Genomic DNA, 125,766 nt, shown 5'->3' with positions numbered 1-125,766 from the left:
TGCCGCTGCTGCCACCGCCGCTGCCGGGGTCGGCGGGTCGGCGGGGGCGTTGGCGTCCTGCAGGCTCATTCCGCGCAGTGCGGCCGTCGCTCTGTCTCTCTCGCACTCATGGGGCGTCTCGTATGGAAGACACACTGTCTCTCTCGCAGACAAGAGACGCGTCCCGTGATACATCGACGGCCGCGCACTGCGCGGTATCAGCCTGGATACTAATCCGAGTCGTCTTGATCGCTCTGTCTCTCTCGCACTCATGGGGCGTCCCGTTTAGGTGCGATAGAGGCAGGGCGACGATAATGACTCCTGGAATCGGTGTCCTGCAGGGTGCTGATCCTCCCGCGCCGCCTCGAAGCAGTCCGTGTCGAACCTCCTCAGCATCACGGCCCCGTGCCCCCGTGTTGAGGCGGTCACGCGTGCCGCCGCGCTCGCACCGCGTTGCCGATGGACTCCGAGGAGAACAGTCCCATCGCTCCTCTCTCGCACCACTGCCGACCCCTTCCCCCCACAACAAGTGCGAGAGAGACAGAGCAACGAATCTCCGAAACCAGCCTGCTGCGAGCAGGCATTCTAAATGGGTTATTGTCGAATGGGTGTTGTCTGCTATGGGCGCTCTACGCCCTCCGCGGTGTGCGAAGGGTGGGAACACGCTGATTCCGAACAGAGAGACAGAAACCTTCGGTCTTTCATCAGTCTGTCTCTCTCTCTCGCCCACAGGAAACGCCTTAGGATCCACTGAGAATCCAAACGCTATGAGTATAGCGTCAATTGGTGCAATGCAAAAGCATTGCACATGAAGTGCAATGCCTCCCAATTCCCATGCATTAGCATAGGGCATTTTCGGGAAGCATTGCACCTAACGTGCAATATGGCTGTGGCATTGCACGTAAGGTGCAATATCTCAGCGCATTGCACCATACGTGCTATACTCATAGCGTTTGGAATCTCAGTGGAGAGCAAGAGAAACAGAGCGACGACAGCGCGGTCCGGAATCAACCTACGGCAGAAGACTACACGCGGTCTGCCCGCCCGCACGCAGCGCCGCGTCGCCGCCGTCGCTGCTGAGACTGATTCCGAGAGTCGTTTTCATCGCTCTGTCTCTCTCGCACTCATGGGCATCCCGTAAAGGTGCGAGAGAGACAGAGCGATGAAAACGACTCTCGGAATCAGTCTGATGTTTGCACGGGGAAGTGTGCCAGCGCCGCCAGACTGTGGGCAGGGCCGGGCAGGGCCACGGGACGCCGCGGGACCGCGGCCACCTCGGCGACCACCCTGCGCGTGGGTGTGGTGTGGTTGCTGGATGCTGGATGGGCCCGGGCCATCATCGCCGTAGCAGGGCGCGCGCTTCGCACTTCGCCCAGGGAGGATCCAGAGATGTGTTCAGAGAAGAAGTGGGGCGACCGTCGCGTAAGTTGCCTACCTACAGGGACCAAGTGCGACCTGTTGCCAACCTTGCAGGCTCTCTCTCTCTCTCTCTCTCTCTCTCTCTCTCTCTCTCTCTCTCTCTCTCTCTCTCTCTCTCTCTCTCTCTCTCTCACACACACACACACACATACACACACGTCTGGATCCGCGCCTGACGTCGTCATGGACCCGGGGGGCCACCGCACCGATCGCCGCTTCCCCCTTCGGACGGCAACTTGTCACACCAACGTGAAGTCGGCGTCTAATGAGCGCGAAACCGCAGCGGGAAGAGGTCCTCTCTCTCTCTCTCTCTCTCTCTCTCTCTCTCTCTCTCTCTCTCTCTCTCTCTCTCTCGTTCTCCCTCTCTAGCACTCGTGAAGCGTGCAGTTCAGGCGCCACAGAGAGAGACAGAGCACTGTTTGGAACGAGCCTGCCGGACAGCTCGGCTCCCCGGCGCTGCGGCCGCCACGGCCGCGCCGTGCCAAATAACTTTTTCCCGCGGGACAGCAATCACGGCGAGGTACACACATGCGAAATGCATCGCGCAATGCGGGGAAGCGAGGAAAGTTGTCCGCCATGACGGCGTCGTCGTCGACGGGCGGCGGCGGTGCCCATGAATCGCCGGACAGGCCCCCGAGTCGCCGCTCTGTCTCTCTCGCACACCTACGCCACGTCCCATGGGTGCGAGAGAGACAGAGCGACATCCCTCGGAACCGGGCGGCAGTAGAGAGAAGGTATTTTACGCGTTCTTACAGTGCGCTCCGGAGCTGGCTGGCCACGGAACCCGGCCTTGGCAAAGTGATTTCAAACAGTGCTTTCGTCGGTCGGTCTCTCTCGCACCCACACGGGGCGCTCCACGAGTGCGAGACAGAGAAAGAGAGAGAGAGAGAGAGAGAGAGAGAGAGAGAGAGAGAGAGAGAGAGAGAGAGAGAGAGAGAGAGAGAGAGAGAGAGAGAGGTGAACCTCTCGGAATCGCCCTGATCGCTGGCCAGGCTGGCCCAAGCCGCTCTGATCTGCCGTGGCGGTTGGCTGGTTGGCTACCCCCGATGCCGGCCCGGCCTGGCCGTCCGCAGACTGACTCCCAACGACGCTTCGTCGCTCTCTCTCGCACCCGAGTGGAACGCCTCATGAGTGCGAGAGAGACAGACAGAGGGACGAAAGCTCTGTTCGGACGCAGCCTGCTGGCCGGGGCGACCGACCCGGGTAATTCATCAGCCAGTCGGGTCGGGTCGGATAAGGGATAAAGGGTCCGCCGCGCCGCCGTGGCCGCGCCGCGCCTTGACTCGGCCCGGCCGCTCTTCTCACCTCGTCCTTTGTGTTCCTCTTTATTTTTCATAGCGGCTAACCGCCCCAGCCATGCGGAAGTGCGCGCGGCGCAGCGCAGCCCGCCAGGCCTAATGACGTTCCACTTTCCCCCAACACGACAAGGCGAAGCAAGGCGACGTCGCGACGCGGGATGGGGCCGAATGCTGAATAGACTTCATGGAGCTCATAGAGCGAGACAGTGGCACCGCCGACTGCACACTGATTCCGAGAGTCGTTTTCGTCGCTCTGTCTCTCTCACACTCATGGGGCGTACCGTACAGGCGCGGGGGAGACAGAGCGACGAAAACGACTTTCAGAATCAGTTTGCTGCGGCACTGCGCGCAGATGATAGAGACAGACTCGGGGGCAGCTTTAAGGCCGACGTCACGAAGTGCGACGACAGTAGTAGACTGATTCCGAGAGTCGTTTTCGTCGCCCTGTCTCTCTCGCACTCATGGGGCGTCCAGCGTAGGTGCAAGAGAGACAGGGCGACGAAAACGACTCTCGGAATTAGTGGGGTGGATCCGCTCGCTCCAAGGCAGCAAAGCAGCGGGCGGCAGCCGTTCGGACCAGGGGCACGCCTTCCCCTTCATTTCACACACACCAACACACACGCGCGCGCGCGCGCACACACACACACACACACACACACACACACACGCACGCACAATTCTACACTCGCTCACTCACACACTCACACACGCACCACCTACTCGTTATAACCGCGGCCCCGCCCCTGCGCGGTGCGTCGCGCTGCCTCCGACTGCTCTTGGTGGCCCCAGGACGTGCGCTGCATTTTCGTGTCCACGCCGCCGCAGGCAGTTGTTTTCGTCCCGCGCTGTGTTTCGCCGGAGACTGTTTCCGAGTCGTTTCCCTTGCTCTGTCTCTGTCACACCCACACGGGATGCCCCATGAGTGCGAGAGAGACAGAGCGACGAAAACGGCTCTCGGAGTCAGTCCGCTGCTTTGACTGCTTTGACGCATGGCGCTCCAAGCGCAGCGGCCAAGCCCAAGCTCCACCGCGGCATGCTTGGCTTTCGCCCTGCAAGTGCAACAGGTTCTGTTGGTGTAGGGTCGGCCGGCGGGCGGGGCGGCAGGCTGGTCCCTATTACCCTGCAGATAGAGTCCTTTTCGTCGCTCTGTCTCTCTCGCACTCATGGGGCATGCCGTATAGGTGCGCGAGAGACAGAGCTATGAAAGAGACTCTCGGAATCAGTCTTCTGCCGGGAGAAACACAATCCGCCTCCGTTGCGCCTAGCGCGCCCAGCAGTCCCTTGACTGGTGGGTGACAAACAGCGACGCTCGGCGACGCCGCACAGGACCAGAACACCGGTGGAGGCGTCTAAAGTTCTGGACCCGTTTTCTGTAGAGTCGCTAAATGTGAACCGAACCGAACGTGACCCCATCAATGTGTTGCTCTTCGAACGCGGAATCCATTGGTGGGGTCACACGTTCGGTTCAAGTCCCGTTTAGCGACTCTGAAGCTCAAAATGCGTCTAGAATTTTAGTCGCCTCCACCGGTCCTCCGGCCCACAGTGCGCCGATGCCGCCTCCTCGACGGCGACCTGGAGGTGGACGAGGTGCCGTCCCCGCCATTTCTCACGGGGGACGGCGGCGCCGGCTGCGCATCCTTTACGGTGCCCTTGCAGCAGCAGGCGGATTCCGAACAGCGCTTTCGTCGCTCTGTCTCTCTCGCACCCCCGCAAGACGCCGCATGAGTGCGAGAGAGACAGAGCGACGTTCGGGATCGGACCACGGGCCACCTCCATGAATAAAGAATGTCCCCCGGTCATGATGTATGGTGCGGCGGGATGCGACGCGGGCTCCCGTTAATCGGAAACGGGAGCGGCGCGGGAGGGGAGGGGGATAGGGGAGGGGAGGGGAGGGGAGGGGCCGCCCGCGTGTGGGGTGCTCGGCAGTGCGCCAGGGGACTTCCCTTCTGACAACAACTTGGCCGGTGCGAGGGCAATTTTTCCCTTCTTCGCTGCGTCTTCCTTCCACTACTGGTGCGGTGGTGTGGTGGCAGTGGTGGGGGCGGGGCATTGACGTCTATGTCATGAGGCGCGCTCTCAAGGTCGTCCGTGGGACGGTCAAGGCCGCCTGTGAATGATCGGGGCAGCAGGGGGTCTGCCTTTACACTTATCCTCTGCCTTTCCAGCGAGCTGATCGTTGCACTTTTTAGAACAATGTCACCAGACAGAAAAAATTGCATATATGTCGACAGTGACCAACGGGAGGGATCTTGGGGTCAAGGCGGAATTTACTCAGCTGAACACTTTTGCGGGCAGTGAAGTGCGATTTCGTGTCGAGATCGACGGAAGACTGATAGTCCTCGCATCAACTTTGTTTTCCGTCGTGCAACTTGACGCGAGATGGAGCGCCTGTGGAGTCGAGGGTAGGCAGTGCCGCCACACTGCGAGGCGCTGCGGGGCGGTGTACCCTCTATTACCATTGCCATTAAGGGCTAGACCGCACAAATGATCGTATGCCATTTCGGGCTCGACGACGGCCCACAATGAGCCAGAAGACAGGTTGTGTCGCGTTTTGAGCTCTCTAGAGTCGCTAAACGGGACTCAAAACTAACTGACCTCACCAATGGATTCCTCGTTCAGAGAGCAATCCATTGGTGAGGTCACACATTCGGCTCGAGAGGCGAGACCCAGCTACTCTGGAGCTCAAAACCAAGGGGTTAACCACTCTGGTGATCGTGTGTACACTTCGTCTAGTAATCATTGGTAATCACACACCAAAACTGGCTAGTTTCGTCGTTTTTATCGGATTTGGGGGGTTTTCTTTACGAAATTAGGCCAAAATGCTTTTAGCTGGTCAAATCACTGGTAATCAGTAATCCTGTGTACACTCCTGAGCTGAGTGGTCAACCCCTCGCTCAAAACGCGTCTTGGCTTCTCCCCACCAGCGGTGTTCTGGCACACTGTGTGACCTCAACCAAGGCCTCAGCCAAGGTAGACCATCCGAAGGTCAAAACTCGTCCAAGGCCTCGACCCAGACCTCGACCTGGAACTGTTACGGGGGGAACTTCAAATCTCGCGCCGCCTCTGTCACCAAGCCGACAGAGATCTCGTCGGCCTGCTCGGCGAGACACCGTTGTGTTGGCATGCCAAACGACTGCGGCTTGAGTGCACCCCACAGTGAGGACGACGACGAACGTCTGACGGACGGACTGTCGGACGGACGGACAGGCAGGGAGACAGACGGTGGTTGTCTTATTGGTGTTACTGGTCGTGCAAGTCGAACGCTCCGCGCGGCCCCGCGGGCAGAGACGATCCGAGGTGCCCTGGACCCTAGGCAGGGAGGGTGGGAGGGGGGAATAGCATGTACGTATCGGTGTACGTAGTGTGTGGGTGAAAGCCCCACGGAGCGGTACAAAGCACTCACTCAGATTCAGCCGCGATACGCCCATCCCCCGCAGTCGCTCTGTCTCTCTCGCACCTCTGCGCAACGCCGAGCGAGTGCGAGGGAGACAGAGCGAGCGCACTGTTCGCACGCTGGCATTCCTCGCGAGCATCCGCGTCCAGTCGTGTGTATGTTAATGCCTTTATAGTGATTGGCGCGGGGTGTACTGCAGTGTGCCGGCGTGTCGTGCAGCACAATGCGTTCCTGGAGAAGGACTCATCATTCCGACGCAGCACAGTGGGCCAGAAGACCGGTGCAGGCGGCCAAACCTCTAAACGCGTTTTTAGCTCCAGAGTCGCTAAATGTGACTCGAACAGAGCGTGACCCCACCAATGGATTGCTCTCCGATCAAGGAATCCATTGGTGGGGTCACACGTTCGGCTCGAGTTCTGTTTAGCGACTCTGGAGCTCAAAACGTGCTGAGAGGTTTCGCCGCTTGCACCGGTCTTCTGGCCCACTGGTCTCCCAACAAAAGAAGTGTATCTTGAACCTGAGGGAAAGATAGATCCTTTTATTTGCCATGGGAGGCGTCGATCGTTGGCCCCTCTGCTCGCCTTGTTTACACACAGGTCTGGGGCGTCGGCCGGTGGCTCTTCTGCTTCTGCAGGCTCTCCAGGCCCGGCAGCGCGTGCGTGGCGCGCTCCGCTCAGCGAGGCGCCGCCATGGCGCCGCCCTCGCCGCCTCAAACAATGGCCAATTTCACGCTCGCCGAACTTGGGCCCGGGCCGGACCGCGGCCTGGAGTCCGACTACGAGTCGGCTTCGTCGCTCTGCCTCTCTCACACCTATAGGGGACGCCGCATGAGTGCGAGAGAGACAGAACGACGAAAACGACTCTCCGAATCAGTCTGCTGTGCACTGCGCGTCTTGTCCTTGCCCTTGTCCGCCCAAACCGCAGCAGCGCGCAGCAGCCACCACCGAGGCATCGGACGGGCCGGGCCCAGACAGATCGAGATAGATCGAGACAACGAGGTGGCGCCTCGGGTGGCCCGCCCGATAGGGAACTTGCACTTTACTTTCCACACCGCAGCCACCCCTGTCGCTCGCTCTCTCCCTCTCTGTCTGTCGCCTGTCTGTCTGTTTGGTCGTTTGTCTGTCTGATTGTCTGTCTCCCTCTCTGTCTGTCGCAAGTCAGTCAGTCAGTCAGTCAGTCAGCCAGTCAGTCAGTCAGTCAGTCAGTCAGTCAGTCAGTCAGTCAGTCAGTCAGTCAGTCACGCCCCCGAATATGAAAGAGAGAGAGAGAGAGAGAGAGAGAGAGAGAGAGAGAGAGAGAGAGAGAGAGAGAGAGAGAGAGAGAGAGATGATAGAGACACCCCCGCTCGACCTCTGGGGACACTGCACTATGAGTGGCCGCCTCCTCGTTGGCCGCAGACCAGAGCAAACTCCCAAACGGGCAGCTGGTGCGGTCAGGCTGGAAACTTCAGTGTGCACCCCTAACGAGATGATCATTGGGGTTGTCTCGATTAGGATCACTGAACCTGTGCCGTTTCCCTGCAGACTGATTCCGAGAGCCGTTTTCGTCGCTCTATGTCTCTCTCGCACCTGCACGGGACGCCCCGTGAGTGCGAGAGAGACAGAGCGACGGAAGCGACTCTCGAAATCAGTCTCCCTGGACTGCGATCAGCCAGTGTTTTCTCCTGCAGCGCCGTCGCACCGCGCACTTCAAGACCCCTCCCTTCCCCGTCGTGCTCCTCGTATTCCTCCGCGAGTGAGCCGTTTTATGTGAACGCAAATTACTACACCTGCGGTTGGCATGTCGCGGCGGTGCGGGCTTTGGGGGCGGGGGAGGGGGAAGCACCCCAAAGGTGAAAGGCGCCCCGCCCGGGTCCGCACACACACACACTCACGGCGCCACCTGATCCACTCGCCAATAATGTGTGCGCCTGATTGCCGAGGAAATGATGCGGCCGAAAGCGAAACTACTCCTGGCGGCACTCGAAGGTGCTCGAGGTGTTCGAGGTGCTCGTCGAGGGCCGCAGCCGCGAAGCAGCGGCCGGGGCAGCCACGGCCATTCGCACCCAAAGTGTGAATCGGTCCAATCCTAGAAAGCCTGACGCTGCGGTTTCGGTTTCGGCCCGTCGGATGATGGCGGCGCGGCGGTCGGCGCGTCGTTTCCAAGACGCCATGCGCCTGCTCAGACTACCGATTCCACGAATCGTTTTCGTCGCTCTGCCTCTCTCGCACCTATACGGGGCGCCCCATTGGTGCGAGAGAGACAGAGCGACGCAAACGACTCTCGGAATGAGGCAGCCGCTCCTCCGCGGTGTCGCGGTGGCATCGGCGACGTGGTCGGCCCCGCGAGTCCCCCGTGGCGGCAGGGCCAAGGCAGGGGCGCAGGAACGCCGGCATCCTCATCGCAGTTAGTTTACAAAGCGGTGCGCCCCCGCCGCGTTATGCCGAGTGAAAGCTTTTAATTGCTCGGGAATTGCATTGCGGGGACGGCGAGGACCGCCCGGCCGGCGACGGACTGGCCTGCCTGGTACTCCTGGTCTACCTGGTCTTCATGGTCGTCCCGAACGTCCTGCTTGATCTGGTCGCCGGTCGCCTTGGTTGCCCTGGTCGTTATGGTCTTCCTGGTCGTCCTGGTCATCCTGATCGTCCAGATCATCCTGATCGTCCAGATCATCCTGATCGTCCAGATCATCCTGATCGTCCAGATCATCCTGATCGACCAGATCATCCTGATCGTCCAGATCATCCTGATCGTCGTGGTCAACCTGCTGAACTTTGTTTCACCGATGCGTGCTTGGGAAGGCGCCAAGTTGTGAGCAACCACGCCACAGTCATGACGCGGCCAACGCCATGGCGCGCCACCCCTCAAGCAGCGCCGCGGCGCTTTCGGCAGTGAGAGTGCTTTGACGGCGTGTGGCCCTGCCTGGGGCCTGGCCCTGCTTCGCCGCCTGGCTGCTTGACCTTGTTGGCCCGGTTTGCGGCCGGACGGACTCGGGGCAGCCACCGCAAGGCGCGGCAAGGCGCGGCAAGGCGTGCCCCCAAACGCCATTGTCGGCGTGCTGCGCGGTGCTGCGCACACTGGGCCAGAAGACCAGTGGAGGCAGCCAAAACTCTTGACGCGTTTTGAGCCGAAGAATCGCTAAACAGGACTCGAACCGATCGTGTGACCCCTCACCTACGGATTGCTCGTTCGGAGAGCAAACCATTGGTGGGGTCACACGTTCGGTTAGAGCCCAGTTTAGCGACTCTGGAGCTAGAAACGCGTCTGGAGTTTTGACCGCCTCCACCGGTCTTCTGGCCCACTGTGCTGCGGTGGCGCCGGCCGGTCGCGTTGCTCTGCACAGTGCACGCACCGGATACCGCATCGGCTGCTGGGCCCTGCCGTTCTCCCCGGCCCGCGTCCTCCAGATCGTGACGAATGAATCAGACGAAACTAGACTTTTTATCAATTTTAATGGGGAGGGGAATTTGGGGAAAGAGGGGGAGGGAGGGGGCACGGACTCACAGACACACGACGCACGGGCACACAGACCCATAAAAATACAAGCGCACGTAGACAAACACACAGAGGTCAGAAGGTGTCCGTGATGATGGCGAGGATGTTGGAGGCCTGCGTCACGTTCCTGAGGCAGGGCGGCGTGAAGGTGGCGTAGCGCAGCGTGTCGCGGATGCTGAAGAAGGTGGCGGCCAGCGTGGCGGCGACGCCGAGCACCACGACGACGGCCGTGAGCAGGTACTCGCACCGCGACAGCGGCCCGGCCTCCAGGCACGCGTCCAGCGACAGGCAGTCCAGGGCCAGCAGGCGGCGCGGCCAGGGCGCGCGGCGCGGACGGCGCTGCAGCACGGCGCTGCGCCGCGTGTGCGACGGCAGCAGGCGGTCGGGGTGCTGCTGCTGCGGGGAAGGGTACCGGTCCGTGGCCAGCAGCGTCATCACGGCCTCCATCTCCTTCTCGGGGCCGCCCAGGACCAGGCCGGGGCCCAGCAGCGCCTGCAACGGGTAGAGTTTCAGTGTCACCGTGACGTGGGGTGACTTCGGCATCCGGGGGTTTCTTGGGTGACTTGGGCATCCCGGTGGTTCTGGGGTGACCTCGGCATCCTGGGATGACTTCGGCATCCTGGGATGAAGCATCCTGGGATGACTTCGGCATCCTGGGATGACTTCGGCATCCTGGGATGACTTCGGCATCCTGGGATGACTTCGGCATCCTGGGATGACTTCGGCATCCTGGGGTAACTTCGACGGGCACTAGGCACTAAAACGCAACTTTACTCGCATAATGATAATTTTCACCTAATATCGCAATCTTCGTGTTCTACAGCAATCCGAAGTATGAGATGAACCAAGTTACGATACTAAAAGGCAGTACCGATCGAAGTTACCCCATTTGCCGAAGTCAATACACCCATTCAGTCATTGGCGAGTGAAGAACGAAAGTAACCAGACGTCAGGATCCAGCAGCGCGCTACCCGGCGGCCGTTTCTGGAAGCTGCACTGTGGGAAAAAATCACAGTAAATCCTGTAGTGATTAAGTACAGCTGTCACTGTAGTTCAGAGTACAGGATTTACTGTACTTTTTTAACAGGATCTTCTGTACTTTGTACGGGATTCACTGTACCATAGGAGAGGAGTACGGAATATCCTGTACCAGGTACAGTAGATACTGTAGCCAGGCACGGTTATTCCTGTGTTCTGAACTACAGTAAATCCCGGCAAAAAAATTAACGGAATTCACTGTGGTTTTTTCGCACAGTGTGTCAAAAGCTCAACCCAACTAGTTCCTGCTTTTTGATTGATTTTGTTCTCGGCGACGGCTGAATGGCTCTGTGGTCTAATCGGTGGTACAAACGCAGAACTCACTCAGCGTGATGCTCGTCGCACTGTGACTTGGGCGGCCAAAACTCTAGAGACGCGTTTTTAGCCAGCTCCAGAGTCGCTAAATGGGACTCAAACCGATCGCATGGCCCCATCAATGGATTGCTTCCCGAACGAAGTCGCGTCCTGCTCAGCGACTCTGCACTCTAAAAACCTTACGAAGTATTTTGAGCATACGTATAACAAACTAAAATACTTTGTTATACGAAGTAGTTCGTAAATTACGAAGTATTTTCTTTGTAAGCTTACGTATGCTCAAAATACTTTTTGACAACTACTTTTCTTTGTAAGGCCCAAAATAGTTTGTAAGGTTTTCTCAGTGTGGAGCTCAAAACGCGTCTCTTTGCCCGCCTGCGCTCCTACCTTGTCGTTCTCGGGCACCCAGGGCAGGGTCGGCGCGGGCGGCGCCGCGGCCGATTCCTTGAGCAGCCTCGCCCTCCACGACATGCGCCTGAGGCGCGCGTAGAACAGCGGCGGCAGGATGAACATGAGGGGGCCGGTGAGGGAGCCGCCGATGAGCCCCATCACCAGGTCGAAGCGCGGCACCGCCTCGCCCAGCAGCACCATCACGGCCACCATGGAGGAGCGCAGCGCGCACCGCCGCCAGCTCATGTCTGAGAGAGTTCGTCAAACAACAACTTGCGGCTGAACAAGGCTCTGTCACTCTCGCACTCCTGCGGATCACCCCGTGAGTGCGAGAGAGACAGAGCGAAGAAAGCGCTTTTCGGATTTAGTCTGCGTCAGGCTGGTTCCGAACACTGCATCCTCGCTCTGTCCCTCTCGCACCCCTGCGCACCGCCCCATGAGTGCGAGAGGGACAGCGCCAGTCTGCTGCTTGTGCTGACGAACAACGCACCCCTGGGGATGTTGAGCTTGTCCTCGATGTCCTGGAACAAGGCCGAGCCCCCCACCACCATGGACAGGCATATCTGCACCGTGACGAGGACCACGTTGGCGTAGAGCGGCGCGCTGGCCGGCAGCCCCTGCAGCAGGTTGGAGCGCACCGTGGCGCCGTACCTCCAGATGGCCAAGCCCGTCGTCACCATGAACAGCAGCCCCGTCACTGGAGAAAATCGTTCACAATCGACCACTGAAATCGTTTACCATCGACGGCCATCGTCATTTTCCCTCATTTTCCCCCATCCGTCGTGAGGGCGCGCAGCCCAAGGGGCCCAAGGGCCGCCGAAACCTTTTCTCCCCGCGTTCGCGTTCCGAAAGGCGGGAAAACTGATGGCGGGGCGTGGCGGGTCGGGGCGCGCCGGCTGGGGCTAGTTTGTCACGGTCCACTCGTCATCAACAGGTGGCACGTGACCGTCATACCTCATGGGAATCCGTGTGTGTGTGTGTGTGTGTGTGCGCGCGCGTGTGGGTGTCTGGGTGTGTCTGTGTGAGAGTGTACCGTTAAACGATATCACGCCGATATCTTATCGTCGGATCGCATCGCCGTACGCGCCGACTCCAGCGAGATGGCGTTTGGCCGCGTCGCGTTTAGGAGGCTGTTCAGAGGCCAACCGACCGGGTGCCGCGCCCCGCACAGTGGGCCAGAAGACCGGTGGAGGCGGTAAAAATCCTGGACGCGTTTTGAGCTGCAGTCACTAAATGGGACTCGAACCGAACGTGTGACCCCACCAATGGATTGCTCTCCGAACGAGGAATCCATTGGTGGGGTCACACGTTTGGTTCGAGGTCGTGTTTAGCCACTCTGGAGCTCAAAACGTGTCTAAAGTTTTGGCCGCCTGCGCCGGTCTTCTGGCCCACTGTGCCCCACCCCGCCAGTGTCCTAGTGGCGGCCCCGGGGCGGCCTCTTCGGCGGCCGTTCGCCTCGTCGGCGGGGTCCTCGCGGTCGCGTGCGTACAGTGTACAATGCATGGAAAGCGACTCGGTGGCGCGGTCGGCGCGCGACCCCGCGTCAAACTTGACCTCCTCGGCCACTGCCACGGCCACGACGGCCATAACGAGGATGCGCGGGCGTGGCCGGCGGGCGTGGCCGGCGCGCGCGGCACCTCGCAGAGTCGTCACTCCGAGCGCCGCTCCGTCTCTCTCGCACTCGCGGGGCGCGCCGTCGGGGTGCGAGAGAGACAGAGCGACGAGGGCGCCTTTCGGCATCGGCCTGGCGGCACACTGTGCGGCACACACCCCGGCGTTGCATTCCGTGGCATCTCCGCGTCGGCGGGCCCACCCAACAAGGCAACACGTTTGGAAAGCCCGTTTAACCACGCGCCTGCCTGCCTGGCTGCCGGTGCGGGGCCGCCGCGCCACCTCGCAGAGTCCACTCCGAGCGTCGCTCAGCTCTCTCGCACTCGTCTGGCCGCCGTCGGGTGCGAGAGAGACAGAGCGACGAGGGCGCCTTTCGGCATCGGCCTGGCGGCACACTGTGCGGCACACGCCCCGGCGTTGCATTCCGTGGCATCCTCCGCGTCGGCCGGCCGACCCAACAAAGGCAACACGTTTGGAAAGCCCGTTTAACCACGCGCCTGCCTGCCTGGCTGCCGGTCTGCCGGGGTCCCCAGGGTCCACCTCAAGGGGGGTCACGGCGGAGCGGAGAAGCAGACCGTCTGGCCGGACCGTCAAGACCGCCAGGACCGCCTCGCTAACTCGTCCTGGAGCCTCCAGACGCGGAGGAGAGGGGATGGGAATCCTGTCCAGCCAGCAGACCGATTCCGAGAGTCGTTTTCGTCGCTGCGTCTCTCTCGCACTCATGAGGCGTCCCGCCTAGGTGCGGGAGAGACTGCGCGACGAAAACGACTCTCGGAATCCGTCTGCAGCATCGGGCCGCGCCAGCGTGCTGGCCGACGCTGGCCACGCAAGACGTCGAAAAGTCTGAATTCCCCGCGAGCATGATGGCAGGCAGAGTCGGCCAGAGTCATCCCATCCATTGGTGTGTGTTTTTTCTTCATTTTGCTTCTTGCTTTTTGTGGCGCCCGGGTAGAAAGTGCGGGGGAATTAGTCCCAATTATGTCCATTCCTCGCTGCTGCTGCGACGTCCCCGCCGCGTCTTCGTCTTCAGCAGACTGAGAGTCGTTTACGTCGCTGCGTCTCTCTCGCACTCGTGGGCGCCGCGTGTGGGTGCGAGGGAAACGTAGCGACGAAAACGACTCTCGGAATCAGTCTGCAGGAAGGAAGGGGTCATCTGGTCGGCACGGCCTCTAATTCTTTTGTTCTCCCGAAAGGCCGACAGGGATTCGTCTTCATCCACCCTTCGCTCCGTCGCGTCGCCTCCGAGTTCGTGCCGCTCATGCCGACCTTTGATTTTCGCCTCTGCTCTGCTTTATATTGTCTGTATTTCTTTGAGTGTGCTTTTTGTGCATTTCGGGTGCACTGTGAGAAAAAAGTACGGAAAAAGTACGGAACATGTCTGGTCAATAATTTGCCTGGACCGTCCGTACTTTGCCAACTACGGAACGTTCCGTACCTTTTTTCCGTACCTCCGTACTATATTTTTCTGTACCATTTCCGTACAAAAGTACGGAATTTTTTACGGTGTGGAAGCAACGCCCCTCTCTGCAGGCTGACAGTCTTTTCGTCGCTCTGCCTCTCTCGCACTCACGGGGCGTCTCGTGTGAGAGAGCGAATCAGCCTGCTGCACTCACCCAGGAAGCTGGTGAGGATCGCTTTGCCGAGCTTGTTCTTGTGCTGCATGTCCATCTGCACGGTGAGGATCATGGGATGCACGTCAAACTGAAAATTAAAAGGAAAGGGAGTGAGAAACGCATTCGAATCGCAGTTTGTTTGTGTTTGCACTGAGAATAAAAGAGTCATGATCGACTAAAATTTTGAGCGAGGAATTCTTTATCGCCCAAATTTGGGTGAGGAACGGTGAGGAAGGTTTCCTCACCCAAATTTGGGTCATAATACTATGGAGCCATATAGGCAACTGATACACCCTTCCTCACCCAATTTTGAGCGAGGAAACAATCCTCGCCCCAATTTGGGTGATAAAGTAAACCTCGCCCAAAATTGGGTATTGATCATGACTTTTTCATTCTCAGTGTATTGTTTTTGTTGTTTTTCTGACCTGGAATGCGATGATGCCGTAGGCCACGGCGAGCGCTTCCCACGACGGCCCGGCCCACGGAGATCTGGCGGTGGCGGACAGAATGGCGTCGTCCTGGACGATGCACGTCCACGTCAGCACCGCCACCGAGCACACCGTGCACACCGAGGTCACGGCCAGCCACCTGCGAGCGGTCACAGTCATTCACGTTGGTTCAAAATCGAATCACATCAATCCCTATTTCGTTCCGGGCGTGGCAGGCATGGCTTGCCAGGTTCCCGCAGCTTGGCCAGATCCACACGAAAATAAAGACTAGTATGTTGTTGGGATCAACTTTGTGAGATAGGCTACCGTAGGCTACACTCGATACTTCAATAAAAAATCCGGTAAACTGGAAGCCACGATGCCGAAAACTAGTACAACGGAAACTAGTCCTACAGTTGCCAACCAGGTGGGTTGAAGGTATCGGATTTTCGACTGCAGCTTTCGAATTTAGCCTGTAGAACGTAGCTGACTCTAAACATAGCATTTTTTTGTTTCGTCCAGAGGACCTGAAGCCCGGTGGAGGCGGCCAAAATTCTAGACGCGTTTTGACGCGTTTTTGAGTTCTAGAGTCGAACGTGTGCCCCCATCGATGTCTCCGAACGGGGAATCCATTGGTGGGGTCACACGTTCGTTTCGAGTCCTGTTTAGCGAGCGACTCCGGAGCTCAAAACGCGTCTGTGGCCGCCTCCAACGGTCTTGACGGTGTCTTACTTCATGTCCTTGGGGCTGCCCAGCCACATGACGGGGCACAGCAGCACGCCCAGCACGACGAGCCAGTAGCAGAACGACACGTCGAAGCGCTGCTCCGACATTTTCAGCCCCAGCAGTTGGATGTTCTGCGACGCTGTCGATTCGCGCCAAGTTCCAGTGAGTCACAGTTTTTGGCGGGAAAGAAGGGGGCGGGACGCACACCGGTAAAACTATCGCGTAGTTGTACGCTCCATTCAAGCATGGAACTGCATGCGATTGAAGACTTTACGCTCGAAGTCAAGCGAGGAGATAAATTTAAGCATGTAGATTGGCGGGAAAGGGGCAGGGCAAAAGGAAGAACTACGCACAGTGAGTGGGCCAGAAGACCGGTGGAGGCGGACAAAACTCTAGATGCGTTTTGAGCTCCAGAGTCGCTAAACTGGACTCGAACCGAACGTGTGACCCCACCAATGGTATTCTCGTTCGGAGAGCAATCCATTGGTGAGGTCACACGTTCGGTTCGAGTCCCATTTAACGATTCAGGAGATCATAACGTGTTTAGAGTTTTGGCTGTCTCCACCGGTCTTCTGGCCCACTGTGCTACACTCAAATCCCAGCGTAGCAGCCACTGCGCTTGAAGGAAGGCGTTAAAGTACGCTGCAGCTCCACAGTGTGCTGCCTGAGGCTGCCTCACAGTGACACGCACCGACCAGCAGGTTGGGCACGCCCGCGCCGAACACCGTCACGTCCAGCAGCACCGTCACGACCTTGCTCATGGTGCTGCCCATGGCCAAGTGCGCTGCAGTTTTACCAGTGTGCTGCCTGAGGCTGCCTCACAGTGACACGCACCGACCAGCAGGTTGGGCACGCCCGCGCCGAACACCGTCACGTCCAGCAGCACCGTCACGACCTTGCTCATGGTGCTGCCCATGGCCAAGTGCGCTGCAGTTTTACCAGTGTGCTGCCTGAGGCTGCCCACAGTGACACGCACCGACCAGCAGGTTGGGCACGCCCGCGCCGAACACCGTCACGTCCAGCAGCACCGTCACGACCTTGCTCATGGTGCTGCCCATGGTCATGTACGCCAGCGCGGCGTACGGGTACCTAGGTTCGACCACCACAACATACAAGAACAACATTCAAACACGCACGTCCAGAAGGCCGTGAGCGGAAAATTCTAGACGTGTTTACCCAGCTCCGAGTCCTATGCAAAAGGGCTTGAATCAAACGTGTGACCCCACCAATGGATTTCTCTCCGAACGAGGAATCCATTGGCGGGGTTACAAGCTCGGTCGAGTCCTGTTTAGCGACTCTAGAGCTTAAAACGCGTCTAGAATTTTTTGTCGCCTCCACCGGTCTTCTGGCCCACTGTGTATTACGAGCGCGATTTCAAGTAAACTGCATGTGCAAACGATGGATGCGTGTTACCTGCTTTTCTCGACGATGGAGGGATCGATGTCCTCGGCCAGGACCCAGCAGCGTCCCAGCAGCAGGGCGGTGTACACTTGCAGGCTGAACACCGCGGCGGCCAGCGGCAAACCCAGCCAACCTAGCGGCATCACAGTGGTACTTAGTAAATCGTAAGCGTTTCGATTGAATCGAAAGAAAAATCGGTTCCAGAACCTCCGTGAAGATGGCCCTACCCACTCTAGCACAGTTCGTAAAACCGAGCTATAAAATCGGTGCTCAAACTGATCCCAAAGTACCAATTTTTTATTATTGAAAAATTTAACTTTTTTTGGTAATTTTGTTGAAAAATCGATTTTTTTTTTAAATTTGAAATGGATGAATCGAAAATTGATTTAGCCCTGGTCTTGCGCACGTGTCTGCCTGCCCGTCGGCTTGGCCGTCGGTGTGACGCAGGAGACTTTCCCACACGTCCCGCTGAACCGCAAAGGCGATTGGCTCCCGACTGAATCGGGGCGGAATACCCGAAAAGCCACGCAGCCCCGCCCAAGGCGAGGCGCCCTCAGACTTCCTCGCACACCTCTTTTTCCATCCCCACATCCATTTCCTCATTGGCACTAAATTGGATCCAAAGCTACGCCAATTCACCGAGAGACTCTCTCGACTTCACAGCTCACTCCAACCATCAGCGGCTCTCGCCGTCCTCTTCCGAATTTTTATGTGGGATTATGACCCCGTTCGTCAGGCCATCAGACTGATTCCGAGCACTGCTCTCGCCGCTCTGTCTCTGTCGCACTCATGGGGCGTCCCGTGGGATGCGAGAGAGACAGCGACGAAAGTAGTGCTCGATATCAACCTTACGGGCTACAAATGGCCTGGTCCTGATCTGGTCGCCAAAAGTGGGGATTCAGTGGCCAACCGCGGACGCGCCTTCAGAATCTGGGCCGTCGTCGGCGTGGACAACGTGGAGGAGGCAGAGACCGGGGTGCCGCTCCCAGCAGACTGATTCGGAGAGTCGTTATCACAGTGCTCTCCTATGACAACCTTGGAATATCTTGATATTTAAGTAGGCTAAGGCATGCAAACTGCTAGAACTTGAAATTTTAAATTTTTTCTACGGTGGCAGGCGTTGAACCTCCGACCTCCCGCGCCATGACTCGTGCTGTACCTCTGCCTTCGTTTGGCCTCATTTCGAAGTCACGTGTTCTATTCTTTACCACGAGGACAAATAAATCAAATAGGTTGGCAGAATTGGCACATATTAGATTGTCAACAAAAGGGAACTGGGGACCGGAAACGCCGAAAGCCGCCAGAGCAGTGGGAGGAACACTTGAACGAGCTGGTCAACGTGCCTGGCCTGGTGGTCCCTAGTGGTCCCGAGCGAACAGGAACGGCAGGAGTCGGATGGGTGGCCTGCCTCCACGGCGCCCTGCGTCCCTACGTCACAGCCCTAGTGCTGCCAGCGAAAGTTCCTAATGTCCATCACGGTTGCCAACCTTAGCCGTCCTACTAGGCAAAATCTTTGCCTGCGCCATCGAGAAGTTGCCTAGTAGGCAGGCTGAGGATGATAGCCCTTTCGACAGTGCTCTTAAAAAATTTGAGTTCTTAATCCGAGAGCACTACTAGTGCATCACTGGAAAATGCTCTGAACTATTCCGAGGGCATCTTTCCATGTGGAACTTGGATTGGGAACTGACTTTTACGGGTTCCAAGAACCCCTATTGTTTTCGGTCTGGAGGTTTCTTCGCTCCCTCCCCCCACCCCAACTTAATTTTCAAAATAAAATCCGCCGAACCATTTCAACGATTCAAAAACCAAAAAAAATCAATTTTTTAAAAAATATCTATCTATGAATTATCCGCATAATCGACTAAAACACAAATTTGCATAATTGGAGGTATAATTTGCCTGCTTTGTTGGCAAAGACGGATCCAGGGGGCGTGCCCCCCCCCCTCCCCACCTGATGGTGGTGGAGCCGCCTGAAAGGTAGGCAAGTAGCCCCACTTAGCCCCAGTAGGTAGACAACTTTTGCGACATCCCCCCCCCCCAGCCCGTCTCTGGATCCGCCCTTTGGCAGCGCCACCTTGACTCGGGCCGACTCACCGCAGTCGATGATGGGCCTGGGCAGGGCCACGATGGGGAAGACGCCGAACAAGTCGATGATGCACAGCGTGGCGAAGAGGAGGCTCAGCCCGCCGCTGCCGGTGGCGCTGCCGGCGACGCCCCCCTCCCCCTTGGCCGGCGACCGTGGCAGTCCCGGCGCGCCCCCGAGCCCCCCGAGCAGGGGTTGCCGCTCGCGGTTCTTGGCCGCGCCGTTGGTGGCGCTCCCCGCGCTCCCCGAGCCGCGAGTCCTGTGAGAGTGGCAGAGAGAGAAACGCTTCTTAAAGATTATGGCCTACTCTGCAAACTCAACAGTGTACTCAGTACACTCTAGTTAGAGTGTGCTCGGATGAGTACACTCCAAGGGGGAAACGACTGAGAAATTTTGTGTACATCGGATAGGGATAACCCCGGATAACCCGCGGATTACCTCCGGATTACATCGAAAAATTTCCAGGATTACCATTGGATTGCGCCGGATTACCCCGGATTACCTTCAAAATTCCCCGGATTACCCCGGATTACCTCAGAAATTCCCCGGATTACCCCGGATTACCTCAGACTTTCCCCGGATTGCTTCGAAATTTCTGGTTATCCGGATAGCGGATAGCCAATTTGCTGTACATCGGATAACCGAAGTCGTTTCCCCCTCGGTACACTCTAACTAGCGTGTACTCAGATGAGAACACACCTAAGCACGCCTGGCAATTTATGCAGCTGAAAGTGTGTACTCATCTGAGTACACGCTAGTTAGAGTGTACTCATCCGAGTACACGCTGAGTGTACTCATGAGCACACTCTAACTAGAGTGTACTGAGAACACTGTTGAGTTTGCAGAGTACGGAGTACCAAACCGAGGGGTGCGTCACTTCGTCCTAGTCTCCAGTCAGTGTACACCCCTGACTCCAGTCACCGCCTCGTCTCAGTCTCTAGTTACTTTAAAAAGCCAGCATAAACGCGTAAATTTGTCCCGTTTGCGGCATTTTTGTAACGCATCTCGTAAGATTAACACTCTAATCAAAGTGTAAATTCAGTCCAGTCACCAGCAGGGTTGTTAACGTTACTTTTTAAAGGTAACGCGTTACCGTTACCGTTACTTCGGGTTTGAGTAACGGTAAAGTCGTTACTTTACCGACTTCTGAAAAAGTAACGCGTTACCGTTACAGGTAACGCAGTAACGCCGTTATCGTTACTTCAAATCCTAAAATTCCTTAAAAGCCACAATTTTAAGGGAGTATGGGGCGATTTGTAACAGATTTTGGAATTCTCTATACAAAATTAAGAACATTCTGCATATCGGTGTCAAACTTGTGCCAGTTGAGCAGTCTGGCCCTTCATCTAGACTGTGCAGCTCCGTTGGATCAATCTGGAGTCCGTAATCTTTGAAATCTAAGACGCTTTCCAAACCCTTGCATGCTGTTACGAATCGCCCCAGCATGGGGTGATTTGTAACAGCCATGGGTCTTTATAACAGCCTACACATTAAATGAAACATCGTCGGGAATGTTATCTCCTCCAGCAGTTGTTCTTCGGATGTCCTACAGACGCCTTAAAATCTACATTACAAGCTGCCCTTGACCGCCTCAGCATAAACTGACCGGCTATGTCAACCCTAACCTCACTTTTTTCAATTTTGGAGGAAATAATAGAATAACTCGCTTTAAAATGCATTTTGAACTGTGTAAATGTATTGGAATAAGGCAGCAGATGATTCGAGAAATAATTCAAGCATTTAATTGCAAAAATTACTTAAATTCTTGTTTTTATACGGGTCTGTTACGAATCACCCCAATTGCCGGCTACGCAAGAAATACGTCCCTAACTATCACTGGACAAAGTAAAAGCACCTTATGCCACGTGGTTACATTGTAAAGGGGTCACGCTTCAAGGCCCCAACAGTACTTCGATGGTGATTCATACCTGGGGAGCCTCAGACAGAAACTTCCTAGAACTCAAAATAAAAGATTTACCTGTTTTTGGTGTACCCTAAATTTCAGACGCCCTCCAAAACTATACCTGAGCACCGATCACATCCGCTTTGATTGTAGAAGGACCCTGTACTTGAAGCGAAAGAGGGGCCATACTCAGATTTTCCTCTGCTCCCTCCACTTAAATTAATAAACGCATTGTGTTACGAATCGCCCCTGTTACAAATCGCCCCATACTCCCTTACCGGTTAAAATTGCTGGGGTGAATTTGGATTATTTTAAAATTAAAGAAAAGACAGTAAAATTTTAATGTTTAACACGTTCTAATGTAAACTTCTGCACCTACTTCTCCCAATATTGCCACTTATTTTAAAATCAAAGTTAAGACAGTAAAATTTAAATGATTAATATGTTTTAATGTAAACTTCTGCACCTACTTCTCCCAATATTGCCAATTCATGGCCGATGGGACCTCTATTTCAAGTCATGCATCGCTCAATCTGTTTCTGAGAGCAACAAATAAGCGTCTACACTCAGAAAAGTGCAAGTGTTAGAAGATTTTTTTCTGAGTGTGGACGCTTAATTGTTGCTCTCAAAAACAGATTGAGCGCCTTGGCAAATGAGCTGACCACAGCAGGGAGAGAAAGGGAGAAAAATATAGGTTTGTAGCTCTTTTTTTGCCTCGCGGTAACGGTAACGCCGTTACCGCGTTACTCCTCTGTGGTAACGTTAACGTCGTTACTTTACTCATTTCTCAAAAAGTAACGCGTTACCGTTATCGTTACAGTAAAGGTAACGCTAACGCTGGTAAAGTCTTTACTCTTTAAAGTAACGTTAACAACCCTGGTCACCAGTCAGTGTACACCATTTTCCAAGTGAGGTACCCTTCCAAGCAAACGCACCAAACGGCTCCACTGTCACGTCGTCTCGTTTGGCGGCTTCAAAGTTTGCGGCACAAAAATGACTGACAACGAGTGGGCTATTGGTCGATCTCCGAACTGCCGACTTAACGCCTACAAGCGCCTGCGAGGTAGGCCGCCGTTCCGGCCTGCAACGCACCGGTGTGGAGACGGTGGCCTACCTCGCCCCTTGTGGTGACAGGCGCAAGGTAGGCCACCGTCTCCACACCGGTGCGTTGCCTATCGATCAGTTGCTTACCTCGCAGGCGTTCCAAGTGACGGGCAGCAGGGCTGCTTCCTGCCGAACCCATCCGAACCTTATTGGCAGCAGAGCAGGGCATATTTGTGAGAACATGCTGCCGAATGCGAAAAGTATCCCCTTCAGTGTTGTAGCTACCACAGGGTGGCTACGGGAGGAAAGCCCGCTCTACAAATCGAAGAGGGTATATTGTATGCTCTAACTGGAGCATGACTGCAAGCATGCCTGCAAGCACGCTCTAGCTAGCGCATGCCTGCCAAGCATGCACTTACTAGTGCATACATGCCATGTACACGCATGCATCTAGTGCATAAGGAATAGGGAGTTGCCTGCCTCAGGAAGCGTGTACATGACATGTATGCACTAGTAAGTGCATGCTTGGCAGGCATGCGCTAGAGCGTGCTTGCAGGCAATGCTCCAGTTAGAGCATACAATGTACGCTCTTCGATTTGTAGAGCGAGGGGGCGGGGATACCATGGTCAACAGTCGCCTGATGGGTCAGCAATTGGCAGTTACTTTCCACTGACTGGCTGGACTATCTTCAAAACGAAGGGGAGCCTTTTGCGATCGGTCGGCGCAACAAAACTTTTGCCGATCCTTGCCGGCCATCGCCGAAACCCTACCACTCGAGATACGCGCCGGCCGCACGAACGTGGTGTCACTTTTCAGTGCCGGTGAGTCAAGCCGCGCGGGTGCCGTCGCCCTCCTCCCCCTCGCACCCCGCCTCGGGTACACTGTCTGTCGAAAATCACGGAGGCACTCCGAGGTGAGGTTGATGTTCTCCGGATTTCCTGATTCCGCTGACCGCGACACTAATGCACACAATCGCGAAACCAAGTGCGCAGAACTCCACACTGCAAAGTGGAGGTGTGGAATTCGCAGTCTCTGGTGAAGTTCTCCCCTTCTGAACCTTGCTTCGAGGAAGAGGCTCTGTGATCCTTACACTTGAACTTTGGAGACTGCAAACTGTACACCTGCAATAGGGGAGAATTTATCCGCATCAGGAAGTATGTGTACTAGTAGTTCTCCACACTCAGTTTGACAGTGCAGTCATAAAAGTCCACGCGTCATCGCTTTCCTAATACGAAAAAACCTCGAAGAAAACTTAGTGAAATCTACGAATGTGTCCGGTCGGTGGATCCAGGGGCGGATCCAGGGGCGGATCCAGGGGCTGACCCTGCGATGCGAACAAGGACAACAACAGCGATTGCGCAACGCGTGGAAGAAGGGAGGAAAGGGAACAAGGAAAAGGAGGGAGCGGGCGAAAGGATCAGTTCTGCTGCCGCACACAATGTGTCACGATGTGTCACCGCGCGGGGCTTACGGTGGGGCGTCCTCGTCACGGGCCTGCACACTGAATGTTTCATGTACTTTATTGTCCATAGCTATGGCCGTTTTTGTGCATACAGAACTTATGTACAAATTTGTTCATAAATTAGGAACAAATATTTCCATATTGTGCTTAAGAATGTAAAACATTGTACCTAATTTATGTACAAATTTGTACATAACTTCAGTATGCACAAATACGGTCATAGTTATGGACATAAAGTCCATAAACATTTAGTGTGTCTGTCTCTCTCGCACCTACACGGGACGTCCAAAGAGTGCGCGAGAGACGAAAACGACTCTCGGAGTCTGCAGCGAGGGGTTACCCACTCGGTACTTGGGCGTACACACGATTCCGGATTCCCGCGATTCCTGAACAAATCTTGCATAAAAGGAGAGGTTTTTGAAGATTTTTCTTAGCTTTTGAGTGTTTTGTGTCTATAACACATCCCTCTCCATTGACACTTTTAAGATTTTGGATAAAATTTTGAGCAAATTACGAACGATTCCCGGACTGAGTGTACACACGATTCCCGGAGTGGGTAACCCCTCGGTCTGCGGCAATTCGATTATCGACGCAGCTCACGAAAACAAAATGCAGCACAGTAAAATAGGCTTTCCTCGCCGACGAAAACGGCCCTCGGAATGTCAGTCTAATTGACTTACCTGAGCGACGCATGTTCGGGCGAGGAGTCCGAGGACATCATCGTGGCGGCCTGGTGTGCATGGTGCCGCGCCGAGGACCGCCAGGCTCACCGCCAGGCCGGCAGGCTACAGCCGCCTCACAGCTTCGCGGGTCTGGGGGCGCACCCCTGAGGCTCTCTGGACGCACCCCGTCTGAGGCCCTTCCGGTGGCGTGGTCCTGCCCCGCGCGCAGTCCCGCCGTGATCCCGGCTGTCTTGGCGAGATCGCGGGGACTGCTGTCGTGATCCGGGTGTGATCCGACCGAGACGCGCCCCTTCGGCCACTCGCACTTGGAGCGCCGCGCCGCGCCCGCAGCCCCGGCCTGTGTGCACAACACTGTCACCATGCTGTCACCCACACTGTCACCCACACCGCCCGGCGGCCATGCTGGCCATGCCCTGCAGCGCCCTGCAGGGTCGGTGGAGGAAGAGGGGGTGCGCGGTCCCACGCACGGCAACGCACAGTGGGCCAGAAGATCGGCGCAGCGGCCACAACTCTAGACGCGTTTTGAGCTCCAGAGTCGCTAAACAGGACTTGAACCGAGCGTGTGACCCCACCAATGGATTCCTCGTTCGGAGAGCAATTCATTGGTGAGGTCACACGAACGTTTCGAGTCCTATTTAGCGACTCTGGAGCTCAAAACGCGTCTCGAGTTTTGGACGCTGCGCCGCCGGTCTTCTGGCCCACTGTGCAACGCACGGCTACTCTCAAGGCAGGCCGAGGACGCCGACGGCGCCAAGGACAAAACGATCCCCATAAGAGTTTTAGCTGCGAAATCTAGAGTGATGGGCTCTGTTTCGTTTCTGGTTGCATGCCTCAGCCCCGCACCGTGAAAGGGATTATGGGGAACGTCGGAAGCGGGGGCTAATTCAGCAGACTGATTCCGAGAGCCGTTTTCGTCGCTCGGTCTCTCTCGGACCTCTAGGGGACGCCCCATGAGTGCGAGAGAGACAGAGCGACGAAAACGGCTCTCGGAGTCTGCAGAAATCGATCAGCGACGCTGACACAAAACGTACGGAAACAATGCAGCACGGTACAGCGGACTTTCCTCGCCTTTGGCCCCGACTCCCTTCCCTTGTCCGATGCTCAGCGCGTGCCGCTTAGCATGGGCCCCGGACAACGTCGCGAAACCCTTCAAGATCAGGTTACGCCGACCCGTCTATAGTGTTGGTGGTATCTCATCGCCGTGTCAGTGTGCGTGTGCCTGGGTGTGTGTGTGGGGGGGGGGGTAGGGCAGCCCGACCGAGCTGCTACCGCTGCTCAAGGCGTGCAAGCACGCTCTGGTCTCATGGTGCAAGGGCATCGGCCTGGGCCGAAACTTCTTGGTTGTTCCGTCCGATTTACACCATCACGTTGAGCGAAATCGCCATTGGCGGAGTAGTTTTCGAACGTGTAGGTTCCTATCATCTTCATCTTGGTCGCACCTCGCCCTCGCACATTCTGCCGCTGCCACCACCGCCACCGCTTCGCTGCGGTCCGGCGCTCGGCCGGCCGGCCACTTTCCCGCTGTGGTTCAAACCGACCGCCACGAGCACCGCCACCGCCTTGCTGCTTTGCTGGGCTCTCCCTCTCACACACACGCGCGCGCACACACACGCACACACGACGCACACACGCACACTGGCAGCTTTGTCTACAACAACAAATGTAAGACACTGACATTTATTGACGTGATTAATACTGTTATCTTGTTATCTATTGGGTCATATCGGTCTGCATGGTTGTGAGCATTACCAGTCATCGTGCGTTTGAAGTGTTACGCGTTTTACGTTCCTCCTTCTCAACTCAAGCAGACGGCAAAGATGATTCATAACCTGATAGTTTGACAGCAACACCCACTTCAGTGGGACGACTGCCATTTCTATTTCAACACGACTTTGTCCTAGGTGAGATCGAATTATGAATTTATTTTGTGATTCATAATGATTTTCATACAATTTACAGTAATTTTAAAATCTAGTTTTGTTGTAGACAACCTATTTTAACTTGACACAATTGTGTTGTGGACAAAGACCACTACACACTGCTCAATTAGTTTTTTTCCGGTGTGTATTCTTAAACTTTTATCATTGTGTTTCAGAGCTGAAACGTCAAAATGTTGGCCCCAGATATTGGCTCTACTAATGCTGATGCAGAGTCTTCAGTTGAATCTGGCACAAACTCGAGATCTCGAGAGAAAGCTCCTCTCTTGTCGAAGCGGCGCTTCTTTAGTGGCCTGCAGAATATGTTTGGTGTGTCAGCAGCAACATCGACTGCCAACAATGCTGGTGAAGGCTATGTGGAGTTTGGAGTCATTAACTCAGATCCCGGTCGGACTTTGGGCACATTTGCTGGAGTATTCAGTCCAGTTGCCCTATCAATGTTTAGTGCTTTACTTTTCTTGCGAGTTGGTTAGTAATTATTGCAGTTTCATAAATAGTTTTTTATTTTCTTACCATCCTTTGACTGCAATTTGCTTTTTCCTTTCAGGCTTTATTGTTGGTAATGCTGGTTTGCTCATGACACTGTTGCAATTTGCAATTGCATACAAGATTCTTGTGTTTACTGTTGCTTCAGTTTGTGCAATTTCCACCAATGGAGCAGTGGAAGGTGGGGGTGCTTACTGTATCCTTTATTGACTTTGACAGCCAAGAATTTTGTTTTTGTGATTTTACTTTAACTCCTTTCATCTGTGATTATTTATTTTGTGCTATGTAAAATTTCCTATTATTGTCATCAGTTATGATTAGTCGCACTTTAGGTCCAGAATTTGGTGGATCCATAGGAACCCTTTTTTTCTTTGCTAATGTTGTAAGCAGTGCTCTCTACATCACTGGTTGTACTGAAGGAATCATGCAGAATTTTGGTCCATCAGGTACACATTAGTAGTTAAATTTAAATTATTTTGATTGTTTGTGAACTAAATCAAGCACTAATCACCTGCTTTTGTGTTCATAGGATACTTTGTGGGAGAAGGTGGTGACCTTTTACCAGATGGTAAATGGTGGAGATTTTTGTATTGCACCATTTTGAACATTCTAAATCTTGGTGTGTGTCTTATTGGTGCAGGCATGTTTGCTAAAACAAGTGCTTTAATCTTAGCTGTTGTTTGTGTTTGTATTTTGTCAACTGTGGTTAGCTTCTTTGTTAAAGACGCAATGCAGGTAGGTAGCAGTTATCTTAAAAGCAAATATAATGTGTTCTTTACTGTTTGTGCAGGTTTATCTCAGTAAATAATTTTCTTTGGAACAGGTTGCCTTGCCAGATTCCAACCATTTGGTTCCTGGTAATACCACCGGCACATTCACAGGCCTCAACTTGAATACTTTGAACAACAACACTTGGCCAAATTATGGGAGAGATTACACCACAAGTGACGGAGTGTTGACCCAATTTGCATCAGTTTTTGGTGTACTATTCAGTGGCGTTACTGGCATAATGGCTGGTGCAAATATGTCAGGTATGACATTTGCCTAATAGCAACACCAAAATTTTACTCAGGGAACTAAGTTTAAAGAGAATTTAATGATAAAATCTTGTATTACAGGAGAACTGAAGGAGCCTGCACGAAGTATTCCTACAGGAACATTGTCTGCTGTTGCTTTCACCTTTGTAGTATACCTCTCTCTTGCTGTGTTAACGGCTGCAAGTTGTGACACCATCTTACTTCAGAACAACTACTTGTTCATGATGCCAATAAACGTTTGGCCCCCTTTTGTGGTCATAGGAATTCTAACGGCAACATTTTCTGCAAGCTTAAGCAATTTGATTGGGTCTAGTCGTGTTTTGGAAGCTCTCGCCAAGGATAATGTGTTTGGTAAGTGTTTTCCATTATCATGTCAAAAGACTTACTCCCTTCAAATTTTTGTGTTTTATCATTTTTATTGTTCTGTGCAGGATCTGTGCTGAAGTTTGTGTCCCGGGGTGTGTGGGGTAACAACCCCATAGTAGCTGTTCTTCTGTCTTGGCTCTTGGTCGAGGGAATTCTACTAATTGGCTCTTTAAACTTGATTGCTCAAATCAACTCAGTCTTGTTTTTATTGTCTTACCTTGCTACAAACATGGCATGCTTAGGTCTTGAACTTGCATCAGCACCCAACTTCAGGTTTGTTTCTTGTTCCAAAAACAAAATGACCAATTTTGAAATTAAGTTTGTAAATAACAATATAATAACATCACTTTTTATTTTAGACCTTCATTCAAGTGGTTCACATGGCATACAGCTTTGATTGGTTTGCTTGGAACTTTAGTGATGATGTTTGTTATCAACCCCATCTACGCATCCTCTAGCATCTTAATGTGTCTCTTGTTGTTCATCATGCTACATTTTTTCTCACCGTCTCGGGATGCTCATTGGGGGTCCATATCCCAAGCTCTTATTTTCCATCAGGTATGGAAAGTGTCCCTAGTTGTTAAGTTGTTTATTTCTTTACTTATTCTATCATTCCTGCTTTTTTTTTTCCTTTTTCATTTATTACAGGTTCGCAAATATTTGCTTATGCTTGATTCTCGAAAGGATCATGTCAAATTCTGGAGACCTCAAATGCTGTTGTTAGTCAACAATCCTCGAGCAGCATGCCCTTTGATTCATTTTATTAACGATCTGAAGAAAGGTGGACTTTATGTACTTGGACATGTGAAAGTTGGAGACTTTTCCACGCTAGACTCTGACCCAACTCTTGAGGAAGTCAGTCACTGGCTGTCTATTGTTGATCACTTAAAGGTGTGGATCATGAATGGGGACTGTTTTAGCACTTAAAGTTTATCATTATTGAAAAATATACAGTTAACTTAAACATTGCTTTTGATCCAAATTTTTACTGGTTTAAAGGTAAAGGCATTCATTGAGCTCACTGTTGCTCCATCTGTTCGAGAAGGACTACAGCACCTCATACGAATATCTGGTATGGGAGCCATGAAACCCAACACCATAGTCTTGGGATTTTATGATGAGCAGGAACCTGTAGACTTCTTCGAAAGGTAAAATGTAGCCCTTGCTCTTTGGGAGAATTTAACAAAGTCTGTATTGTGCTAATGTTTTTATTCGTTTTAAATTATAATACAGAACTCAGTCACGTTACAAAACAAGAGACTTTGATAATGTATCAGTCTCCAGCTCAACAAGTGGCAAATTGTTTGAGTTAAGAACTAGAGAACATGCTCCAAGATTCATCGACCAGCAGCAGTATGTGGGAATGATCAATGATGTACTAAAGCTAAAGAAGAACCTTTGTATTTGTCGCCACTTTCATAAACTTGACAAAATCGCTGTGACGAAGTAAGGCTCCTTCTTTGCTAAAGTAGAATACATGTTTAAATTCTGCCCTTAATTCATCTTGGTTTGGGTTCGGTTTACAGGACAGGACAGTTCAAGCATATTGATGTCTGGCCTATAAATCTCTTTAATCCAGATGATGATGATGCATTTGACACCAGCAGTCTTTTCATGTTACAATTAGCATGCATTCTGAATATGGTTTGTCTCTCCATTATGGTTATCTCTTTACATTCCTTTTTTTTTATCAAAAACTATGTGTACATCTACATGTGTTAATTTAAAGGTTCCTGGATGGAAACATTTGACTCTCCGTGTGTTTCTCCTGGAGAGTGGGAATCAACGTCGAAGGAATGAACATCGTCTTAGGCAGCTGTTACAGCAGCTACGCATTTCTGCCAGCATTTATCAGGTAATTTAGGCCTATAATTTGATTATAAAGTATGTAAATTTTGATCCTTTGAAGTGCTGGTTTTACTAGTAATTTAATTGACTAAAACCGCAATGTTTTCTTTGCAGGTTGATGGCTGGGTAGAAAAGTTGCAGCTACTCCAAAGGAATGGTGGAAGTGTTCTTCCTTCTGCTGTTGACAATTTTTCAACAAAGCAAGAATCGCAGGATTATATCAAAAGGTAAATTTACCTTTGAGCTGAAATTTTGTTTTTGGGCAGTTTTTAATGTGTTAAAAATTTTCTCATGTGTGTTTGTAATTTTTTTCAGTGTTAACGGAATGATCAAACAGAACTCTCTACAGTCTGCTGCCTTGTTCCTGTATCTACCATCACCGCCTGCTGTTGCCCCAGGACATGCAGAGTCCAGTGCATTACAGCAGGAGTATTTGCAACTGTTAACAAAACTTACCAATGATCTGCCTCCTACTGTTTTTGTCTATGGTGTCAGTGCAGTAACGTCCACTACTCTTTAATGTGAATAGGGAATTTATATTGGGGCCGACTTACCATCATCTTTGTAACACTACTGTACTATTATTTTACTGAAACAGAAGCAAACTTGCATATTGAAAAAAAAATCATCTACAGATGGAGCTTGACCAGTTGAAATATGAACATGTACACCCAAGTTGGCTGATAGAAATAATTTTTTAATGAACTGGCATTCCAGAAATCAATGTTAACTAGTCTTGTTTTGACTTTGCTCAAGAGGAACACTTCAAGTAAATCAGAAATTAATATTTACTCAGACTAAAACAGTATTTTCATCTTACTCTTTTGTTGAAGTTCTGCAAGAACGAATGTGTGTTTGGGGTGTAATTTTGTTGTAATCAAAATGTAGCTTAGAAACGTTTTCACTTTTATATTTTATATTTATGACTATGAAAGTTGGAAAGGACAACTAGTTGAATGAGGATTTCATGTACTCGCTATAATTCTTAGACATAGAATAGGAGAAAAAGAGGTGACCAATTGAATGCTTTTAGTTAATTAAATGGTAACTTGATCTTTTTTCTTGAAGTTTTTGGACCTTTGTTCAAAGCCCTGAACTAACTAGTGTTGATTTATTTTTAATGAATCTGCTGCAGCTGTGATCTTCCAATCCTGTGGAATGTTTAAATTTAGAAATATGTGATAAGTTTAAGACTTGAAATAAGCTGAGTATGTTTGATGAGGAAATGATTTAACTTAGCATATTGAGATAAACATGATGTAGTGATATTTGCAACAGTTCTATTCCCCAAAAAGGAATGATGATAAATATATTTTTGACTCATGTTTTGTACAGGGTGATTTATTTCTGTTTTAACTCTGAAATACACAATTGCTCCATAAAAACAAAACAACTAAATATCTAAATCATCATCAGGATCTTCATCATCCCAATCATCAACAGCATCTGGCTGGTAAAACACTTTACCACCGCCATCTTCAATTTCTTGGGGCGTATCACTAGTCCTGCAACAGACAAGCAGATAAAAAATTGTTTTATTTTTCCTTATAAAATTATAATTCAGATTGAAGGGTACAGAATACAATTTTTAGTTACCGCATGTATGGTAGCACCAGCTTGCTTCTGTCTTCTTTTTCCTTGTCACTCAAGCCAACTCGGAAACTGGCCACATCTTGAGGTAGTGTTGATGGCTTTTCCTCAGTATGCCTAATTTCAGTCAATGCTGATGCTCTGAGAGGTTCAATGCTGATTTCTCCCTCTGATAGGATGGCATATTTTTCTTCCTACAAGCACAGATTATGAGCAGGTTTACAACACACTCTTTGACAAAAGAAAACAAATGATGTCAAAGCTAATGTGGAAGCAGATGATTTCTTTATGGATTTTAAAAGATCTTTATTAGCTGTTGAGGAGTGGTCATGATAAATTCATAACTATCAACTTCACAGAAATTTGTGAAATTGCTTTCCACATTTGCAAATACCATTATCTGGAAAAGTCAGTATCAGGGACAACGTAGCATCTGTGGATCGTGGTGTGGGTCATGGATTAGAGTCCAGCAAAGTCAGTCTCACTCACACCTCAATCGCATTAATCAAAAGGCAAGTTTCAGGAAGGACATTTTTGACAAGGATATATCCCAAAGTATCATCTGTTAAAAAGAGTCAGATTCCTAAGCAAGTGTACCTTCTTTTCTATATGACCTCCTGGTTTACGGTGAGTGATGCTGGCTACATGACATTTCAATTCAACCACTGTACTTGCTATGTGTTTCAAATGCAAGATTGATGCTGGTCCAAAGGGAACTAGATTTGCATTGACAAGGCAAAGTAGTTGGTGAACTTTGATACCTGGACAGAATGAATTAATTTAGAGTCTGAAACAAATCATCGGCTTAAATCACGGTATGGCAAAATGAAGGTCATCTCACCATTAATAGAACCAAAGTTCACAATCTTCTGTAAATCTTGAATGCAGGAGCCAAAACCAATAGTAAACAAGGGGTTTGACAGAGAATCAATGACAATATTTATTTCTCTAGTATCTTCTGATATTGAATTATCAATTATACTAAATAAGTGTGATTGGTGACGACCTGTTCAGAAAAAGAGAATTCAATTAACTTGCGAAGCATAGGCCTACACAGTGCTACCTCACTTTGTCTTACCTTGATCGATCCAACCATTAAAATCTGAAAGGCAATCGTGAAGGATAAGCTTCGAAGGAAATTGTTTTTGCAACGTTTCCAAATGTTGAGATGTTTTTCTCTGCCAACATAATACATGAGTGGCCCGTTCAGAGCCTTTAACATACGATTTGATTACAGACAAAAACATGGATGAACTGTCAGAGTCCTCATCAACAAGAGAACTAAACGGGCCATACTGTTTTCCAGGGTAAAGCTCAGGGCCATTATCTAAGAAAATGAGACAAGGTTTTAGTTGACACCATGTTACAAATCTAAAAGTTCATGAAAATAGTGTAAACATAACCAAGGTAAAGCGTGTTCTCACCTACGAAGAGAATTAAGGGGCTCTGCAGTCTACCATCGCTTATACTTCTCAACATGATGATGCTCAACAGAGGCGAAACTTGACAGAGAAAAAGAAACAGTTCATAACGTCAATAAAGAGTTTGATGTAATTGTCTGTCGTATTTTCAGATTATTTTAGCTAGAGACTTTGTTTATGTTTGTTTTGTCTAAGCGCTCGACAGTCAGTTGTTTTGGTTTTGTGGAAATATGTAGGTTCAACAAGCTATGAAAAATTATGCGTTCAGGAAAGACCGGGGGGAGCCCCAAAGAAGGGGGAGGGGAGCGCCCGGAAGGATAGGCAAAATCGAGGGCTAGTGCGCTTCCAAGCAGCGCGGGATGCCTACACTGTGATACACAGGCGTTACAGCAGTCTGATGCAGGGGGTCGTTTCCGTCGCTCTGTCTCTCTCGCACTCATGGGGCGTCCCGTATCGATGCGAGAGAGACAGAGCGACTCTGAATCAGTCAGCAGGTAGGCATAGAGATCAGTATCTCCTTTGCTAATTGCTAATCCAAGTGTGGAACGACCAAAACTCCACGCCTTGAAGGTTCACGTTTTTCCCAAGCTTGCAAGTGTGGGAATCCTAGGACCGGCTCTAGAGTCTAGGCAGAAAGTGTAGGACCTCATGTCTTGTCCTAGGTGGGAATCCTATGCCCACTCCTGGAGGTGCGGGACACGTCAATGGCAGAAAGTGTAGGACTTCAGAGTCTATGCCCTAAACTCTGTGGCAGGGGCGGATCCAGAGACGGGTTCACGGGGAGAAAGATACAGCGAAAGTAGTGTTACTTGCAGGGCCAACGTGCGACTTTTTGCCTACCTTTCAGGCAGCTCCACCGCCCTCAGGGAAGGACCCCCCCATTTCCCCTGAATCAACCCCAGCTCTGGGGCTCCAATGCAGAACCATCCCAGTCAAACAATCTCCTTTCTACTGACACGTCTCCTTTTTTCGCAAACGATAACAGATTACGTCAAAACCAGGCTATGATTTTATGCATCGCTTAACCGCATGGGACAAGGCGCGCCCGAGTCCACTAGGCGTTATGGACTTCCTCACGACGCATCGTCGCCGTTGCATTAATTCATTCAACTTCACGCCGCCTCACGACGAAAAATCGAAGCAAAGAAACCTGGCCGTCAATGGCATCGCCTTTCACACGGGTGGAACTGGATCAAAGTTAAAAAGCAGGACTCACAGACTCACATACACGCACAAAATTGGGGCAGAAAGGTGCGAGCGAGGAGAAAAATGATCTGAGCGACACGGCGAGAATGCTTTACGGCAGGCTCTTGGACCGTGGACCGTGCCGCGGAGCGCGCCGCTCTCGTCGCGCTGTCCCTCTCGCCCTCGTGGAGCGGCCCGAGCTCGAGAGAGACGCCAGACCGATCCCGAGAGTTGTTTTCGTCGCTCTGTCTCTCTCGCACTCACGGGGCGTGCCGTGTAGGTGTGAGAGAGACGGGGCGACGAAAACGACTCTGCAGAGAGACGAGAGCGGTGCTGCAGGCAGACCACGCTGCCGTCACGGTGTCTCGTGGGGGAGAAGTGCAGGCAGTCGCGGACACGCAGCGCACAGTGCAGCGCACAGTGCACCGCCACAGCACCATGCTCCGCCTCTTCGCCGCGGCGCCGGCGCCGGCCGTCGGCCGCCGCACCATGACTATGTGAGCCAAGCCAACTGATTCCGAGCGTCGTTTTCGTCGCTCTGTCTCTCTACCTCACCTACACGGGACGCCCCATGAGTTTGATAGAGACAGTACAACGAAAACGACTCCGGAAGGCACCACCGAGGTCATTCCGAGGGGGAAACGACTTCGGTTATCCGATGTACAGCAAATTGGTTATCCGCTATCCGGATAACCAGAAATTTCGAAGTAATCCGGGGAAATTCTGAGGTAATCCGGGGTAATCCGGGGAATTTCTGAGGTAATCCGGGGTAATCCAGTGGTAATCCTGGAAATTTTTCGATGTAATCCGGAGGTAATCCGCGGGTTATCCGGGGTTATCCCTATCCGATGTACACCAAATTTCTGAGTCGTTTCCCCCTCGGGTCATTCCCTGACCACAGGTTCCCCTTGTTCCAGGCTAGTTCCCAACGCAATGAGAAGGGAACAAATCCAAGCGGTGCGAGACATGAACGCCTACTTCCCCAAAGTGGTGGAGCAGCTGAAAGGGATGGGGGACGCGTGCAACCTGATCGGCGAGTCGGACTGGTTGGAGAAGGTGCGTATACACTGTGTAGTGCGCACGGAGGCTCCACAGAGGACCGTGCAATGCATGGGGAAGTTTTCCTCCTTTTCCTCCGTGCGCTTCAAGAAGGGCCTACCCAAGGAGAACAGGTAGTAAAAATTTGGTCACCACGACATGAAATGCTGTCATTTTGCCATCAAAAATGGACTAAACTTTGACTAAAATCGTTTATTTTGCGGTCATATTGACTTCATTTGGACTTTTTTGTGCTCCCTGGGTAGGACTGAAGTACGCCCTTCTTGAACTGACAGGGCAAAAAAAAAAATCAAGCAGATTTTAAGCGTAAAATTGGGCGAAGTCCGACGAAATGTCTTTTCTTAAGAAATCTGTCCCGAAACATCAAAAGTGGTTGCCCTCTCGTTACAAGCAATGCGTTCACGGGTCCTGGAACTCTTCGGTACAACCTTGAGTCTTGCGTGTGCTCCACGAATGAAGACGAAAGAAAATTAACAACGAGTTGTTGCACTGCAGCTACTGTACTACACCGTGCCCGGCGGCAAGATGGTTCGCGCCGTCACCGTCTACGAAGGCATCATGGTTCTGGGCGGCAGGGACACCCCAGGCCTCAAGGAGAAGGCCATGAACATTGCCTGGAGCATGGAGATGGTAACACCGTCACACCGCCAGCCTGTACACCCTACGTACAGCCAACGCGTACTCTGTGAACTCAACCGTGTACTCAGTACACTCTCTTCAGAATGTACTTGAGTACACTCCCACGAACGTGTACTCAGATGAGGACACACCTTCAGCTGGATACTGTATATATTGCCAGGCGTGCCAATGTGTGTACTTATCTGAGTACACTCTCGTAGGAGTGTACATCAAATATAATGTACTTTTGAGTTCACGCCCTAAAGAGTGTACTGAAAGAGAGTACAAGTTAAGTTTGCAGAGTAGCCTCCATCTGCAGCTAAAATGTTTAAAACATGGCGGCTTGTTTTAGGTGCAAGCGTCTATGCTGATCGCGGACGACATATCGGACGAGTCCTTCAAGAGGCGAGGCAGGGACAGCTGGCACGTGATCGCCGGCAAGGACGCCGTGTTCGACGCCATCCTCGTGTCGACCTGCGCGTACGCCCTGCTGGGCATGCACTGCGACGGAGAGGCATTCCACCGCTCGCTCAGGAACTACAACGAAGTGGGTTTGGTTGGAGTGAAGCAGGGCGTAGTCGCCGAGTCAGTTCGTGGGAGCGCGCGGACGCGTCCGGAACCCAGAGGATTCCGTCGGTAGTCATAGGCCCGTGCTCCTTTACACGCTGCTAGGGCGATGCTGCATGCATCAAAGTCGAAGGAAACAAACGAATGACTACGGGTCTGCCACCTGCCACTCCCTGCAAATGCGAGTGCAAATGTATACAGCCGATGAAAAATGTACTTGATATTTGTCATCAAACTGCGGTCTATCCGCGTTGCGCGCAGATCTTGTTCCAGATCTGCATGGGGCAGAATCAAGATAACCACTGCACAGACCCGCTACAGGGCAAGGCTAAGTTCGACGAGTTCAACATGGACAGGTACACCAGGGTCTGTGAACACAAGAGCGGGGGCTACACTTTTTTCCTGCCCATGAGCACGGCCTTGAATGTGGTAAGGGGATGGATGCTGTAATGGCAAAGGCAGGACGGAGAGAGCATTGTTGTGCGCGTTGGATCAACATTTTGAAACGATCTTCTTTCTAGTGTGGCATTTTTGACGAGGCTGCGCACGACGCTGCGCGGGATATTAGCTCGGACCTCGGTTTGCTGTACCAAGTTCAGGTGGGCCATGCTTCGAGCGCAAGACAGAGCAGGGCCGGGCCGGCCGGGCCATGAGAGAGAGAGAGACAGACAGACGGGCTTTCTGCTCTCATGGCTGGGCTGACAGGTTCGGTTGGGATTAAATTGACAACACTGTCGATCGTTTCTCCTCAGGACGACTATTTGGATACTTACGGTATTATCAGGAAGATGGGAAAGGGGAGAACCGATATTAAAAACGGGAAATGCACGTGGATTATTGTCGAAGCGATTAACCGAGCGAACGACGAGCAGCGGCAGAGGCTGAAGGTATGCAATGCTCATCACCACCATACGCCTCTCAATTCTCTGCTTTCTTTCATAATATTGTCCGTTCTTCCTCTTCTGTTTACGTTTCTCTAGGAAAACTACGGCTACGATGATCCGAAGAAGGTGGACAAAGTATTAGAGGTGTTCACTGAACTGAAAATGAAGGAAGTCTTCCTCCAATGGGAAAAGTCAATGATGGACAAGATTGAGGGTAAAATCCGCAAATATTCGGATTTGGTCAATCCAGAAGTTTTCACACAATCCCTAGAATCTATTAAGTACCACATTAACAGATGAAAATAAAAGTATAAACAATACCAAATATTAAATAACACCATTTTATTAATTACGTCCTCATGAACAACTCAGAGCTAGGTGGTAATTCAAGGGTCGGTAGAATCTGACTATACAAACAAACCTGTCCTCAGACAACAGAAATTTGACCATACCATGAAACAAAACTATCCACAAAAGATTGCTACACTTTTAATTTTAGCTGTGGAAAATTTACTGCTTGTTGCAGCCAAAGAGCTGTTCTTAATAATGCATTTTCATGGAAAACAGGTGCCATTAGTTGTAAACCAAGAGGTAGACCTTCTCTTGACAGGCCAACAGGCACAGTTATTGCAGGAATTCCTAAAACAAACACACAAAACCAGTTATTAAATTTCTGGAACGAATCATGTACCATCAGAGCAGTGTTGTACGTACCGGCCATGTTGGCAGGCTGGGTACAGTAATCCTGAGTGACACATTGTGTCTGATTATCATATTGTTTGAATTCTGATATTTTGGGAGCATGGCTTAAAGTTGTCGGTGTTAGAAGAATGTCAAAATTACTATCCCACAAAGAATCAAAATCATTTTTAATCAAACGGCGTACTTTCAAAGCCTTCACAAAATACTTTTCATAATTCCTGTGTTGAAGAAATATTTAATATAGAGCAAGAAGGCTGAGAACAATTATTCTAGAGAATAGGAAAAATAAATAAAAATATATTACCTCTTTAAGAGAAAATAATTTCCAGATAAGATTCGGCTACGCACAACTTCATTGAAACCTCTGCTTCTAGTTTCTGCATACAATTGCTCTGTAGAAATAGTAACATCACCTCTAATACCAAATCTGAGGCCATCATAGCGAGCCATGTTGGAAGCCACTTCACATTGATTTAATACAGAATAGCATGTTATAGAGTAAGGGGTATGAGGCAAGGACACCTGAAAAGAAAAAGGAAGGGTGATGAAATTATGAATAAATATGTATAAAAGGAGCATTCACATCAAGGATAGAAAATCAGTAAAATTTTTCAGAGCAGAATTTACCTCAGTTACATTTGCACCACATTCTTTGAAGATTGATGCAGTTTTTTTCAGGATATCAACTATTTCCGCATCTATTGCAGTATTCTGATATTCTTTGGGAATGCCAATACGCAATCCTAGGAGATTCACACCTTCGTCTAAAGAAACTTTTTCATATTTCCTCTTTAGAGTGGTAGAATCATTGACATCTGGACCGGCTATTGCATCTATTTAACAATTTTAACATCAATAATCAGTTTTAAGGTACAAAATCTGCAACGTTGTAATGAAAAGACACCTACTCAGAACTAAAGTTACATCCTCCACGGAACGGGCAATAATACCAGGCACATCCATGGAATTAACTAGAGGTATAAGTCCATGTCTTGAAACTAATCCATAAGATGGCTTGAATCCGACAACACCACAGTATGCTGCAGGATTACGTGTGGAGCCGCCAGTGTCAGACCCTAGAGCCCTGCAAGGCAAAGGATTTTCTGCATTGATCCTTTTTAAACTTTTCAAATAAAAGTTCCATTTAAGTGAGAAGAAAAAAAATAAAATGCATACGCAAAGCACGACCCTGATGCTACTGCCACAGCACTTCCACCTGAGCTTCCACCTGCTATACGCCAATCCTCTGGATCAACTTTGGGTTTTGATGAACTCATTTTGTGATTAGGTTTGTATGTCACGTCATAAGGGATGTTTGAGCCCCATATGTTTTTTGTTGGGCCATAAATGGAGTCAACTGTACCAGACCTAATAATACAGAGTAAACAGTAGATGAACACAAGAATTTCTTCTGCTAAAATCTAAAAACTATTGGGAATCACTTACCCCATGGCAAATTCATCCAAATTACATTTTCCAACCATTACAGTTCCTGCATCTCGAAGTCTGGAGACAACAGTAGCATCATACGGTGGAAGAAAATTGGACAGCATATTCGAGCCACATGATGTTAAAATCCCTTGAGTGCAAAAGTTGTCCTTGATAGCAATAGGAATGCCATCCAAGTCACCTCTTGTCATCCCTTGAAAAGATAAAACACAATAATGTTGAACAATCAAATCACCAATTTTTATTTGTTTGCACCAAAACTGTAGGTGGTGCCCAGATAGCAGTGTGTGGCAATAGCACTTCAGTAGCACTTCCGAAAATGGCTACAAAACTACCTCGAACCAACGCTGATTTTAACACTAACATTGCGCTTTAAGCTGGCATCTGCAATCTATAAGAGGCAGTTTTCTAGAAGTGCTATTAAAATGGTCCCATTGCACCACTATGCTTTCTGGGCGTGAAATTATGTTTACCGTTCAAGAATCTCTGGTCGCTCTCCTTTGCCTGTTTGAGGGCTACATCGGATGTCACAGTTATAAATGCATTTAGTGACTTCGTTTTCTCTATCTGCTTTAAACTGGCATCACACAGCTCAGAGGCAGAAATCTTTGAGTTTTTTAGCTGCTTGGCAACCTGAAATGTGGGAGTTGCCAAATTAAGCACGCACGAAAAGAGAGGTTACCTTCTAGTTTTGTGGAGAGAAAATGTGTTATTGAGAGGGTCTCAAGACAGCCTGAAACCGCACCGATTGAATGGAAGTTGACAGCATCTTAAAGAGTATTCGAAATCACTGCCGTTGTTCTGCATTGAAAATAAACGCAGAAAGCATCCGGCGAGACGAGGTCTCATGAGCCGCTATATATCGTCTGCTTGTGTACATCTTTCGCTTTGCTCTTCGACGACCACTTACTAAAGTATGAAAAACTTCAAGTAACGTTCATCCGAATCCGGACCCAGCCTAGAGGCGGGGGCCAGATTTAAACTCCGTGATACTGGGCCGAGTGTCAGACTTTGGTAATGCACCAAGGCGCATTGAAATGCACATAAAAGTCGCATAAAAGATAACACATTTTAGGGGGATTTAATGCGATTGTGCGCATCAAATGCGCATTAATTCGCGTAAATGCACATTAAAGAAACCTAAAATGTGTTACCTTTTAAGTGCATTTCAAGGCGCATCCCCGCTGTAAAAATGCATGCTTGCAAGTACACACTTACAAACGCATGCTTGACGCATGGAGTTATAGTGCGTCAAGCACCCGTTTGTAAGTGTGTACTTGCAAGCATGCATTTGTAAATGTGTACTCAGTAGACAGGTTTGTAGTGTGCGCTTTGATGCACATTGGCGCTATGGGGGATATCCTTAGCGGGGATCTCTAGACTAGCCGAATCAGGCGCGAGAGAGAGATGGCGTTATGCGGAGTTCGTGAGTGCGAGCGAGAGGTCACATCCGAGACGTCCCTCTCTCTTGGCGGCGACAGAAGAACGATACACATGGGTTGTTTTGTCGTGTGGGTTTGGCTTGGCTTTAGCAGCCGCACTCCCCGTCAGCACCACTTTTTATCGCCTCTAGCGCCTGTGAGGTAGGCCAGCGTTTCGACCCGCAACACACCACGATGGCCCGGTGAAGACGACAGTGCGCTCTGCACACTTAATGTTTTTGTACAAATTTCGGAAGAGACATCACAGTTTTTTGTGCACACGAAATTTTCGTACAAATTTGTGCGCAATTTTGCTCAAAAATGGGGGAAAGTGTGCATTTTTTTTTTCGTTAAAAAATTGCACAAAAAGTTCTTTTGCACAAAAATCTGTGATGTCTCGTTCTAAATTGTACGTAAACATTTAGTGTGTGGGGAGAGCCTCTCCTGGAGAGAAACTCTTCTGGAAATAAACTCTTCTTGAAAGAAACTTTCCTGGAGAGAAACTTCCCTGAATCCCCTGGAAAGAAACTTCCCTGGATCCCCTGGAGAGAAACTCTTTTTGGTCTCCCCTACTGGTCGATCGTAGGCAACCCTCTTGCCTGACAGCCCTGAGGAAAGTCGACCATAGGCAACCCAGTTGACACCTGAGTGCACGTTCCCCGAGGAAGGACTGAATCCGAGGGGGAAACGACTGAGAAATTTTGAGTACATCGGATAGGGTTTACCCCGGATAACCCGCGGATTGCCTCCGGATTACATCGAAAAATTTTCTGCCCTGTAAAAAAATCCGTACTTTTGTACGGAAATGGTACAGAAGAATAAAGTTCGGAGGTACGGAGAAAAGTAGGGAACGTTCCGTAGTTGGCAAGTACGGACGGTCCAGGCAAATTATTGACCAGACATGTTCCGTACTTTTTTCTCACAGTGTGGATTACCATTGGATGAGGCCGGATTACCCTGGATTACCTCAGAATTTCCCCGGATTACCTGAGAATTTGCCCGGATTGCCTCAGAATTTGCCTGGATTACCTCAGAATTTCCCCGGATTTCTTCGAAATTTCTGGCTATCCGGAAATCAATTTGCTGTACGCCGGATAATCGAAGTCGTTTCCCCCTCGACTGAATCGGTTCCACTGGTGTCCGCAATTTTATCACTGGCCGAGGAAAATTCTACAGTTTAAACTCATTTTAGGAGTGTTTTCACATATGTCCCCTTGTGAAGATTGGACCCTTCTCGCTCGGGATCACCCCATTACCTCTGACTTCGCTGTTAGTTAATCGGGTGAGCCAGTCTGCTAGCACACCTGTCGGGGTGGCGTCGCGGCAACAACACTCTCAAAAACCACTGCCGCCATATGGCGCCACGAAGGCCTATCGCTCGACAGTCCCACTCCGATAGTCCCGCCCGCGACCCCCTCGACGCCCGTGACTAGTGGCGTAGCCTCTCCGGCCACGGCGGCGGCATGGCGGCGGCGAGCACTGAGGGATGGGGGTGGGGCGGCATTAGGGCGGCATCAAGCACCGAGCGGGCGCACAGTGCAATGGCAACCTCGGCATCATGACCATGCATGGTGAGCGCGCGGTGCCCGTCTCCTCTGGAAACCAACTTCGAGATCCAACTTTGGTATATGCGCATCCGACTGACTTTCGGGATTTTACAGGGTCCGGTTGGCGCTGCGGTGTCCGGCTCTCCCTGGCATGTGCACTGCTAAGCCTTCCTGTTGCCTTCGCACGTAAGATGATTCACTTTATAAAACATGACGAGACGAGCCATTGTGCGTCTCGAATCACCTTTTCCTTGGACGTCCCGAAAGGGTGTTTTGTAAAATCTGAAACCACTACCTAAGTGCGCACTCTCAAGATCCCACTCGGTTTTTTCCTTGGCTTTTTCTTCGTCGTACGCACAAAACTATTAGTGCTAAGGACAGCACAGCGAAGAAGGTAGTAATCTAAGGTGAAGGGGTCTCAGTAACTTTTAACCGCTTTTACGAACGAAAAAATTCTCAGTATTATGACTGCAAGGAAATTGGGAGTGCGCGCTAACGTTTCACTTTTGCAATAAACGCGAATTAACTTTACATCTGCCAAGGGGGCAACCACTTTTTAGTGGGGCACCATGACCATACATATTTGAGTGTTTTTTCTCATTTTTTGGTCCAATAATGATTTATTTTCGTCGAAAATTTGCTTTTTGCTTCAGAAAATGTATAGGGATTGAATAATTGCTGCAGAATAGATAGTCACAAATCGTGAATCACCAGGATTAAGAATGGTTCTGAAACTGAGACTCGAAATGGTAGTTTCTCTAGCACTAAATTGAGCTCCAAACCGCAAAAGTTGGCCGCGAAAGCGATCCGTGGCTACTTTGCACCAAAACGGCTCTGGCATTATGAGAAACAGCATTTATTTAACTTGTTTGCAGTGTAGTAACCGCGATAATTTTCTTAAAATTTACAGAATTGAAATTTGCATACGAATTTCGATTCGTCTTAGCAAGACACACATAAAATGTTAACCCATGTCATAGCTTTGGATGTGAAATTTGAAAGCCTTAGAGCGTTCACTGTTTTAAACCGTCCATTTTAAAGCATCTTAGAACGTTTGAAACTTCGGAGGTTTTTAGAGTGTTTCTTTTTTAGTTAAGTTGACTGGCCTGATGGTAAGGACAGCGATATAAAAAATTTCAATGAGAATACAGGTAGAAAGTACACTTCTTGGGCCAAAGATGGTCATGGTGCCCCACGGGGTGGTCATGGTACCCCATGTGGGGCGATTCTAATTCGATTCGAAAAATAATTTAAGATTCGACACGAATTCGATTCGAAACGAAAATCCTTGATGCGCTATAAGCACCCATAAACAACGACGACGATTCTGTCTGCCGCAGCGCTGGCTCCGAGGCCACGTTCCGATGGCGAACCGACAGTGTTACTGAAGGGCGTGGACTGGACCAGCGTCGAGATCTACTGGATGCGCGAGGAGGTGCTCTACTACACCATCCTGATCCAGGTCTGGGACAACGGCCAGTTTCTCGACGTGTTCAACGATTCGATGGTGTCCTTCTGGAACGAGTTCGACGGCTCCGAGGCCCACGCGGAGGTCAGCGATCTTCTGCCGTGCACCACCTACAGGTTCTCGGTGAAGGCCTTCGACGAGTCGGGGGGCTTGGTGCGGGTGGAGGGCCGACCCATCGACGTCTTCACCTTCGACGGCAGTGATGGTGTGTGCCGCGCTTGCAGTGCAGTGGCAGTGGTGTGCGAAGCGGCCTCTCCAAATCGAATCAAGTGTTGAAAACTTTCTCCGAATCGAACCTAATTGAATCAGGGCACAATTGATGCGATTCGATTACAGTCTAATTGGATGTCTAACTGTGGTGCTCAAAAGGCGGCTTTGGCTGCTTCAAACTAATCCGATTCGGAAATTTTCACACTTTAGTTTCGATTGTCAATAGAATCGAACGTGGCTTTGATTCGATTCGGTTTCAAAGCATCTGCACCACTGCACAACCGAGGGGCAACCACTTGAAATTTTTTTGTATACAGGATTCTTCAAAGATAGGGATTTTGCAAGATTTGGCAGGATTTCACATCAAAAATACGCTAGATTTCGCGAGATTTTGATGGGATTTCACTCAATTTCACCAGATTTTGAAGGGATTTCACGAAATTTCTACCGATTTCGCGCAAGATTTCGGTCAATCAAGGATTTCGCAAGTGGTTGCCCCCCGCACACCACTGCAGTCTCTTGTGTTACTTTGCCGTACCGCATGGTGATTGTCCACAGAGAGTGTGTATGTGACGGCCGTGACCGGCACCCCCGTCAACGAGACGGCCATGAAAGTGACCTGGGTGCCGCCGCCGTGGGACAAGCTGCCGGCCCCGTTCGAGCATTGCGTCCGAGGCTACTCCGTAAGGTCCATCGTGTACGACAATGGCGTGGAGACGGCTTACACCTGGGTGGACGGCGCGCACACCTCGGAGGCCATTATCGCGCGCTACCAGCCCTGCATCACGTACTGGCTGGAGGTGGCACTCACCTTCCCCCGCAACGCCATGGAGCTGGACGGCACCGGGCCGCCGCAGGTGGAGAGAGTCAGCGTCACCATGCCAGGGGACCGTGAGTACCGAGCGACACATCCACGGAAGACTGTACTACCTTCTCCAATACTGTTTAAAAGATCATGACAACAACACAATTACCAATCCCGACGACGCTGTTGTTATAAACAAGTTTTCGTGTTTAACGACGAATTCGTTGCCAATTATTTTTCTGACTTATGCTGTTTTAAAACAATCTTTTGCTGTATACAAACGGCCCGGACTCTACTGTCTGTGACTTAATCGGCAATCAAAATTGATGCTAATTATATGGCTGTCTCCTGGTTTGTAAACATCTTGTCCACGAACAACGTAAGTCATCAGTGAACAACTTACCTCATCTGTAGACAACTTTGGTCATTCAAAAAGTTAGCAACATATTTACTGCTAAATTTTAAAAAAAAAACTTTAACTGTGAAGAAACACGAAACGCTTCCGAAGCAGGCAAAAGGATGTCAACAAGACATCAAAATAACGCTTTATTCACCAAAATGTTGACTAAAATTTGTCAAATTGACGCCTATGATGTCACGGTGAATGTTTCGTGTTCTTGGGCACCGCAGAAGACTGGGACCTTTTTTTGTCGTGGTCTTTGGTGATTCTTTTTTCCTTTTTTTCTTCCTACCCACTCGAACGCTAGAGGTCTGCTGAGGCAAAGCAGCGCTGATGATGATGAGGACGAGGTGGAGCTATCGGAACGCCTGCGTGTGGTCTAGCCCGTAATTGGCTGAGCGATAGCGAAGCCTGTTACTTCAGTGGGGTTGAAAAGTTTTGTCTGTCTGTCTGTCTGTCTGTCTGTCTGTGTGTGTGTCCGCACTACTCCTCTTGAACGGCTCGGCCGATCTCGGTGAGATTTTGCACACTTCTTGGGTATGTCCTTGGCTCAGCACACGCGAAATTTCACCATCCTAGCTCAACTGGTTCAGTTTTTATAGCCGAAAAACACCTAAAAAACTGCGAAAAATAGAGCTTTCTGCAGATAGATCACTTCTGTCTTGGAGAAAGGGGGGTCTGGGGGGCGGAGCCCCCAAGCCTCGACAAGTTAAAAAGTGACAAGGGTCAAGATCGTGTTATCTGTCGATAAAACAACTTTATTTAGAATGTAGGGGGGTCTGGGGGGCTCCGCCCCCCAGCATTCAACAAGTTAAAAAATAACCGACAATGGACAAGCCATTGCCTGCCGCAGGCAGGCTAGCGCCGCAGGCCAAGGTAGGTACGCCAGGCGTGGATTGGAGGAACAGGCAGCGAGACATCGCGAAGCCTGTTACGACAAAACGCGGTCTGGCGTAAACCTACCTTGTTTATTTTACTCACAGTAAAAACGGTTCCTGGTTTTCCCAGGAACTCCCTGGAAATCACCTATGCCTTCACCTGGAGTCCTGGGAAAACCAGGTTCCGTTTTTACCGTGGCTGTCTCCCATAAGACGCGTTGTTGAACCATGATTACACACAGTAGGCCGTCCCTGTTGAGCTCTGTATGGACCGCTACTCTGGAGCTCTAACTCCCGTATCTCTGCACAGTACCGAGCGAGCCGATAAATCTGCAAATAAGGACGAGCCTGCTCTCGTCGGGCGAGGCTAGGATCTGCGCATCTTGGGACCGCCCACTGAAGATGCCGTCGTGCGTGAGCTCCTACGAGGTGACATTGGAGCCCTTGGAAACGTCATGCCAGTGCCAAGACACAACGGACAGCCCGAACGACGACCTGTCTTCCTCGGCCGCCCCCTCTGAGACTCCCCCCGCCCTTCCCACGAAGCTTCCCACGAAGATTCCCACCGCCCTTCCCACGAAGATTCCCACCGCCCTTCCCACGAAGCTTCCCACGAAGCTTCCCACCGCCCTTCCCACGAAGCTTCCCACGAAGATTCCCACCGCCCTTCCCACGAAGCTTCCCACCAAGCATCCGACGAAGCTTCCCACCAAGACTCCCACCGCGCTTCCGACGAAGCTTCCCGTCAGGCTGCCGACCAAACTTTCCACCAAGCTTCCCTCCGAGCTCCCCACCATCACCACCACCAGCAGTGGTGACTACAAAATCTGCAGTTCAATGCTGTCGGGATCAATACGTCAACGCCGGGCCATTGCCGGCGTGCCCATGCTGCGAGGGCCGACGACCGCGGCGGGGCACTGGCCCACGACCAGCAGCTCCAGGATGCCCACCCTGGATCCCTCACCGAGTACCCCTCGTACCCTGGATACCTCGCCTGTCCTGGATACCTCGCCTGCCCTGGATACCTCGCCTGCCCTGGATACCTCGCCTGCCCTGGATACCTCGCCTGTCCTGGATACCTCGCCTGCCCTGGATACCTCGCCTGCCCTGGATACCTCGCCTGTCCTGGATACCTCGCCCACCCCAACCACCCCGCATGCTCCACCTTCCGCGCCTACCTCAACTGCACTGCCCACATCACCTGAGGCACCTAGCCCGCCAACCACGCCCACCCCGCCTATCTTGCCTAACTCGCCCACCCCGCTTACTTCGCTTGCATCAGCCACGACAACCACCGACAGCGACGAGACCTGCGTGCCGATGTGTGGCCCTTGTCATGCAAAAGGTGAGGATACAAAGTGGCGTCGACCAAACAAATTCAGTGTGTCATTTTTTTGTCGTTTTTGTCCCCCGATTTATGCGATTTTAAGCCTTTCCGACTGTGGTACGATTTTCTTCGCGCCTGCTCACACGTTTTGGCCGACGCCTACAGAACACAATTTGTCCCGCCTGGTGGCCACCAAATTATGTCACCATCGAATGTGCTTAGAATTGCATCATTTATGACCAGTGGCGCACCCAGAGGTGGCCTATGGGGGGAGAGGGCAAAGGAGCACTTTCTGCCTACCTTTCAGGCGGCTATCTAGCCCCCCCCCCCTCCCTGTATCCGCGCCTGTTCCTAACACAAAGAGTCGCATGGCATTGTGAGGAGAATTGTTATTTCCTGTCGTTTGTTTTCCACAACTTTAGAAGGCTCGAACAAATCACCATTTTGTCAATTGTTTTCTTTCCAGAATCATGGCGGGTCGACCCCTCTCAGCAGACAGCCCTCCCTCCCATCGAGTAATTGTTTTGAGTTTCTATTTTCAAATTTGCCATCCAGGCGAGCTCCTCTGTGTTTTAATCGAGCTGCTCGTCCGCACAGTTACGGCAGTTTCTGTCCGGCGGTCGAGACGGGCGAGGCTGACGCGGACTACGACGACGGGCCGTGGATCGTGCGGCATGCCACTGAAACCTGCACCGACATGCCGGCACCGATCGGGTACTGGATCCCGACCCAGATCGCGATGACCGTGGTGCCGCGCAACAAGAACGACGACGACGGGCCGCCGGCGCGGCAGACGGCCTGGATAGGTGAGCCACTCCTCGTGTCAATTTTGTCAGAATGACGGATACTCTAGTGCCATGCACACTCTTAACTGAAGAGTGTGCATGGCATGCTCCCCCAGGGAGTATGCCACAAAGCACGCTCCATCCTGGAGTGTGCTTGCAAGCACACTCTACGGAGGAGCATGCTTGCAAGCACACTCTTCCCAGGAGCATGCTTGCAAGCACACTCTACGGAGGAGCATGCTTGGCAAGCACACTCTACGGAGGAGCATGCTTGGCAAGCACACTCCAAGATGAAGGCATGCCTCTTCGTTCATGTGAGCCTTGCAATAGCGACGCAGCACGCTTTATCCTGGAGTGTGCTTGGAAGCATGCTCCTCCGTAGAGCGTGCTTGCCAAGCATGCTCCTTCGTAGAGCGTACTTGCCAAGCATGCTCCTTCGTAGAGCGTGCTTGCCAAGCATGCTCCTTCGTAGAGCGTGCTTGCCAAGCATGCTCCTTCGTAGAGCGTGCTTGCCAAGCATGCTCCTTCGTAGAGCGTGCTTGCCAAGCATGCTCCTTCGTAGAGCGTGCTTGCCAAGCATGCTCCTGGGAAGAGTGTGCTTGCAAGCACACTCCAGTATGGAGCATGCTTTGTGACATACTCCCTGGGGGAGCATGCCATGCACACTCTTCAGTATCTAGAGTACCTGTCGAAATCCTGATCAAAATTCGCGCACCTCTGAAAGCTGAAAACTTTTTCTGACATTCTGTGGAACTCAGGCCGCATCAATGTCAGAATGGGTTTTTAGAATCACAGGTGTAAACCAATTTAGAAATTTTCTGATAAACGCTGGATTTTCTGATAACTTGACAAAAACATCAGATTCCGAGTATTGTCTGATAACATCAATTATTTATCAGAAAGAGGTTATAAGAACTGTTTTTTTAACACTTTCTTAGGTTATCAGAATAGAGACATCAGAAAAAGAGACCATAGGTGTCCGAAAAAACATCAGAAGTCAGACATGAGAAATGTTCTGATATGCAAAAGTATCTGAAAATTTCTGAGTTGATTTGCACCAGTGATCTCAGCTTTCATTCGTGCGCTAAGGGCCAGCCTTGCAGAGTTTTGGTAAACTTGCTACCGGATTTGCAGTGAGTGCATTTACTTTCCTCTTCCAGCCCTTCCCAAACCCGATGCTGGCACCGCGGTCACCGTGCGCAAGCGGCAAGCACTGCTGAACTGGCCGACGCTACCGGTGCCGGCCTGGTGTGAATGTAAAGGAGGGGTTGACCTGGAGGTGGGTAGCAGGCAGGCATTCCGTGCAATCTTTATTGGCTGAGCGATAGCGAAGCCCGTTACTCCTGTGGGGTTAAAAAACATTTTCTGTCTGCGTGCGTGTGTGCGTATGTGTGTGCGTGTGTGTGTGCACTACTCCTCCTGAACGACTCGGCCGATCTGGCTGAGATTTTGCAGGCTTATTAGGTATGTTCTTGGCTCAGCACACGCGAAATTTCACGATCCTAGCTCAAGTCGTTCAGTTTTTATAGCCGAAAAACACCTAAAAACGGCGAAAAATCGAGGTTTCTGCAGGCAGATCTCTCCTGCTTTGATGGAAGGGGGGTCTGGGGGGCGGAGCCCCCCAGCCTCGGCAAGTTAAAAAGTTACAAGGGTCAAGATCGTGTAATTTGTAGATGAAGCAACTCTATCTAGAATGAAGGGGGGCTGGGGGGTGGAGTCCCCCAGTATGCAACAAATTAGAAGTAACCGACGGTGGACAAGCATTGCTTGCAGAAGGCAGGCTAGCGCCGCAGGCCAAGGTAGGTACGCCAGGCGTGGATTGGAGGAACAGGCAGCGAGACATCGCGAAGCCTGTTACGACAAGACGCGGCCTGGCGTAAACCTACCTTGTAGTACAGTGCGATCGAGTTGTGGTTTGGTGCCGTCGCCAGGCCACGGCCCCCTAGAAGGCAGTCTCAAGGCGTCATGTCAGTCGGTCCTAGTTGCTCAGTCTTGTATCTGAGCATTCAGTCAGGTCAGAATGCACGATCTACACTGTCGAATGTCATACGGTGAAAAGCTGCGGCTTCATCACCATATTATGCTGAAGATTTTCTCCATAAAACAAACTAAATTCGTCAAAATATCTATAAGGTACAGCGAAGTCTCATTGGTATGTTTTAAAGTCAGCTGCACCACCATAATAAAGAGAGTTTTCCCCGCAATATAGAGAATCTTCACTCTAAAACTTTTAGAGAGAGTGTATTGGAGCATCATCCCGGTCCAAATTATTACGACAACTCCAAACTAGTGGCATCTCCCAATCCAACAGAGATTTACCATACATGAGTGAAATCCTGCCCCGCTTAGGTTTGGTGCGGTACTCCCCCCTCTCCTGCATCCACAAGCGTCACCGATTTCGTCGCCAGAATCAGACTGCCGCAGAGACAGGACGCCATCAAGACGGCGGTGTTGCTCGACGGACTCACGCCCAACACGTACTATGGCTGCACAGCCAAGTACGTTGGCCGGGACGTCGGCGCCCAGTCGAGCTGCTCGGATTTCACCTTTTTCACGACTACCGCGGAACATGGAGGTAAAAGCTGCAGCAGCGGGCAGAGGTGATGAAACAAAGGCATCAAAACTATGCCCTTACCGAGCGGAAACGTTTTATGCCCGTGGAGTGGCGTGAATAGTTGTATACCCTTAGGGCTGGAATTGAGTACTTCTAGGCCAAAGGTCAATACTCTTTTCACAAGGCATTACCTCATTACGCCATTATGGGGCGTGGAAGGCTCTCTACAAAATATACGGTGTACTTAGTACACATCTATAGGAGTGTACTTGCCAAGTACAGCAGTGTGATTGATAGGAGTGTACTTGGACGAGAAAGCTCCTTTCATCGAGGGGCGAATCACTTAGTGTTCTGACACGTGAATACATGAGTACGGGTGAGTACACCTTTTACTACTCATAGATTTCACCTTTTAAAACGTTTTTTGGCTTTATTTAGCGGTTTATACGATACACAACGCCTAATCGTGTACACTCTGTAAATCCAGAGGTAAGTTTGACTGCCACAAATTGGGCAAGCAGTTTTGAATGCCAAAAATTGGCAACCTTGGCCCGGAAATACTCCCCAGCTTGCCAAAACTTGGCAAACTTGTGGAGATTTCCGACCAAAGCTTGCCAAATTTTGGCATCCAAAACGGCTTGCCAAATTTGTGGCAAGCAAACTTACCACTTGCTTTGCAGTGTAAAGCGAGCTAATTCTTCTTTTTCTAAACTTGTGAGTACACCGAGTTCACTGAGTACAGGCCGATCTGTATTGTACACATGAGTACATTAATGATTCACCCCTCGCCATTCATTTAGTTTATGAGATGAGAGTGTGCTTTCTTAAGGATACATGCACTGAGAATGAATTGGTCACCACCATCACCCTTTAAATGGGTGATGCAACTTCGTTACCCAAAATTTGGTGACGAAAAATTCATCACCCAAAATTTGGTAACAGGCGTTTGGTCGCCCAAATTTGGGTAACGTCGTCGGCGACGCCGTGAGGTTCGCGATGACGTCCTTCAGGGGCCACCACGATGACCGGAGGCCTCAACGCCCCATTGGGTCATCGTGGTGGCCCTGGAAGAGCGTCATCGGGGACCTCACGGCGTCGCTGACGACGTTACCCAAATTTGGGCGACGATTTTATGACTGCCCAAAATTTGGTCACCGCGCGGGCTCGTCACCCAAATTTGGGCAACGGTGCGTGCGTCAAGAACTTATATAGCCCCAATCCGACTGACTGACTGACTGACTGACTGACTGACTGACTGACTGACTGACTGACTGACTGACTGACTCACTCACTCACTCACTCACTCACTCACTCACTCACTCACTCACTCACTCATAGAAATGTTTGGGGGTCAGGGAGTGGTCGTAGAGACTTGCGGTTTTTTCCATTCGATTCCAAATTTTATGAGAAGATCGGGAAAAATCCCGAAAGTTGAAAATTCCTCACCGTTTCCGAGCAAACCTACTCAATCTTGAAAAAAAAGGGGACCAAATTCCTCACCGTTTCCGAGCAAACCTACTCAATCTTCAAAAAAGGGGACCGACCGACTAAAAAATTTTATTCGCCCCATCGGTAGGTCTGGTCGAGACATTTCCGAAACTGTGCCGCAATCGGGACCCCGTCACCGGCAACATCCTCAAAACGATTAAATAGGCCTAAATTCAACAAAATCCACTCAATCTTCAAAAAAGGGGACCGACCGACTGAAAATTTTTATTCGCTCCATCGGTAGGTCTGGTCGAGACATTTTCAAAACTGTGCCGCAATCGGGTCCCGGCCACCGGCAACATCCTCAAAACGATTAAATAGGCCTGTTCAACAAAATGCGGTCAATCTTCGAAAAAAGGGACCGACCGGCTAAAAATTTTTATTCGCCCCATCGGTAGGTCTGGTCGAGACATTTCCGAAACTGTGCCGCAATCGGGTCCCCGTCACCGGCAACATCCTCAAAACCATCCATCAAGAACCTATATAGCCCCCATCCTACTGACTCACTCACTAACTCACTCATTGAAATGAACACAGATCTTATCCTTGTCAAAGCAGTCTTCAATATTTTGCGGACCTTGTATGCACCCATTGACTGCCACCGTAGCCAATGCGATACAAGCTATCTTTTTCGGCACTAAGAGTAGCTTCAACATGTGGTCGAAAGCAGTTAAATCGACCTCCCCAAAAAAGCAGTACATTTACTTCCTTAGAGAATCTGTCTCTGGTCACCACGGACTTACTTTAAATACTTCGGTATGCGCCCCACACATGCGGGGGTCTGGGGGCGGAGCCCCCCGCGAGCGTCGCGAGTTACCCAAATAAAGGGCGATTGTGGTGACTCTTTCATTCTCAGTGTAGTCAAGTGCACTGCTATAGACCGACCCCTCCTAAGAAAGAAAACCATCAACGCCGCGGCGAGTTATAGCATGGTCGTCTAGCGCCCTGACAAAGTAAGGATGGTTTTCTTAGGAAGGCTTGAGAGATGTTATAAGTACACTAGATCTTAATGTCATCCCCTAAAGAGCGTATTTCTTTACGGACTTTACCAGCGAGGGATAGGATGGGGCTGGGGGTAGGTGCCGGCTCCCTTCGGACCCTATAATCTAACTGGAACATGCGTCACAATGCCTCTTTCGTCCCTCAAGGATACATCGGACTGCCAGAAATAGACAACTCCGGAACCGTCTCTTGGGAGGACTCATTCAGTGAATTCGGGACGTCGTACCTGATACATGTCAGGTATACTCCAATTCAAGATAAAAAAAACAACAAAAAACAAAATTAAAACAGAAACTTCACTCCAAATCGAAAGGCGGTAACATTTCCACTCTTCACGGGCGGTAAAGGCCTCTAAAGGCGGTAATTTTGCCAAAGGCGGGCTCCAGGTTTTACCATCTTTGCGGAGGTGGTACAAAAATTACCACCCTTTTCAGACCGTTTGTACCACCCTTCGACAGATTTACCACCTTGTCAACATCGCAACAAGGGCACGAAATTGGCGGTCATATTTTGTACCTCCTCCGGAGAGTGCGGATCGGTGTGGACGCGTTGCGAGGGCACATCATTGACGGTAATATCCTGCACCCAGAAAAAAGGTGTCTTGAATCAAGTCGGGCTGGCCTTGAAACAAGGGTAACTGGGCCTTGATTGCTTCAAGGCCAGAAAAGACTTGAATCAAGTCAGATATTGCCTTGTTTCGTCTTGTCGTGGGTCAAGTCATTTCGGACTTAAAACAAGTCCACGAGAAGCCTGAAACAAGTCATTTTTTGTTGTTTTAGGCACGATGGAGCCTTGATAGCGACACAGTGTTCAAGATTTTTTAGACTTGAAATTTCTCACATCTGTTCTTAGTCTATCATGGCCTTGTTCCGTTAGGGCTTGTTTCAAGAAATTTGACTTGAAGCAGCCAAGGCTATCGTTGACTTGAATATAGAGCCTGCGGTGAAATACGCGTCTGGGATTAATTCCAGACGTTAAGCCCTTAAATACCATCACCCGCTAGATCTTGTCCACACAGTAATTGAAATAGCAGACTCTGAGACGATTCCTTACAGAAAACGACAGGCTGAATTAGATGGTCACCACAGGAACGACTTTGGCGCCTTGTCACCGCCCGACGTGGTTCCGCCAGCTGCCGCAAGAGCGCGCTGCGCGCGTTGTCCTGCCGTCCGCTCGCGGGGCCAGCCCCGGTCGCCAGTTAGGGTAGTTCGGAAGCAGACCCGCGCGTGGGTAGGGTCCGATGGGATCCACTAGCATCGGCCCTGTAGTGACATGATGGTCACGTTTTGGGGGTCGTCAGCAAGAATTTCGGTTCAAGTCTGGCGCGGACTTGTTTTCGACCAGTCTTGAAACAAGATGGAGTGACTTGAATCAAGCCTAAATTTCAAGTCAAAAAAATCAAGTCTTTTACTAAACTTGATTCAAGAAACCATTTTTCTGGGTGTGTACGGCTTTTTGGCCCGCCCTTCTATTCAAAAAATAGGGGGAGGGCCTATGCATTTGCCTTTGTGTCTGTGTGTTGTTGTTGTTGTTGTTGTTGTTGTTGTTGTTGTTGTTGTTGGCGTCTGTGTACAAGGAAGGAGTTGAGCTAGAGTAACCAGATTTGGAGGGTACTTCAGGAGTACCGTCCAAACAAATAATCCGGTGGTGCAAATCCCGTCCGGGTCGCACAAGGGCTGCTGCAGGTGCATCATGGTTTACATGACCGGGAGGGGGATTTCCGCCATTATTGGTGCTAGCAGGGCACATAAGGGTATTTTTGGAATCGGGGCGACGAGACAAGATGAATGGACCTGGTCCCGACCCCATCGGCCGCTTTAACAAGTTGGCCAGATCAGGATCTTCAAAAAAGGGGGTCGACCGACTAAAAAAATTTATTGCAGATTTCGATTGGTCTCAGCAAGACCTTTTCAACGAGGGGTCGGAAAGGGGGTCCAGGAGCCCGACTACGTCTATCAGTCACATCAGGATCTTCAAAAAAGGGGGTCGACCGACTAAAAAAATTTATTGCAGATTTCGATTGGTCTCAGCAAGACCTTTTCAACGAGGGGTCGGAAAGGGGGTCCAGGAGCCCGACTTCGTCTATTAGTCACATCAGGATCTTCAAAAAAGGGGGTCGACCGACTGAAAATTTTTACTTAAGTTTTCGATAGGTCTTGGCAAGACCTCTTCAACGAGGGGTCGGAAGGGGGGTCCAGGAGCCCGCCTTCATGAGTTATGGGAAAAAGTGCGACGGACTCGTTTTGCGCTCCTGCTGTGCCTCTATTGCAAGGAGTTGCAGGAGCATGGCAAATATGGGTATTTTCGGAATGAGGGCGAAGAGACAAATGAAATGGGCATATTCTAAGGACAGTTGGAGTAAAAAGTGTAAGGACTATTGCATATTGTGAATAGAAGGGCGGGCTTAAGTCACGATGGTACATCGATAACTTTGCTTTACCCGCTCACGGTGTGTGTGATGCGAGCGGGCCGAAGGCCCGGGCCTTCGACTGGCCAAGTTGGGTCTGATGCGAGGGCCGAAGGCCCGAGAAAAGGCCGCCGGCAGGCCAAGCTGGGCCGGCCCCCTGTCGAACCGAGTTGCCGGCGCAGCGAAGCGGAGCTGGCAACTCGGTTCGACGGAAGGGCGGGCCCTAGCTTGTTTAAAACCGTCTGTAGGGTTCATTTAGGATGGTACACCCGTCTGTAGGGCACGTAACGGGCAGTAATTTCTGCACCACCTTTGTAAGAACGTGTGCACCGCCTTTCGATTTGGAGTGTTCATTCCCAGCAAATGCAATATCTCGGATCCCCACCCGAAGGTCCGCCCTGAAAAGTGGAACATATTTTCCAGGACCCACCTGGGAATCCCAGAAACTTCTTTTGTCGGTTTTTGTTTTGGACTTTTGATGCGTTACTGAATTGGTTCGTTTCTAGTTACATGCCCTGGAGCGTGACGAGCCCTCCCTCGCGTGACCCGGCCTGCCCGGGTGTGCTCGACGAGTACCTTTTCTTCGCCTCCGCCGGGAACCACTGCTGCGGAGAAATGTACCACTTCCTGCCCGGCGGCTTGAGGTTCATCGTTACGGTCGAGGCGACGACCAGTGGGCAGAAAAGTAGCGGCAAGAATATGTTAACGCCATACAAGGGTGAGTCTGCGATACACAATACGAGAAAAACTGAAGGTTGTGACATTTTGATGCAACTCAATGACGTACGGGGTCAACAGCGTGCAGAGAGAGACGTCTGCACCAACTCCCCGAGTCCAGGGATCAACTCCCGACATTTTATCCCCCCCTGAAATGTAGTGACTATTTACTCCTGTATCCCCAGTTACGTTGGAACCTCTCAGGGCACAGAACAGCTGCATCTAAATGGAGATCAACAACCTTTATTATTATTACTCGCAGTGCAAGAATGCATACGCAAAAGATTGATTCCGAGAGTCGTCTTCGTCGCTCTGTTTCTCTCGCATTCATGGGGCGTCAGGTGCGAGAAAGACTCTCGGGATCAGTCTACAGACAACGGTGGGTTGTCTGAAAGTTTCAAACTGCCTGGTTGTCGTCGGCAGTGCCCAGCCCGATCACTTTCGAGATCGTGGACAAAGACGGTACAGTGCTTTGCGACAACAAGCCCGCCACGGTGTTGACCATCGTGGGGTTCCCGCCTTGCGAGGCCAACGGCGGATCCATCTACCGGTACGAAGTGAGCATGACGATAATCAGCGAGGACGGCGAAGGCCATTACCCCGCCATCACGCAGAGCTACAGCATCCAACCGGTAAGACGAAGGGCCAAGCGAGGAGGGAGGGAGGAGGGAGGAGGGAGGAGGGAGGAGGGAGGAGGGGAGGGGGAGGGAGGAGGGAGGAGGGGGAGGAGGAGGAGGAGGGGAGGGGGGAGGGAGGAGGCAAAGAGCGAAGGGCGAAGAGGGTGGTGGAGGGAGGGCAAAAGGGCGGCGGACAGCCCAAGGTCTTCAGGAATACCTCATCGTACCTTATCCCCGCAATAAGAAAGCTACAAAACATCGCTTTGTATTACGAAGAAAACGAATGCATTGCAAAATCCATGAATAAATGCTTCGCGTTATGAAGGAAATCCTTACGAAGCATTTTTAGCAGATGATACCTTTTCTTAAAAACATACCTTAAACTACAACTACAAGACATATAAAGGTGTCAGCTAGCTTTTACTCCAGAGTCCAAAAACCAAGTGCATATCCCAACAATATAATGGGGGCTGGCTGCCGGGGCGGGATGGTGCGTCTGGCTGGCTGGCTGGCTGTGCCTGCCTGCGCCGCAGCCTGCGCGGAATTCGACAATGGCACCCCCTTCTGGCGCGCGACGGCCGGGCCTGCGCGCAACATTGACAATCCCTCCCCGCTACAGCGCAGATGCACCGCGTGCTCGCAATCCAACGGGCACGGCGCGGCGGCGGTGCAGGCCACGGCACAAAGGACTCAGTTTTTAGCAGATGATACCTTTGCTTTAAAACATACACCTAAAACTATTAAATACTATCTTTGGAATGAGCCCATACTACCCCGTAGAAAAAAAAACAAACGAGTATCATCTGCTTTCATTAACGTTTGTTGAATGAGATTTTTCATAATACGAAGCAATCACTGCGAGAAAAGATCGCGGTAAATCCTGTACTGATTACTCCAGACTTCACCGTACTTTTTTTAACAGGCAATTCCGTCGTTTTTTTACAGGCAATACCGTACTTTTTTATACAGGAAACACCGTACCTTTTTTACAGGGAATCCCGTACTTTTTTACCCGGCAATCCCGTACTTTTAATACCTATCAAAAACTGCTATAATTTTGTTCAGTCGATTGACCCTCTTTTTCCAAGTTCCTGATGTACGCAACTGCTGAAGTCGGACTCCTGGACCCCTCTTCCGACCACTCGTTGGAAAGGTCTTGACGAGACCTATTGAAAGGTGCAATAAAATTTTTCAGTCGGTCGACCCCCTTTTTTCAAGATCCTGATGTGGACACTTCTTGGAAGCGGCCTTTGTTGGGACCAGATCTGGTCCTTCCTACGGCATGGACTGTACGGAAGAACGGTAACTACTGTTAAAAGACTACGGAATATTTTGTAAAACAAGTACGGTAAATACTGTAGACTGTACGGAGGATACTGGTTTTTGAAGTACGGTAAAGTTTGGCAAAAACATTATCCAGGATTTACCGTCATTTTTTCTCAGAGTGATTCTACAATGCCTTTCATTTGCTTCGGGGACGCTGTAAGCACATTTTTTGTAGACTAATCTTTTTAGACAAGACTTGGCTTTTAAGAGTGCACCTGGCAAGGCCGATGGTAGAGTGAAGTGAAAGGGCGTAAGGCAACATTTTGTTTAAAGTATAATTTATTCAAAAGATATGGCGTTGTGAAATTCAGAGCATTCCTGCCCGTTGCAATCCGTTCCAGTACATGTGCCCGGACGGCTGCTTCAAGATCCCCTTCAACGACAGGCGCTTCGACTGGTGCTACTCCATGAACGCCACACTGGAGGTGACCGTTACGGTGACGAACGAGGCCGAGAAGAGCACGTCTGGCAGACAGGAATACCTCACACCGTTTCTCGGTACGATCGGCAGGTGTTGGCTACGCTGTGAAACCAAGTGTGGGGACTCTCTGAAAACCTGACAATCTATTTTGGGACTTACAAAAGAAAGTGAATTGTTATAACAAAGTATTTCGAGCATTCGTAAGCTTACAAATAAAATACTTCGTAATTTACGAACGTATAACAAACTTGATAGTTTGTAGCCTGCTCAAAAGACTTGGTAAGTTTTGCAGCGTGTAGTTCCACACTTGCAGAGGCGTGGACTTTGCAGTCTCTGCAGGGGTGTTTGCAGTCAATACACTTCAAGTGTGGAGTTTGCAGTCGTCTCCTCACTTTCACTTCAAGTGTGGAACTCTCCACCTCTACGTTTGGACCATGACAAAGAGGGTCCTATTATGGGCTTTGTGTCTCTGTACACTTGAAGTGAGGACATTGTAAACTCAACACGTCCAAGTGTGGAAAATTACTGCGCATCTAAAAGGGTGAAGCTTGATTTGGCTGTGAAGTTAATGCGCAAGTGACAAAAACAGCATTTTCATGCCGACGCATCGAGGGTTGAGTTTTTAATGCACTAATGTGCACACATTTTCTTTTTATCAGTGTACTTAAGTGCTTAGAATGTACAAAATAATTCGCAACCAAATGTGGGTGATAAAGGATTACGTTGGTCAAAATTCGAGTCCTGGTTACGACGATTTCATTCTCAGTGCCCTTGCTCGTTTCCTTGCACCAGGCCTGAATGCGAACGACTCCGGCGTGTCCGCGAAGTGTGTGGCGGGCAAGGAGGGGCAGGTGGCCGTCTCCTTCTCCAAGAGCATGTTCCTCTCGTCCTGGAGGAACCCCGACTACTACCGCATCGTCATCACAGAGGGCCAGAGCGAGTTGAGCAAGCGATGCGATATCGACGAGCTGCCCCTGCAGGCCGAGCAGACCAGGGGCGCAGCCATCAGCAGCCTCGAGCGGCCCTTCAGGGCCACTGCCGAGCGCTGGAATCCATTCAAAGGTTGGTGCACTAATAATTTTAGCCACGTGGAACGAGAAATTTGCTACACACCCCAATGGTTTGTTGTTAAGGCTGACAGTTTGCAGAGCGCACTGTAAAACTTTCTTGCCGCTTTATGACACTTCGAGGGGTCCTATTCAAAAGATCTTATCTGGGCGTTTCCCTCAAGAGAATCTTATCTTAAACGCAGGCAAATTTCGCTCAGTTTGATCATTTGATAAGCTACAAATCAATATAATTTCTGATTGTATTCACTGAAATATGAAGATGAAAGATCAAAGAAACCTATAGTGCATGCAGAAATAAATTCCTTTTTCTCTCGTTCCCATCACAAATCGTCAAAGTGAGTGAAATTCGCCAGCGTTTAAGATAAGATTGTCTTGGGGGAACGCCCAGATAAGATCTTTTGAATAGGACCCCTCGACTTGTCGAGGTGCTGGGAAACCATCCTAACTCTCACACAAAACCTATTAGGTTGTTTCGATAGTCTCCCTGCCAGCCCCGGCGAGCTACGGTTTCTCAGCACCCTGGTGAGTTAGGAGGGTCAAGGTCAAACATCTCCTATGGGGCTTGACCAATTCCTGAGATTTTACTGGACACTGACCGATATTCCTGGGAATCCCAGGAGGTGCACCGTGGTTTTCATAGGAGGGGCCCATTTCATTCTGATATTTCCGACTGCAGGTACGAATGCCACCGACGTGACGTTCATCATCGGCGGCAGCGAGAACGCCTGCAACATCAGCGACGACAGCGACGACGCCGCGCTGTTCTGCAACAGGCCCCTGACGCCCGGCAAGGTGTACTCCGTCCACGTGCAGGCCGCCATCGCAGTGCCCAGGATCATCGTGACGGCGCCCCTGGTGGCCGTCACCGTGGGCGGCACTGGAGGGGCAGGCAAGCCCACACTAAGTGTTTACGTACTTTTACTGTCCATGATTGTAGCCGTATTTGTGCACAATGTAAGCCATGTACAATTTGATACATTTATTTAAATTAGGGACAATATTTCCTTATTGTGCTGTGCTTCAGTAGTTAAACCTAAATTGTTGTACATAACTTACACCTGAACCGAGGGGCAAACAACTTGAATTTTGGTGTACATTTTCCTTGAAATAACGTGAAATATCGGTGGAATAACGTGAAATAACGTGAAATATCGGTGGAATAACGTGAAATAACGCTGAAATAACGTTGAAATAACGATGAAATAACAGTGAAGTAACGCGAAATAACGTTGAAATAACATTGAAATAAAGTGAAATAACGTGAGTTTGAAATAACGGTGCACAAATTTTGACGAAGTTGTTTGCCCCTCGACCGGAACAAATACGTCAAACTAGTGTACAAAAAGTCCGTAAGCATTTAGTGTGCCCGCTTCACCAGACACCACCAAGGAGCCTCACTTTTGTTCAGGGGTTTCGTGTAATTAGCACACCGTCCACCGCTTTGTGTTCTCGTGTATAACCATGTATTCCCCGTATTCCCGAGTATAAAGGCTATACTTTGTTACCTGTAATACTTCTGTATTACTGATATCAATCCTGAAATACACGTAATACCATATAATTAGAAGTTGTATTACTTTGCGATACGTGGAATACATGTACTATTCGCAATAGTTCGCCTAAACTTAAACTTAATATAATTTCACCTGAAAAACGCCTATATGTAGGCCTGTAAGCAGGTAGAAAGAATGGCTGAACTCACTGGGAACTCACTACACTACATGACTTTAGTGAGTGGTAAATTAGACAGGCACGCCTCTGACTCTCAGAGAGTGCTGCCACATAGCACGCAAGTAATCTCGATGCATCAGCATCCAAAGGGTTGCCAGCCTTACTGCTCTGGGCAACATCTACTGGTAGTTACTCTCGAGAAGTTGCCCAAAAGATTAGCAACCCTCCTGTCACTGGTGAATCATGGGAATATTAGCAACCCTCCCGGCAATGGTGAATTATGGGAATATTTGGTAACACTGAAGCTCACTTCTTTGATGCATTCTTACTTTGCTGATTCCAGACGACAAGCGCATTTTGATGTACCTTATATACATCGCAGTTCCGCTGGTGATCGTCAACACGGCCCTTTTCGTCAAATACTTGAAAGAGTGGTAAAGGAATTTAAGGCTTCGCCACACAGCGCCCTTCTTGAAGCGTAAAAAATAAATGCACTCCTTTCCTCCAATCAATGGATGGGGGAGTGTACTTGTAGTACGCTTAAGAAGGGTGAAGGTCTTAGCGTCGTTTGTACACTGCTTAAACAAAGACATGAAAATTATGCTGTAACAGGAGGCGAACGATTTACTCACTTGGAACGGTGGAAAACTGTTGATGCCCTTGGAAGGGGTACGGATAAGTTCAAGGACGTAATAATGTAATGCCTATGGAAGGGCATAGAAATTTTGCCATAAATCCCTGGCTTTAAAGGCGTGAAAGACACTGTTATGCCCTTAACGGCGTTGTTTGCATGCCTGTATTACCAGTGCACTGGTAATACGCTAAGCCTAGCTTTCGTTTTACCAGTGCAAGCCTAGCGTCGCCTCTTGCTCCCCTCGCACAATCCTCAACTGCAGACGGATTCCTAAAGACGCTCTGTCTCTCTTGAACACTGAGATTCCAAACGCTATGAGTATAGCACGTGGTGCAATGCACTGAGATATCGCACCACACGTGCAATGGCACAGCCATATTGCACCTTTACGTGCAATGCTTCGCGAAAAGTACCTAAACTAATGCATGGGAGGGGAGGCATTGCACTTCATGTGCAACGCTTTTGCATTGCACCAATTGACGCTACATTCATAGCGTTTGGATTCTCAGTGCAGTCATGGGGCGCTCGGTATAGGCAGAGCAACGAAAAAGACTCGGAATCAAACCGCACGCTTGTCGTCTTTGAGTGCGAACGAGGGGGTATGCACTCGCGTAATAGTCGGTTCACTCTATCTGTAGTAGCACGCGTAATAATACGCGTAGTAGTCGCGTAACAGCAGACATTGTCAAAATTTTATCAATTTTGGGGTGTTTTAGGCCGTTTTTAGCAAAATTCCGATTAATTTGTGGTGTAATAGAGCGGAATAGCGTAATAGTCGGTACACAGGTTCAGAGAGCGCATACCCCCTCGAGTGCGAAGCTGTCTGTCGCTTTTGCAGCCGCCGCTGCAGGCGCCGTGGCGGCGAGCGCAAGCCCAGCATGCGCCGGTCCCTGCACTGCGCGGAACGGGCGGAGCGCCCGGACGGGTCCCTGGGGCACATGAGCAACATGGACCGCGCCTGGGCCGGCGTGCCGGAGCCCATCACGGAGCGCCAGTTCCGCCAGCTCTACGACGACATGGCCCAGGACATCGCCTGTCCCCAGGTACACTTCACGTAAAAAAAGAATTTGTTGTGACAACGAAAATGTATGTTGATTTTGGGATAGCAAAAAAAAAGTTGTTAGACGTACTATAAATTTGTTGTGAGAACGAACACTTTGCTCTCACGACAAATTATTCGTCAGGAGTACAAACATTCATTTTTATTGTGTTTAGTACTCCTGACGATATAGTTCGTTGTCAGAACGAAATGTTCGTTCTGACAACAAATTGGTAGTACGCCCAACAACTTTTTTTAGCTATCCCAAAATCAACATACATTTTCGTTGTCACAACAAATTCTTTTTTTCCGTGATTAGCCAGGCGCGGTGAGGAATCTAGTCGATGGCCGCCCGAAAGGATGCGAAAAACTATATTTTACCGCTGCATGTACTTAAGCAAAAGAAGAAAAACTTTGCCTCTGTACGTTGGCAAACATGCTACTCTGTCCCTGTACGTAGGCAAAAAGCTATACTTTTCCTCCCCTCCCCCGAGCTGCATCTGAATCCGCCACTGCATGAGTGGCCCCTCGCCCACGCTCCCCTCCTTTTGCTTTCGATTTCACTGAGAATGAAAGAATCTCGACCAATACTATAGTTTGGGCGAGGTTCGCTTTATCACCTAAATTTGGGTGAGGTTTATTGTATCGCCTGAATTTTGGCTGATCAGGGTTTCATTACTCAAATTTGGGCGATAAAGGGTGCCTGTTATCTCGAGAAGTTTACACAAACTAAGTATTATCGCCCAAATTCGGGTGGGGAAATCTTCATCACCCTAATTTGAACGATGAATCATCAATTCTCACTCAAATTTGGGTAGTAGATAATTGCTCACCCACGATTTTCGTCTTGGTCATGACTCTTTCATTTTCAGTTCCCCTGTGCAAATAAAAAATAAATGCGGATGTTGCAGCTGCTGAGGCAGTTCGAGGCCCTGTGCGCACTCAGCAGCCAGGTGGCCGCGAGCTTGCCGAGCAGGGTGGGGCACTTGCCCATGAACGCCTCCAAGAACCGATACTCCAACGTCATTCCATGTGAGTTCCTTCACATGCGTCCACATCGCTGCTCTCCCTCCACCTCCGCAGTTTTGAATTATTTTTTCGTTTCCCTGTTTCGGCGCGCGCTACAGTCGACAAGAACAGAGTCCGCTTGCTCGACTGCGGGGAGGATGACGAGGTTTCCAACTACATCAACGCATCTCACATCACGGTGAGTGGGCGGGGCTGATCCGTCTCGGGGGTGATAACGAAGAAGGTGCCGCGATGTCACGTGAATAGGCAAAAAATTCTGACGACGGACCCGTGTTGAAAGGGTAGCCACAGCCTGCCAACAGTATATTTCCTTTACTCTCGAAAAATTGCCTCTCGGTCCGGCAGATTGAGGCTGGCAGCCGAGCTGGCAACCCTACACACCACGAGGGAGCATTTTTTGAAAAGGTGCTGAACAACCAGTTTTGGAGGAAATATCTGCGGATCCTCTAGTGAGGCACTTGATTGACCCTTTTTGGGCAATGGCGTGGCACTAGCACTTGCATCCAAGCCCGGCTGGGGTGTCGGACTCACTTCCAAGTGGATTTTTTTGGATTTTTGCCTTCCTGTGTGATAAAACTATGACCCGCGATCGTTCTGCGGCGTGCAGGGCTTCTCGGGATGGCCGGAGTACATCGCGGCGCAGGGCCCCAAGGATAACACGGCCAAGGACTTCTGGTTCATGGTGTACGAGCAGAACGTGCGCACCGTGGTGATGCTCACCAAGCTGACGGAGGACGGCAAGGTGAGTCGGTGGCGCGGTCTCGGACTGATGCACTGTAAAATTCAATATCTCTCTGGAAAAAATGTCGAAGGAACCTTCGCAAATTCAAAAAGATTCTTGGTAGCTTACGAAATTTCTTTGTCACTTCGCGGTTTCTTCGTAATTTTACAAAGATTCTTCACAAATTAACGATGATTTTGCACAAATTCACGAAGAGTCCGTCGTGAATTACAGAAGGAACCTTCACCAACCTAGGTTGGTACCTCAGCTGAGAACCTTCGTAAATTCACAGTTTACTCCATACAGTGTGGGTGGCGCTCGCACACCTCTCACGTTACTGAAGGGCTCGCTTTCCCTCCGCAGAACAAGTGCCACCAGTACTACCCGGAGCTGGAGGACCGCTACACGTGGGGTGACTTGTCTGTGGCGTGCTGCGTGCAGAACGACCTGCTGTTCTACACGCTCAGGACCATCGTCATGACCAAGGTGGGCGGTACAAACCAAACATCGAGGGGGCAACGACTTCGGTTATCCGGGGAAATTTTGAGGTAATCCAGGAATTTTTTTGTAATCCGGAGGTAATCCGGGTAATCCGTAATCCGGCTGACACGAAAGTCGTTACCTCCTCGCCAAACATCCAAGACAATACGGTAAGAGTGGTGCAGCGAACCCCTTTGGCTCGCTCATTTTTCCAAATTCTTTTAAAAGTCCGTTTCGGCGCGCAATGTGGCATTAGTGTCCCGGTCCACCAGGGTAAGGCATTGCTCTTTGTACGGCCGGTCGGTCGCGTTTTGCATTAGTATTTCCGGTCCCGAAATGGCATGAGACCAATCCTGATCAATCGTGAGTGCCCGCCGGGATAAAGTGTCTCCTTAGTAAGGACGGCCATGCTCGTAGAAATAACTGACAATCTAGTGAAAAATACAAGGTTTGTAGTTATTATTACCAGTGCTCGTTTAACTAGGAGCAGTCTGGTACTTTTAACTAGACTTTTTTTCAATGTGTGGTCTACCTCCCAGGCGCTAGCGTGAGCCGTGTATGGGCGTACGCTGAAGGGCAACACGTGATAGCGCGGTTGGATCCTGTTGATCCTCTGCTGTTGCAGGGCTCGGAGAAGCGGCTGGTCAACCACTTGCACTTCCACGAGTAGCCCCCAAGCACGTGCTGCAGTTGCATCCTGTTGATCATCTGCTGTTGCAGGGCTCGGAGAAGCGGCTGGTCAACCACTTGCACTTCCGCGAGTGGCCCGACTTCGGCTGCCCCGCGTCCTCCAAGCACGTGCTGCAGTTGCATCCTGTTGATCCTCTGCTGTTGCAGGGCTCGGAGAAGCGGCTGGTCAACCACTTGCACTTCCGCGAGTGGCCCGACTTCGGCTGCCCCGCGTCCCCCAAGCACGTGCTGCAGTTCTGCATCACGCTGCGCCGCCAGGCCGTGCTGTTCCCCGGCATGATGGTGGTGCACTGCAGGTACACTGGGTTTTGCATGTGCAGTTGCGCTCTGTTTCCGTAAACTGACGCCGACGTTGTAGTCACACAAGAACGCTACAAACGCGTGGTTTCGCCGTTCAAGTTTGGCAGCCGAGCGATTCCGAAGAGTCTTTCCGTCGCTCCGTCTCTCTCGCACCCCTACAGGACGCTCCATGGGTGCGACAGAGACAGAGCGACGAAATATTTCTTCGGAATCAGTCTGCTGGCACCCGTCGTCGTGCCCGTGCGCACCGCTTGCTGCGTGGCCTGTAGCGCCTGCGAGGTAGGCCACCGTTTTGTCCCGCAACACACCGGTGTGGGGACGGTAGCCTACCCGGCCCCTTGGGACGTCAGGCGCAACGTAGGCCACCGTCTCCACAAGAGTGTGTTGCGGGACAGACGGTGGCCTACCTCGCAGGCGCGCTACAAGCGCACACCGTGCGGAACAGCTGTTATTGAACCTCCTCTTGTTTTCCCGGCAGCGCTGGTGTCGGCAGAACCGGGACCCTCATAGCTTTGGACATTCTGCTGCAGTGCCTGAAGAGCAAGAAGAAAATCGATGTCTTTGGTGTCGTGTTGAATCTGAGAGAACAGCGGCCATTCATGGTGCAGACTCAGGTGAGGGCAGCGCAGGCACAACAACTTCATGAGGAAGGTTAGAAGCTCATCGTTCAGCAGAGAGTTTACCATTTTGTTTATCTGTTGCAGGAGCAATATTGCTTTCTGATCAAATGTCTGAGGGTTGCTTTGGACGACCCAATCATACGTAAATACAAGCCTCCAGCAAAAGGATCGAAGAAGGCTGCAGAGTTGCAGACACTTGCCCTTCAGGTGTTCCAGAAATCAGTTCAGTGCAAGAAGATGCCAATACCATAATGCAATGCACTTTAAAATAAAGGAATTACAAGAGTTACTTATGAACACAGAATTCAAGACACTTCTTTTCATTCCTAACTCTCCAGCCAGTCTCTCACTTCCTCTTTTTTTCCACACAAAAAATGATTTTGGTAATGTCCAATTTGAGCAGAAAGAGTCGTTATTTCATAAATTGACTATTTATTACAAAGATTTATAAATAAAAGAGAAAATTAACAGTTCAGATTTCATTGAGCAATGCAACGTTGGGCTCCTCCTTCTGAGCCTTCAGAACAATTTTCACACTCTTAATCTTCTTTATCTCTTTATAGAGTGAGTCCTGGTTTACTGAAAACAGAAACAGAAGCTTGTTAAATTTTATGCAACTTCGAGAAAAAAATAAAATTGTTCACATGTTTGTAATACTTGTGGAGTTAAAATTCTCAGGGACACTTACTCAATGGGTCGTATCTGATGAATTCCATTTTATCTGCAGTTCGCTCTCTAAGAAGATTGATTCTATGACCAGTTGCTACACTTTCACACATGACCATAACATGCCTGTAATAAAAATATTGAGACAATGTGGGCCAAGGCAGGCAAATTGACAATGTCGAGGAATGAATTGCAGCAAACTTACTTGGTTTTGACTTTTGCTCTTAATAGAGTAGTAAGAAGCATTTTGGCTGGAAAAAAAAGAGAAATATCTGTCAGAAATGCTGAAGAAAAATGAAACCAAAAATAAAACCTCATAGAGGAACAGACGAAGTATCAACAACAAATATCTATTTCAAAGGGAGAAAGGTTATGATCCCGGTAGGTTTACTAAAAGTCGAGGTTAGATTAAAATGTTAATGACATGAAGAATGTCACTGAATTATAAATGCATGAATGATTACCTTTTTTCACGAATTAGCGTCTCAGAATTGCCACAAGACCCCAACAATTTTGCTGAAACGATAAACGATAGTTACTTCGAACCCAATCATAGCAAGCAGTAGCAGACGGCAAAACAAGGGGCCTTTTCAAAATCCAATATTACCAGACAATGCACCACCAGCCAAAGAAAGTTAGTGTTTTCGCACTGCAAAAACAAATATCATCATTCGAAGCCGTTTTCGAATCCAAGCATTAAACAATCTAGAGTAAATTTAAACCGAAATAACTACTTCAAATATCCCCCTAGCCACTAGGCGTGCTGTACTGCGAATAAGTGATACTTCATGCTACTGCCAATAGTTGCCCTACTGCTACCGTAGAGAATTGCAAAACCAGCAAAACAGAAAGCATATTTAAGTGTTTCTCATTTTGATGGTCTTCAAATGTAGGCCTGAGATGAGATATGTCCAGCCCAGCTACTCCTTGGATCGATAGAACGTAACGTTGACACTCCAAGCTAAAACTAGTGGCCATTGGGCTCTAGGAATATGTGGCACATCCCTCAAGACAGAAGTTCCTGGATTGTGAATGTCAAATAGTATTCACTGTCTGTGCTCAACGCTACACCATGTTTACGAAGAAAGTCCACGCCGATGTAAAGAAGTCGACTCTCAAGGTCCAAGACTTGAAGAAAGATTCAACCACTCGTTTAAAGCACCTGAAAATTGTGCTAGGTAGGTTATGTTTACATTGTCTCCCTGTTGTGGGTGTAACTGTGCTCCTCCATTCAAAACTTTGACAAGTGGCCGTGTTTGGATTATGCTCTCCCCTTCAACTCCCATGCTTTCCATGAAAAGGTCGTGGTCGCTTATTTGCGTTTGCACATCCCTTTTATTTACGTTAAACTTTGGTGCAAGTGCAAACTCCTCTGCTCTATCTATTAGTTCCTAGTCAAGAATATATGATGTGAATAGATGTGACCTATGTATATGTATGACGGAATTCTAAACAAGATTTGTTCCTCTCAACTCTCCCTTGTAGTTTGTTACATCATGAAACTCTTACAGGCCCCTGGTGACATACATCCTCAGGACGATTTTATAATTTTGCATTCTATTTCCTTCCAGAAAACCTTGATGTAGAGGAGTCTCGTCAATTTTTTGAAGCAAACTTTAGTCACATATATTGCATTGTGTATGACAGCTTCATTGCGGCTGAAACCAATCTTCGACAGAGAGGTGAGCTTTACATTTCTTTAAAATTTGTTGGTGGAGGGAAACTGACAGTGTGCACATTCAGCATCACACACTATGGGCTATGAAGCACTATTTTTGTCCTTTTGTTCTGACATACAGTAATATTGTTGATCTGAACCTCCCTAATATGTACAGTGATTTAGTTTTTAGGGTTTTCACTTTTAACAACTGACCTGAAAAAAATGGTGTCATTTAACAATGTGTTCCTGTAAATATGTTGTCCTGTAGTATTTGTCAATTAATGACGCATGTAATCTTGAGACAGATAGTTTATTTAAATGAGTAACCAGTCACATTTCTGAAATGAATCTCCTATTAGTATCAGAAACATAAGTCAAAATTTTCTCGTGTTCAATTAACATATTTTTGCTTCCCTGTGTTTGTCCCAAGCTATTTGCGTGCTACTTAATCCTGTCCCTGTCAGCTCAATGTTAAGCCCCAGCCCTCAGTCCCTCTTCAACCTATGCTGATGCATGCTTAGTAACGTACAACCTTAATGTAAACTATAGAATATGTTATGCCCTGAATATGATATTTATATTTCATTTTCCTGTTGCATCTTTTTCAGAGCTGACATTCCACTTGGGTAAGTAAAATGATATTGCATGAAAGCTTCTTATGTCTTGTTGCTTTACCCTAACTTTTCAGGCACTAAGGTTTTTTGTTGTTTTTTTTTTTCCACTAAAATGATTGGTTGCTTGGGTGCTTTTCTTGATTCTACAAATCTATTGGCTTTAAATAAATGTGCCTCACAGTTAAATCATTTCTCTGTATCCATTTGCAATGTTTGCAAAGGATTTTCTGGTGTCACAACAATCATGTTAAGGGCATCATTAGCATGCGTCTATCAATGACTTATAGGAGCTAATTGAGTTTTCAATTTAAAAAAAAAAAAAAAAATCTTTGCGGAAGGATTCTTTTTTTGTCAGAGTATTGTACATTAAACACTCTAACTCACTGTTCCCTTAGTTCATGCTTTGTACGGGGTGTATCAGTCAAGACCCTATATTGCAGGTTTGCCTGTCAGCGCCTCTTGGAAGGATAGCCATGCTTTTTTGTCCCAAGTTGCTGATGGGCAGACCAACATTATTGTGGCATCTGAACTGAATGCCTAAAATAATACCATAAATAAAAGATTTCTTTTCTTTTCTCACCAGTTCACAAGGCTCATCGAGAGGAATTAGAATGTGTACTTCAAGTATTAGAAAAAGCTTTAATATATCTACCAGAACTGCTTGGGAGACGATGGCAGTGTCACTCATTGACTCGAATCATGACAAAACTTCTGCATCCAGGCAATTCATGGAAGTTAAGGCGGGATGCAATGAGGTTTGTCCTTATCCTTAACTTTATAGTAGCATATCTTGTTTTTAATTGGGCGCTAATTATTTTCATTCATTTTTTATTCCAGATACTTTTTACTTTGGTACCAGGCTTTAGGAGATATGGCTCCCAATGCAATCCATGCTATGTTTGCAACTCTTGTACCAGGATTTCCCTCCCCTTTCCCCGGACTTGGTTTAGATGTGTTGAATAAAAGTGCTACACAAGTGTCATCAAGTCATGACAACCAAGGTAATTGATGTTAAACATTAGAGTGCTGCTGTTTAACACCTGTTAAATTTGTCAAGGCTCCTGTGACTAGCTACGATTTTTGTTTATTATCTGACAGGCCGAGTGGGTCCTGTTGAAATTTTGCCTGTTTTCCCTCCACAAAGTGGTGAGAAGCAGCCCGAAAATTTGCCTTGTTTCTTCTTGGATGCTCTTTTGGAATTTCTTGTAACACAGGTTTGAGTGATTTAAATGGTCTTATTCTACATGTTAATTATTATCACAGAGATCTTTATTAACACTTTTGTTTTTTTCAATTGATGTGTGTTTCAGTTTGGACGTATTGAGTGGAGAGACAAAATTTGTCGCCAACATAAGAGCTTTATGTTTCTGTTTGAACGATTCAAGCAATATTATTTACCTCATATTTTCCCTGAGTTCTCATCAACCACAAGCCTTTACAAACCCAACCTTGGTAAATTTTGTTTCATACAGTTTATGTTTATCAGTTCATTGTTCTTCTTGTACAGTCTGATGTTTTCATTTTTTATTGCAGAACTGCCAACTTTGCGGAAAGCTTCAGGAAGCCCTGATGATAGACGGCGGTTTGACCCAATGGCAAGCTGTCAAGTTGCATTTATTAAATGGATTGCTAACTATACACATGCTACAAAAAAGGGGGAAATAGGTTTTGCAACCTCTATCCCCGCCAACAGGTGTGTACCCGTATCATCGCATTCCCAAGCTCTTTCTCAGCTGCACTCCCAAGCCCCGACTCAACCTTTGCACCTGAGCTTGCAACCACACTCCTCGCATTTGTCTGCTGCTCAAATTTCTCAAGCAAGTTTGCACCTCGCTACTCATCCTAGTGCGCAGGGATATTGGTACGTAAACTCTGTTGCTGCTGTGTGTGTATATGTTAAGTTGACTGAGTTTAGCTTTTCTTTATTGCCTCTATTCCATAGTGTTTCTATCTTCTGCTGTGCTTGAATTTGCCTGTAGTGGAATATTAGTCATTACTCATAAATGTGTGTGTTCTATATTTGTGGATATTTTGGGTCTTTTCATATCAACTTTACTTAGTTTGTTGAGACAGTTTGTTCCTAGACTGTATTCGTTACGTTATTTGGTCGTTTATTTATTCTTGTCATTATTGTGTATTTATTTCCTTATATTGAGTATACTGTACTTTGTTTGTTTCACTTTTCATCATTTTTCTTGCCTTACTCAGCTTGGCTACTAATGATGAAACAGAACGATCTCCTGGCACTGAGCTTAGGAGGGTCAGTGTGAGTCAGGCAGGCATATCAACCAGTGACGCTGTATCTCCTGATTCAAATCAATCAGTTTCATTTTCTCAATCTGACTCCACTCTCAGGTATTGTCTTAATTTTAATACCCATTCTTTTTCTTCTCTCTCTCTTTTTTTTTTTTTAATGGAGTAAACAGAGCACACTCATTTCTTCATATGAACCTTTACTTTTCAGTGAGGATCCGAATCAAAGTGCAATATGTCTTGTGAGGGAAGTTCTGTATTCCAGTAGGGACAATGTGAACCTTATTCATGAAGTATATCGTCAAGCATTTCTGCTTGATATGTCTCAAGCTGCTGCAGTTCGCAGAACAATTGCTGTGTATAAGGATTGGATCCAAATGAAGGTAAGCTGAAAATATTAGATTTAGGTAATTTCTTAACATCTTTATTCTCGTATAATTCAGACTTATTTTATTTCTATACCTGCAGGTGGACTTGCCTCCTTTTATGCTTGAACCTTTGGATGGGCACAAACAAGAGGACCACAATCGAACAAAAAATGGAAATCCTTCAGAAATCTTGGCAAATGATGTAAGTTAACAGGATTTGTAGCGAGATATACTTCATTTTGTGATAAGCACACTTTATTGATCAAGTGTTTTATTTTATTTATCTTTCTTTTTTTGCTCTTCCTTCTGTAACTATTAGATTGGGGAAACACATCGCCAAACAAGACTACGCAATGATTCTTATCTAGGTGCAATTCATAGAGAGAATTTACTAGTTCGTGCTGGACTGCAGGTATGTATGTTTGTGTTCTTTTACAGATACACAAGAGGACATTTTTAATATCTATGTTCCCTATTATTTTACAGAACCTTCTCCAAGTGTTTATTACACATGCTGCTCATGTCTTTACTTTAGAAGTTACCTCAGACTTTCCTGTTCTTCTAGAAGAACAAGTGGAAGCATGCAAAAGAGTTCTGAATATTTATCGCTACATGGTTATGCATACAAGAATGGAAGCTCGCACATGGTATGTAATTCTTGCAATTTTGTAGGTTTCTATCAATTCTTTTACTGTAATGTCATTGGAATAATTTTCTCTTGTCTTGTTGCTGTGTAGGGAGCAGCTTCTTGTAGTACTTCTTCAAGTTACTTCCTTGATTTTAAGTCGAACGCCTCCTAAAAGGAAAGAAGAAACACTCGGAGGAAAGCTTGCTCCTGCAATTTTTCAGACTCTGATAGTCACTTGGATCAAAGCAAATTTGAATGTTGTTATTTCCACCAGACTGTGGGACCAATTTTTAACTGTTCTTTCATCCTTGACCCAGTGGGAAGAATTAATCAAAGAGTGGGCGGTAGGTTGATGTTGATTTTTTCATTGATTTTTGTGTGCTTGTTAAAGTGTTGACTATTTTACATTTTTGTAACATTATCTTATCTTTTCAGAAAACATTGGAGACTCTTACCAGAGTTCTAGCCAGACATGTGTACAATCTGGATTTAAATGACCTACCTTTAGACAGACTGACCGAGCAGAAAGCCAAACGACGCCGCGGGGGAGCGGGTGGAAATCTTGACAATGGCATCATGGGCTCATATTCTGTGGACAATTCTGCTCGAGGTAGTAACAGTGTGTCAAATGTTGATTCTGGGAGAGGAAATGGAGCGTTGGCACCCAGAAGAGCACGAGACAGACCTGGTACTAATGCAAAGCCTGCTCAAATGCATAGCCATCAGGAGGAGAATGACAATGGTCCAAGCAGTTTTGCCAACTCAGGTCAGAAATAGTTTGAAGTGTTGACTGAGCACCTGCTCAGAAGGTTGCCATCATTAATGTTTTTTTTTCCAAAACAGATACAAGCACTGTGATGTTTCCTCTGACAAGTAGGCAAGGAAGCCACCGTAAAAGAACATACAGTTCAGGAGAATCTGCACTTGTTCGAAGCTCAAGTGAAACCAATGTTAATTTATTGAAAGCTGGACATCATCATCATCGTCCGAGGACACCTCGGCCTGAATCACATTCCCACACTGTTGTCATTCCAGGTTTGTTGCGCATAATTTACAACTTAAGTTATGAAGCCTGCTACCAGATGAATTACATTCCACTTTGAATATTTCAGTTTTGCCTCCATCTGTTGAAGTGGAAGTGGCGCGCATTTTGGCTTGTGCAGATGGTAGACCATGTCCTCCCGCTCGCTTGCGTAAACGAAGGTCTCGATCTATGGACTCTCTTAGGGGAACTCGTGGTAAGTTAATAAAAGTAACAGGTCTCTTGATGCAGGCATCCATGAAAATAAAATAAAATGGCTAAGTGCTGAACTCATTCTTTTTAAATGCTCTAGGAGGCTCTCCTCTGCACTTGTATGAGTCAGAATGTGCCACCCGGTCTCCATCTCCTGCACCCTCAAGTGGCCTTGAAAGCACTTCCTTCAAGGATTCTCCCATGCAGATCGATATGATTAGTGCTGATGGTGCTTGTATAGGTAAGTGTTCTACTATTTCTAGTATTTTCCATATTGACTGGTGTTTTGATTGCATTTGTTGCATTTGTTCAGATGTAGATGATGGCGAGGGCAGGGTGGAACAGCGAAGTGTGATGGCTGGTGGAGCAGAGCGTGGCTGGCTTCCCGACGTAGCTGTGGTGCTCTGGCGACGCATGCTGGGTGCGCTGGGAGACGTCAACAGGCTTGCGGATCCAGCGCTGCATGCACAAGTCTTTGACTATTTGGTGGATCTCAATGAAACAATGGTCAAAGTAAGTGAATTCGTTTTAAACCAGCTTTTTATCTGTCGAGTGGTTTATCAATCCTTCACTCATAAGTGACTTTGTCTGTTTCAATTTTAGATCCGACTTAACCAAGGAGTTTCCCCTGACAATCTGAACACACCTCCCCTGCCAGACCTGGTGCCACCTATCACGATTATTGCTCCTTGGTGCTTTCAGGTACAATCTTTTCTCTACTTAAAATGCCCCAGGCAATAATTAGTTTAATGACTGCTAATGTGAACTGGATATTTCTGTTTGTAGGCTTTGAAGTTACCTGAAAGCTACCAGAAAGGAAAGTTGAGTGCCTGCAGGCTTTTGTGTAGTATGACGATAACTCCTCATGACATTCCATTAGGCCGAGATCACATAACACAATTTTATAGTGTTTTGCATCATGGTCTCATTGGCACAGACCAGGTAATAAGATGTTTGTAATTATTTTGCTATTGTTGATGTTACGTATTCTTTACTGTCTTACTAATTTTAAATATTGCCTTTCAGTTCATTATGAATTCTTTGGTCAAATTTTGCGGACCACGATTTTTTTCTCTGCAACTTCCTGGGTTCTCTTTGCTTCTGTTGGATTTTATTCATGCTGCCAACACCATTGTCTCAACATCAGACTTACGTCAAGTATGTTTTTAATTTCTTAAAGTTGACTCTTTGTGTTCTGAATTCACCTTACTGATGTGTGTAATTGCTGTTTCCATCACAGACACCAAGAACAGAGGCTATGTCGATTTTGGGAGCATTACTGTGTTTGACAAACAATCTCTCATCATTCCCAGTTTTGCAACCAAATGCAGTGGACTACTCCATAATGTCCTGTGTGGATGCCAAGGTATTACCTTAAAGTGGTTGTCATGTTTGACTTAAGGCGGCGTGCAAATATTACGTCACCTCTTGGCCTCTTTTTGACCCCCTCGCCCCCGTCCGTCATCGGTTTAACCTAACCTTCCCATGTACTTGAGATAGGACCGTCATCAGAGGCCGTACCCCCTCCCCCCAAAAAAAAAGTGATGACGTAATATTTGCACGCCGCCTAAGTTCTTGTATTGAATGCTGTCTTCTTTGGATACTTACTAATCTTTACTGTTTGTTTTAGGACCATATTGTTAACATATTGCTGAAATGTGGCAAAAGAGAGCCAGCTGGTCTGGCGCGGTGCATAGCACTTTCCTCTCTTGGTATCTATCTGTATCAGGAGCTCAGCAATCCACCCAATGCTAAAGGCCAACGCTTCTTCCATCCAAAAATGCCTGAAGCCATAAATGTATTGCTTTTGGCCTTACGGGTATGTTTCATATGTAAATTACTTGTGTAAATATAAGTTTTGACTAAGAAAAATTCAGTGTGCATGACTAAATATTATTTTTTGATGTTTTTTATTTAATTTGAATTTTTGAGTGGACAAGGATTGTATTAGTTTCATTTTGTTGGTTTTAGCCTTTGTTTTGGTGTGGTTTTAATGGCTGTTCATAGCTGTGGTGCATATTGCCAAACAAGTTTCCATTTGAAAACTATTTTACTTTTTGTTTTTGTCTGTAGAGGTGTGCTTATCGAAACCTTTCACCACAGTGTGCATCAACGAGTAAGGTAGCTCAAATATAGTGGCATGTTTGTTGTACTGTGTTGAGCATGAACATTCATGTTCCTTTATGTCAGTTATGTTTATGTCCTTGTCACTTTTTTACGTATTAGCGAAGTTTTGGCTGACGATTGTTGATGTTCCTTGAGAGGGACAAGCTTTTTTGCTGCCTTACTGAGATTGTCTGTATTTTGTTGTATTTAGGCTTACTTTTCAAACTGCCGTAATATGCAGTCTGAACTGTTATTATACAAATATTACTTTTTCATTTTATTAGATTATGTCAATTATTGCTTTTTGTGTTGCATGGATTTAAAGTCTGTGAATGTGCATGAATGTCATTTTTTTTCCTTTGTTTTTCCTTTGTTCATTTTATGGTCTGCCATTATTTAATTTGCAATTCTTTCTTTTACAGTTCAATCACAGAACAGTTGGTCAAGTTGCTTCTGATATTCTCCTTCTCCTGGTCGACCATGTTACGATACTGCTTGACTACTTCCCTGATGTTCCATGTCATATTGTTGAGGTATGATTATGAGACTTATATTATGGTAGTGTATAATGAAGAAAAATCACCTGTTACCACATTTACTGCATTCCTTGTTTTTCCTATTGTCTGAAGGTTATTGCATCGACTTTGGCTCAGCTGACACCTCAAGAAGGAATTCAAATGTCTGAGAGAGATAAACGACTTTTGACATCCTTGCTTTTCTGTCTGGGTGAATGGGTTATGGCATTACCCAAAGAGGTTCTTCTGTCAGTGCGGCCTTCCAAATCACCCTCCAAAGAAGATCAAACCAGTCTTCTGCACAAAATTTTCAAGGTACCGTAATTCTTTACAGATTCAACTTTTAAATTGTAATGCTTTCAATCTTAAATTCAAATTTGCTTTTGCTGCAGGTACTTATCAAAATCAGTGGAGGCTCATCTGGTGGTGGCATCAACACAATTGAGTCCTATTTCAAGCCAGACTTGTTGCATGAGTTCGACCCAAGCATTACTCTTGACAATCTTAAAGAGGGCACCAGTGGTGGTGGTGTGGGAGGCCGTCGCAGCTCTGCCATGCCTCCAGAAACATATGCTCACAGGCAGCCCTGTGGAGTAACTGTCAAACTAGCAGCTAAAATGGTATGTGATGTTTTTAAAAACTATTATAAATTTTGTGTCACTATTTATGTAGTGTAGTGTATTAATCAAGTGAATTGTTTTGTAAGGTTCTCATGCATATGTTGAATCACGTTGGCCATTTTCCCATGGCAATTGGAGCGGCTCGTCTGTCCTCCATGGTGGTGGAGCATGATGATGTGCCAGGACTTTCTCCTGATGAATTAAGTGTCCAAATATTCTCTGCACCGAACATACAGGTTTGTGAAAATGCTCACGCACACGTTGTTCAGTGGTTACTGGTAGAAAATTTTGTACCAATAATAATCTCTTCCCTTTTGCTTTTTTCAGCTCTTGGTACTGAGCTCCCAGAGGCTCCTTTCTCTTGTTGAATTACCCACTCTGGCAGTTCCTGGTGGTGGGGTAACTGCAGGATTGACAACAGCTCAGTCTCAAGTTAGATTATTGCTCAGGGACCTGAGTGGGAAATCTTGTTGGGATGCTTCTATTCTCTACTGCAGCCCAGAAGATAGTTCAGATTCATCCCTCAAATGTTGGGCCCCAACATCAGGTAAAGTCCTTGTCAAGCTCATCTTTCATTTCATTTAGTTGTTTATTTCATGTGATAGTCCTGATTCATTTTATTTTTATTTGCTCCAGCTGGATCTGGTCAAACTGTATTTGCTCCATCGTCGGGCACAGTTCTTCCTCGTAGACCTCTGTCAGTGCCAGTGCAGGCCAAGATGGATGAGTCCCTGCTGGCCTCATGTCTTGTTAGCCACACTCCACCTCAACACACTCTACGCCACCGACCACCTCATATCCTCCCAACATCTCAAAACACCGCAGCAGACATGGACAACCTGGATGATGTATGTATAGTCCTTTTATATCATTGTGACTTTTTATTTTATCTAAACATGCATGTTATCTAAAACTACTTCATGTGCAATTTTTATGTTAATATATAGCTACTGCAATACATTGGACACACTAGCCCTGAATGCCTGGAATCATTAGATACGCCACGCAATCTTCCATCTGCTCCACCACCTCCTCTGTTTGCTGAACTTGAACAGGAGGTCATAACCTGTGTACTCAATCAGAGATTCAATGAACAGGAATACCTTCAGAAGCATAATTCTCACATTACGTAAGTATTGTATTGTAGGCTTATGTAGCAAGATGTAACACTCTGGAGACTGTTTTGTAAACTTCTCTGAACTTCTGAATTTCAGCATGCTGGGCGAATGGGCACAGCGCCCCCCACACAGTCCCCCAGCATCACCTTTCCAACATTGCCGCCTATTATTCTCCCAACTGGGATTTGCTGGCTGGGAGCGTCGATCTCAACTGAATCTGCTGTCAAAGAATGAAAAGTTACTCAGAGAACTCCGCAATCTTGATTCTCAGGTTTGTATTGTGCAAATTATCATCTGTGAGCTTAGGGTCCAAATATTGATATGTTTGATTTCTTTCTATAACCAGAGATGCCGGGAAACCCACAAAATTGCTGTCATATATGTAGCAGAGGGCCAGGAAGATAAAAATTCAGTCCTCTCTAATACGTGTGGTAGCCAAGCGTATGAAGAATTTATTGCTGGTCTGGCTTGGGAGGTGTGTGATTCAAACATTTTACTTTGAAAACTATTTTCCTTGGGAGTTTATTCTCATATTAATACCCTTCTTATATATCCAAAATGACAGGTTGAATTAGAATCTCACACTGGGTTCTTGGGAGGTTTACAACGCAACAAAAGCACAGGTGACACTGCTCCATACTACGCTACGTCATTCCTTGAAGTTATATTTCATGTGGCAACTCGCATGCCCTCTTCCAGTCAGGAATCTTTGTTACAAAAGGTGATATCTTTGTTTACTGTTAAAACCTGTTGCAACCGGTGACATACTGCAAGTCCAAAAGCTAAAGATGCTATTCTTACAGACCCGTCATCTGGGAAATGATGAAGTTCACATTGTCTGGTCAGAGCATACCAGAGACTACCGACGTGGCATCATTCCAACCGAATTCTGTGATGTTTTAATTGTGATTTATCCATTGCCCAACAAGCTCTTCAGAGTGCAAGTTACACGAAAACCAGAGGTAGTTCTCATCACTCATAACTTTTAATCTTCTTTCATTGTCTGATTCTAATTTAAATTTTCTGTCATATTAGGTACCTTACTTTGGTCCTCTTTTCAATGAAGCCATTGTTGACCAACGAGTTCTCCCTGGATTAGTCAGAGCGACTGCCATCAGTGCGTCTCGTGCCATGCGCAGCCTCTTACCATTTTATCAACAACAGTAAGCTCATGGCACATTTAAGATTCCAGTTAATCCAGTTAAGTCTAGCTTTTTCAAGACCTCAAGTTAAAATGCCATTTTCTTCCTTGACAGTTATGAAGATAGAGCCAAATCTTTGGACACCATTGTAAAAAATCATAAGGATGCAACAACGTATGAAGAGTTCACAGGCCATGTATTTTCTCCTGCTCCTAGCTCATCCACTTTCTACTCTGGCCCAAACCGTACTTCAGGTATGTGTGTCCACTTGCATGTAACGCCACAATCACCTTGAACCATTTATGCCACAACTCCCCTTTCATTTAATCTGTATCTTTTTAGGTGTTCCACATAACTATCCAGAAAGAGACAGCAGTTTCACTCATAGTTCTCAGCTTGCAGCAGCTTTACTCGATTCACATAGACATCCATCTCCTCGCTCGTCTAATGCAGGACTTCATGACGTGCCTCTTCGAGGTGGGTAGCCTTATGGTTTTGTTTATTTTCCTGCTAAAATCTAAGTAGGATGAATCTTATTAATTTCATGTGTCATATACTGTCTTTAGGCGGATCTGAGGTTGATGCCCTACATGGTATATCTCCCCGTCCATTGAAGAAACTACCTCTGAAATTGAACTCTCGAGCTGCTAAGGGACTTGGATCATCCTCTTTGACTCCTCCAGACAGTCCTACTAGTCGCAAATCTAAGTAATAGCTTACTTTTGAAGCTACGCAAAGCATTTATTTTTACTGTTAAATATCTCTTATTTCCAATCCTCTTGTGATCTTTACCAATTTATGGCTAATAAGTTAAGAAATTGTGTCATATATTCAGGGCACAAGTGCAATGCTTTACTTGGTCATTGTCTTCTTTTTAACTGGGCTAGTTTTACTTTCCAAATTATTTTTTTTTGTGTAGCCTCTTTTTCTTTTTGTAAGTTTCTTTTAAGCCATCTTTTTGCAAGTATGTGATTCATGGCGGCACTGATGTACGAACTTGTTCCTCTGTTAGGAACTGTAAGGACTTAAATTGCTTAACTGTTTTGTCACTTTGTTATTATTATGTTATTGTTGATTTCTTTAGTCAAACTAAGCGTTTTAATTTGCTTATATTAGTATAAGTGTATGATCAAAATGGTCTGATCAGTATTACCTACTTTTTTGGAACTGACTCTGTGACCACTACCAGCCACACATGTGTAAAATACTGATTAATTTATATCAGATTGGTCCAAATGGACGTCCTATTCTTTACTTTTAATCAAAGCAGTGATCAAAAATCAAATAACCATATCAGTGGTTTGGGCATTTAATGGACTTGTTTTTATCATTGTATTTGATATTGTGAGAAGGTGTCATTTCATCATTTCTTTTTCTTTCATGCCTTTATGTAGTTTGAGTAGTGAGGAAAAAAAAAGAAAAAAATGTAGGAAAGACTACTTATATCCATGTCTGAAAACCTCTCTGATTGACTCAGAGTGTTAAAGTGAGCAATTTATAGGAGTACATACTCTGACCACTTAATTAGGAACATGTAGTTTTGTCTTTTCCATTAACTTTCCTCAACTTCATTGCTTAAATGTTAGTCTGATGATACAATGTGGTGCTGTCAATGACAACAGAGCTTTTTGTGTCTTCCATCTTGTTTGATTATTATAAATAACATGGGCTCTCATTCAATAGTCAGTAATCGTCCATGTCCTTTAAAAATAGTAAGATGTCATCAGGTACCGTCTGTGGGGAATTTGTGATCTGTCTTGGAGGATTTGTGATATTACAGGTGTTAGAGCCGATCATTGCTAAGAGATTGTTGTGAGCCATATTTTTTCATAAATTCATTAGGTTTCTGAGTTTTTTTTGTCCCAATTATGCATCTCTAGCATTACCGTACACTCCAAGTATTTTTGTTAATTAAGTACCAAGTAGAACTTCCTGTGTGGGAAAGTATCACATTTAAGAGGTGGGGATATCATGGCTGAAAGGTGGAAGATCTTTAGGCTTTACTATTTAATCAATACTATGTTAGCATGCACTCTTTGCACAATTTATGTCTCAAGAGAGAAAATGTTTGTGTCCTCACCTTCTATGACCTTTATTACTTTATTCATCAGTGAGGACTATATTTTTATTTTGATTGACAAAAATAATATATTTCTAGGAATGTGATCATGTTGTTGTATTGTAATTTATTATTAAATGTTATATTTCTGATGTTCTACTTTATATTTTCTACAATCCAAATCCAGTGATAAAATTGTATAGAGAGAAGGTATTTATTATGCAGTATTTTTGTATATATTTGAAGCGGCTGATTTTACTGTTGAAAATCGTACTAATTTATTAATATCTGACCGTGTGTATATTTCTGTAAAGGTTTCCTATTACTGTTTCAGGATTATTTTATTCCCTATTAAACCATAAACACCTATGTTTTTGTTTTTGTTTCCACAAAATCATCTGTCTGTGTCCCAAATTCATCTGCCACATTGGAGCGTTTGTACAAATCATCTGCTTCATTAGCTACGAGCCACTTCAAACTTCTGTTTACCACGTCTTATCGATGAACATCGCGCGAGTTGGCGTTCGAAAAGTAACAGACAGCAGAACTTGCTGCAAAAAGTATTTGAGAGAGTGGTACTTTACATCCGCCTTCCAACACAGCAGGGAAGTCCACCCACTTCGGTAGGGACTGGTGACTGGGCCCCTCACCTCATCCGCTTATGAGAGAGAAGGTTTGTTGTGATCAAAGAGCAGGAGGGCGCGTAATTCTTCTGGGTTTCAGGAGGAATCCCGAAAATGCAGACTGCAGCCATCCGTCCAGAACGCCCTTCAAGACTTGGCAGCTTGGCGATGAGTTCGTGCAGGATTCTGCTTCGCGCTTCAGCGAGGTGGAGCGTTGAGCCGCGCTGGTGAGGCGTGGTGTGGTGTGGCGTGGTGTGGCTTGGCGTAGCGTGCCGTGCTGTGGCGTGGCGTGCCGTGCTGTGGCGTGGCGGTGCGGGACGGCACTGCCGGCGGCGTGCTGGCCGTCCTGGCCGTCCTCCGGGGCAGTCCTTCCTCCAGCCGCGTCGCTGCAGCACTGCGCAGCACTGCGCAGCACGGCCAGCCTCCACGATGGCGGGCAGCATGGCCATCCCCGCGACCTGCGCGTCTTGCAGTGCGCACGCGCCGCGCCGTGCCGCGCGACACCCGCCTCGGCACGCAAAACACGCGCGACAGCGACACGTCCTGCTGCCGGCTTTGCCCGCACTGCTGCTGTGCGTCGCGGCCCTGCACTCCCCGCACCACCGCGTCGACGCCAAGCTGAGTACGTCTCCGTCACGCACGACAATCTGAGGAGCCCCGAGCCCGCCTCTGCTGAGCAATGCTAGTTATGCTTAACTAGCTTTCACCCCGTCGTTGTCTCTGTACCGAGTCTTTATCATCAATTTCGTCAAGGCCAAAAAATTGGGGGAAAGGGGGGGGGGGGGGGGTAAACGGGTGCAGACTTCAGATGTGTAGGTGTTGTCGAAGTACTAACATAATCAAGTACAAAACGACTATGGGGCACTCTCGGACGAATTAAGCAGTGTTATCAGGAAAGTAGACAAAACGTAGCCTGCCTAAACACGCCGGTCGGTCGCAGCGTTCTGAATACCGGCCTGCTTACTTACTGCCCAACATTTTCGCCAGAGCTGCAGAGTGCCGCACGCCGGTGTTTTTGGGCCCCAGTTTCCCATTTTTCTAGCCATGTTGTTGTTGTTGTTGACTCTTGGCGGCAGGGCGAAGGACTATCCAGGGATGCCAAGGTTGGTTTGAGACGAGTTTCCGCTTTCTGCTGGTTCGCGAGAGCTTATGAGAGTGCGCGCGCGCGTTATGGTCCCGGTAGTGGCGGCACTGTAGGCGCGCAGTGGCAGTGCCATGGCAGTGCGTCGGGCCCTGGGGCCCCTGGGGTCAATGCTGGAGCGGGGCTCCCTCAATGCCGAGGTGCTTCCCCGTGAAGTCATCAAAACAAGACGAAGAAGGAGGAGAAGAGGCAGAAGAAGAAAATGAAGGAGTTGCCGCTGCAACTTTTTTTAAGGTTTCAGTAAATCATGTCCGGAATAACTGTAGATAAGTTACCCACATCAAAAACTCATTAATAGAAATGCATGCAGCCCGCAACGGACGTAGGCACGCCACTGTAAAATCATATTTGGGCAAGTGGAAATGCCCTTTTGTTCCCTGCCGCCGCCAGCATGGCCATCAACCCCTGCCCCTGCAGTCCGATTTTATGGACGCCGCTGCAGCCGCTGGGCCGCTCCGAGTCTTGGGCCGTCCTGTGACTTCGCCAGTTCCAGCAGTGCCTGCGCTCCAGCCTCAGTCAGGATCATGGCCGCGCATAGCGGGGCGTTGGGCAGTGGCGGGGGCCGGGCCTCTTGGCCGGGCGGCTGGGACCCGGGGCGGGGTGCCCCTCCCGGACACCTCGCCGTCGCACAGTGGGCCAGAAGACCGGTGGAGGCGGCCAAAACTCGAGACGCGTTTTGAGCTCCAGAATCGCTAGATGGGACTCGAACCGAACGTGTGACCCCACCAATGGATTGCTCTCCGAACAAGGAATCCATTGGTGGAGTCACACGTTCGGTTTGAGACCTGTTTAGTGACTCTGGAGCTCAAAACGCGTCTCGTGTTTTGGCCGCCTCCACAGGTCTTCTGGCCCACTGTGCGTCGCCGGGCCAGGCCGGCCGCCCCGCGCTCGTCGGTCGTTCACCCTCCTCCCGTATTACTCCTCGCCAGCTTTATGATCGCGTCGGACATTGTTGCGAGACAGGCCTCGTTAGATGGGCCTTGGTGTCGTCTTTGTCACGCCGCGCCTCGCGCCGCACGGCACGCGGGGCCCGGAACGTCGGGACCCGGGTTCGAATCCCGCGCCGCGACGGGCTTTTCGGTGAAGGGAACAGCCTCGAGGCGTCGTGCGGCGTGCGCGACCCCGGGCCGCCTGGAACACGCTGCAGGCTGACTCCGAGAGTCTTTTTCGTCGCTCTGTCTCTCTCGCGCTCATGGGGCGTCCCGTACAGGTGCGAGAGAGACATAGCGACGAAAGCGACTCTCGGAATCAGTCTGCAGAGGCCGACTCCCGGACGGGGCCGCGCGGAAATGGGAAATGCCGAGAAGTGCATTCCCTTCCCTCGGAGGCGGGCCAAGCCAAGCGGCCAAGCCGTGAGTCCCTCATGCCGCCATGGCGGCATCACCCCGAGGATCACCCTGCAGGGCCTGCAGCAACAGGCGCTCCTTACCCGGAGCCCGCTCGGAGTCTGCAGACCGATCCCGAAAGTCGTTCACGTCGCTCTGTCTCTCTCGCACTCACGAGGCGTCCCGCATAGGCGCGAGAGAGACAGCGCGACGAAAACGACTCTCGGAATCAGTCTGCCGGCGAGCCCGGAGGCATCGCCATTCTATATACGGCGAGTACAAAGTCATGTCCATCGCGGAGGCTGGACAGACAAGTGAGTTCGCAGACCTCCAAAGTGCGAGGCGGGGTGGGGGGTGGTGGGGGGCAGGGGGCTCAGAAGGGACTTGAGGGAGGTGGGGGGCTAACCGGGAGCCGACCGCGGAGGTAACCGCGACTCCTCATGACCATCAAGTCTTGCAAGTCCTTCTCTCGATTAATCGAGTCCGAAGCAATCCTCTTCCCCCCTCGGCCCCGGGCCGATCCGGCAGGCAGCGGCCAGACCACTGTGACCAGAAAAGTCGGCAGAACCAGGCTGAAACACAGCGGGTGTAGCTGCGAGATGCATCTCATCCTTCCTAAGCTAGCAAGCAAAAGCTCGACCGCAGTGGGCAGGACTGCATATTGCAGAGCAGAGGGATGTGTTTAGGCTCCTTTTCGCAAACTTTCTGGCTCCACTGATCCCGGCGTCGTGGCGGTGGCTGTCATGGTGGCTGCCTTGTCGGTGAAGCACCGCGCCGTGCACCTGCTGCACCACGCTTTCGTCGTTCTGTCTCTCTCGCACTGCTCGCGCTCTCGAGAGACAGAACGACGAAGCTGCTATCCGCGGGGTCAGCTGGGTCGCCGGGGAAGGAGGAGGATGGCGCTGCGCTGCGGACTGAGAGCCGTTTTCGTCGCTCTGTCTCTCTCGCACTCGTGGGGCGTCCCGTGTGGGTGCGAGAGAGACAGAGCGACGAAAACGACTCTCGGAATCAGTCTGCTGCTCGCGCGAGGCGTGATGCCATTGTTCGCGAGGTGACGTCACGGCCCTGAAGGGTGCGGATGGTGCGGATGCAGCAGCGCGGGCGGGGCTGCCGAGTGATTGCGCACGACGCTGTCCTGTCTCTCTCGCACTTCAGGCGTGCCCCGCCGGGGCGCGAGAGAGACAGAGCGACGAAGCGCAGTTTGGAATCGGTCTTCTGCGTCTCCTGACAAGAAGCGGATTTATGCGACGCGCGGGCGTGAGTGGACGGGCCGGGACGATCCCGAGCCGCGGAGTCGTCGTTCTGCCTCTGTCGCACTGGTGACCACCCCGCTGAGGAGCGAGAGAGACAGAGCGACGAACCGCGGCTCGGAATAATTAGTCCACTGATTGGCATGCAAAGCGGTTGCAAAATGACGCCGTGGGGGGAAAAAACGGATTACTCGGACGCGTCGCGTCTTTTTTTTCTCTTCGCCTTTTTTTCTCGTCTCCTCCTAAAAGATTGTATTGGGGGAATCGTTCTCCGGGAGTCGTAGTGTATCATGACACCGCACATGATGGCTGCGTCTGACTAAAAAGAAGATCGGGGAACGTGCATGCCCGCGCCCCGCCCCGCCCCGCCCCGCCCCGCCCCGCCCCGCCCCGCCCCGCCGGGGTCCCCCTGACGGGTATTAAGTGGCTGGCAGAGTCCGCCGCCGCGTCCTGGAGAAGTCCTGCCGGGGAAAATAAAGGGAGGAAGGTGTGAGCACTGCAAGGACCAAGGACCGCCAAGGACACGCCCGCAGGCTGATTCCGAGAGTCGTTTTCGTCGCTCTGTCTCTCTCGCACTCATGGGGCGTCCCGCACAGAGATGCGAGAGAGACAGAACGACGAAAACGACTCTCGGAATCAGCCTGCAGGCCGCCATTACCGATGATGAGGTGCGTACGAAGTACGAACGCCGACGAACGCCAAAAGCAAAACAGTCGCCGCGCCACGCCACGGCCTGCCACGCCTCGAGTCACTTGTCAGTCGAGAGCGAGCCGGTGGGGCGTCGAGACGTCAGGGGATTAGAATAACGCAAAAAACACAAACCATCTAACAAAACAGTGCCTCGGAAAAAAAAAGTTTAGATTTGTTTTTTGCAAATGCACCACTTGCGAATAGTGCTTTTTCTTGTTGCAGTCACCGGGCTGGCGCCGTGCCCCAACGGGGCGCCCCCCGCCAGGGAGTGCCTCGTGAGCGTGCTGGTGGACCTGCGGGCCCTGCGCGCCAGAGGTAAGGCAGCCGAGGGCAGCCGAGGGCCGAGGCAGCGGACCCCTTCGGAACGGGGCTGTCCTCTGTCCTTCTCGCACTCTCACGTGGCGTCCTGCAAGAGCGGGAGAGTGACCAAACACTCTCCGGTTGAATGTCTGTTGAATGTCGACAGTCTGGCGCCTTCTTTTTTTGTCGCACCAGATTGCTCGGCGTGCTGCACCGATTTTACTTTTGCCTCCTTGCTTCCCGCCAGTCCTATCCCATCGCAGTGCCGCGGCAGCACTTGCACAGTGTGCGCGGCGGCCCTCTGCCAAACCGTCCGAGGCTTTGCATGAACAGGTTTGTCGGAGCTGCTGCTGCTGCAGACTGATTCCGAGAGTCGTTTTCGTCGCTCTGTCTCTCTCGCACTCACGGGCGTCCCGCATAGGTGCGAGAGAGACAGAGCGACGAAAACGATTTGCGGACTCAGTGTGCTGCCGCTGTCAGGGGTGTCGACTGCTGTAAATGGAGACGCACCTGTCCGGACGGCTCCAGCCGCTCCAGCCGCTCCAGCCGCTCCAGCGCTGCTTTCCGGGACGCGTCCATCCTTTGTTGGCCGCTCCGTCTTTGTTCGGCCGTTCCTTTCTCGCTCCGCCGTTCGATTCCGCATTGCGATCCCCTTTCTGTCCTGTCCGCTCAAAACCGCAGCATCAGATCATCACATCAGCCGAAGGCCTCCGAGTATTAATCATCGATACCCAACGAGCAAGACGACTCAACTCCACTGCGGGGATGCCGAGGGGGATGCTCTTATGGGGCTAGTGGGAGCGAGTGGGGTGCCTGGTGAGTGGGCAAGCCCGCACGACGGCCGAGCGCCTGTGGAAGGGCGGGTAGGCAAGCCCGCACGACGGCCGAGCGCCTGTGGAAGGACGGGTAGGCAAGCCCGCACGCGACGGCCGAGCGCCTGTGGAAGGGCGGGTAGGCAAGCCCGCACGACGGCCGAGCGCCTGTGGAAGGGCGGGTAGGCAAGCCCGCACGGCGGCCGAGCGCCTGTGGAAGGGCGGGTAGGCAAGCCCGCACGACGGCCGAGCGCCTGTGGAAGGGCGGGTAGGCAAGCCCGCACGACGGCCGAGCGCCTGTGGAAGGCCGGGTAGGCAAGCCCGCACGACGGCCGAGCGCCTGTGGAAGGGCGGGTAGGCAAGCCCGCACGCGACGGCCGAGCGCCTGTGGAAGGGCGGGTAGGCAAGCCCGCACGACGGCCGAGCGCCTGTGGAAGGGCGGGTAGGCAAGCCCGCACGACGGCCGAGCGCCTGCGGAAGGCCGGGTAGGCAAGCCCGCACGACGGCCGAGCGCCTGTGGAAGGCCGGGTAGGCAAGCCCGCACGACGGCCGAGCGTGGCGGTGCAGGCTATCCTCAATATCGCAGGCGCTTTCTGTACGGCGCTTGCATCTGGTTGCAGCTCGCGAGCGGTCCAACGCCACGGCGGCCTCCCTGACGCCCTCCACCAAGGACCCAGCGCTGGAGACGCCGCAGCAGGAGCTGCCACCCCAGCCCATCGACGACCTGGACCGCCGCAGGGAGCAGCAGGAGCAGCAGCAGCAACGCAGGCAGCAGCAGCTGGAGCAGGCCGTGCGCTTCCAGGAGGACGAGCTGCAGCAGCTTCGAGAACAGGTATGGTTTGCAGTGGATACTTTATAGTGTCACCGACGTGACCGGCCGGGCCGGAAAGGCATACGATGTTCAGTCACCAATGTCATTGCCATATCTAGGGCAATAGCTAAAGCAATAGCTAAAGCAATAGCTAAAGTAATAGCTAAAGTAATAGCTAAAGTAATACCTATTTCTATAGCTATTGCTATAGCTATTGCTGTTGCTATTGCTATTGCTATTGCTATAGCTATTGCTATAGCTATTGCTATTGCTATAGCTATTGCTATAGCTATTGCTATAGCTATTGCTATAGCTATTGCTATAGCTTGCTAGCGAGATCAATAGAAGTCCCAGCCTGCCCCCTTGGATAGACAGTCCACCGAGCACCTCTGCCGGAAGGGTGGCCTACGAGTCAGGCGCTGGCGCTGTCACGTCGTGTTAACGGGAGGGGGAGGGGAGTCTCGAGAATGGAAGACGAGCCACGGGAGCTGCTGGCACCATGGATGTAGCAGGCGACGGTTTGCCTGTTTCGGGCTCACCTATTATTGATGTAATTTTTTTGCTGATGGTGATGTTGATGACGATGATGATGATGATCCCACAGGTGCAGGAGCTGCGGTTGCAGCTGGCCCGGGCGCTGCAGCTGTACCAGCTGCCGGCGCCGCAGGGGGTCAAGTCGCCGGCACTGCAGCTGCGCGGTGGCGGTGGCGGCGGCTACTACCCGCCCCCCGGCCCCGCACAGGCCCGCCGCGCCGCCCCCGACCTCCGCGCCGGCTACACTGGATACGGCCCGGCGCACGACCAAGCCGGCCGCCGGTTCTACCGCACGTTGCCGACCCCCGCCGCCGCCAGGAACGTGCAGGGCGTCCAGGGTCCGCTCCCCGAGCCCGTCTTCGGCCAGCGCCTCAGCAGCCTCAGCCTCGGTTCGTGCGGATGACCTACAATACCCAGCAACACTGCAGCGCTTTCTTCGCTCTGCCTCTGTCGCACTCGGGAGGCGTCCCGTTAGTGTGAGAGAGACATGGAGAGACAGAACGACGAAGCGCTGTCCAGCACACTAAATGTCTTTTGTACTTTATTGACCATAGCTATGGCCGTTTTTGTGCATAAAGAACTTATGTACAAATTTGTACATAAATTAGGAACAATATTTCCGTATTGTGCTTAAGTATGTGAAACATTGTACCTAATTTATGTACAAATTTGTACATAACTTCAGTATGCACAAATACGGCCATAGTTATGGACATAAAGTCCATACACGGTAAAAACGGTACCTGGTTTTCCCAGGACGCCTATGGTAGGGACATGGCCTATTTCCAGGCAGTTCCTGGGAAAACCAGGAACCGTTTTTACCGTGTAAGCATTTAGTGTGAGGACAAAACGGCTGGACCTAACTCGTCTCTCTTTCACAGTGGGCCTCCGCGAGCTGGCCCGCGGCGAGGCGGTCGTGGCGACGTGAGGACGCCTCCTCTTCTGTCTGGCGGAGGACAAGACCACTGTGATGACGATGACGGCCACCCTCGGCGCGGCCCGTGCCCCTTGCAGACCCCGCAGACTGATTCCGAGAGTCGTTTTCGTCGCTCTGTCTCTCTCGCACTCATGGGGCGTCCCGTATGGGTGCGAGAGGGACAGAGCGACGGGAACAACTCTCGGAATCAGTCTGCAGGGCGCACGGTGGCTCAGACGGGTTGCCTCACTCGCAGCACTTCGCGGACGACCAGTGCGGTCGCCTTGACCCGCGGGTCCTAAGTGCGACGGTTGCTTGTCCGCCATGTGCTGGGTGCTGCCGAGCGATGCGGGAGATTGTCGCTCTGTCCCTCTCGCTCCCTCACGGAGAGCCCCATGAGCGCGACAGAGACAGCGTGGCGACACGACTCTTCTGAATCGCTCGACTGGCCCGGGAGCCGTGCCACGCCGCAAGAAGCGGAAAAGGACGGCTGTCTGGAATTTGGATCGCGTGAGGTTATTGCGTTGCGGGGCAAGGCGGGGTTAGGTTGCTTTCATGACTATCTGTGACTCGTCTAGTACTGACTTAATAAAGTTTGTTTCTTACCAACTATCAGTTTTATTTCACTTACAATAAAAACATACAAGTAACATTAAACTCGACATTATGAGACAATTAAAATAACAATTAGAATTATGGGGTCTTTTGAGAGCGTCTAAATTATCAAAGGTATTGGCAGCTATCTAATCTTAAATCTACAGCGCGAGGACACGCACGTCGTATCTAGGAATATTCTTTTCATTATCTGTCCTACTTTTAAACCAAACGATAAACTGAACCGCCTGCGAATATCTTTGGTAAATGATCGAGAAGCTGCAACAGAGGCTTTGTATGCACTGAAAAGGATGTCTCTCAACTCGCAAAGTGTCATGCGGGTGGGAGAGAGATAGATAGAGCGGTAATGGTTGAGAGGCTATGGCAATGCAATGACGGTGAGATGGAGGAGGAGCGGCTCATATTCATATTCGCGACTGGAACTAGACGCTCGAAATCACAGTTTTTCCGCAGTTCCACCGAAGCAGAGAGCGCGGCCTACGAGCTGGGGAACAGCTTGTCGTAAGGCACCGAGGTGACGATCTTGTTGGCCACGCTGAGGAACTCCTGGGACAGCGCGCGCTCCACGGAGGGCTTCAGCTCGTTGAAGAACGCCTTGAAGTTGCTGTTGATAGCCGCGTTGACGATTTCGCCTGAAAAGAGGGAACATGACGTGTGAATGAAGGGGGTCGATGGAGGCGGTCAAAATCCAGGATGTGTTTTGAGCTCGAGTGTCCCCAAATGGGACTCGAACCGAACGTGTGACCCCACCAATGAATTTCTTCTGGAACAAGAAATCCATTGGTGGGGTCAAGCGCTCAGTTCGAGTCCTGTTCAGCGACTCCGGAGCTCAAAACGCGTCTTGAGTTTGGGCCGCCGTCGCCGGTCATCTGGCCCACTGTGGTAAGGTGTTGGGTTCGGGCCGGCGGTCGTCTGCCATTCGCCACCCACATTAGCAGAACTGCAGTTTTTCCAGTGCACTCACCGAGCGTCTGCTGGCCGCCGAACAGGTTGTCGAGGTGCAGCGAGCCTCGGCCCACGGCGATACGCACCACCAGGGAGTCGTACTTGAGGTAGTCGACGCCGTCGCGCTTGGACACCGTGCCCTTGAGACGCACGTCACCCTTGCAGTCGGCTGGAGAAGGAGTCACACAAACGGAAACGAATTAAAACAGAGAACAAAACATGAAACAACAAATGGAACAAAGCAGAGCAAATATGTCGTCGTTTGATTTCCAATCACGGCAAAGACAGTGCCCGAGTTTTCCCAATGCCACGCCACCGTGGAAAAAAAGATGGCCATTTTTCCAGGATCACCGCAAAAAATCCTTACTTTTTCGGACCTTTTTTTGCACATCTTTCTGTGAGAGGCGGACTGCGGAACCCCATCACTGTTTTTGCCGCGAAGGCGATGGCTTACTCATGTTGCCGCTGAGCTGGCCGGCCCCCCTGACGGGCAGCAGGAACACCCTGCCGTCCACGGTGTAGTCGCCCAGGATGAAGAGCTTGGGCAGCGTGATGGCCATCTCGATGTCGTTGCGCTCCAGGTCCACCCTGTGGGCAGAGGGCGGTGTGAGTGTGTGCGTGAGAGTGAGAAGTGAGTTTAATGTACATTGGCTTGAGCATAATGCTCACGCCGTGAGCATGGGCGTAGGCATGGGCGTGGGCATGGGCGTGGGTGTGAGCGTGAGCGCGAGAGTGGGCGTGAGAGTTTACATGAGGGAAGGCGTGTGTTTTGCTTGCGAATTGCCTACCCAACAGGCGTTTGTTAGGGGTAGATTACCCCTTCCCCTTTTACTCACTCACTCACTCACTCACTCACTCACTCACACACACTCTTCCAGTGGGTGCGCCACCGCCAAGGCGCTCTCCGTGACGCTGGTGGTCCTCACCTCAGCCTGTTGATCTTGAAGTCGCTGCAGCCGAAGGCCTTGACGTTGCGCGCGCGGATGCGGATGCCGGTGGACTCGCCCACCCTGATCTCGGGGATGATGAGGGGCTCCAGCGAGGGCACGTGGAACTCGGGGATGCCTGGCAAGCAAACCGCGGCGGTTACTCGTGGTGCCCTGGCCGTGCACGGCGTCTGTCCGGTACGTCAACGTCGACATGGTTTACCTTTGACGAGGTGCGACCGCAGCTCTTCCACGGACCGCTTGACGCACTGGTCCACCTGCGGGTCGTTCTTCTTGCAGATCTTGATGAAGTCGGCTGCGGGAGAGAGAGAGAGAGACGCGCACGGGCGTGCTACAGTGTGGTACAGAGCGAAACAGAGAAATGGCGTTTTCATTTTCGCCAAGCCGTAATGTCATTCCTCATTACCCCGGCGGGATGCAACCGGCTAGTCCCCACAGGAGCGTCGCGCCGGTTGCCCCACAACGACGCATTGCGCCGCCTTGCACTGGCCGACGCACTTGCAATGCACTTGCAACGCACTTGCAATGCACTTGCAATGCACTTGCAACGCACTTGCAATGCACTTGCAATGCACTTGCAATGCACTTGCAACGCACTTGCAATGCACTTGCAATGCACTTGCAATGCAACTTGCAAGCACTTGCAAGCACTTGCAATGCACTGCAACTTGCAGCACTTGCAACGCACTTGCAATGCACTTGCAATGCACTTGCAATCTTGCAAGCCTTGCAAGCCTGCAACGCACTTGCAATGCACTTGCAATGCACTTGCAATGCACTTGCAACGCACTTGCAACGCACTTGCAATGCACTTGCAATGCACTTGCAATGCACTTGCAATGCACTTGCAACGCACTTGCAACGCACTTGCAACGCACTTGCAATGCACTTGCAATGCACTTGCAACAAACGTCGGCGTACTCACCAAGTCGTTACCTACCATCTTGTCATGCGCTCGGCATTCGGACCGTTCGGACCGTTCGGACCGTTCTGTTCTGACGCACGGCCGGGGAGTATCGCCGCGCGTCACGCGGTGTCACGGCGGCTACGGCGGCCAGGCTCGACGGCGCACAGTGGGCCAGAAGGCCGGCGCAGGCGGCCAAAACTCTGGACGCGTTTCGAGCTCCAGAGTCGCTAAACAGGACGCGAACCGAACGTGTGACCCCACCAATGGATTCCTCGTTCGGAGAGCAATCCATTGATGGGATCACACGCCCGGTTCGAGTCCCATTCAGCGACTCTGAGAGGTCGAAGCGCGTCTAGAGTTTTGGCCGGCTGGGCCGGTCTTCTGGCCCACTGTGCGGCGCTACCCCGCGTCGCCAGGTCCCCCAGGTACTTACGTATCGGAATCTCGGCCTCGACGCCGGGCGCCATGGCGGCCAGGGCACCCATCAGGCCCAGCGCCATGAGGGGGAACATCGGCTTCATGGCGGACGACAAGCGGGGCTCTCTGGAAGCAGACAAGGGCGACGTTGAGACGTTTGGCGGGCCTGGAGCGCGCAGCGCAGCACATGCCAGTGGCGGATCAAGAGCCACCCCGAGAGAGGAGCAAAGCAGCACTGTTACCGTTTGCCTTCTTACAGGTACAAACGGCAGTGGCAGATCTAGGGACCCGGCCCGCCAGATGGGCAAAGTACCGACGCAAATTCTCTGGGACAATGGCGCTTTGCCTGCCTTTCTGTGGTTCTAGGGACTCACACTGCAAACCTAACTGTCTACTAAGTACACACTTACAAATGCGTGCTTGCAAGTACACACTTACAAACGCATGCTTGGCCAAGTACACACTTACAAATGTATGCTTGCAAGTAGACACTTACAAACGCATGCTTGACGCCGTATAACTCCATGCGTCAAGCATGCGTTTGTAAGTGTGTACTTGCAAGCATGCATTTGTAAGTGTGTACTTAGTAGACAGTTAGGTTTGTAGTGCAGGGGCCACAACCGTCCTTTTGCCCCCTACTGGATCCGCACCCGGCACGTGCAGTAGTACGTGCTGCAGGCACGAGCAGCCCTCAGTACGTGCTTCAAGGTCGGCTCCCTGCGTGAGCTCGCCGGGGAACCGTGTCGCAACCGTTTGAGCAGTGTACTCCGCTCCCAAGTGCAGCTGTTCCACTTTTCCCCGAATTCGGCCGGCCGTTCGCGGACAGTGTAGCGCACCGCGACTCCGGGCGCCGCGTCTCCTGGCCGCGCGGCCGCACCGCGACACGCCGCGGCGCCGCTGCTTCTGCTGCAACGTGTGGCCGAGCCAGCCAGCAGACTGATCCCGAGAGTCTCTCTCGCACCTGAAGGGACGCCCCGTGAGTACGAGAGAGACAGAGCGACGAAAACGACTCTCGGAATCAGTCCGCAGCCAGGCAGAGATACCCGGCGCCGTGCCCCGTCCCGTTGTTGGGAAGACATTGCGACAGAAAACAGAACAGACTTGTACGCGGCGTGCGCGGGGCGTGCGGCGTGCGGCTGCAGCAGCGTTTCGCTGAGCATGGCGAAGCACGGCGTAGCATTGCCTTACCGATGCCGCAGACCCTTGGCCCTAGGATCAGATGCAAGGGCTTGCCTGCCTGCAGCCTGATTCCGAGAGTCGTTTTCGTCGCTCTGTCTCTCTCTCACTGCACGCGACACCACATGAGTGCGAGAGGGACAGAGCGACGAAAACGACTCTCGGAATCAGGCTGCTGCCTGGGTTCGCCACAAGCAACTCGTAGCGGCGCGCCAATTGGTGTAAAGTAGCCGAGCCGCCAGCAGCGGACCCGCGGCGACCCGCGGCCGCGCAACGAATTTCGACGTTTTTGTGTCCTTGGCGGCGATGGTGCAACGCGAGACAATGGCACGGCCGTGCTAGTCCACCGCAAGCCGACTTTACAACCCCGTGGCCATGTGCGCCGTGCGGAGCCGTGTGAGGTGGCTAAGCCGCGACGCGCCGACGCACAGTGGGCCAAAAAACCGGTGGAGGCGGCCAAAATTCGAGAAGTGTTTTGAGGTCCAAAGTCGCTAAAATGCCTCGAACCGAACCTGTGACCCCGACCCCACCGATGGATTGGTCTTCGAACGAGGAATTCATTGGTGGGGTCACACGCTCGGTTCGAATCCTTTTTGGCGACTCTAGAGCTCAAAACGCGTGTAGAATTTTGGCCGCCTCCACCGGTCTTCTGGCCCAGTGCGACGACGCGGGCACAGCTCTGGAAGGATGCGCGCCGCGACACAACCGAAACCGAGGAACGCGCACTGTACAACGGGCCTTGCCCAAAAGAAGGTGGCCCGCCTTTCTCAATTTCGCTACTTCGTGACAGCAACTGGACCAAACGTCACCGTCACCACACTGCACACCTGGCGGAAAGGACTCGGGCGTGGCGGATACAGGGTGAAGAGAGGGTGGTGCAGCACAGTGAGCCAAGACCGGTGGGGGCGGCCAAAACACTCGACGCGTTTTGAGCTGTACTCAATGTGTCGCTACTAAACGGTCGCCACTAAATCGGGCTCGGACCGAACGTGTGACCCCCACCAATGAATCGCTCTCCAAACGAGGAATCCATTGGTGGGGTCACACGTTCGGTTCGCGTCCTGTTTAGCGACTCTGGAGCGCGTCTAGAGTTTTGACCGGCACTAGATTCGCGCCGGTAAGGAGCAGCCACCTCAGCCGTGGAAAAGAGCTAACTTTGCCATGGGCTTTTCTTTCGTCGAAGTTGCAAGTCTTCCGCGACACTGGTCAGTGGGTGGATGCAAAAGCAAAGGACGCGAGGAGAAAGGACATGAGGAAGGAGGCGCGTGGCGGCGCGCACGCCATGCCAACGAGATCCACCCCCACCTGGCGGACCGGGAATACCTGGCGCACTTCATTGGGAGTCCGGCCTGCCCGCGTCGCTCTGTCTCTCCAAGCGTCTCTCGCTCCCGCTCGCGCCACGAGTGCGAGAGGGACAGAGCGACGAAAGCATTGTTCGGCACCGGCCTGGCGCTGCCGTCTGTCCCCGTCATGCCGCCGCAGAGTGGGCCAGAAGACCGGTGGAGGTGGAAAAAAACTCTAGACGCGTTTTGAGCTCCAGAGTCGCTAAATGGGACTCCAACCGAACATCTGACCCCACCAATGGATTGCTCTCCGAACGAGGAATCCATTGGTGGGATCACACGTTCGGTTCGAATCCCACTAGCCCCTCTGGAGCTCAAAACGCGTCCAGAGTTTTGTCCGCCTCCACCGGTCTTCTGGCCCACTGTGCGGCGCGGCGTTTTCCTATGTCCGACAACCCGACAGCGCGTGCGGCCGTCTGTCTCTCTCCCATCCTGCCTCGCGCCCGCGTCCCCCATGAGTGCGAGAGAGACAGAGCGACGAAAGCATTGTTCGGAACCGGCTTGCCGCCGCGGAGTGTTCCTATGTCCCACAGCGCGTGCGCCGTCCGTCAGTCCGTCCGCCGACTAGGCCATCTGGGGGTGCAAGGTGAACCGCATGCCGCGCCGCCTGGTCACACGCCGTGCGGAGTCATCGCCGTCCAGGCATGTCATGTCCAGGGGGCGCTCAAGATCAGATTCGGTGGCGGCCTGCGGTTTTGGAGAGAGGGACGGTTTAACACCTGACACGGGGCTGCTAACTCGACCGGGGCGCGAATTATTTCCGTTATTTGGGCAAACCGCAAGAGTGGCATGACTCCATGTCGTGGCCGGTTTGGAGTAAACCTCCATCGTCCACCGTGCCGTCGGGGTACGCCGGATGCCCGTCGTCATGGAGTACGCCACCATGCCCTCGTCATGGAGTACGCCTCCATGCCCCTCGTCATGGAGTACGCCAGCATGCCCTCGTCATGGAGTGGGCCACCATGCCCTCGTCAGAGAGTACGCCACCGAGCCCGCCGCGAACGCAAGGGCTCTGCCTACGTGCTCTCTTTAACATGCGCAGCCTAAACTCACACTCACTGAGATTTCAACTTGCATACTCCTGTATGTGGTCAATTTAGCGAGGCAAACGCCGGAAAGCAGGCAAAAAAAAAGCATACCTGAGCCCACTGGGAATCTCAAGAAGATATCAATGATACCCCAAACCCACACGGAAAATAGACGTCTATAGATTAAGCTAGACCGTCTAGATGTGGTCTTCAAAAGTCTATCTACGTCTATAGACAAATTTAGACAATCTATAGATGATCTTTAGTGTCTATAGACATCTATGGACTGAAGTAGACGGTCTATAAATGATCTAACGCGCCTCTAATCCGTCTATGTCTAACTATAGATGCAACTGCAGATGTCTATAGATGATCTTTCTTGTCGAAGTTCATCTAAGGACTCATAGGACAGATCTACCTGATATCTAGCAAAGGTCTATCGGCAGATGTCCACACGGTAGATTTCATGTAGACAGCTAAGGTCGTTTAAACTTGGACGTCTAAAAATATATCACATGTAGACTATCTATAGATGCACAATGATAGACTTTATGCAGACGCCACATAGATTAATTTCCGTCCCAACTTCTCAGGTCAGCCCATAGCGTAATGGGTGAGATCTTGGTCTTCAAAGTGGAAAGATGTCTTTCTACTCTTTAGATAAGGTACTAGACGGATAAGCTTCTCCTAACTGCCACGAGAGCGCGCCACGCGCAAAGCACGTCTGCCCGCTCGCGGTGACGACTCCGTGAGCCAGTTCTCTTATAGTCTCTACGCCGTTCTCCTTTCTTTTGAAGAGTCCTCTTACTACATTCGCGCTTGAGGCGTGAGGACCTTAAAATTTTTAGGATGTGGCAAGGGCTGGTAGCATTCCCTTGCTCGGCCCACTGAATCCTCACATCAGGTACGAACTGCCCTATTCGATCTAGATGCTACTACCTTCCCAAGCGGGAACCCAACTCGCGTTTTGACCGTTGATACCTTCGTTGTGCGCTACTTGGTACGCAGGGGCTATTCTGAGTCCGTCGATTATAAATCTATCTGCAGACGTCTACTAGAGGAAAAGTAATAGACGTCTAATAGACGTCGCAAATTCGACCATTAGATTATGTGTAGATGATCTACATGTAGATGTCAAAAGACCTCTATTAGACTCATTTCCATCTACAAATAGACGTCTAATATACGTCTTTTAGACGTCTATTTTCCGTGTGGGAAACTGTGTGAATGCTTACTTTTGGGACGGAATAAAGAGCGGAACGACTGAATGCGTTATAGCGATTACTCTGTACGTGATTCAGAGGAGTGAATACCTCCCGACCACTCTCACTCACATCTACATCACTGCAGATAAGTGGCAGACATACCCCTGGCGCCAACGCAAACAATTTTTTAAACAATTTTTTGCACAAATTTAAAAAAATGTTTTAATTTTTTTCTTGAAAACTATTGCAGATTTGAAGCTTATTCTAGTCAATTCTATGACACTGCTAGGGATGAGTCTTCCTGATTTTCCCCCCGCAGATCTGAGCAAGCATGCGAAAAAAAAATCTTACGAGAACTAAAATTTTTAACGTTTCTACTAAATTTCCAAAAAATGGCCAAAGTTACCTTACTTTATGCCAAAATGAAGCTCACTCATTTATCTAAAATGATTTGAATACAGAAATCATAAAATCTTGATCCTTTTTAATCAAAAAAATGTTTTAACAAAGTGCTTTTAACATGTACGAGCCCCCTTAACGTAACGGTCTCAACAAATATTACAAAAAGAATCCACTCGATTTGAGACAAATATGCTCCGTCTCGCATTGAGAAACTCTTTGTTTTTTTTTAGAGTACTGCTCACCCCTGGAACAGTCCTGCCGACGGCCGCACAGCCGAACGGCATCCGCCCATCCCGCTCGGCCGGGCGTCACTGAACCTTACCTTACCGCGAATTATAACGTCTCGACGGCCGGCCGGTCGAGGCAGTCACCTCAGACTCAGATTCCTGCGGTGAGCCTTTACTTTCAATCTTCAATCCGACACCTGTAAGGAAAAGGCACGCAGTAGCGGCCGCGCGATCCAAAAGGCGCTCAGTTGCGCGCCTGCGATCTGAAAGGCACGCAGTTTGCAGCGCGCGATCCAAAAGGCACTCAGTTTGCCCCGCGCGATCCAAAAGACACGCAGTTTACCGCTGGCGGCCGGTAAACTGCGTGTCTTTTGGATCGCGCGGGGCAAACTGAGTGCCTTTTGGATCGCGCGCGGCATACTGCGTGCCTTTCAGATCGCAGGGCCGCAACTGAGCGCCTTTTGGATCGCGCGGCCGCTACTGCGTGCCTTTTCCTTACAGGTGTCGAATCACGGAAAGTGCCGCCTTGGAATCCGAGGGATTGCCGTGGTTATTTATAAGACCAAGGACTTTGAGTGGATTTTCAAAGCAGTGGAAATTGGCATTATTTCATGCGGAACAGAAATAGATTCGTCTCATAAAAATGATAATATTTTTAATCAGTACATGATGGGAAATGAAAAAGAGTTATTGAACTGCACAGGTGCTTTTAAAGTGCTATAAAATTTTAATTTTGCATCAAATCTCAGACATATATTGACAGATCTTGCTTGTCTTGTCTAGAGAAAATTATTTCCGTAACGCAATATCAATTTGGACAACTTTGAAATTTATTAAAACACAGGATTCCAGGGTGGTGCTCACTCACACCGTGATAAGACCAGAAGTACGGACTCGTGGATAGGGTGTGGCAAGGCCTATTTTCATTGTTTTGGTTAAATAAAAACGCGAGCATGGACCTTGACCACATTCGAACACGCGACATCACTGCTTCGTTGACATGACTCTGAACCACCGCTCACAGTTTATCACCCTGCGTGGTTCGAGGCATCGCCGCAAAGCAAACTTCCCCAGTCCGACCGAGAAGGGGAGCAACTTACAACAATCATTGCACAAAATTTAAACACATTCCACTCACATTCGGGTGGCAAAAACGCGTGTTAGTTGGCAAAATAATGTTGCTAATGCGCCAGACATTTTGCCTATTCTAGCACATCCCCACAATCGCTTCGCTGTGCACAAAATTTTACAGTTGGCCGGGCAATACTACACTGCCCCCGGAGTTCCGCGCTGCTCCACCCTCTCCTCGGCGCGCACCCTGGACTTACCGTGGGGCAGGTCTGCGTTCGTCGGCTTGCGAGGAGTCTGAACTGATAGCCGTGGCCAAAGTAAATCCCAGATTCGTCTCATCACCACTCGGCGGCGAGCCCCGGCCCTGCCGGCCCGCCTGGGTGGTGGTGGCGGTGCGGCGGCGGTGGCGGCGGTGGAGGGGGTGCTCCTGGAGGGGGCAGGTCCCCGGCGGTCCGCGGCGGTCCCCGATGAGTCTCGCACGCAAACAGAGGCACTTGACATTGAAACGCTGCGACGCCGCGGTGCCGCGATGTGTGTGTCATTTTGAGTAGCCGTCCTCGGTAGGGGGATGCGGCGCCGGGATCCCCACCCTTTTCCTTCAGTCCTCCAGGCATCTCAGCCTTAAGGCAGGTGGAGCAGTGCATACGTTGATGCCAAAAGCAATTTCGTAGTGTATAGGGTTTTTAAAATACTGGTAAAGCAACAGGCGACTTGAGCTAGGTGAAATAATAATAAAGGAAGAAGAAGAATCTACACGAACATGGCGCCTGGTCGTTGATTGGCCCTAGCAGCCGACGGCAACCGTCCGCCATGGTCGTGAAGATCTTTACTTCCTCTTCTTTCGCCTAGCTCAAGTCGTCTCTCCCTGATACCGAAAGAACTGAACTGACGCGCAATAAGCCTGAAGCCTGATTTCAAGCGCAGTGGTTGCTCTACTCGGTTTCAAGCGAATGCAGCAAACACGCGTTCAATCAGCAGCCTGATTCCGGACTGTGTTGTGTTGTTCGCTGATGGGAGGACCTGCGGGGCTGCGGAGGAGACGAGGCGACGACTGCGCTGTTCTGACTCAGCCTGCTGAAAGAAAGACGACATGGAAATACATTGCGTGCCGTGGCCGGGCCGTGGACAGGCTGTGGCCACACTCTGAGAAAAAATGACGGTAAATCCTGGATAATTTTTTTGCCAAACTTTACCGTACTTCAAAAACCAGTATCCACCGTACAGTCTACAGTATTTACCGTACTTGTTTTACAAAATATTCCGTAGTCATTTAACAGTAGTTACCGTTCTTCCGTACAGTCCATGCCGTAGGAAGGACCAGATCTGGTCCCAAAAAAGGCCGCTTCCAAGAATTGTCAACATCAGGATCTTGAAGAAAGGGGGTCGACCGACTGAAAAATTTTATTGCACCTGTCTATAGGTCTCGTCAAGACCTTTATAACGAGTGGTCGGAAGGGGGTTCAGGAGTCTGACTTCAGCAGTTGCGTACATCAGGAACTTGGAAAAAGAGGGTCAACCGACTAAACGAAATTATAGTAGTTTTTGATAGATATTAAATTGACGGGATCGCCGGGTAAAAAAGTACGGGATTCCCTGTAAAAAGTACGGTGTTGCCTGTAAAAAAAGTACAGTATTGCCTGTAAACAGACGACGTTATTGCCTGTTAAAAAAGTACGGTGAAGCCTGGAGTAATCAGTACAGGACTTACCTTGATCTTTTCTCGCAGTGCAGGCTGTGGCGGGGCCTTCCTGCCCGACCCTGCACGTCCGTGTGGGCTTTAGCCGAGGCTTTGGCGGGCCTGGCGGCCTGGCCTGGCCGGCAGCCCGGGGGCCGCCTCCATCCTGGACGCGCGGTGCCTGCCAAGCAGAGCCTACCGCACAGCAGCATCCAAAGTTCTATGGAAGCGCCGTAGTGCGAACGTTTCTGACTTTGATGACTTTCCTGGCTCTCTGGCTCTGTCTTCACTGGCTCCACTTGCACTGGCTTTTCTGGCTTAACTAGCCATGATCGTCTCTGCTGGCTCGGCTGGTTTTATCATTTTATCGTTTTATCATTGTTGGCTCTACTGCTGTACTGCTGCTCCACTGCTCTCGCTGCCTCCATTGGCGCCATTAGCTTCGGTGGCTCCACTGACTTCGCTGGCTCGATTTCGCTAGATGCACCGGCTTCGCTGGCCAGAGAACATCAGTGGATTTTCCTGGAAATTGACCGATTCCTGGAAATCCCTGGAGATGGTTTTACCATTGTGGCAGCACTGGCTTCACTGACAGAAACAATTTCGCTGGCTCCACTGACTACGCTGTCTCCACTGAGTACGCTGGCTGACTCCACTGACGACGCTGATTCCGCTGACTACGCTGACTCCACTGAAGCCACTGACTCCACTGACTTCGCTGGGTCCACTGACTTCGCTGGGTCCACTGACTTCGCTGGCTCTATGGACTCCCTTGGCTTGGCTGGCTTGGCTGCGACGCTATTTCGACAGGCCCTAATTGTGCGCGTGGCTTAGCTAAGAGCACCGCCAGTAGTACACGGCCACGACCCTCCCCTCTCCCTTTTGTGGTCTGCCTGTCTGCACTATTACCCCCCTCCCCCTCCCTTTCCTCCCCTCGAACCTCGTCCTGCACTTTCCCTAAACTTGACCCTCGCAACGCACACAGACGCACGTGCGTGGAGTGTCGTCGACGGCAGGTCGGTGGTGGGCGCGTGGTACACTAGTTGCTTGGGTGCAGTCCGACGAACATTGAGAGCTAAACTCGCATCTCCGCTTGAATCCGAGATGAAATCGGATAAAGCTCGGTTAGTTCAAGTGCAATGAGACAGTCTTGTACTGCTTCTCTCGCTTGCAAGTGCCAGACACCACTTAACAGGTTGGGACAAACGCACATTTATTTTGATTCGCGCCAGAAAGTATGAGACCGCACTGCAAATCTAGGTGTGAGACAGTCTCACACTATTTAGTGCAAACCACTTTTTCTCACGCTTGCAAGTGTGGGAGACGGCGTCCCACTGTTGCTGCCTGATGTTCCCTGTGGTTCAATGCCAGAGGATGTCAGACAAGTGGTTCGCACTTAATAGTGTGAGACTGTCTCTCTCTTGGCAGTGCAGTGTCGGCTCAAAATTGACCCAAAGTTTTAAATTGTAATAAAAATTTAAACAGCTGGCAAGGGCATTCTTTTTCTTTTGCTGGGTCGTGCGTGAAGTGGACGCGAGGCCCGGCGGCTACGACATTGTAGCGCCGCTCTGTTCGGCTGAACCGCAGCGGCAGTGCGTTAGAAAAGGACGAGGAGGCAAGGGCATCCTTGCTGGGTCGTCGCGTGCCAGTCGGGACGCAGTGCGGGGCAGGCGGGGCAGTGCGGGGCAGTGCGCAGCGGCAGTGCGGGGCAGTGCGGGGCAGTGCGGAGAGGCAGTGCGGGGCAGTGCGGGGCAGTGCGGGCAGGCGGGCAGTGCGGGCAGGGGGGGCAGTGCGGGGCAGTCGGGCAGTGCGGGGCGGGCGGCAGTGCGGGGCAGTGCGGGGCAGTGCGGGGCAGTGCGGGGCAGTGCGGGGCAGTGCGGGGCAGTGCGGGGCAGTGCGGGGCAGCGCGGGGCAGCGCGGGGCAGTGCGGGGCAGTGCGGGGCAGCGCGGGGTCTCTGGCCATCGCTGAAGCCACACTGTGTCAAGGTTCCTGTCCATCCGTGAGGCAGGCTCCCTCGGTCCAGGCCGCCGCCTGCTCCGGCCCCTGCCCCTATTTCTATGTCTCTTTGTTTTTGTAACGTACGCTACCGTGCGCCGTATTTTGGGTGCGGTGTTTGAAAGTCACAAACAGAATTGTTTCACGCGCACGTGCGCACACACAGACACACGGACACACGCTCACACTCTCACTCATATATACACACACATGCACATACACACGCGCGCACACAGAGACACACCTACACATACACCTCACACGCACGCACACTTTCACGCTGCCGACACGTAGTGGGGCGTGCAGGGTTTACCGACACCACAAACCTAAGGCCTTCGGACTTTGTGGTACCGTTTTGTTTGTTGGTTTTCCAAGCTTCCTACACATTCGGCACTTCCGAGAACTCTTCTATTTTTATCGTGGACCATCTATGACATGATGAGACGTATGCGCGATGTTGAGCGTAAATGGGAAACGCCGGGTCACTCGTCGTGGATCTCGACCACCGTTCAAATAAATTACACGAAAACAAACATCAATTTCTTTTTTCTTAACAACGCAGTTTTTTATTTGCAGAAATATAAATAAAATTATCAACAACAGAAACATACAAAAAGTGCACATTTCCCAAACAGTCCATTTCAAAGAAAGTCTATCATACTGCACGGTACTAGGACCGCAATAGTCCTTTAGGTCAAAGATGTTATTATAACTCGACCAATCACGCTCCGGATTCGGAGCACAACGATCTCAGCAGATCTCATCAAAGTCTCAACAAATGGGTCTTCCCCCTAAGTTTCCTCTCGAAATTTACGATTTCCATAATCAGTAGGCGTCGGCAACAATTTTCAGGTAGTGTCAGTACAGTAGTTTGTCTTTATCCTCCGTTAAAGCGTCCTTTCACTCGTCTAGAATCCAGTACTCGTAGGGCACCCTGCCGAAGAGGTTGTTGATGAAGGTCCTCATGGTCTGCAGGAGATGCTTCTTGATGGATGGCTTCATTTCCTTCAAGAGCTCCTGCCCGTTTGTGTTGATGAAAAGGTTCAGTGCCGCTTCTGAAAGTTAGAAAAGAATTATGAATGAACTTAATCAGTTTAGGACTTAATCAATGAACTAATCAACTCGGGAATCAAACTATGAATCATGAAGTAACACTATTAAACATCAAATGAAACATAAAACATCAAATGAAACTTGAAACATCAAATGAAACTTGAAACATCAAATGAAACTTGAAACATCAAATGAAACTTGAAACATCAAATGAAACTTGAAACATCAAATGAAACTTGAAACATCAAATGAAACTTGAAACATCAAATGAAACTTGAAACATCAAATGAAACTTGAAACATCAAATGAAACTTGAAACATCAAATGAAACTTGAAACATCAAATGAAACTTGAAACATCAAATGAAACTCGAAACATCAAATGAAACTTGAAACATCAAATGAAACATCAAATGAAACTTGAAACATCAAATAAAACTTGAAACATCAAATGAAACATGAAACATCAAATAATGAATGGATGAATAAAATCAATGAATCAATGCAGAACTCAACTCATACATAAGTCAATCAATGAACCAATCGATTTATAAACCAATCGATGAATGAATGAACGAACGAACGAACGAACGAATGAATGAATGAATGAATGAATGAATGAATGAATGAATGAATGAATGAATGACTGAACGAATGAATGAATGAATGAATGAATGAATAAATGGCCGCTTTAACAATGAAGGAATGCCTCAATCGATTGGGCTGTGAAGCGGAAGAGTGAGCCAAGTCGACTTATCCCAAAATTGAGTTTTTTCCAGAAAACTGTTCTCAAAAACATTTAGCATCACCTCATAAAAGGCCCTGGTCTATATCTCACTTAGTTTCATGGGAAAACAGAGTTAAAAAATGAGCTAACTTGACATATCCCCTTTTACGTTAAGTGAACGGTGGAAAAAAGAGATATGTCAAGTTACCTCTAAACTATTTCTACACTTGTTCTAAATAAATGCTCTCAGAAGGTTTGAATTTTTATATTAAATTAGCTTACTAACAGGAGAACTCAGACCAGCAGTTTGCACTCTCAACTCCAACTCATTCTTGAGATATAAATGTTTACGCTAAAAATGTAGAAATTGCGTAAACCTTTAATACTCAGAAACGAATAGGAGTTTGGGGTTTAAACTAGTGGTCTGACTTACTCTAATAGTAAGCTAATTTTATGCACCAACACAATTATGATACACCTCTTTAAATCATTTTTAAATGACTTGTCTCATTTTGAGTGGGGTTTCGCAAATGTATAAGTTGACTTATCTCATTTTACCACTCCGCAACTTGGGATAAGTCACCAATGTTATAGAAATATTGATGATACACCATATATGCCAAATGATCTGTTATTGGTTTATATTGGTAAATTATTTTCAGTCTGAACATTTCAAAACAAAAGGGGGCAACATGTTTTTAGTATTTCCTGAAAAGTGAGCGGATTTGACTTATCTCCTTCTTCCGCTTCACAGCCCGATTATCGAATCAACAAAGCGACTGGTTTTGAGACACACCGATGATGGCGTTGTCCTGCTGGCTCTTGATGCCCATTTTGATGTCCTTGACGCTGAAGTCCATCTTGATGTCGTCCACTTGCAGGTAGGTGAGGTCATTTGCTTGCTCCTGGCGCGCCTTGAAGTAGACTTTGGCCCGCACGCCCTCTGACGAAACAAAAGACATTATCAGCCTCAGAGATGTACCTTGTACGGGGGTGCAAGCAAGGAGCCAGGTTATTTCACAGTGCTCTCGGACGCTCTGTCTCTGTCGCACTCCTACGATACGTGCCGTGAGTGCGAGAGAGACAGTGCAACCAGGCTACTTTTTGGAATCCTGCCGCTGGGCTAGCACCACCGAGCAAAAAATTGCACCCGATCTCCGGAAAATTACTGTGTTCTATTTTGCCAAAAGCTTCAAAATGATTTCCTCCCGAATTTTTAGTCTAATTTTAACAGTGAGTCAAAGTGCGTTCTTGGCTTACCGTATTCGCCCCAGTAGTCGCCGCCCCCGGTGGCCTGCACCATGATGAGCACTCCGGAGGACCGGTACTGCGCCCTGGCCCTGATGTGCGGCACGTAGAAGCTCAGCTGGAACTCCATCGAGTCCAGGTTTGACCTGCACACACACAAACCGGGAATGTCATTATATTGTTATCATCATCACTCATCATCACGACATCATCACATCATCATCATAGTATCATAATCATCATCAGTCATCATCATCATCATCATCATCATCATCATCATCATCATCATCATCATCATCAGTCGTAATCATCATCATCATCATCATCATCATCATCGTCATCGTCATTGTCATCATCATCTTCAACTACGATAATGATAAAGATGTAACAAGCCCCTCAAATTCGGAGAGGATCTTACGGGGGCACGGAGAGGTGCGGCCTCGGGTGCGGCTTTTCATCTTTTACATTGTGGCTCATTCTTCTCTTACCTGACGCCCGTGACGGTCATGTTGCTGACGCCGAACGCCTCCACGTCCCGGAAGATGGCTCGGTAGCCGTCGGGCCCACTGCCCAGCGCCAGGTGGATCTCGTTGATCATGATGGGCTCCACCTCCTCTACTTCCAGCTCGGGGATGCCTGGGGAAACGAAGACGGAGTTCACTCTCAGCCCTCCCGACTTTTTCTTCGTTAAATACGTAATAGGCTACTAGTGTTTCAAGTAAATCTGACTAAATCCGACTTTAACTGTTCGCTCCCTGGGAAAACTGGTAGCAGGGCAAACGCTTATTGAGACTTCGGGTGCCCTTTTGTAAACGGATAGAGATAGAAAAGTTATGCACAATTTAAATTCCAGTTTCAAATCTAGCTTCATGCTTGTGATAACTAGCATAACTGTCGACGCCTCCTAATAGAATAATCCTAACTGTCAGTGCTGATCCAAGACAATTCTAACTGCTCAGAGGTTTCAGAGGAGGCTAAAGCTGCTGATTATAATGAGCAGCTTTCTTCAGTCCAATGCAGCGAATTCATCATATCACTGAAATACAGCTTCCACGTTTATATGCAAGGTTTATACTTTTTAACAAGTCCATTGCCAAGCAATTTGAAGCAGCATGTTGGCGTCGGCGTCACAGCATTTTAAAAGTGATAGCTTTTTACGTCGTACAATCTGCGCTGACAGTTAGGATTGTCTTGGATCAGCACTGACAGTTAGGTTTATTCTATTAGGAGGAGTCGAACTTGTTCATCTCGAGACGTTTAATAGATGCAATTCAAAAAAATCACCAAAAAAGTTTAGTTTGAATTTGTACACCCGGCCTGCCGCGCAACGAGGGCAGGGAGTGTCGGATGAGTGGCCCACCCTCCAGGCGTTGTCGCCGTGCCACGGCGCCACACTCACCGTTCCTGAAGTGCTTGACGAGCGTGTTGGCGGAGAACTGGAGGCACTTGTTGATCTCGGGGTCGGACCGCTGGCATTGATGAATGAAGTAGGCTGCCGACAGAGCGGAGGGAGGGCGTTACGCAACAGGACCATGCACTTCTCGCGCGCGTGGCGGTTTGGCGCCGCCGGCCTACGGGACTCATCAGCGGTTCGCCGCTCGCACAGTGGGCCAGAAGACCGGCGCCGGTGGCTGAAAATCTAGACGCGTTTTGAGCTCCAGAGGCCCTAAACACGACTTGAACCGAGGTGTGACCCCACCAATAGATTCCTCGTTCGGAGAGCAATCCATTGGTGGGGTCACACGCTCGGTTCGAGTCGTGTTTAGCGACTCTGGAGCTCAAAACGCGTCTAGAGTTTCGGCCGCCGGCGCCGGTCTTCTGGCCCACTGCGCCTCGCCGCGAAGAGAGTCGGGGTGAATAATCGCGTCCGGACACAAAGTTTTCCTCTCCAAACAACGACCCCCCCTTTTCCGCGTCAACCGGACTGTCCTTTGTTTTTGCCATCAGCTGTCCGGTGGACTTCCCCCTGACTGGACTTTCTCTCGGACTTGGCGGGCTGGGCGCGCCTCGCCTCGCCATAAGGCCTGCCCCGGCATGGCCGGGCTTGGCCGGGCCACAGTGGGCCAGAAGACCGGGGGAGGCGGCCAAAACTCCAGACGCGTTTTGAGCTCCAGAGTCGCTAGACAGGACTCGAACCGAACGTGTGACCCCACCAATGGATTCCTCGTTCGGAGAGAGCAATCCATTGGTGGGGTCACACGTTCCGTTTGAGTCCCGTTTAGCGACTCTGGAGCTCAAAACGCGTCTAGAGTTTTGGCCGCCTCCCCCGGTCTTCTGGCCCACTGTGCGGGCCGCCCATCTGAATCCATCTCGCTGCCCGGCGGCTGGCGGCGTCCTGGCCGGCAGCCCGGACGCCCGGACGGCACTGCCACGCCACTGCCACGGCAGGGCAGGCCGAGGCTGGCTTCCGGCGGAACGCTTTGCCGCTTTGCCCAACGCCTCGCCGGCGCCACCGGCCGGGAAGCGCCGCGCCGCGCAGTGGGCCGAGACCAGTTTCTGCGAGCCAGGGCGCCAAAACTCAACATAACTAATAACGTCATTACTCTGAGATTGAAGAAGTCATAACCAAGACCAAAATTTTCGCTGGGGCCATGGACTTTGTCACCTTAATTTGGGTGATGAAGGTTTTTGTAATATTCTTTGCTTTCTTTGCTATGTAGCTCATAGGTAGCAGACACGTCCTCCTTTGCCCAAATTTGGGTTAGGAAAACCTTCATCACCCAAATTTGGGCGATAAAATTATACTCACCCAAGTTTGGGTTGTAAGGAAATATACCGTACCCAAAATATGATATTGATCGACAATTCTCAGTTGAATAAGAGACCAACGTTTTGTACGTCGCCGAAGTTGTTTGATTTCTCTTCATGGCATGCAACTTTTAATAACGCTCATTGATTTTCAATTTCAGTCAATTCTATTAAGAGAAGCTCCAGACAAAAAAACCACTTGGTCAGCGACATCCTAGGAGCGGGCGCTTGTGGTGTTTTATCGGTTCCCTGTATGTATATGAACTGCCGAAAAGACACTTGGACGAAATCCGACACCCCCTGTGGCTTTGGTACGGGTCTAAACACCCCAAAAACAGCTGTTTTCGAGGGTTTGGGACTAGATGGGTTCTCGCAAACCGAGATCCAAAAAAGTACCCAAATGGGTCTCAGATACTCAAAAAAATGCGCTCTTTCGAACGCCGTGTCGAACGAGGCTCTACGACGTCGGGTTTGGATGCTACGGGCTCTCAAAGTTGCTCAATTTCACTATTTTTACTGAAGATTTGAGCATATCAGGGCCGTTTGAAGTAGACAATCGGCGATTTCGCTCCTCTTTGTCTTAAATAATGCCTACCCATAGGTAAACACCTCCACAAAATTTCAGCCATGTCAGGCAATTATTACAGGAACTGTGAACAATTTAAGTTTTGGGTCATTTTACCACTGGGCTTAGGTGGTTTTGGGTCCAGAAAAAATACTTTTTTAGCCATCTACTTTTGATCAGCGACTCTTGAAACGCCTTTTTAACATGGTGCCTCAAAACTTTTTTTCGAGGACAAACTTGTCTCTTTCTAGCTGTAATTGGAACATAACATTCGTATACATACAATGGACCGATAAAACACCACAAGCGCCCGCTCCTAGGATGTCGCCGACCAAGTGGTTTTTTTTGTCTGGAGCTTCTCTAAGGTAACTACGATACCTCCTGATAAGAAACACTTTTCCGTTGGCTTCGTCGCTCAAAGAACGAGAGGTTTTACGAAACTAGGGTCAGTTGGGGTAATTATGGGATACGGGGTAAAAATGGGACAGCTGATTCTTAGTCAAAATTTGACATTTTTGAACGCATGACATACCAAATGTGATGTTTTTGGCTGAGCGATAGCGAAGCCTGTTACTCCAGTGGGGTTGAAAAGTTTTGTCTGTCTGTCGGTCTGTCTGTATATATATATTCCAATATAAGATAGGTATGAATAAGTATGGTGATAGACTGACAGAGGTGGTCGTGCCAAAAATACTAAATAAGATGCCAGTAGATTTAAGGAATATACAAAGTCAAAGTGCCATGAAAACAAAATTAAAACAATATTTTTTAAGTGCAAACAATTGAAAAATCTAAATAACAAAAAAAGGTGGAGTTTAAGTTGTAAAAGATTTTTTTGTTTGTAAAAGATTTTTGTTTGTTTGTTTTTATTGATTGTTATGACAGAAAGACAGCAAATCCACCCCTGACAAGCAGTCATGCTTAGGGGTTGTCTTTTTCTAGTTTTAGGCAGTTTATGATTACTATGTTAATGTTTCTATCTGTAAGTGCCTTGTTTAAGTTTTTCTTAATAAAATACGAATTGAATTGAATTGAATTGAATTGAATTGTCTGTCTGTCTGTCGGTCTGTCTGTCGGTCTGTCTGTCTGTCCGCACTACTCCTCCTGAACGGCTCGGCCGATCTCGGTGAGATTTTGCACACTTCTTGGGTATGTCCTTGGCTCGGCACACGCGAAATTTCACCATCCTAGCTCAACTGGTTCAGTTTTTGTAGGCGAAAAACACCTAAAAAACGGCGAAAACTAGAGATTTCTGCAAATAGACCACTTCTGTCTTGGAGAAAGGGGGGTCCCCGACAAGTTGAAAAGTGACAAGGGTCAAGATCGTGTTATCTGTAGATAAAACGACTCTAGTTAGATTGTAGGGGGGTCTGGGGGGCGGAGCCCCCCAGCATTCAACAAGTTACAAGGTAGGTTTACGCCAGACCGCGTCTTGTCGTAACAGGCTTCGCGATGTCTCGCTGCCTGTTCCTCCAATCCACGCCTGGCGTACCTACCTTGGCCTGCGGCGCTAGCCTGCCTGCGGCAGGCAATGGCTTGTCCGTTGTCGGTTATTTTTGGCCCGCCCTTCTATTCAAAAAATAGGGGGAGGGCCTATGCATTTGCCTTTGTGTCTGTGTGTTGTTGTTGTCGTTGTTGTTGTTGTTGTTGTTGTTGTTGTTGGCGTCTGTGTACAAGGAAGGAGTTGAGCTAGAGTAACCAGATTTGGAGGGTACTTCAGGAGTACCGTCCAAACAAATAATCCGGTGGTGCAAATCCCGTCCGGGTCGCACAAGGGCTGCTGCAGGTGCATCATGGTTTACATGAGCGGGAGGGGGATTTCCGCCATTATTGGTGCTAGCAGGGCACATAGGGGTATTTTTGGAATCGGGGCGACGAGACAAGATGAATGGACCTGGTCCCGACCCCATCGGCCGCTTTTACAAGTTGGCCAGATCAGGATCTTCAAAAAAGGGGGTCGACCGACTAAAAAAATTTATTGCAGATTTCGATTGGTCTCAGCAAGACCTTTTCAACGAGGGGTCGGAAAGGGAGTCCAGGAGCCCGACTTCGTCTATTAGTCACATCAGGATCTTGAAAAAAGGGGGTCGACCGACTGAAAATTTTTACTTAAGTTTTGGATAGGTCTTGGCAAGACCTCTTCAACGAGGGGTCGGAAGGCGGGTCCAGGAGCCCGCCTTCATGAGTTATGGGAAAAAGTGCGACGGACTCGTTTTGCGCTCCTGCTGTGCCTCTATTGCAAGGAGTTGCAGTAGCATGCCAAATATGTGTATTTTCGGAATGCGGGCGAAGAGACAAATGAAACGGGCATATTCTAAGGACAGTTGGAGTAAAAAGTGTAAGGACTATTGCATATTGTGAATAGAAGGGCGGGCCTAAGTCACGATGGTACATCGATAACTTTGCTTTACCCGATCACGGTGTGTGTGATGCGAGCGGGCCGAAGGCCCGGGCCTTCGACTGGCCAAGTTGGGTCTGATGCGAGGGCCGAAGGCCCGAGAAATGGCCGCCGGCAGGCCAAGCTGGGCCGGCCCCCTGTCGAACCGGGTTGCCGGCGCAGCGAAGCGGAGCTGGCAACTCGGTTCGACGGAAGGGCGGGCCCTAGCTTGTTTAACTTGTTGAATGCTGGGGGGCTCCGCCCCCCAGAACACCCTACATTCTAAATAGAGTTGTTTTATCTTCAGATAACACGATCTTGACCCTTGTCACTTTTTAACTTGTCGAGGCTGGGGGGCTCCGCCCCCCAGATCCCCCTTTCTCCAAGACAGAAGTGGTCTATCTGCAGAAAACTCTATTTTTCGCCGTTTTTTATGTGTTTTTCGCCTATAAAAACTGAACCAGTTGAGCTAGGATGGTGAAATTTCGCGTGTGCCGAGCCAAGGACATACCCAAGAAGTGTGCAAAATCTCACCGAGATCGGCCGAGCCGTTCAGGAGGAGTAGTGCGGACAGACAGACCGACAGACCGACAGACCGACAGACAGACCGACAGACAGACAGACAGACAAAACTTTTCAACCCCACTGGAGTAACAGGCTTCGCTATCGCTCAGCCAAAAAAATAACCGACAACGGACAAGCCATTGCCTGCCGCAGGCAGGCTAGCGCCGCAGGCCAAGGTAGGTACGCCAGGCGTGGATTGGAGGAACAGGCAGCGAGACATCGCGAAGCCTGTTACGACAAGACGCGGTCTGGCGTAAACCTACCTTGTTATTGAGAAAATAACATTTGCTATGGCACAAGTTCTAAAATCTCGATTCTTGTCTACGAATCAGCTGTCCCATTTTTACCCCGTGTCCCATAATTACCCCAACTGACCCTACGGGTTTGTTACTGGGGTTACATTGTAGTCTTGACACCCTGGGCCCGAAAGACGTTTTCAGCTTCAGAGTCCTCACTGAGAAAATCTTACAAACTAGGCCTAACAAAGAAAAGCAGCTTGTTATAACAAAGTATTTTGAGCGTACACAAGCTTACAAAGAAAATACTTTCTTCGTATAACAAAGTAAATTAGTTTGTATTATGTACGCTCAAAATACTTGGTAAGGTTTTAAGCGTGTACTCACGGGCTTGGTACTTCTCGGCCGCGCTGACGAGAAACAGTGTGGCGACGGCGACGCAGGCTAGCCTGCAGTAGTGTTGTCTTATCTGAAATGAATGAATGAACACAGAGCTGTCACACTGGTAGAACTGCACCGTAAAGACATGGTGTCACTTTTCCTCGTAAGACTTTCAAAGAGTGATTTCCTCCTCTAGGAAGTTTTCACGCCGCCCATGGTAATGACAGTTCCTTTTTGTTTACAGCAGCCATTAAGTCCGGACGGCGCCAGCGGGTTTTCTCGCGTTGCCCTTAAACGTACGGGAGCCGCCGGGCCGCGGGGCCGCGGGGGCTGCCGAGGCTTCCGTCGACGCGCCTACGCTGCAGCATGATTCCGAGAGTCGGTCTCTGCCTCTCTCGGACTCACGGGGCATCCGTACAGATGCGAGAAAGGTCCGATGAAAACGACTCTCGGAATCAAAATTATCGGGGCCTCAGCAGGCTGATTCCGAGAGGCGTCTGTCTCTGTCGCACTCATGGGGCGTACCCAGCAGGAGCGAGAGAGACAGAGCGACGAAAACGACTCTCGGAATCGGTCTGCAGGCGGCAACCCAAACCAAACAAAGCAAATTGTGGGAGCGATTGTCAGGAAAGCCGGCCGGCCGGCCGAAACGGAGGCCTTCTTCGCCTTGGCCGGGCTGACCGAGTGACCGCGTGACCGTCAAGTAGGCCGAGGCGACGCCAGGCGACCCGTGGCGACGCGCGGCGACGCGTGGCGACGCGCGGCGACGGCGACGCGTAACGGAACGGATGCTTACGTGCGCGTGGAACGTGGTTCGGGCAGGTTCGGTTCGGAGCGGGTTCAGAGACCTCACGCAGCCATGCGGCCGCTTCGGGGCTGCCTCGATGCGGGCCCACAAATATGATTCAAGCGCGAGGGGTTACCCACTCCGGGAATCGTGTGTACACTCAGTCCGGGAATCGTTCGTGATTTGCTCAAAATTTTATCGAAAATCTTAAAAGTTTCAATGGAGAGGCACAAAACACTCAAAAGCTAAGAAAAATCTTCAAAAAACCTCTCCTTAATGCAAGATTTGTTCAGAAATCGCGGGAATCCGGTATCGTGTGTACGCCCAAGTACCGAGTGGGTAACCCCTCGTTCAAGCGTGATTTAACTTTATGCCCCAATCACTGACTCATCCAACCCATCACACTGACATTTTCAATATGTTGAAGGGAAACTTTGAATTTTCTTTCATTAATTTTTTGATTAGGTTGATGTGTATGATCGCCAACGCCGTAACGGGATGACGTGTGACGTCAAGAAATTCCAGAGTTTTGCAAGGGCAGAGTGTATACAAAACAAGAAATAATTCTTTGATTATTAAAATTAAGACTGCAAAACAGACTTTTTTTTGTTCTCAAGGCCAAAATTGTTAAACAAACAAGAAAAAAACTATCGTTCGATACTTGAATTTCAAACTAAAAGACTGAGTTATTTTTGTTCAAAACACTTACGCCTGCGGTGCACTGGACACGTAAAGGCTCTCACACTACAAGGACGTGGGCTTTGAGATTGGTGCGCACTTTTGTCAAGAACGGCGTCAAGGATCGCGGGGACGTGGAAGCTTCCGGAGCAGCGGGAAAAGTGACACACACACACACACACACACACACACACACACACACACACTCTAGGCGGCTCCAGGCGTCGGGCCGCGCCACGCCTAAAGCGGGACGGTGGTCGCGTTGCTAGCGTTTTCCGGGTACCCCGGCACGGTGCCCAGTCGAGTCCGGCGCTGGACGCCTCGCCTGGACGCCTCGCCTGGACGCCTCGCCTGGACGCCTCGCCTGGACGCCTCGCCTGGACGCCTCGCCTGGACGCCTCGCCTGGACGCCTCGCCTGGACGCCTCGCCTGGACGCCTCGCCTGGACGCCTCGCCTGGACGCCTCGCCTGGACCCCCCCCTCGCCTGGACGCCTCGCCTGGACGCCTCGCCTGGACGCCTCGCCTGGACGCCTCGCCTGGACGCCTCGCCTGGACGCCTCGCCTGGACGCCTCGCCTGGACGCCTCGCCTGGACGCCTCGCCTGGACGCCTCGCCTGGACGCCTCGCCTGGACGCCTCGCCTGGACGCCTCGCCTGGACGCCTCGCCTGGACGCCTCGCCTGGACGCCTCGCCTGGACGCCTCGCCTGGACGCCTCGCCTGGACGCCTCGCCTGGACGCCTCGCCTGGACGCCTCGCCTGGACGCCTCGCCTGGACGCCTCGCCTGGACGCCTCGCCTGGACGCCTCGCCTGGACGCCTCGCCTGGACGCCTCGCTGGACGCCTCGCCTGGACGCCTCGCCTGGACGCCTCGCCTGGACGCCTCGCCTGGACGCCTCGCCTGGACGCCTCGCCTGGACGCCTCGCCTGGACGCCTCGCCTGGACGCCTCGCCTGGACGCCTCGCCTGGACGCCTCGCCTGGACGCCTCGCCTGGACGCCTCGCCTGGACGCCTCGCCTGGACGCCTCGCCTGGACGCCTCGCCTGGACGCCTCGCCTGGACGCCTCGCCTGGACGCCTCGCCTGGACGCCTCGCCTGGACGCCTCGCCTGGACGCCTCGCCTGGACGCCTCGCCTGGACGCCTCGCCTGGACGCCTCGCCTGGACGCCTCGCCTGGACGCCTCGCCTGGACGCCTCGCCTGGACGCCTCGCCTGGACGCCTCGCCTGGACGCCTCGCCTGGACGCCTCGCCTGGACGCCTCGCCTGGACGCCTCGCCTGGACGCCTCGCCTGGACGCCTCGCCTGGACGCCTCGCCTGGACGCCTCGCCTGGACGCCTCGCCTGGACGCCGAGCAACGCGCGCAACGCGACCACCGGCAGGCGAACTGGAGCCTACAACCCCCTTCCTGGGCTCACAAGTGCCAGAAAAAAAACACTGTAAAAAATTCCGTACTTTTGTACGGAAATGGTACAGAAAAATATAGTACGGAGGTACGGAGAAAAGTACGGAACGTTCCGTACTTGCTCCATGTGAACCCATGTAAATGGTACGGAAAAAAGGTACGGAACGTTCCGTAGTTGGCAAGTACGGACGGTCCAGGCAAATTATTGACCAGACATGTTCCGTACTTTTTCCGTACTTTTTTCTCACAATGAACTAGAAGCGGTGAATTAAATTTTGAGTTTGTAACACCTGGAATGAAAAAAAAATCGTCGTTGGCTTCCGCCATAACCGCACTCTTCAAACCTAACGAACTATTTCCTCGTCAACTAACTAAAACGTTTAATCTTACTTTTTAATTAGTTGGCGAGAAAATAGTTCGTAAATTGCGGCGCAGTTTCTTAGTCAGCTTTGCTGCTCAAAATACTTTGTTATGAAAAGGTTCTTTTCTCTGGAAGGTCCGAAACACCACGGGTTATTCCGGTTATGCGGTTCCTGGCTTTCCGAGGAACTCCCTGGAAATCGCTTATGCCTTTACTTTAAACTATCCGCTGAGAAAACCAGGAACCATTTTCGCCGGCTCTTGAGAGGGCGGTGGTGCTCGGAGCACTGCAAGAAAAAACCACACAAAAGTACACAAATTCCTGGCAAATATTTTATCAGGAATTTATTGTACTTTTAAAGTACAAGAATTTTTGCACAAAGTACAATAGAACCAGCACGACGAGTGCTGGGCAGTCCAGGCCTTGTTGTAGTTTTTACAGTTCTCGTTGTACTTTCTACAATCCCTGTTGTACTTTTGTTGTACTATCCACACTTTTTCTTGCAGTGTGGGGGGGGGGCGGCGCTGGTCGCTCGGACTCACCTCCATGGCGGTGTATCCAGACAGGCACTAGGTCACTGTATCACTGCGCGACCCCGGGCTTTTCAAGGACTCAAGGACCTCGAGGAGCGTCCTTCGGCCGGGACGTGTGGCCGCCAACTGGCTACCACTTCAGGGACGGAGCGGCGGCGGGTCGGGGAGGGAAGGACAAGGGGGGAGGGGGGGGGAGGAGCCGGGCACGAAGAGGTAGTTCGAGTATCGCCTCGCCGCGCTTCTGGCTCCGTGGTGCCTCTGTGGTCCTGGGGGCCGAACGGTGGCGGGGCGGGGCGGGGCGGGTTGGGGCGGGGCGGGGCGGGGCGGGGAGGCCGTCACACACATAACAGTACACGCGAACACGCCATACACACCAGACACGGACGCGGTACCCGAAAAACACACTCCACGGCTTGCTTCCTCAGCTGGAGGCATTGCACCGGTGCTTGCACACCGGGAAAAAAGAGGCTCACGTCGAGGGCTCTTTGAAATTTCAGGACAGAAAAGGGAAAATATCTTCTCTGCAATGTTGATTTTCCACACTTGTTGAACGGGGTTGAACGAGCACCAAACCTAACGCAAGAGCACTCTTAAAGTCTTATGAAGTGACAGTTCCCCATATTATGGTGAAAATCTTGCATAAATTAATGGTGTCGCTGACTTTGTAAATAACATTATAAATTTCATTGCGCATTATAGATGTTTCGTTGAATTTCTTTGATGTTATAGAGAAAATCTCCTCAATAATGTGTTGGTGCCGCTTTCGAGCCTTTCACCGAGGGACATTTCAGGGTATGGTCATCTGAGAGCCTTTGGGGACCCGCCTGCCGTGAGTCGAGCATTCTTCATGTCCGTGGCCGCCGTCCCAGCCGAAAGTCGAGAGTCTAGCCCGGTCGGCCAGGGCACAGTGGGCCAGAGGACCGGTGGAGGCAGCCAAAACTCCAGATGCGTTTTGAGCTCCAGAGTCGCTGAATAAGGACTCGAACCGAACGGGTGACCACACCAATGGATTGCTCTCCTAACGGAGGAGTCCGTTGGTGGGGTCACACGGTCGGTTCGAAACCCATCTAGCGACTCTGGAGCGCAAAACGCGTCCAGAATTTTGGCCGCCTCCACCGGTCTTCTGGCCCACTGTGCGGGGCCCGAACTACCGCAGGGAGGCCCCGACTCCCTGTTTACCTTTCGAATCCATTTTTCCAGGCGAGGCCCACCGCCCACTTTTACCTTTCCCAAGAAGTGCGTCACCGAGGCGGCCAGCTCACTCGCGCCGAGGCGGCCGAGGTCTTGTCCATCTCCCAGTCGTTGGCCAGCAATAAACGAACAAGGACGCTGGGAGATGAGGCCTGGGCAACCTTTCGCCGGCGGCGGGCAGAAGCAGCAGCAAGCCTGCACACTGATTCCGAGGGTCGTTTTCGTCGCGCTGTCTCTCTCGCACCTGTACGTGACGCCCCATGAGCGCGAGAAGGACAGGGCGACGAAGACGACTCTCGGAATCAGTCTGCAGGCACCACCGCCAAAGTGACCGCGTGGCCGCGCACAAGCAGTACGCCGTGAGCTTTCACCATTCATCGACAGCACCGAGGCTGCCGTCTGTCAGGCAAGGCTTCACCCAGCAGACTCATTCCGAGAGTCGTTTTCGTCGCTCTGCCTCTCTCGCACTCGTCCTGTGTCCCACATAGGCGTGAGAGAAACAGAGTGATGACAACGACTCTCGGCATGAGTCTGCTGACTCCGAGCCACGCGTGGCTGCGCGTTGAACCTGTCGCTTCTTCGCTCTGTCTCTCTCGCACTCAGGGGGCTCTCCACAAGGGTGCGAGAGAGACAGAGCGACGAAGCGAATCCTCTGAATCGCTCGTCCGGGCGGACGGGGACTTGAACGCACGCGGCAGGCCGGCAGGCCAGGGGAGTGACCCTGTCTGCAGGCTGAGAGTCGTTTTCGTCGCTCTGTCCCTCTCGCACTCATGGGGCGTTTCCGATGGGTGCGAAAGTGACGAAGCGACGAAAACGACTCTCGGCATCACACAGTGGGCCAGAAGACCGGCGAGGCGGTCTAGACGCGTTTTGAGCTCCAGAGTCGCTAGACAGGACTCGAACCGAACGTGTGACCCCACCAATGGATTCCTCGTACGGAGAGCAATCCATTGATGGGGTCACACGTTCAGTTCGAGTCCCATTTAACGACTCTAGGGCTCAAAACGCGTCTAGAATTTTGGCCGCCTCAGCGGTCCTCTGTGCACCAGTGCGCTGTTCGCTGCGAGTGTGCTGGTCTGCTAGTGTAGTGGAAGCGCGGTGGAAGCGCGCGGCCAATGGCACCTGCTTGCGTTCGATGGAACCTTTCCATACAAGGATGCCGGCGTGCCGCGGCGCCCCGGGGCACAGTGTAGCGGCTTGCGGCTTGCTTCGCGGCGTGGCGGCGGGCGCAGACTGATTCCGAGAGTCGTTTTCGTCGCTCTGTCTCTCTCGCAGACACGGGGCGTTTCCCATGGGTGTGAGAGCGACAGAGCCACGAAAACGACTCTCGCAGTCAGGCTGCAGCACGGCCAGCGGGCTGGTGCCGAGACGGGGGTCCAGTCGGCCTACCTCTCTCGCACCCTTCACGGGACGCGCCACGAGTGCGAGAGAGAGGGCAGACCCCTCACTTTGAATCGGCCTGCTGCTCACCGGCGGCGGGAAGGGAAGGCATTCGCGCTCGGCTGCCGAACCCGGTTCAGCCGCTTCATTCAAACGATACTCCCGCATGGTCCGCTGACCTAGAAAAGAGCGTCCACCGGAGCGAGCAGCGCTTGGAGCAGCGCTTGGAGCAGCGTGGGGCCGAGTGCGCCGCCGTGGCGCCGCCGACAACAAGCGGACCATGCACCACGCCGCGGCATCCTCCGTACACTGGCTGAACCGAGGCCTTGCGTCGCGACTTTTAAAGCTCGCCTCAAAGAGTATGTGACCAAACTAACTCAAAAGGGTGGAGGCAACTTCCCACTGTACAAAATTTGAACACATTCCCCACACCCTAAGTGAAGATTCTCCATATTATGGTGAAAATGTTCCATGTTATGGTTAAATTTTCCATATTATGGTGAAAATGTTCCATATTATGGTGAAAATGTTCCATATTATGGTGAAAATGTTCCATATTATGGTGAAAATGTTCCATATTATGGTGGTGCAGCTGACTTCGTAACAAACCATTAAGAATTCACTGTACCTTATAGAGATTTTGACGAATTTCGTTGGTATTATGCAGAAAATCTCCACCATATTATGTTGGTGCAGCCTTTCACCGTAAGACATTTACTGTGCATTCACGTGACAAAGTACGCCTGTAAGTATGCAGCATGTGTGCCAAATACGCCATAAATCTTGCATATTCTCAAGTCACAATTTTACAGTGGGGCACCCCTTGAGTTGACTTCTATCATTCCGATCTTAAAGGTTGGGGGTTTCACCTCAGCACGATTCAACAAGAGCGGAGGTCGTCAAGTGTTTCATTACGCTCGCGTGAAGCGTAATTTTACCCCTCAGGCCTTACCGTGCAGCTGTCGATGAGTAGCTTTTTCCTGTATTCAAAAACTTCCCAGCCGAAAATTCCGGCCACCCTCCGGCCGGAAAATAGTCCGGCCGGACTCCGTTATGACTCCGGCCGTATTTTGGGTAAATTTCCGGCCGGACACCACCGGACTCCGGCCGGCGAGCTGTCCGGCCGGAGTCCGGTGGTGTCCGGCCGGAGTCCGGTGGTGTCCAGCCGGAGTCCGGTGGTGTCCGGCCGGAGTCCGGTGGTGTCCGGCCGGAGTCCGGTGGTGTCCGGCCGGGACGCGGAGTCCGGCCGGAGCAGACATCAGTCACTCTGACCACAAAGACCATGGGACAGTGTCCAAGGTATGGTCGGAAGGTCAATTTTCGATTCTGAGTCGATTGGTACCATCGCCATACCCGTAGGACCATCCGTTCGCAAAATGACCCAAAAAGTGGAGCGGGTTGCCTACCCAATTGTCATACAATTGTGCCTACCTTCTGGGCGGTGGCTCGGGTCCGGCCGGAATCTGAGGCTCCGGCCGGAGATTTTCAAAAGTTCCGGCCGAACGAAAAGTTCCGACCGGACTTCAAAAATGTCCGGCCGGACCGAGAAATCCGCCGTAAAAAAGCCACCTCCGGCCGGAAAAAGGCTAAGTTCCGGCCGGAACTAGAAATTCCGGCCGGAATCAGGGCCGGAATTTTCGGCTGGGTTCTACAGTTTTGGAGCTTTCGGAACAAGGGCAAAAACAAACCACAACAGTTCAAAGTAAACACTAACTTATATTATTATTACTTTATAAAAGTAGCCTAAGAAATCACAAAATTCACAACGGTGGAAGCGAAAATTATTTACAGGCATGAGGCAGCTGGGATGGGAATGCAGTCTTTTCATATTTGTTTAAAATCTACGTTTTCGATGACACACCGTGAAGTTAATTCATAAATATGCGCTGCTCTACGCAGGAGCGGTAAAGGTAACTTTTTTTTGCAGCAATAGAGGAGTATTGCTGTTTTTTTTTGTCGATCACAGAAGGGCGCGTCCTCGTGGCCACGGAGAGTATTGTGTTGCCATGGGAACGTCGCTAGTCTCGCACGAGGTACCGCACGGGCACCTTGGCCAGCAGGCTGAGGCTAGTCTCGCACGAGGTACCGCACGGGCACCTTGGCCAGCAGGCTGAGGCTAGTCTCGCACGAGGTACCGCACGGGCACCTTGGCCAGCAGGCTGAGGCTAGTCTCGCACGAGGTACCGCACGGGCACCTTGGCCAGCAGGCTGAGACTAGTCTCGCACGAGGTACCGCACGGGCACCTTGGCCAGCAGGCTGAGACTAGTCTCGCACGAGGTACCGCACGGGCACCTTGGCCAGCAGGCTGAGGCTAGTCTCGCACGAGGTACCGCACGGGCACCTTGGCCAGCAGGCTGAGGCTAGTCTCGCACGAGGTACCGCACGGGCACCTTGGCCAGCAGGCTGAGGCTAGTCTCGCACGAGGTACCGCACGGGCACCTTGGCCAGCAGGCTGAGACTAGTCTCGCACGAGGTACCGCACGGGCACCTTGGCCAGCAGGCTGAGACTAGTCTCGCACGAGGTACTGCATGGGCACCTTGGCCAGCAGGCTGTTGGCCAGGCTAGACTCGCAGGAGGTACTGCATGGGCACCTTGGCCAGCAGGAGGCTAGTCTCGCTCGAGGTACCGTACGGGCACCTTGGCCAGCAGGCTGAGGCTAGTCTCGCACGAGGTACTGCATGGGCACCTTGGCCAGCAGGCTGAGGCTAGTCTCGCACGAGGTACCGCACGGGCACCTTGGCCAGCAGGCTGTTGGCCAGGCTAGTCTCGCACGAGGTACTGCACGGGCACCTTGGCCAGCAGGAGGCTAGTCTCGCACGAGGTACCGTACGGGCACCTTGGCCAGCAGGCTGAGGCTAGTCTCGCACGAGGTACCGCACGGGCACCTTGGCCAGCAGGCTGAGGCTAGTCTCGCACGAGGTACCGCACGGGCACCTTGGCCAGCAGGCTGAGGCTAGTCTCGCACGAGGTACCGCACGGGCACCTTGGCCAGCAGGCTGAGGCTAGTCTCGCACGAGGTACCGCACGGGCACCTTGGCCAGCAGGCTGAGGCTAGTCTCGCACGAGGTACTGCACGGGCACCTTGGCCAGCAGGCTGTTGGCCAGGCCCATGAACACCTCGGCGATCTTGAGCCGGAGCTGCGGCATCATGGCCTCCAGCACCTCGTGCCCGTTGCTCCGCAGAAACAGGTTGGTCGCCTCGGCTGCAAAAGAGAGATAGAGAAACAATGAAGTATTTGAGCCCAGGGCTGTGCTGTACGCGAGTAAGAGGTGAGGCCTAGCCGTCGCGGCGCCGGTCTGGCAAGCTGGCAGCCTGATGGGTTGCCTAGCGACCACGGCGCACGGCCAGCAGGTTGATGGGTGGCCTGGCTACGGCGTGAAGCGTCGCAGCAGCCCCCCGGACAGCCGAGTTACTCAGAGGAGCAGTTTCGTCGCTCTGTCTCTGTCGGACTCCAGAGGCGAGAGAGACGGAGCGACAAAACACTCTTCTGAATCTCTTATCAGGTGGGATTGTTTGGTGTGATCGCCTGGCAGCGCACAGTGGGCCAGAAGAGCGGCGAGGCGGCCGTCTGTAGACACGTTTTGAGCTTCAGAGGCCCTAAACAGGACTCGATCAGAACGTGTGATCCCGACCCCACTAAATGGATTCCTCGTTCGAAAAGCAATCCATTGATGGGATCACACGTTCTGATAGAGCCTCATGTAGCGACTCTGGAGTTGAAAACGCGTTTAGAGTTTTGGCCGGTCTCCATCGGTCTTCTGGCCCACCGGGCCGCCGTGCAACAACGGTGCAAACGAAACGGGGGGTGGAACTCACTGAGGATGGCATTGTTGTTGAAGGCCCTCTTGATGCCCATGTTGACGTCCTTGATCTTGAGGTCCACGTTTAGCTTCTCGACGCGCATGTAGTCCTTGCCGTCGCGCGGCGCGGTGCTGACGGTGCCCCGGACCACGGCGTTGACGCCACCCAGCAGCGCGCTGAAGGATCCCTTGCCGGAGGCGGGGATGATGATGAGCACCCCGGAGGACGTGTAGTCCGCCTTGATGCGCAGCGAGGGGATGCGGATCTGCAGGTCGAACGGGCCGCCGTTCTCGCCCAGCCTGAAACGCAACGAGGCAAACCCACTGTAAAATTTCGAGTACAACGAGGAATGTCTTCACGCTTACCCTACGAAGTATTTTGAGCATACATTATACAAACTAATTTACTTTGTTATACGAAGAAATAACTCGTAAATTACGAAGTCTTTTCTTCGTAAGCTTATGCATGCTCAAAATACATTTTTATAACAAACTGCTTTTCTTTGTAAGGTCTAAATAGTATTTAAGGTTTTCTCAGTGTTAGACTGTGCTAGATTTCTGGTGTATCTGCCACACACGTAGCCTACCTACAGGTGGTTTTTGCCACCTGAATGCGAAAAGTGTTCAAAACTTGTACAACGAATGTAGGAAGTTTTACTACCTTGCATCGAGGACACAGCGTGGCGTGACGCGCGATTGTTTGCGGCGCTCAAGGTTCCTGGTTCAACTCCTATGACAGAAGTCACATTTTTTCCCCCGGCTGTCGCCGTTTGAGTGACACCGCGTCCGTGGACAAAAGCGCCAGTTGCGACGCGTCGCACGAACTCGCCCTGCCGGGCCTTGCCGTGCCGTGCCTTGCCGTGCCGTGCCTACCTCAGCCTGGAGACGGAGAAGTTGCTGGCGCCGTACAAGTCGATGTCCCTCAGGTGGACGCGGTAGCCGTTGGGGCCCGTCGTCAGCGACAGCGACAGTTCGTTGAGGCGGAAGGGCTCGGCGGCGGGCAGGTTGATCTCCGGGATACCTGTAGGACGATGGACGGGTCAAACAGGGTCAAACCCAAACCATGGTCAAATACTTGCGGTCACCACGCACAGTGGGTCAGAAGACCGGTAGGATGGAGGCGGTCAAAATACCGGACGCGTTTTGAGCTCCAGACTCGTCAAATGGGACTCAAATCGAACGTGTGACCCCACCAATGGATTGCTCTCCGAACGAGGAATCCATTGGTAGGGTCACACGATAGTTTCGATCCCTTTTAAGCGACTCTGGGGCTCAAAACGCGACAAGAGTTTTGGCCCGCCTGCGCTAGTGTTCTTGCTGTTATCCGAAAAAAAATCCAGGTAATCCGTAATCCG

General features: G+C 50.5%; 12 protein-coding genes across 19 annotated transcripts in view; 5 read left to right on the top strand and 7 right to left on the bottom strand.

Annotated features, from left to right (window-relative positions):
- Positions 1 to 9,536: 9,536 nt before the first annotated feature.
- LOC117643560 (amino acid transporter AVT1B-like) lies at positions 9,537 to 24,317 on the bottom strand. The gene is made up of 10 exons (XM_034382509.1): positions 24,259 to 24,317; positions 19,181 to 19,428; positions 17,099 to 17,219; positions 16,662 to 16,774; positions 15,692 to 15,824; positions 14,957 to 15,119; positions 14,532 to 14,619; positions 11,798 to 12,004; positions 11,305 to 11,555; positions 9,537 to 10,056 (listed from the first exon to the last, which is right to left on the bottom strand). Exons 1-10 carry the CDS (start codon positions 24,297 to 24,299, stop codon positions 9,640 to 9,642), a joined length of 1,782 nt encoding a protein of 593 aa, XP_034238400.1. The 5' UTR covers positions 24,300 to 24,317; the 3' UTR covers positions 9,537 to 9,639.
- Positions 24,318 to 25,861: 1,544 nt separating this feature from the next.
- On the top strand, positions 25,862 to 30,455 carry LOC117643582 (solute carrier family 12 member 9). Its single transcript, XM_034382541.1, has 16 exons — positions 25,862 to 26,162; positions 26,357 to 26,666; positions 26,746 to 26,880; positions 26,996 to 27,130; positions 27,214 to 27,419; positions 27,508 to 27,715; positions 27,803 to 28,072; positions 28,153 to 28,360; positions 28,447 to 28,645; positions 28,736 to 28,978; positions 29,087 to 29,235; positions 29,321 to 29,533; positions 29,614 to 29,731; positions 29,817 to 29,942; positions 30,050 to 30,162; positions 30,251 to 30,455. Exons 2-16 carry the CDS (start codon positions 26,372 to 26,374, stop codon positions 30,453 to 30,455), a joined length of 2,823 nt encoding a protein of 940 aa, XP_034238432.1. The 5' UTR covers positions 25,862 to 26,162; positions 26,357 to 26,371.
- Positions 30,456 to 31,255: 800 nt separating this feature from the next.
- Positions 31,256 to 33,170, bottom strand: LOC117643583 (elongator complex protein 5). The gene is made up of 6 exons (XM_034382542.1): positions 32,950 to 33,170; positions 32,604 to 32,852; positions 32,367 to 32,531; positions 32,123 to 32,286; positions 31,532 to 31,719; positions 31,256 to 31,440 (listed from the first exon to the last, which is right to left on the bottom strand). Exons 1-6 carry the CDS (start codon positions 33,002 to 33,004, stop codon positions 31,329 to 31,331), a joined length of 933 nt encoding a protein of 310 aa, XP_034238433.1. The 5' UTR covers positions 33,005 to 33,170; the 3' UTR covers positions 31,256 to 31,328.
- A 1,323-nt stretch (positions 33,171 to 34,493) lies between these two features.
- Positions 34,494 to 37,594, top strand: LOC117643748 (farnesyl pyrophosphate synthase-like). 2 transcript variants are annotated; one of them, XM_034382820.1, is made up of 8 exons: positions 34,494 to 34,628; positions 35,049 to 35,187; positions 35,686 to 35,820; positions 36,161 to 36,355; positions 36,637 to 36,804; positions 36,897 to 36,974; positions 37,128 to 37,262; positions 37,356 to 37,594. In XM_034382820.1, exons 1-8 carry the CDS (start codon positions 34,570 to 34,572, stop codon positions 37,557 to 37,559), a joined length of 1,113 nt encoding a protein of 370 aa, XP_034238711.1. In that variant the 5' UTR covers positions 34,494 to 34,569; the 3' UTR covers positions 37,560 to 37,594. The 2 variants fall into 2 exon arrangements, with proteins under 2 accessions (XP_034238711.1, XP_034238712.1); XM_034382821.1 differs by lacking the exon at positions 34,494 to 34,628 and adding an exon at positions 34,722 to 34,859.
- On the bottom strand, positions 37,585 to 40,316 carry LOC117643746 (glutamyl-tRNA(Gln) amidotransferase subunit A, mitochondrial). Of its 2 annotated transcripts, XM_034382819.1 has the most exons (9): positions 40,156 to 40,316; positions 39,884 to 40,043; positions 39,408 to 39,603; positions 39,138 to 39,329; positions 38,870 to 39,045; positions 38,589 to 38,794; positions 38,266 to 38,483; positions 37,974 to 38,179; positions 37,585 to 37,898 (listed from the first exon to the last, which is right to left on the bottom strand). In XM_034382819.1, the coding sequence occupies exons 1-9, from the start codon at positions 40,177 to 40,179 to the stop codon at positions 37,741 to 37,743; spliced, it is 1,536 nt and encodes a 511-aa protein (XP_034238710.1). In that variant the 5' UTR covers positions 40,180 to 40,316; the 3' UTR covers positions 37,585 to 37,740. The 2 variants fall into 2 exon arrangements, with proteins under 2 accessions (XP_034238710.1, XP_034238709.1); XM_034382818.1 differs by having other exon boundaries at positions 37,585 to 38,179.
- A 1,970-nt stretch (positions 40,317 to 42,286) lies between these two features.
- LOC117643371 lies at positions 42,287 to 67,415 on the top strand. The gene is made up of 24 exons (XM_034382218.1): positions 42,287 to 42,402; positions 42,493 to 42,564; positions 43,719 to 44,051; positions 44,615 to 44,947; positions 46,450 to 47,484; positions 47,933 to 47,981; positions 48,064 to 48,272; positions 49,412 to 49,530; positions 50,601 to 50,826; positions 53,442 to 53,535; positions 56,209 to 56,420; positions 56,843 to 57,051; positions 58,704 to 58,860; positions 59,576 to 59,845; positions 60,530 to 60,742; positions 61,868 to 61,958; positions 62,997 to 63,201; positions 64,109 to 64,229; positions 64,325 to 64,404; positions 64,834 to 64,968; positions 65,311 to 65,433; positions 66,265 to 66,413; positions 66,896 to 67,031; positions 67,122 to 67,415. Exons 1-24 carry the CDS (start codon positions 42,390 to 42,392, stop codon positions 67,287 to 67,289), a joined length of 4,752 nt encoding a protein of 1,583 aa, XP_034238109.1. The 5' UTR covers positions 42,287 to 42,389; the 3' UTR covers positions 67,290 to 67,415.
- Positions 67,416 to 67,446: 31 nt separating this feature from the next.
- LOC117643372 (39S ribosomal protein L33, mitochondrial) lies at positions 67,447 to 68,512 on the bottom strand. Its single transcript, XM_034382219.1, has 5 exons — positions 68,311 to 68,512; positions 68,168 to 68,219; positions 67,909 to 67,954; positions 67,726 to 67,829; positions 67,447 to 67,616 (listed from the first exon to the last, which is right to left on the bottom strand). The coding sequence occupies exons 3-5, from the start codon at positions 67,947 to 67,949 to the stop codon at positions 67,510 to 67,512; spliced, it is 252 nt and encodes an 83-aa protein (XP_034238110.1). The 5' UTR covers positions 67,950 to 67,954; positions 68,168 to 68,219; positions 68,311 to 68,512; the 3' UTR covers positions 67,447 to 67,509.
- Positions 68,513 to 68,515: 3 nt separating this feature from the next.
- Positions 68,516 to 82,389, top strand: LOC117643370 (probable Rho GTPase-activating protein CG5521). 5 transcript variants are annotated; one of them, XM_034382215.1, is made up of 40 exons: positions 68,516 to 68,881; positions 69,275 to 69,385; positions 69,972 to 69,989; positions 70,561 to 70,732; positions 70,815 to 70,978; positions 71,076 to 71,191; positions 71,288 to 71,429; positions 71,511 to 71,670; positions 72,186 to 72,332; positions 72,442 to 72,613; positions 72,699 to 72,800; positions 72,918 to 73,010; positions 73,085 to 73,245; positions 73,336 to 73,570; positions 73,662 to 73,992; positions 74,070 to 74,261; positions 74,339 to 74,464; positions 74,561 to 74,701; positions 74,774 to 74,973; positions 75,064 to 75,162; positions 75,247 to 75,402; positions 75,487 to 75,618; positions 75,701 to 75,826; positions 76,091 to 76,279; positions 76,534 to 76,581; positions 76,989 to 77,099; positions 77,196 to 77,396; positions 77,474 to 77,701; positions 77,788 to 77,937; positions 78,029 to 78,248; positions 78,338 to 78,549; positions 78,649 to 78,830; positions 78,916 to 79,090; positions 79,166 to 79,294; positions 79,385 to 79,540; positions 79,623 to 79,781; positions 79,855 to 79,982; positions 80,076 to 80,215; positions 80,304 to 80,438; positions 80,528 to 82,389. In XM_034382215.1, the coding sequence occupies exons 1-40, from the start codon at positions 68,776 to 68,778 to the stop codon at positions 80,671 to 80,673; spliced, it is 6,111 nt and encodes a 2,036-aa protein (XP_034238106.1). In that variant the 5' UTR covers positions 68,516 to 68,775; the 3' UTR covers positions 80,674 to 82,389. The 5 variants fall into 5 exon arrangements, with proteins under 5 accessions (XP_034238106.1, XP_034238103.1, XP_034238104.1 ...); XM_034382212.1 differs by having other exon boundaries at positions 71,511 to 71,838; XM_034382213.1 differs by lacking the exon at positions 69,972 to 69,989 and having other exon boundaries at positions 71,511 to 71,838.
- A 683-nt stretch (positions 82,390 to 83,072) lies between these two features.
- On the top strand, positions 83,073 to 91,032 carry LOC117643919. The gene is made up of 5 exons (XM_034383105.1): positions 83,073 to 83,265; positions 87,272 to 87,364; positions 88,782 to 88,993; positions 89,577 to 89,895; positions 90,388 to 91,032. The coding sequence occupies exons 1-5, from the start codon at positions 83,073 to 83,075 to the stop codon at positions 90,432 to 90,434; spliced, it is 864 nt and encodes a 287-aa protein (XP_034238996.1). The 3' UTR covers positions 90,435 to 91,032.
- LOC117643832 (protein takeout-like) lies at positions 91,025 to 101,078 on the bottom strand. The gene is made up of 7 exons (XM_034382947.1): positions 100,963 to 101,078; positions 94,270 to 94,379; positions 93,132 to 93,224; positions 92,909 to 93,047; positions 92,437 to 92,570; positions 92,002 to 92,151; positions 91,025 to 91,669 (listed from the first exon to the last, which is right to left on the bottom strand). The coding sequence occupies exons 2-7, from the start codon at positions 94,355 to 94,357 to the stop codon at positions 91,515 to 91,517; spliced, it is 759 nt and encodes a 252-aa protein (XP_034238838.1). The 5' UTR covers positions 94,358 to 94,379; positions 100,963 to 101,078; the 3' UTR covers positions 91,025 to 91,514.
- A 3,837-nt stretch (positions 101,079 to 104,915) lies between these two features.
- On the bottom strand, positions 104,916 to 118,159 carry LOC117643845 (circadian clock-controlled protein). Its single transcript, XM_034382961.1, has 7 exons — positions 118,047 to 118,159; positions 114,281 to 114,362; positions 108,803 to 108,895; positions 107,892 to 108,039; positions 107,416 to 107,549; positions 106,952 to 107,098; positions 104,916 to 105,431 (listed from the first exon to the last, which is right to left on the bottom strand). The coding sequence occupies exons 1-7, from the start codon at positions 118,050 to 118,052 to the stop codon at positions 105,277 to 105,279; spliced, it is 765 nt and encodes a 254-aa protein (XP_034238852.1). The 5' UTR covers positions 118,053 to 118,159; the 3' UTR covers positions 104,916 to 105,276.
- A 4,145-nt stretch (positions 118,160 to 122,304) lies between these two features.
- The window catches only part of LOC117643827, an 8,330-nt gene continuing 4,868 nt past the window's right edge, over positions 122,305 to 125,766 (bottom strand). Inside the window, exons 4-7 of one of the 2 annotated variants that reach the window (XM_034382942.1) lie at positions 125,285 to 125,432; positions 124,428 to 124,711; positions 123,447 to 123,813; positions 122,305 to 123,097 (exon numbers count right to left, since the gene is read on the bottom strand). In XM_034382942.1, the coding sequence (XP_034238833.1) occupies positions 123,662 to 123,813; positions 124,428 to 124,711; positions 125,285 to 125,432 (584 nt within the window). In that variant the 3' untranslated portion in view covers positions 122,305 to 123,097; positions 123,447 to 123,661. The other variant, XM_034382941.1, reaches the window with a different exon arrangement.

Source organism: Thrips palmi, unplaced genomic scaffold (genome assembly GCF_012932325.1).
Source record: "Thrips palmi isolate BJ-2018 unplaced genomic scaffold, TpBJ-2018v1 HiC_scaffold_17, whole genome shotgun sequence".
Lineage (NCBI taxonomy): Eukaryota > Metazoa > Arthropoda > Insecta > Thysanoptera > Thripidae > Thrips > Thrips palmi.
Note: the sequence above shows the minus strand (reverse complement) of the source record. Positions and strands in the feature narration are given on the sequence as shown.

Excerpts from the sequence above, each read along its gene's own strand:
- LOC117643560 (XM_034382509.1), bottom strand. The coding sequence starts at position 24,299 with ATGATGTCCTCGGACTCCTCGCCCGAACATGCGTCGCTCAG. Across the intron at positions 16,775-17,098 it reads TCCATCGTCGAGAAAAGCAG|GTACCCGTACGCCGCGCTGG; the intron begins GTAACACGCATC and ends GGTCGAACCTAG. Across the intron at positions 11,556-11,797 it reads CAAGCTCAACATCCCCAGGG|ACATGAGCTGGCGGCGGTGC; the intron begins GTGCGTTGTTCG and ends GAACTCTCTCAG.
- LOC117643582 (XM_034382541.1), top strand. The coding sequence starts at position 26,372 with ATGTTGGCCCCAGATATTGGCTCTACTAATGCTGATGCAGAGTCTTCA. Across the intron at positions 26,881-26,995 it reads GGAAGGTGGGGGTGCTTACT|TTATGATTAGTCGCACTTTA; the intron begins GTATCCTTTATT and ends TATTGTCATCAG. Across the intron at positions 30,163-30,250 it reads TCGCAGGATTATATCAAAAG|TGTTAACGGAATGATCAAAC; the intron begins GTAAATTTACCT and ends AATTTTTTTCAG.
- LOC117643583 (XM_034382542.1), bottom strand. The coding sequence starts at position 33,004 with ATGTTGAGAAGTATAAGCGATGGTAGACTGCAGAGCCCCTTAATTCTC. Across the intron at positions 32,287-32,366 it reads GAACTTTGGTTCTATTAATG|GTATCAAAGTTCACCAACTA; the intron begins GTGAGATGACCT and ends CATTCTGTCCAG. Across the intron at positions 31,441-31,531 it reads CTGGTGCTACCATACATGCG|GACTAGTGATACGCCCCAAG; the intron begins GTAACTAAAAAT and ends TGTCTGTTGCAG.
- LOC117643748 (XM_034382820.1), top strand. The coding sequence starts at position 34,570 with ATGCTCCGCCTCTTCGCCGCGGCGCCGGCGCCGGCCGTCGGCCGCCGC. Across the intron at positions 36,356-36,636 it reads CGCTCAGGAACTACAACGAA|ATCTTGTTCCAGATCTGCAT; the intron begins GTGGGTTTGGTT and ends CGTTGCGCGCAG. Across the intron at positions 36,805-36,896 it reads TGAGCACGGCCTTGAATGTG|TGTGGCATTTTTGACGAGGC; the intron begins GTAAGGGGATGG and ends TCTTCTTTCTAG.
- LOC117643746 (XM_034382818.1), bottom strand. The coding sequence starts at position 40,179 with ATGCTGTCAACTTCCATTCAATCG. Across the intron at positions 40,044-40,155 it reads TGTCAACTTCCATTCAATCG|GTTGCCAAGCAGCTAAAAAA; the intron begins GTGCGGTTTCAG and ends CCCACATTTCAG. Across the intron at positions 39,604-39,883 it reads CGACCAGAGATTCTTGAACG|GGATGACAAGAGGTGACTTG; the intron begins GTAAACATAATT and ends TATCTTTTCAAG.
- LOC117643371 (XM_034382218.1), top strand. Across the intron at positions 47,982-48,063 it reads ACAGCCCTCCCTCCCATCGA|TTACGGCAGTTTCTGTCCGG; the intron begins GTAATTGTTTTG and ends TCGTCCGCACAG. Across the intron at positions 60,743-61,867 it reads GGGCGGCACTGGAGGGGCAG|ACGACAAGCGCATTTTGATG; the intron begins GCAAGCCCACAC and ends TGCTGATTCCAG.
- LOC117643372 (XM_034382219.1), bottom strand. The coding sequence starts at position 67,949 with ATGCTTCTTACTACTCTATTAAGAGCAAAAGTCAAAACCAA. Across the intron at positions 67,830-67,908 it reads AGAGCAAAAGTCAAAACCAA|GCATGTTATGGTCATGTGTG; the intron begins GTAAGTTTGCTG and ends TTTTTATTACAG. Across the intron at positions 67,617-67,725 it reads CATCAGATACGACCCATTGA|TAAACCAGGACTCACTCTAT; the intron begins GTAAGTGTCCCT and ends TTCTGTTTTCAG.
- LOC117643370 (XM_034382212.1), top strand. The coding sequence starts at position 68,776 with ATGTTTACGAAGAAAGTCCACGCCGATGTAAAGAAGTCGACTCTCAAG. Across the intron at positions 77,702-77,787 it reads TCAAACTAGCAGCTAAAATG|GTTCTCATGCATATGTTGAA; the intron begins GTATGTGATGTT and ends TTGTTTTGTAAG. Across the intron at positions 79,983-80,075 it reads TTACCATTTTATCAACAACA|TTATGAAGATAGAGCCAAAT; the intron begins GTAAGCTCATGG and ends CTTCCTTGACAG.
- LOC117643919 (XM_034383105.1), top strand. The coding sequence starts at position 83,073 with ATGGCGGGCAGCATGGCCATCCCCGCGACCTGCGCGTCTTGCAGTGCG. Across the intron at positions 88,994-89,576 it reads TGCAGCAGCTTCGAGAACAG|GTGCAGGAGCTGCGGTTGCA; the intron begins GTATGGTTTGCA and ends ATGATCCCACAG. Across the intron at positions 89,896-90,387 it reads CCTCAGCAGCCTCAGCCTCG|TGGGCCTCCGCGAGCTGGCC; the intron begins GTTCGTGCGGAT and ends TCTCTTTCACAG.
- LOC117643832 (XM_034382947.1), bottom strand. The coding sequence starts at position 94,357 with ATGAAGCCGATGTTCCCCCTCATGGCGCTGGGCCTGATGGGTGCCCTG. Across the intron at positions 93,048-93,131 it reads GCGGTCGCACCTCGTCAAAG|GCATCCCCGAGTTCCACGTG; the intron begins GTAAACCATGTC and ends TTTGCTTGCCAG. Across the intron at positions 92,152-92,436 it reads CCAGCTCAGCGGCAACATGA|CCGACTGCAAGGGTGACGTG; the intron begins GTAAGCCATCGC and ends CTCCTTCTCCAG.
- LOC117643845 (XM_034382961.1), bottom strand. Across the intron at positions 107,550-107,891 it reads ATGACCGTCACGGGCGTCAG|GTCAAACCTGGACTCGATGG; the intron begins GTAAGAGAAGAA and ends GTGTGTGTGCAG. Across the intron at positions 105,432-106,951 it reads GCAGGACAACGCCATCATCG|AAGCGGCACTGAACCTTTTC; the intron begins GTGTGTCTCAAA and ends TCTAACTTTCAG.